The sequence below is a fragment of the Halictus rubicundus genome, chromosome 17 (assembly GCF_050948215.1).
Source record: "Halictus rubicundus isolate RS-2024b chromosome 17, iyHalRubi1_principal, whole genome shotgun sequence".
In the NCBI taxonomy this organism is placed as follows: domain Eukaryota; kingdom Metazoa; phylum Arthropoda; class Insecta; order Hymenoptera; family Halictidae; genus Halictus; species Halictus rubicundus.
The window spans coordinates 2,486,866-2,631,044 of record NC_135165.1 but is presented as its reverse complement, the minus strand read 5'-3'; the positions used below and the strand labels follow the sequence as shown (position 1 = coordinate 2,631,044).

Sequence of the window (144,179 nt, the reverse complement as noted above, 5' to 3'; positions counted from 1 at the left end):
AGAAAAGCACGAACTGTCTGTCGGTCATCCACGAACGCACACAATACGCACACGCACACGTATACAAACACAAAAACACATACACGTACATACACACAGACATACAGTCTACCCGTTTCGAGTAAAGGAAAACAATCGGTCTACAGAAGACAAACAAACAAGATACGATAGCATATATATTTTTAGTAAACCTACGGCAAAACAATGTTTCGGGAAAAGCGGACGAACAATAACGAAGATCCCCGAGCGATTTTATACAAGATTATAAACCCCCCCCCCCCCCCCCACGACAAATAATAAACGAGATTACTTTCTGTCGCGTCGAAACGTTGTCATTTCACACATAGAACGTCTATTTTCTGATAGGAGTGAGAGAGTAATAAGATAAAGCTATAAAAATACAAAAAAAAAAGAAGAAGAAGAAGAAGAAGACTATTTACCGAGAATGTGTATCGGCCTTTAAAACTGCGTGTTCGTATACGAGCTTCTGTATTTGTGTGCATTTTTCCGCGGTGCGTATGTATTTACCTCTGGAACGCGTGTGAGTGTGTGTAATATATTACAAAATGATCGTTACTGAAACAAATTTAACCCTTAGGACGCTATCGCAGACTGTATTACTAGGTTAGGTACACGATTATTAATGACGCGGTGGCGACTCGACGAAAACCGAGTCAGGCGTGCGTTTTTCCCGACTTTCTTCGGTGACACCCGGTACACGTGTCCCCCGGGTGTAAGCACGAAAAGACAGAGATAAAAAAAAGAAAAGAAAGGAAAGAATCCAGACGAGCAAAACCACCCCTGAATCGTTGTTTATTCACAGACTCGCCACGCAAGGAGCGCCCGCCCTTATTCTCCCAAAAAGAAATCGCTCCCTAGGTAGCTTATTTATTGAAATCACGTTTAGATACTACGGAAATGAAAAACCAAACCGCCCGAGAAAAACTACCCTTTTCCTCGTACGTGTATGGAAATGTGCGCTGCTCTCTTTTATTTTACTCGTCCACCAATCATCATCCCATACGCATATGCCGCCCATTCGCCTAGAATTTACTTTTCTACGTTCGTCGAGATACATCATTCATATGCTTTCCCAAACATCACCCCCCGACGCTCTTCCATGATCCCTCGTAGTCAAGTTTTTTGTTTCACCTGTCCTCGAACTGTCGGAAATTCGAGGCACCCGTCATCCACGTTGCAGGGACTTGGGAAACATGATTTTAGGGGTTCGATACACTGACACTGTGCTAGCGAAGATGCTCTGAAACCGATGCATACTGATCAAGAAAATAACAAGACACGTTGATTATTACTGGAATAAGGGCGAAGATTCATTTGTCGGAGATGGTTCAATAGTCTTTGAAAAATCAAAGAGAAGTTATCCGAGAACTTTATGACAGATTATTAATCCATGATAATTTCAGTCGCGAACGAATGAGTCCAACGAAAATTATTATTCTCTCTCGATGCATCCTGCTCCAATGTTAACAGTATTAAAAATATTAAATAACATTGTACGCGAGACTAACAACCCTGAAAATAGCAGGTTAACGAGTAGTTCTGTTTCGCGTGCAATGCTGTTTAACATAAGTACAATGCGCAGTCCTTATCCTAATCATTTCCAGGGTGTCTTGATCATGCAAATAGGCATCGGTGTGCATTCTAGAGACGACATTGCCGAAGACTTTAGTTAATCAGTATCTGCAATTCTGGTACGTTATTTTTCTGTTTGTACCAAAATTGTGAAATACTGTCGAATCCAAAACGTGTGCAGTATTTTACCGAATTGTTTTCACATTTTTCTCCGTCACCTCATTCTCATTTGCAAAGCGTTAGGCGCACATGTGTTTTAGGAGCATTCTCTTTTTCGACTGCCAAGCATGCACAACATGACTGTTGATCGTACGATTTGTTGTTGATTTTGAACTATTTTTTATAACATCCCAATCACTTTCACTCGTGATCTCATTACACACACAGTGATTTGCACGTTCTTTGTTTGTTCAAATTGCGAAACGAAAGACGACCGGAATGAGTATCTAGGTGTTCGACGAGAATTTTCACAATTATTTCTCACGTAAAAAATTGTTGCCCAACGTGGGAATCACTGTGTTACTATAGAAACGCATGCGACTATTTCGGTCTCGGTGTTCAAGCGATTTCGGTAGAATATTAGCAACAGCACGACTTCGCTGGCGCAACCCTAGAGTTTCGAATCCAGCTTGCAAACCCTTAAACGTTGTATTAAGATAGGAAAATGCCTAATCGTACGGTTTGTGCGAGGATCAAGTCCCTGCCTCCATGTTGTCGCCCTCATTTCAACCTCGCCTCGCGACTTCTCAAGTTGTCAGTGTTAAATCCGAAAAAAATACTCAATACTCGATTAGTTAATTTCGTGTTGTTTCGTACGAGCGAACGACGAACGGTGCATTGTAACGCGTCGCCGAGAAACGAAACGTCGTGTAGGCGCAAGCCTAAATCCGTAGTGAACGGCCACGTCCCGATCGACGAACCGGAAGCACGTCGCAGCTGATTTGACGATCGATTTTCTCGCGTAGCTTTTGATACCCTTTTCCTATTCTGAATTTTTTACCCGTCGGCGGAGGAAAAAAGTACGGTCAAAACAAAACAACAACAAAAAAAGAAGACGAACGTTTCGCATCAGTTCTATTCGGGAGCGGGAAAGAGAGAGAGAGAGAGAGAGAAAGAGAGAAAGAGAGAGAGAGGGAGAGGGGAACAGGAAAAAGAATGCGAAAAGAACAAAGAAAGAAGCACCGGTTTACCTCGTTTCTTTTGCAGCTCCGTCGACCGGTGCGTGGCCAAACCTAATCGCGTCTAATAGTGTCGCGCGTCGAGAACAAAAAATTCCGAATATCAGCGGCCGTTGTTCAGCGATCGAAGAACGCGGCGGATCCATTGTTCTAATTGTGTTCTTCTATTGTAATGCGATATTGTAAAACGTGTCATTGTCGAAAGGTAGTTCAGCCGCGCACGATTGACGACCGACAAAAATCACGGAGACAATTGATCGAATTGATTCGTAGCTGAACGATCGAGGTCGGATCTTCTCGCGATAGATCGTCCCCCCTCGATCAGCGAACGGCTATCTCGCGGAACGAACAACTCCCGACAAGCATGATTTCGCGCGATTACCTCTTTCTCTATCCCCTCATCTGTTTCGCTCGACGTCAAGTCACTCCGCGTTTAGGTTTTTTATATTGTATCGAGATACTTGACGTTTTTTCTACGATCGTACCGAACATTTCATTGCGTGTCACATAGTTGCGTTTAGCGTGTTCGCGGGTACATCTCTCGGATAGAAATCGGATCGTGGAGCGAGGCACGACGGGAAAACAGCACAAATTTTCGACGAGGTACGCCCGTGATCTGACGTCGAGCACCATCGAGACGACCATTGTCACCCTCTCTCTGTCTTTCTGTCTCTCTCCCTTCCTCTCTATCTATCTATCTCTCTGTCTCTCTCTCTCTCTCTCTCTCTCTCTCTCTCTCTCTTCTCTCTTCCTTCGTTTTTTTTACTTTCTCACTGTGAACAAATGAGAACGGCAAAAAGAAATGAATGGAACGCAAGAGATGAATCTGACTACCCTATAAATAGATAGTATACATAATGAATAAAAAAAGAAAAAATGGTAAAGTATAAATATTATATATATAAATAAATATATGGAAGATGATGTGTATTGTAAGATATTTAATACCGACTTGTCTTAGACATACCACGATGATCGATCGCGATGAAACGATGATAATAATAGTAATAATAATTATTACGATGATTGTTGTATAATGAACGACGACGATGATGATGATAATGATGATGATGAAGATGAAGATGATGATGATGATGATGATATTCTACATTATAATTCGCGTTGTAACATAGAGGCCCACCCGTTACCCATTAAATCGATGTGTCGATGTATCCCGGGCGTGTCGCGCTCGTTCGCGAGTTTTAATTAGAAACGAAATTAGGATTACAGGATGTTCAGTTCGTTGGAAACGCTGATACGTTAATGGACACGGATACAGAGTCGTTTTGGTCGGTTCGCGTTCGATAAATTTTTTAATTTATGAATCCGTTCGTCTCTCGAGCATAATCCGGCTTTGTTTAACAGTTTCGTCGAATCGTTCGTTCGGAAAACAGTGTCGTAAACCGAGCACAACACGTCCGGCAGCAATTAGCAATAATATAACATTCCACCTTAAATCGCATACGTACTGCGAATTCTAATAATGTGTGTCGCCGTACGAGAGAGGAAAAACACTGTCAAATACACGCTCATACACTGCTAAACCCCTGTGCATATATTTATTCATCCGCGCCCGTAATCCACATCCGTAACAATCCGTAAAAATCGAAAAGTTTAAAAATAGTATTTTGAGGAATTTTTGTTAAAAAGCAAAGAGCAGTCTATATTCTTGAGATATTGTCTTTGGGAAGTTTCTTTCGGAAATTTTAAGTGCTGTTCGAACTGATTCATGTTCTTTTTATTCAGATTTAAAATTAACGAGCCTAAGAGAGGACCGAAGAACTGCAAAAGGATTGTTACTATAATACTAGGCGAGATTGAAAATTGTATGGTCATCTTATACCAGAATCTGTAGACTCCCATCTCGTTTAGTGAGTTGTAGAAACAAATGTTTTAAACGACAAGCTTCCCAGAATATTTGATTTATATCTATTAAAATTATAATTTTTATGGGCACCGACGTAGCAGTCAACATCCTTTCAGGACATCGAGACATCAAGATTGCAAGTAAGTAGCTTGATTATTCACATAATAAAAGGTCACAGATATTTTCCTTTTTGTCAACGTGTAGGACTTTGGAATTCCTGGTTTATTTTTGAAGGGACATACTTTTAGTGTCTCGTGGGACTGGTCGAAGGGTTGAAGGGTCCTATAAAAAGTGCTAGCCAGAAACAATCGAAAACAGGGTTCTCAGAAGTTGGTGGAGGACGCGTCGGGGTAGGCAGACCTCGTGCGGACCGAATAGAAAATAATCTGCCGGAGATTCGATAAAGTAGCCCTTAATCTTTCCTAGAATGGCTTTGCCGGACCTTAAAAGCCCTCGCGTGTCCATCGATGCGCAAATCCGCTCGGGTGGCTCGAGGCTGAAAGCTAAAATCAAACAAATCGCGTCGATCAGATCAGACGGGAGGCATCGAGCTGTATTTACCGCGATGGTTCCGAACGTATTTACAGTGTTCCACGCATGAGAAAGGCTATAGATACAACAAGCCCGAGAGAGAGAGAGAGAGAGAGAGCCCTACGGTACTCGAATTCCGACCGTTGATTTATCCGGTGAAGGCCCTCGGCGAAGGGCTGCTTAAATAATCTCCTAAAAAGAAAAAATCCCCTCCTGTTTGATCTCGCATAGAAAGATCGATATATATCGTGGAGCAAGTAGAATGGCGCGAGACGGGGAACACGGGGGCCGAAAATAAAAAGAAGGGTCCCCCAATTTTTTCGAGATCCCTCCTCGGCTCGTTGACACCTCTTCTCCTCGCACGGACTCGAATAAGCAGCAGCCCTTCCAACTTCCTTCTTAACGCTCTCTCAAGTGTTTGATCTAGAAATCACCGGTGTCCGGGGGTTTCGAACGCGGTGCAAAGCCGTTGAGTTTCACCCTCTTCCAGCTCTCCTTCTTCTACCCCTTTTCTTCTGTCACAGAAGATTCCGCGTGCGCTCGCGCGCGATCACCCTGACGAACCCCCTCCTCTTCTGGAACACGTGTGTGCGTGTAGGTTCACCGGGCACGGGAACCTACGAGGGCCGGGCCCCCACGTTCATGCCTCCGAGATCCCAAGATTACCTTCGTCGGCCGTTTTCGTGCTCCGCCACCGGAAACTTTATCTTACCGGATAATACCTGCTTTGCGATCCTCTTTCGTCCGGGCGGACTCTCGCGTCTCTCCCGGAGCGGATCCACGTGAAACCGACGCCGCGGGACAGATGCTATCGGCCACGAAAAATACAAGATTTGTTTGCACGCCCGGTGAAACCCGCCACTGTGCGCGCCCTTTTCGAATCGCATTAAACGATTACGGGGAAGTCACTGTTCTGGTTTTCCCTTTTCGACGAATCTTTTGTTCTGCCGTTTTCTTGAAGCACGTGTAATATCTGTGCAAAAGGATTTGCACGAATCCGTAAAATTAATCAGGCCACGATAACAGAAATCCGCTTGATAAAAATGTACGAGTGAAATATTCAGAGTTAACCCTTGCCACTCGAACGGCGACTGTTAGGCGCCACTAAAAATTGTTGTATCATTATTCAAAGTATCTTTTACGTTATTAACGCTAGGTTTACGGGACCCGTGAAAATGACGGGTTCTAATATTTTTAATTTACAATTATTGAGATTCTGAAGATCCATCTACGTGGAATTACTCAACAAACTTATTTCCTTAGGTATATATTATTTAAGAAATGACTGAAAACTTCGATAGACACATTCTTCTTATTTTTATAAAGTATTGTAATGCTCCGTAAACCTAGTGTTAAATTTGTTTCTGTTTAATAAATTGCTAAGCACTTCGGTATTGTGCGAGAAAACTGCACCGTTTTCGTATGTACAACACGGGAAAAAATATATAGGAGTTAAATATTCTACGGGCCCGTGTAACTTTCAGGCCATATGCTAATATATCGACATTTTACCAAATAATGTCAGTTTTCTCACAAGATGACGCATTAACGTCTTAACTGTATAATGTCTCTGAGATAACCGATAACAATATTGATGACGGTTAGCAGCACCGTCAACCGGAAATATCAAAGTATATGCCTTTTAAGTTGGCTACAGATAGAAACCACCTTCGAGTGCAAAGGGTTAAAATATATTATAAGATATAAGGGTAAAAAGTGATAAAGTTCGTAAAACTCTTATTAAAAACCAGATTAAGATGGCGGTGAAAGCTTAATCGAAGCACATCGACAAAATGTATCTTCTACGCTTACAAAACATTTTAGAAGCGACTGAAAATATTTCTCGAAAGTGGACAGAGGCAACGACGATCGAGAAATAAAAACTCGGGCTCGATGGGAAACAATTGGGCTCCGATTAGCATAATTTCCGTACGAAATTGAAAGATACGAGCACAAAGAGACGACGAAGAGGAGGCCGAGGCGAATGCGTCGGAGCTCCGGTGGTATGTCCGCGAGAGCAGAAGCAGCCGAGAGGGTCCGTGCAGCCTCCAATTAAGATCTCTCAATTAGCGTATCTTATCTCGCAGTTGCTTATCTACCGACCTGTCCGGGACAGGTTCCCGTGCGTTTCTTCTGGTGGCGGCTGCGGCTGCGGCGATATCTGACGTCACCGGTGCACGTTTCTCGATCGGGGAACCAGCTCGAATCGAGAATGGCCGGTCTATTTCTCTCTCGGACGTTGGTTCGGCCGCGTGCACGCGCGGCGGCCACGCCCTCGTTAAATCGAGCACCGACATCCACGGAATATTAAGTTAACGATCGTTAGACAAGATTTCGTCTCGCCGGTCATCTTTATCGACGACCGTCTGCGAAACCGCCGCGGTTTCGCAAGAAATTAATTGTCCCGGACCGTCCTCCGATGCGCGCCGATCCACCTTGGCCCTGATGCGATTCCCTTCGGCCCTTTTTTTTTTTTCACCCTCCCGTGCTCTTCTTCCTTTTGGGAAATCGATTTTTGTTGCCGCCGTTCGCTAACCCTTGCGTCCGGCGCAGCTGTTTTATTTCTGGGAACCACTGTGACAGGTTTTAATTGCCAGACTGATTACTGTCGACTCCTCCGTGGTGCAAAAATTGTTCTAACCCTTGGCACTCGAGTGAGGCGCCACTAAAAATATTGTTTACGGTATTAAATTTGTCTGTATATTATAAAAAGAAGAAGATGAAAAAGAAAAATTTCAGTTTCAATAAAGAAATATTCCAGGTAAAAAAAATGTTTGGTTATCGAGTGAAAATAGCTTCGAGAGCAAAGGGTTTGCAGAGCACTAGAAATCCCTATGTCACGTCACTTTATAAAATAATTTCGTATCTATTCTGTTTCGTATTTATTCGTTTGATACATATTTGAAGAAACGTAGAAAAGTTGGTGTCACCTCTTCGTCAAGTTCCATCGAGGCTACCTAAACTGTGTGACGCAACAAAGGATCGCAGCAGGATTAAAATGTTTCGACGGTTCGTGTTCGAGCCAGGCGTGGGCAGATCGAGACGACCGTTTGTCTTGTAAGCCGATTATCTAATTGAATTTTAAGCAGTTATGATACTCGGGGACCGTGGAAACACGCGGGATGTTTCACCTAGCTCCATCGCCGAAAACGCTTCTATTAGAATGAGCGATTAGGTCCAACGTTTACTCACATGTTCGCCTTGCGCGTCCGACGTGTGTATTATTAATTTCCTCCGTACCGAAACAAACTTTGTCGTTGTCAATGTAGGCAGTATAATTCTTCTTATTCGAACATATTGTATCACTTATTGTACCGTACCACGATTCAAGAATTACTGTTCGATACCGAATTAGAAACGGCTATAAATAATCGATAGTTTCCAAAAAAAAAAAAGAAAAATAAATGGGACAGGGGGTGAGCCGTGAATCGACTTCCGGTGCGAATAAAGCTGTGAACGAACGTAGGGTAGGAAGGCTGAAGGAATCTCTGAGATTTATCGAGCGTGAAACAAGCGGCCATCGATCAACTGCTCGCGATTAGGAAGCGTTCCTCCCATTAACGACTGATTCAACGGCGTCTAATCACATGGGAAATTTCTGTGAACGAAACCGGTGAAAATTTTCGAACGCTTTTTGTCTAGGCTTTTGTCGCCTTTGTCGCGCTTTCGTGGAAGAAGCGGGGCGCCCGGAGCAGGGGTGAAAACGCGGTGAAAGTACACCTGGCGCTTCCGTTCCACACGCAATGCGCAGGGTTGTTTCGGGGCGTGGTGCAAAAATGCACGCGGGATTCCGTCTCGCAACGGGCGCTGTTGGCCACCCAGAAACTCCGCGTATAAATTCACCCATGACGGGATTTGTAACGATTCAAGGCGGAGGAGACCGTGCGCCACAATGCTGCGGGCTGCTGTCCACTCGGATGTTTACCGAGGTCAACCTCTCATTGTCGCGTTGTGGCGACGACTTTGGTCAAGGTATGCCGACTTCTTATTATACGGATTTTAGGAAAAGCCCCAGCCTCGACGATTCAGCCGCGCCGGGACGCCGAGGCGGGCGGGCTATTGACTGCAATTTAAAACTCGTTTCGCTTTCCGGGATTAGAATTTAGTGAGCTCTGGATCAACCCCTAACCGCCGTCGACCGTCCGGGACATCGTCCTCAATTTTTATTCCCCTCGGACGCCTCCATTTTCATTTCTTTTTTTAGTGATTCTACGACAAATCCTCCGGGACAGTCTCTTCAATTTTCACTCATCTTCGAACGCCCTCCATTTTAATTTTCGTAGTCGTAGATTTTCTCGTTTTTCCCCACCGGGTCCGAGAGATTTTTCTCCAATCCGGTCGCAGGAGCGTATTGTCGGGGTAACCAGAAGGTCCGGTGAATTGTTGAGACCGTCTCTAATTCGTCGACAAATGGTGGCATTGTGATTGCGGAGCAGTATATCATCGAGCGTCAATGAAAACCACGTTCGGAACGGTTCCGAATGCAATGGGAAAATCGCTATGTGTTACCTCTACCTGTCGCTGGAAAACCGTTTCTTTGAGTTACGATTCTGCTCGAGATACTGGGAAAGATTGGCAGTAAATTCTGCCGGGCCACACCGAGGACGACGGTCGCCTTAAACAAAGACCAACAATAAATAACCATCCGAGGCAGTTTATTATTATCCGGACGACAGTAACTTTATTATTACGAATTAATTCGGAGTACAATTTATCTCTTTGACGTGTAACTGCTTCTGCATGTCGTTATCACCCGTATCGATCCATCATTAATCTCGTGGTAACGAGAGGGTTAACAATCAAACAAAATTGTTAGAACTTCTGTTCCGATGGGGTCGCTCATTTTAATTCGCCTTTTGTTCCAATTACTCGCAAATGAATTTGTCCAACTGGTGTACGCTATTTCTTTTTTTTTTTTGCACGGAAGATCGGTGCTAATCGATTGGTAAACTGTCGTCAAATCGATATTTTTTTCCGAGTAGTTTGCGTCTGCGTGTGGTCCCCCCGGGAACGGGTTCGGATAAATCCTGAGGAATCGCCGGGATCTTGTGCTACCGGGCAGCCTTTAATTGGACCAACCGTGAGCGTGCACACACACACACACACACACACACACACACACACACACACACACACACACACACACACACACACACACACACACACACACACACACACACACACACACACACGCACTAGCATAAACTCTCCGCTCTTTCGGCAATCGTTCTTATCGGGCCGTTATTCGTAACGGCTGCTACTTCGTAACCGGAAACGTCGTCGATCCTAAATGGTTACACGGCGGAACGAAGCAGCGGACAGAGAAAGGTAGAAAAAGAATCAAGGTAAGGACTGTAAACAATCTGAAAAACAGAAGGGGTCCGGACCGGCAGAAGGAAAATCAGATAATCCCGTTGATTCGGTGAATTCGATAACACTATCGCGTCTATTAGGACGGGAGTTACTGCGATGGTGGTCTGCTGCGACTACGCTACTCGAGAAACCATTCTACTCTCTGGAAAACCATTTCTATTCACTATAACTCGAACGAGAATTTCTTTGGAATACGAAAAATCTGTTCCGTCGGAAACTGGATCGTTGACAGTAGGTTCACGGGACCGAAAACGACGGATTCCAATATTTTTTAATTGAAAACTATTGGGATTCTAACTTCTAGAATTCTGCAAATTTATTTCTTTGGATATACAGGGTGAGTCACCTAACGTTTGCACCTCAAATATCTTTGTTGTTTCTAAAGATACGTAAAATATGGTAAGGAGACAAAGTTGAATGGTACAATGGGGCTGACGCGATGCCATAAAGAAATTCCCATATTTTAGTTTCATACGTTTTTTCTGTCCTTGACCTTGAATGACCTTGGAATCATATAGTCACTGAATTCCTAATGAAAGGGACTATCGTTGTAGGTGTTCAAAAAAGGGTGGTTCCATTTAAAAAAGTCAAGGTGACCTTGATATCTCTAAAAAAAATGACATAAAAACAAAATTTTTATGGCATCGTGTCAGCCCCATTGTATCATTCAACGTTGTCTTTACCATATTTTACGTATCTTTCGAAACAACAAAGATATTTGAGGTGCAAACGTTAGGTGGCTCACCCTGTATATATTTTTTAAAATATTGCAAGGGACAAGCTCGAAAAGGTTTGCGAAGAGATTTTCAGGGAAAGATCGCAACGAAGGGGAACGCTAATTTTCCGTCTTCATCGCGGGATAGGGAACGCGTTATAGTCGTTGCAATGGGCCGCATGATTTATTCCCGAGATGGTTACGATAAAATTTTCGAAGCCGACAAGTCGAATCCGTTCGACATGTCGCGCGAAACAACAACGTTTCGCGACGCGGTCGAAACGAGTGGAATGTAATCTGTCAGTCAAGTGAATGGTCAGCACGATTTATTGGCGAACCCGTTAACGATTTATGATCGTTTCGTGTAATACACATACTTTCGGTTTCCGATAATGCAAATTGTTCATTACTCGGGAGAGACCCGACGTTGTTATTATCTATGGAGGCTGCTCGGTACGCGTCTAACAGGGAAACATTTGTCACGACGGACGTTTACAGGAGACAATAATGTGAAAACCGGTAAATCACCGGCTCGCGCGTCATTAATCTATGCGATAGCCGTTATGCATCATAGTTAAAGACAATGGTTCGGGTTTTATTGAGAGTGTGCCCAGCCGTTGCTTTGATCTGCCTGATTTCGGCTCCCAATTTACCATTTTCGTTATCACACTCGCCTCGCCTCGAACTCCCGCCGAACTAGTTACTGGTCAAATATTAATTAGAATTTGCCTGGAAGATTTGTAAATTAATTTCGGAAGAATTTTTCAACGTAGAGAAATAATAATAATTTAATTTTGAACTTAACTTCTTTTCTACTCCAGTAATTGATCTTGCTTTATCTGGTTAAAGACATAAATGATTCCTCAGATTAAGACTGCAGTTTTCGAACAGTTTTGTTAACGCGCATTTACGAATTATTATATGAAGGGACTGTAGAAGCCCGCGGTCCTGGTAGAAAATTTCATCCATCTTAAAATAATGATAAGGAAAGTTCAGTATCAGAGGGACGTGAAAATTGTCGTGGTTGGTACGACGCTGTTATGATCGGAGATAGGGATCAATATTCTGCATAAAGGACGACGGGATACGATTGCTTTCAATTTGGCGTAATTCTCTCGGGCCGATTCGTCCATTCGTCTTCTCGTCGTTTTATTACGTCAGTACCTAGGACGTAAATGTAATTTCACGGTGGTATCCTCTCGGAAGTGACACACGAAGACTCGTTGCTCCTCGAGCCTCCACGGCTGCTGCTCGCACAGTAGAGACAGGTAATTGTGCGCCAGTTTACGAGAACGATAAGTTAGCCCCGCGCAAAAACTAATACCCGGCAAATAACAGGCATTACTTATACTTACACGGACACGCCGGGGACCCCTGGGCCAACCAGGGCCCAGCCGATATTGCATTATGCCCGTATGATATATGCATTCACCCGTTTTACACCTTCGACTACCACGTACCTGCCCGAGCGACTAGCCTACAAGTGCGTACAAGTGCATACAAGTGCATACAAGTGCATGCGAACGCCACTGGCAACCTGCACAATACCGAACGACGCCGACCAGAATAATCGTTTCTATTTCCTTCTAATTTTCTAATTTCAGAATTGTAGAATTTTGGAAATATTAACCCTTAGCCTTAATGAGGCGCCACTAAAATCTGCAATATCATTATTCCAAATATTTTTCACGTTATTAAATTTGTTTGTATTTAACAAATTACTAAACATCTCAGTGTTGTACGAGTAAATTCCACCATTCTCGTATGTATAACATGACAAAAAATTATATAGAGGGGAAATATTCTATGTCGGAAGAAATATTTCGTTTTCGAGTCGAAATAGCTTCGAGTGCAAAGGGTTAGCGCTGAAAGGGACCTGGGGACTAAAAGGGAAATATCGGGAACGCGAGGCCCACGTTTCTACCAAATTTTTTCGAAATTTAGCATGGAGAACTCGGGCGATTTCGCGACACTCGAAACAAAAAGGGACGCGCGTCCTTCGAACGGAGTAACGGCAGCCCTATCTCGGCCCATCGGATCCCTTTGTGCGTCCCGTTGGAAAAAGTATCTATAATGTTCCCCGCAGAAGTGTTATCGCCGCGAGCATTGTCGCGGGAGAATGGTTCCTCCGCTATTTCGAGTGGTTAGGCGAGGAACGTGTAGGCTCACGTTTTGCCCGGCTCGGAATCCTCAGCCACCATAAATATTCATCTCCCTCGTTACATTTATCCTTCCGTCATTTTGCACCGGGCACCGTGAGTACCGGCAATAAGGCGTAGCAAATGATATCCCTCTGTTACGGTCCATGGAAACCTTGTTCGAGAGCACCGTAACGCCCTCAAAGACACACGGTTGGTAGGTGCTTATGGCAGAAAGTCGCGTGGAGCTCAATTCAGTCCCCTTCGCGTTCAGCCCATAACGAACGCGAACGGCATTCACGGCCCTGTTCACCCTATCGTTAACGCGGCGGGTACATGTGCGCATACATATTAATGTTTTTGCACTCGAAACTTTAGAGATCACTTATGGGGCCCGGCAGCGAAATTGAATTCCTCCCTGGAAAAATCCATCCCGTCCCCATTTTTCCTGCTGGGGTTACTGGGGGAATCATTGAAAAAACTTTGATTTTTAATCATTCAATTTTCAATCTCCCCCGTCGCGGTATTCTTGGAAATTTCTCGGGAAAGAGTTGAAGCTTTTGTCATGGGCATTTTGTGTTGACCTAGAGAAATGAAAATCTGAGGGTGTAATGTCTGTGGTTAATAGGGTGAATGGGGTAGCTTTTGGAAATATTTAAGAGCGTATAAAACTAACAGAAATTAGTGTATCCTAGCCAAAGTTTTCTCTAAAAATGGAAGATAGCCTTTCTAGACTATGTGCACATTTGTTTTCGATCATTCTGACGGATTCAGACCTGTCCTAATGCCACTTACAGAAAAACGGCACGAACTTCCCGGGCAATATTAACCCTTAGCACTCGAATGGTGACTCCGAAGCACCACCAGAAATTGTTGTGGCATTATCTCAAAGAAATTACAAGAAAAATTACAAAATATTTGTTACATTACAATATTTGTATTTAATAGATTACTAAACATTCAAATACTACATGTAGAAATCGGATCAGTTTCGTTTGAATAAATTGAAAATATTGTCAGACGGAAGAAAAATTAAATTTTGCATTGAAAATAGTGCCGAGTGCAAAGGGTTAACACGTTGAGTGCCATGTCACTCATGCGTGGCTGACGGAATTATTTGTCCATGTTTTAAAATAAATGTTTACATCAATTCATCGTACCAAATTTGATCAGGATTCGTAAAATGCAAGAAAGTTGGGGGACTACTCGATATCATACATTTAACTTTTTCAATTTTTATTTCATCAAATAACTTACTTTGATTCTACAGAATTTTTCAGGTTTCTAGTTTGCCAGTGAGAGTGTTACATCGGAGAGATCTGTCCGATAAATCGTGTCGATATCGGTAATTTCGAGCTTCTCGCTGGCCCAATTAGCACCCGCGGCCCGCCCGGCGTTGAACGCGTGCTGATTGCACGATGGTGCCCGAAATTGCTATTTCTGACCCCGATCTGTTGGACGCGTAATGGCGCGGAGAAGCGTCGTTTTTCGAGCACGCGAGCATCGAATTAGGAACACGATTTTATGGTGCTGCACCACCATGGCTGGGTTGCGAGGTAGTCGGGATGCTCTTTTGCATGATACGTGGGCACACTGAGTACGTGCAAGCGTATCAGCGAGTACCGAGAATTCAATTACCGTTGACTTAACGTGGCGGATGGAAGCTCGACGCTCCGGAATTCGCGATAACGGGGAAGATACAAAAAGAGCGTTCTCTCTCTCTCTCTCTCTCTCTCTCTCTCTCTCTCTGAACCCCGGTGCCGCAGATAGGTGCGACTATAGGTAGACACGACGTGTATACCTGTATATTCATCCCGAGGTAGGGAGTCTGCCAGACTGGCGCTTGATAAGCGGTTGTCGGGTGATAAGAGAGAACGATATACACGAGGGTAACGCACTCGGTTCAAGTGTGCGTGCTATAGGCCGTTTCATAAGGGAGAACACCTTCGAACGTAATGTGCAATAATGTTGCACTCTCGTCCCGGTTGATAAAAAACACCGGGATTTCCACGACCGGCTCTCTCTCTCTCTCTCTCTCTCTCTCTCTCTCGTTATCTGTCCGTAAGGTGGCTCGCTATCGGATTGTACGTTCCCGATTTTATCTGGCAACGCTGCGGGAACATAATGGCGAAATAATTTAGCCTTCGAGCTCCCACCGGGGACCTAATCTTTTTCGACTAACTCTTAAATGGTATACGGGTTCATTAGAGTGACATCTGTCACGTTAGCAAGTTCCGTGAAAATTTACTTCGAGGTACAGTGATTTCTCTGTATATGTCGCTAGGACCTCGGGGATAAACGTCGCCGGAATTATCCCCTGTACCGCGGGGTGTACTCCGTGAGGGGCCTAATACGCGACGTGCAGAGTGAATCACAGAGTAATATCTCCTAGACGATATATGTCGCTGGCAAAACTCGTGTTGTTGACGTATACAGAGAAATCATTGTATTTATTTGGTGCTAAAATATTGGGTAATTTCAATGAGAACAATTCGGAGAATTTTACGGGATATTTTTCCATGGACTATTCTAAACAAATTGACGCAGAGCAATCTCGTGCAAGAATCCTTCGTGGAATAGCGTTGTGTGTTTATTGACAAGATTGATATACTTTATCGATGGCCAGAACAAAGTTATCAGCGTGTATCTATTAATAGTAGCATCGTTCGCGTTCAATTGATCATGTTTCAGAGTGCGCCTTTAGATTTACAATCAATTTAATCGCGACACTAAGCCGAGCTTTGGAAATCTAAAAATATATCTTCTTTATTAACATTTCGTGTTACTGGTCGTGCACTGACGGATCTATTCGAAGTGCGCAAACTTTCATTAACTCGCAAGAAGATTTTACTCGTTACCAGAGAATAATTGAATAAAAATGAACGAACATATAGTTCTGCTTGTGTTATCTACGTGGAATTGGAATAAGAGGTCAAGCACAGGGAATAGATATCCCCTTATTCGAGGGCGTCCTCGTAATTCGAGGATCCTGGAGGAATTCCTGGAGGATTTCGAGGAGAAGGGCTCTTGTTCGGTTGGTCCCGTGCCAGTGGCAAATTACTTTAACGAGGAAAAAGGGGGATAGTTTTTATTGGAAATCACGCGTTACTGAAACAAGTAAAAAAAAAAAAAAAAGAAAAGAAAAGAATAAAAGAGAGAAAGAATGGGACACACATCGGCGAAAGAATTCGCTGGCAAAGGTGCTGGCGGGGTCTCCCCACACCCACGAGAGTGAAACGAACAAGTTGGACCCGAGAGAAGCCCGGAGGGTATCGAATTCAATGGGACACCATTGTTATTTATTCTCCTAGGTGTGACTGGCCCCGGTCCGGCGCGGCGGCCCACGTGGCCGCGATTATTTATAAAATCGGTACCGAATAGGACGGCGTGCTGCGCGTTAACGAGGACCGTGTCACGGTCTTGTGCAATCCGAGACGAGAACACCTTTCTTCTATAAATAAGAAAAGAAATTAACATGGCGCCTCGTTAATGACGATCGCCGACGGTGTCCGCTGCCAGTACGACAACCGTGTTCACATGGATCGCGCGATCCTCGACACCTCACGCTTCCGAAAATCCTCAAATTTCCAGATCAATCTAAAATACATCGAGTTGAAACAATCAATTTTCAAACAGTCGTCTAGCTAAAGTGATTATTTTCAGACGGTATTAGCTTGTCCCAAAAGTTAATTTCCTACAGAACGTTTAAGAAAGTCTAACTCTAACCTTTTTATATTGCACAGAGATTGTTCGTGTGCGTTCGATGAAAATTGGATCTATAAGTAGTCCAGTCTAGTTTGTCCTTGGCTGAAATTATAAATGCCAAGGTGAATAGTCGTGCGGGGCGAGTCGCGCGGCCGCGATTAGAAAAAGAAAAGGATGAGGTAAACGAGTTAGGGTTCTGAATGCTCGCGGGAAGATGTATGCTCGAAGGGTACAAACGGAGATAAGCAATGCGGCCGCGCGCGCCCGGCAAAAGTGCATTAAAGCCGCCAATGAACTTCACGCTCGCGCGGAATGCTAATAAATTATCCGGTGGCAATCCCCTTTCTACGAGATATTGCCGAACGAAAACGAGCGCTGCACAGTGGCCACGAAGCCTGGATCTAGGCAAAATCCGCGTCTCCCAATCGTTCGATCTATCGATCGCGTCTCCTCTACCTCGCTGAGAAGCCTCTATCCTTTCCGTCAAAAACAATGTCTACTATTACTTTCTTCCTATTAATTTCTAAACTTCCTATAAATTAACTTTACTAATCGCTGGGGATTTCGGGCATTTATGGCGAAAGTAGCTGCAGCACAAAGTGCAGTATAATATGGCGCAGCAGAATGATTGAGAGAAGAAATATATTTCTGTGTACGACTCTTTTCTCGTAATTGGTGCGGACGATTCTTATTTTGCAAGAAAGTTGTACTGATCTAGATCGAGCAATCTAGTAATAGCAGTGCGGAGAAGAATCTTTGTAGTTTCTGTTGCGGACGAGTCGGGACGCGCGTGCAAAGTGAAAAGTCTAAATTCAGCTTAAGCGTCTGACTAATTTCCTGCGCGGAGAGAAAGAGGAGAAAGCAAACGAAAAGGGGAATCGGTAGGGAAAAGAATGAGGCCGATGAAGGGATGGGAAGCTGGAGTCGACAAGGCGAAATACACCGGAGTTCGGTGGTATACCGGTCGGTTGTGTGTATAGCAAGCGTGGGTGTAGATGTAGCGAGATTATGCCTGCTCTTGGAGTCGCGTGGCCTTCTCCCTTCTCCTCCCTTTTAATCTGACCGGTGTCTCCCTCCTTCTCTCTCTCTTTCTCTCTCTCTCTCTCGTAACCCTTTTCATTTCTCGGTACACGCTCTCCTCTCGATTTCTCTCTTTCCGTTTCGCTCCGTCTCGTTTCGCCTCTTCTTTCGACCTTATGGTCCTTCTGGCCCCCATCCTCCTCTTCCCTCTCTCTCTCTTTCTCTCTCTCTCTCTCTCTTTCTCTCGCTCTCTCTTTCGTACCTCTTTGGACGGTTTCTCTCGCACCGTTCCATTCCTACTACTCCCTCGGTGTTCCGTACCTTCTCGCGACGTTACCCGCCATCTCGCAAGCATAAAATACAGTCAGGAATTTTAATAAGCCCGCCATTGTACCGCGCCACGGTCCCGGTTCCCACAGATTATTCCGGCCCCGTCTTAAGGCCACTCGTGTTTCGGGTGTAAACGGAACTTCACCGAGCCACCCGCGGCTTTACGCGCCCTCCAAACTAAGTTAGATTGTCGCGGAATTTTACGACCGGCCGAAAATTTCCTCGTCACCGGCCCTCTCCTCGCCGAATTAACACGGAAGTGACGGCCAATTTATAAAACGCTGCTTTATGCCACGCGGAGACGCGCCCGGCACATCGTTTTTGAAAACGCATCAGAATCTCCCGTCCAAATTTTTTTAGTTGGTTTACTTACCCCTTTTTTAGTTTACTAGTCCTTCCCTTGCTCCTTGACCCTACACCTTAATTCACTTTTGTCATAATTGCATATAATGATGACACATACTCAACGTGTACCCATGAATATAAAATAGTTTTGATTTGTAGCACTTCTGGTACAGTATTCTCTCAGTGTATTCTCAGTATTCCCTATTGTTTTATCAACTTCTTTTCGCAATTTACGTGTGCATTGTCCCTTTTCAGTCATGTCAATAACAGAAATAATCGCGCGTATAAATGAAATTAACCGTCCCTTAACGCGTGGAGTGTGTACATTAACAGTAGAACTACCGAGCCCTAAACGTGACTTAGACTTATCCCTTTATAATAACAGCAAGATTGAATGTGGTTTCGCACGATTTTTACGGTAACATGTGCTCCAAAGAAGAGATATATTAAAACATTTCTCGTGAAAGAAGAAATCACCCACCAGTCATTTTGACTGGTTCGGCAGTTCTAGTGTTAAAAACAAACCCTTAACGTACCGATAAATACAAAATCTATAAAATAAAATTTTTTGCAGTGCTCTCTCCAGAGAGTCTTCGGTTGCGCAGTAATTTCTAATGCTCGAAACTCGTTTTTCCGCGCGGAGGTTTAATGAGCTACATGTATTGCGTTTTACCCGAAAGGAACGCAAAAGAAGGAAACAACCCTCCTCCGAGAGGGAGGGATTTTTTTTTGTTTGTTTTCCGGAGGCATTTGAATTTAATCGACTGCCATTTTTACGGTGTCACTGTTTTATCGTCCCGAGGCGTCCAAAGGAGAAAAAGAAAAAAGAAACGGACGCGGCGCGGCGCCTCTGTACCCGATTCTCCTCTCTCGTTAACAGGCCCACGTTAATGTCGAGTCGAATAAGGAGTAGGGGAGGCAAGCTAAGCCATTCCGGAAATGCCGGAATGCCGTTGTGGCGCCAGAACCGTATATCGGCACACGACGAACCGCAAATCAATTTGCACGTCTCCGGCGACCGCAGGACGCTTCGTCACGTTGTTGTTTCTCCTCGCAGGATTGAAATCGACTAGACGAAGTCACTAGGCTCTGCTGTCGTCGCCGAGATCTGTCGCGCCGTCGACATTCCGGTGTCCGCGTGTCAATTCACCGACGAGAAAGTCACCGAAAATGCCGATTTTCACCAACCGATTCGTACCGATCCCCTGAAACATCATTTCTCAACCTCCACGATACCGTAGCAATAAACAACCGATCTTCTTGGGAAATAAAACTGTTCTGCATCGTTCACAAGATTCTGGAGGTGAATATAAATTTATTTTCCCGGGGAATAATTATCGACATTCTGAAAATAATACTACTCAAATTTTAATCTAGTGATAAATAATTCCAGTGGCTTGGAACAATTTTTATTTTGCACGAGAGTCCACAGTCCACCCATTAAAATGTAAAGCGAGCTCGGATCGAGGAGGTTTGGAATCATTTTCGAGATCATTCTAGAGGGGTAGGCTAGAACGGTGAGATATGGCGCAGAGAGTAATCTGGTTCGATGACGAGCGATAATTGGTGCGTTCGTGGGACATGATTTAAGAAAACTGCGTCGCAGACCGTAGGCGGTGATCGAGGATCGGTCCCGCGGGGGCTCCTGGAATTTCGGGACGCGGTGTCTTTGGTTGCGGGGCGATGACGATAGTTTCTCCGTCCATCGATCTCCGCGTTTCAGCTCCTGAATCATCGAGGACAGTAGCTATCAGCGGGGGCCGGGACAGGGTACGAAACAGAAGCGTATTTCTCCGAACGGAAGCAGACAGAAACGGAACGGGAGGGATTGCACACGAGGTCCGACGAGGACCAAAATGGAAGACCGAAATGATTAACCTACGGCGCCGAGGAGGATCGTAAAGCTCCGAGGGTTCCTGATGGACCTATTCGCATCGTGGGGCAGGTCCCTCCGCGCGTCGTTCGACAATCATTGCCGCCTTTGTTCCGAGCGTAATCAGCCGACTGTTTTCGGTGCTGGCCAAGTATATCAAATTAACGCTGGTAATTGGAAACAATTACAAATCACTGAGGAACCCGAAACCGGGCCCCCCCGGCTCTCTTCTATTTTATTTGGCGGATAGAGACACCGAAAAAACGAAAACCCTGATGGTTTATTCTCTGCATAATTCTCATTACCACAATAAATTCTTCTATTATGCGAATAGAAACAGATGCACTGGCAAGCGAGAAATGTCCAAAATTTTTGTATATGACTGACAGTGATTTTTGACTAGGTTTAGAAATTCAATTTTATTTTGACATACCCAGATAAGCCGAATTTTATTAGGATCTTTAAAATTCGAAAGGGTTAAGGTAGCATCCCCTATAACACATTTTAAATTTTTAGTTTCGGTTTCATTAATTACACTGATTTTGTGAGAATCTCTGGGATTGTTTTTTGGCACTTCACGTTTGTTAATTGTTACAATTTCGTTGTAAGGAATCGTACGGTAATTATTTTGAGCTCGTTTTAAAGCCATTCGAAGGCGTTTTTTCCGTCGCCTGAAAATTTTTGCATCATCACGTTGTCGTCAATTGAGAAATAGAAACTCTAAAACCATAACGTTTCCCAAATGTTTACGCCACGTTTCCACAGCACGAGGACGCGTTTGCTAGCATTGGACATTGGACACCGAATTCCATAAAGTTCTCGGTGAGAGACACACTTTTCCCGAATCATAAATTACGCGTACGTCATATCTCGCCTTATGGGGATACGTCGTATTTCATATTCCGTATTGTAAAACTGTTAATACGTACCCTGCACCTCCGCTGCCTTTATTAGGAGAGAAAACGTATCCAGATCGAAAACTGAAATTAGGTAGACCGTCGTATTCGATAAACAAATTTACTAGCAACCATACTGTGCATCTTCCAACCAATCGCAGCAGGTCTCGAATTCGAATTGATCTTTCCTGTTATTTTAATGGATTAATAAAAAAAATACTACTGTACGTATTTTACTCGTCAAAATGAATTACCGAGGTAAAGGGACCCATTTACTGTGGGGTACCAATTACCGTGCCATTAATACTTATTTTTAAAGCACAACGAATTTTTAAAAAAATATATATATTAACTGATTTTAAAGAAAAATATTTAACTTCTCTTTTTCAGTATTCATTATGCTTTAAAAATAAGTATAATTAACAGATTATTTGCGGGACATTTCGCGAGCGGCCTTGAGCCCGGCGAAATTTTCGCCCGCCGCTTAAGAAATTAGGCATTCTTAGAAATCGCTATCACTTTAAAGTAACGCTACAAATAACAAAAGAAGTGTGTCAATATGACAAGTACGAGTGTTGTGGAACTGTCACGAAGGCCGATGGTAATTATTGTAATCCGTCGTCGAAAAACCGGTATAAAAAAAAACGGATTTACCCGTGTCCCGACAAGAATGTGTTAACATCGTCAGGGTAATTGTTACCCCCATAGAAGTCGGGTCCTTGGCCCCATACTTCTTAAGAAAAATCATTACACATTTTAGGGCTCGTTGGTTAATCCTAACGACGTAAATATTTCGGCGCACGGTCCCCTAAGTTTCAACTCGAACCTCGCGCAGTTTAAAAGATTTCGCGTTCGCATAAACAGCAATTTATCCGCAGTCGAGAGATAGTTAATTCCCAGGCACGAAACGGCAAAAATATCAGGCAAACAACTATTGAATCAAGCGGAGTTCTCGAGCGTTCGGTAAGAGTTGAGATCGGTTTTCCGGGCGGCCGCCATAAAGATGCTACCGTTTCTTTCTTTGGAAAGTTTGACAAATGCCATTTGTATCGCGGCGGTAGCATGACTGGAGGCTGTAAAACGAATTGATTTACCGGGTCGCATCTCCCGCGTTAGTTGCCGGCGATTTTTCGTATCGGGGCCTGTATTTATGAGACGATATCGCGGCGTATTAATGGCTCCGCGTACCGGTACGCTCGGGACCGTATCGACGCCGCGATCTTGTCTCGGATCTCAGCCTATCGATACGTATCAATCCGATTGCCCCTAACTGCAATACGCTACCATCCCACGCAATCTACCCGGTATCTTCGGCCTACTGGCTACCACACACTCGCACCGCTCTCTCTCTCTCTGTCTCTCTCTCTCTCCTCTCTTCGGCTTTATCACGTTGCATTAGTTAACGACAAACAACACCCGGCCAGATTGTGCTCCATTAGTGACGTTTTCTCAGATCGTAAGATACATCTTTTCTCGACCACTGGCCAATTTCATGTCGCCCCAGAAATAGCTCGAAACATCCTCCGAAGATACCTCCTTTCAAATCATTTTTCTCTTGCGCTTAATTAACCCTTAGCACTCGAATGGCGACTGTAAGGCGCCACTGAAAATTGCTGTATCGTTATTCAAAATATTTTCTACATTATTAAATTTGTTTGCATTTAAACAAAGTTATGTTTGAACCACCGACGACAAAAGAGGATATGAAACAAAGAATACGTGACGCTTGCGCTTCAGTGACTCCCGAAATGTTAAAAAATGTTAGAACAACTTTGATGTTTCGAGTAAAGAAATGTTTACAAGCCCGTGGTGGACATTTCGAACATTTCATTTAAAGTACATTTTATTTCTTCACGAATAAGCAAAGGACTCGAGCGCGTATAATTCCATAACGCTATTTCCGAGCGCTTCGAGTACCTACAACTCGAAACTTCAAACTGTTATGTCTCATCATGGAAGTATCTGACAGAAAAATGTTTCCGACAAAATTGACTTGTTTTTTCCGGTAGAATCTAAATATGTAACATTTCATAGGGGGTTCCATTTAAAATTATAAAGGGAAGGGAGGCCACTTCACGTTTATGTAGTCAGAAAGGCCCTTCAGTTCCATGCAATTCAAGACTAAGAACTTTAAAATCGATGGCATAGTTTTCGAGATATTGAGCTGTTCAGAGTTATGTGGGCCACCCTGTATAGAAGGGAAATATTCTAGGTCGGAAGAAATGTTTCGTTTTAGAATTAAAATGGCTTCGAGTGCAAAGGGTTAATGCTCGCCTTTGAAAACCGCGCTCCACAAATCTCGACAATCAATTATTACCGAATCAAAAAATTTCTACGTCGATAGCGGAGCATCGGAGCTAGATAAATATTTATTCCCTCTAACAATTTCAATACTAATACTACTAAATTCTTTCGATCCTTCCACTGTTTAAAAACGGTCATAAAATCGGCATTTATTGCTGAGTCAGTCTGTTTATTACTGTATTTTGTAGGAATTTTTTCGTGGAAGAAAAGCTGTTCAACATAATTTCGCAGACCCAGAGAACTGTAACGTATAGAAATTGATTCCCATTAGAATACGCGGAGTAAATATAAAATAAAAATCGTGGGAATGTATGAGGCATTGTAGTTTCCTGTTTACGAAATCGCGGAGAGTGTACACAGAGAGGTGTATACACGGTGACATAAGCCGATCGGTTTGATACGCTTAACGCATATTTCTTTTTATCGCGATGAAGTAATTCCGAACACGATACGTGTACGTACGCGTACAGTGTTTGCGCAGCGAATTACGGCGAAAACCCGCGTTTCAAGACGAAGCTAATTCGAGGCGGCGCTAATTTACCGTTGTATTTGAGCATGCTATTAGACACGCGCGTGCTGCGTGTAACGTTCACGATCAAGTACACGGCTGGACGGCACGCGTGAAACACACGGCTGTGCTACACTTGAACTTAGAACTCGAAATCACGCATCAATTATCCGAGACCGACAAGAATAGTCGATCAATTTGCACTTCAGATCCAGATTTCGTAGAGATCCATTTCTTGGCAGGATCGTTACCGAATATGAAAAATGGAGTCATTGTCTATGAGAGGGCGATTGAAAATTTGCGGGAAAAATGGCAAACTGTTCTTGATAAAGATGGAGAAAATAGGCAAATTATTCGATTCTGCGAGATCGGGAGCGTTCAGGGAAACGCTGGGTCAACCGGACCGATTCGAAAGAAATAGGTCGCGCAAGCGGTTGCACGTAATTATACTGTTTCTCGAAAAACGGGCCCTCGGTCTAGGAGGTTTCGTTCCGCGTCTCCCGACCGGAGGAAAGGAGTGAAACTCTCGAAAGGTGTGGAACGATGTGTGAGGTCTCTCGCACACCCACGTGTGTGTACGCCTATCGAAGCCGGCGCTTTGTTTCGGATTAAAGAACCGCCCAAAGCCCGAAATCCGTATTGCGTTACGCCGTGGAGGCACGTATAATCACTTTGTAACGTAAAACCAAATTAGCGGGGATTCCCGGCCGCTCGTTCTCGTTCTACGCTCGCCGTTCTGTCGCACGGTTATCGTTGTCCGCGTACGGCTACTTGCACGGCGGCTATTTGTCACGCGACCTCCATCTTACTTGTCGCCCTACACCGCTTCTCTGAATTTTGTCGTCGCTATTTCTTTGGTTCGAGATAAATGAGAACTACGGTGGATATCTCTGGTCCCAGCGCGATCCTGTAAATAGTTTTTAACGATATTCTTTTCGTGTAAAGATAGAAATAAAATTATTGGTGTGTGTGGTGTGCGAATCAATATAGAAACATTAATATCGACAATTGGATGCTGGTTCTGAGAGAGAATTCACCGATGAAACGATCCACGCTTGCTCCATCGACGCCTCGTAATTATAAACGGTAATTGTATTTGCATAATTGTATCTCGCTAGTATCATAGAGCGATAATTTACGAGGAAATTTATTGATCGTAAACTATCACCAACGTTTTCAAGCACGCAATGTACGCTGGCGTCAATGTAACGTAAATGTTCCCGTAAATCATCCGACTTTTTCGACGTAAACAACAATAAGAACTAGCAATAAGACCATTGTTCGCTGGTCTGTAGTTTCAGAATTTTATCCTTGATAATTAATCTCATTGTAGTCCACCATTTTGACCTACTGCAGGTGTGTATTCTTACACTTTCCAACCAAGGGAACTATTAACTTGATATAAAATTTGAAGGTGTGGCTAACCACACCACAAAGGAAGAGTCGAGAGCGTTGTTTAAGGTTATTTGTAAGATAAAATTGCGCTTGAGATGTAAGAGATAGGGTAGAATGCACCAGTGCAATATTTGCATTTCGTCGGAAGTCGGATGGACCGAATCCGAAAGGATCCGCGAACCAGTTCTGCGGCGCAGTGTTATGGACAAGAATAACGGTCTTATTAACGAGCCATTTCACGGTTAATTTGTTGTAATTGCCAGGGGAGCTTATTGCGTTTGTTGCGCGAACAGCGGCCCGATTTGACGGCTCGACATGATTTACGCGCTGGAGATAAACAGTCCTCGATTAAAGCGCGCCTCTTATCCCGAGGGCGTATTGAGGCGTTTATAATGCAATTACGTTTTGTTTCTGTCCTAACCTTTCCCCGTAGCCTCCACTGACCAACATTTCCTACTACCGTGCCATTCGGAGCCGCGAATTTTATTGCTTTACCGCGAATCAAGGCGAATTATCATCTTTTGTTGGCCGATGCTATTTCCCGACGAGCTCCATTAACCGTGTACGTAATCGATGAATTATTTATTCACCTGATATCAGGGACCGTAATTCTTACGTACAATCAAAGTGAAAAAGGAATAAACAATCACAGGTAACTGAAAAATATAATATAATAATATAATAATGTGACTGTAAAAGCGACGGGGACACTTTATAAGAAGCAATTTATTCAGATTATTGAAAAATTTCTTACTGTAAAAATATTCTGGGAATTAACGGATTACAAAAAGGTAGTAAAAATCCTTGACCAAATCAAAAATATAAGAAAAATATAGCATAAAAATTGACGTATCACAAAAATTATCCGATATAGAATGCTGCTTGAGGTATTGATAAAACCTGGAATAAACTATCATATATTCCTCGATTGTTCGTACAAATTTTTAAAACGTATGCAACATTAATGTGTAGATAATTATCGTGAAGATAAAACGTCGGTTAAACGTTTGTACAGCGCCAAACAAGGTAGTGGCAAAACGCTCAAACTGGTAGACAAAAGTTACTGACAGTCGATATTTACACTATGTGGCGGATACCGATAACGTAAACTCCTGTATTATCAAGATGACAATAATGTAAATTCGTATTTTATAAATGTATATTTCTTCGATATATATCGCTTCTTCTTTTGCCCCTCAATAATTACTCGACAACATAATTACTCTAAATGGAAAAGTGAACTTTTCTTTCTGTGGAAAAGTAATCTTTTCAATTTAGCGATCTGCGAAATTTAGTTTATAAGTTTGAATCGTCGTTGTAAGAAAGGGAGTCAGAACTTGCTAGTTATAAAAACTTGTGTATTTAATTGAATTGTTGAATTTTATTTTCAGGGATGGGACCGTGAGTGAGAACGGGCATTGGCGAACTCGAAGCCTATCTTTATCATTTATTATAGGTATGTGGTCTATTGTTCGCATTGATCGAGTTGCAACGTTTATCGCTCACCAGGTTAGACAGCGTAAGATATTTCAGATCGGAGCAAACAAAAGAATGTTGAATCTTTTTAATTGTTGCTATGCGCAATGGTCGGCGACAATTACTGGACGTTACCATGTGCGATAATATGGTTACCGACTCACCATCCCCATTACATGTAGACATTCATGTTGTATTTTAACACAATATTTTATGTAAAAATCGAGAATGAATAAATAAAGTAAATGTAAAGAAAAGACGTATCTGCGTATTTAATTAATGAACCCTCAATTTTTCCCGAACTTCCTGCTTGTCAACTTCGAAAAATTTCGAAAAATTTCGGGAAATTCCGACCGTCTCACTTGCCGTTGACTTGCACTACTGAATTTCGTGCCGCCTCCTTCGATATCATGTTCTCGTAATACAAAATTTCAAATTGCCCGAAAATTTTTCGGAATTTCGGCCGTCTGACTTGACGTTGACTTGTACTACTGAAGTTTGGATACCTCCTTCGATATCATGTTCTCCTAATACAAAAGTTCAAATTTTCCGAAAATTTTCGAAAGTTTACCGAATTTCGACTGTCTGACTTGTCGTTGACTTGTACCACTTAATTTCCGAGAATTTTCGAACGTCTGACTTGACGTTGACTTGTACTACTGAAATTCGGATACCTCCTTCGATATCATGTTCTCCTAATACAAAAGTTCAAATTTTCCGAAAATTTTCGAAATTTTCCCGAATTTCGACCGTCTGGCTTGTCGTTGACTTGTACCACTTAATTTCCGAGAATTTTCGAGCGTCTGACTTGACGTTGACCTGTACTACTGAAATTCGGATACCTCCTTCGATGTCATGTTCTCCTAATACAAAGGTTCAAATTTTCGAAATTTTTCCGAATTTCGACCGTCTGACTTGTCGTTGACTTGTACCACTTAATTTCCGAGAATTTTCGAGCGTCTGACTTGACGTTGACTTGTACTACTGAATTTCGGATACCTCCTTCGATATCATGTTCTCCTAATACAAAAGTTCAAATTTTCCGAAAATTTTCGAAATTTTTCCGAATTTCGACCGTCTGACTTGTCGTTGACTTGTACCACTTAATTTCCGAGAATTTTCGAGCGTCTGACTTGACGTTGACTTGTACTACTGAAATTCGGATACCTCCTTCGATATCATGTTCTCCTAATACAAAAGTTCAAATTTTCCGAAAATTTTCGAAATTTTTCCGAATTTCGGCCGTCTGGCTTGTCGTTGACTTATACTACTGAATTTCGTGCCACCTCCTTTGATATCATGTTCTCCTAATACAAAGTTCGATTTTTCGGAATTTTCTAAATTTTCGACATTTTTCGCAATTTTCAGATTTCTACTAGGAGAACATAGTAGCAAAAGAGGTGGCATGAAATTTCGAATATTCATGTCCAGGGCGCAGAAAGAACACACTGTATCTTGTATCTAATATCGTTTATTTCTCACAAAATAAATTGCAATGTTAAACATGTACATATAAAATAAAACAAAATAGAACTAAAATGCAGCATAGTATTGGCCGGTTCGCATGTAGGTCGAGAGAAGTGTACACGTGCTTGTAGCTGGTACCATGTGCAGTGTTGACGAGTAATTTTTCTCTTTCTGGGAGTTGATCTTGAAAATGTAAGCCGCGTAAAGTATTTAGAGAGAGCTTGAATTGTTAGCTACACAACTCATGTACTGTAACGCGAAAACAGAGAATATTACTATTACTATTAGCAAGAAAAGTAACACAGCTCAAGAGAGCCAAGCAAATTTCGATTAGAAAGCCAGAAAAAAAAGTTGATGCTCATTGAATGACAAGGCAATCCGAAACAAAAAATGTGTGTTTCAATACTAATAATAGTTTACCAGTTTGTTGTTCTATTTGGGTAGAGTCGGTATTTCATATCGTGCGAGTCGAAACAGTATAAGGTGACTGGCGTACTCTTACAGCTCGTGTGTGATGTTAGCTCCATAATATTAGTTCCGACCGATACGGTAGGGTGTGACACAGAAATTGTAAGGCGACTGTAGAGCCCCCGATCGTGAGACAGAAAAATACATTGGGTGATCGGTATGCTTCTATATCTCGTGTGTGGATACGGTTGGATGGCGGTCATATAATTATCGGAAGGGAAAAGTGGACTGAGTGAATGGGATGGGTTATCTAGGGGTGGAAAAGTAGATCTAGAGAACGGGAAAGGAGATTCTAGTGAGCGGAAGCTGTGGAAGAGGGCGCTGCGATCAGTAAAATTCGGAGTCTGTAAGACAGTCAGACCCGAGACACAAAAATCCATAAGTTGTTATGTTTATTCCTGTTTCTGTTTGTGGACTTCCTACCTGATCTCAACTGGTGTCAATTAAAATGTCAACATATTTCGTCTATAAGGTAATGTACATATCTTGTTAATTGGTGCTTCATTAATTTCAATGATAAATTCAGAAAATTGCTTAGAGTGTGTCTTTGAAACATACCTAACCTTGAAGCATATTGTCAGTTGTAAATTTTATATAATGCAAAGTTAGTGTTCACCGTGTTATGTATTGTTTATTATTATAAATGCTTTATTTTCTAAGTACAGCTTATTCGCGGATGTAAACTTGTATACGTTTATGACTTGTTTAAATTATTTTAGGGGACTGGCAACAAAATTGTACAATTGCATTTCCTCAACAAACTATGTAAGTAATGTAAGAAATAATATAAAATTTTGTTTCAGAGATATGTATACCATGAAATGGTCTTTCTACAGCCAAATATTATGATGAATTGTACAAATGTAAATTGAGGTTGTTATATATTAAATTGTAAATTAAAAACAGGAGACATTATAAGAAATCAGTCATATCTTTTTTAGATATACGATATAAATACTCACAGTTGTAATCTTTCTGCACACAATTTGCTCCTTTTTTCCATCAGTATTTTTGCCTTCCTTTCTGCTTTACCGACTGTTTCTTCATCTCACAAACGCAAGCATCCATTGTTCCAATTTGTTCACTTTTAACGTTGTAGTTCCTATATTTTTTCTTCTAAATCTTGTTGCTCTTCTTCTTTGCTAATATATGTTGCTACATCTTTTCTCTCCTTTGTCTTTTCGCTTCCAATTTGTTTTACCCAAATCATATTCATACGCTCGATTACATAACTATGCGTACTAAAATTATACCAATGGTTTAAAAAACAATATTAATATCACATATCAATGTTTGTATTATTTCCAAGCGTAATGAATTTATTTCAAAAGAAAAAAAAGATTTGCCAGGTGTGGGGTTCGAACCCACGCTCCCTAACGGGAACCAAAGCTTAAATCTGGCGCCTTAGACCGCTCGGCCAACCTGGCTTGTTGTCTACACTGTTTTCATTTCAGTAAATAGGTAGCGTCATATGGATTCAACGTTAATTTAAAAATTAATGCAAAATACTCTAAAGAATATATTCAAATAGCAAAATGAATAACATTTCTACAGAGTATATTAAGATAATGTTTCTCTTTCGCTAGTTATAGTCACGTAGATATCCGAAGCCGGTATGGGGGCTCATAATTTTTCACAAAATAGTTTAGTATTTTAAGAAAATATTATATCTGATTGACTAGCCAATATCTCGATAAATCTAGATTATGAACAATAAATTACAGACCCTGTGAGCTTCTGAAATAAGCATTTTTGCCCATAAGAAATTACGGAGATTTCGGTACGTTTTGCGTTATGTTTGCACGGTACCAGCATAAAATGGTTTATTTATCAGATAAGAAGCGAGGTCGGCTTACTGTTGGAAACTCTATAGCGTTGAATGAGGATTACCGATAATCAGCAGATGGTAATATTCTTTTGCATCGATAGACGCGCAATATACTCGGAGGGTAGCGTTGCCGGGGCTCACAAACAGAATTCAAATGGAGCCAACTCGTCGAAAGAGCAGATCTTATCGCAGAAAACTGTCAAGGGTGCATCACCGGATTGCTCCTATCCCTGCCAAGCCCTGCCGGTTCATCCCCTTTGACGCCCAACTCAAATTCCACCCTGATATCGTTCTGACATTAAGGGCTCGCACGCAGCGGCGCATCAAAACGGAACAATATAATTCACAGTAATTAAGGGAACGCGGAACGTCTCCTCTTACTTAACATTTAAATATTTTATCTATTTGCCTTCAACACTGTAATAGTTAAAAACTCGGTACTTACGACTTGCAGATGACTACGAGTTACTCCTCCAATAAGATGTAATTGGTGATGGGAAAATCAGTTTTGAAGTTACTGAACAATTCGACGTTATATGGTTTCTATAGAGCTTATATTTTATTTTTCTTCGCAGATTCCAATCGGATGGAGTGTGGTACACCTCGTGCACTGTTTTATGTGATTGCACGTGCCGAAAGAAAACTAAGCTGACGGCTCGCGGCGGATTGGCGTGTAGCAGGGGCGGGTTGTTTGCAGCAAGGGGCTTCGAACACGTGAGTGAAAAAGCCTATTAGTACGTATACTGAAGTGCAAAATGTACTCTAGCGAACCTTGAACACGGTTGCAGCATGTTCCGCAACCTTTTTACATTACGACCCACTCCATTTTTACAAGGACAACACGTATGAATTATTCATTAACCGTGCCGGCAAGTAATCTGCTATTCGCACAATAACATCTCATGAAAAATTGCAGAATTTCATGGCAACAAGCAACTGTTTTTGTACATTTATATGTAATAGCATTTTCTAGTACGCAAAAAGTTAATTCCTAATTGTGGCGATTAAATCTTTTCAAAGTTTGTCGATCGCCCTGAAGGTTCCTCGAGTTTATTTCTATTTTGGTTCATTGAATGTATTATTGTCCGGAGAATTTCATGGTACACGTGTAAGCTTGGAATTTTTCTCAGTAATACAAAGCAACTGTTATTGTACATATATACTTTTCCTTTTCTAGCACGCAAAAAGTTAATCTCTAATTGTGGTGATGAAATCTTTTCAAAGTTTGTCGATCGGCCCGAAGGTACCTGGAGTTCGTTTCTATTTTGGTTCATCGAATAAGTATGAAAACAAGCTGGGCAATTTGCGCGAACAATGCCCAGGGATTACGGCGAAGGTTCATACCAGAAAAAAATTCAATCTCATTAATTAGTCCGTCGCGTGTTGCCGCGCGTCGCGCGTAAAATAACAGCCGGATGACAAATCGGTGATGAAGTAGGAATGTTTTCGCAGGAACGAACGGGGGAATCAATATCGCAAGAAAAACGGTGTTCGTATTGTGTCCACGATGTAACGTTTTCTATGGGGCACGTGTCAGTCATGCCGCGTGCCACGTGCCGGCCAATCTAAATCTAATAACACAAACAGCCTCACAATAACGCTCGGTCGTGCGCGCTACCGTTTGGCGGCTGGAGGTAATAGGACACCATGTGAACTAATCGCTCAGGATTGGCTCTCGAGATCCTCTTTCGCTATTTGTTGATCCCACTGTGCGGTCTCTCCTGGGAAAACGAGCACAATAGCGGAAGGTGCTCGCAATCATTTCTCGATCGACCCGCGAAATCGAGATCCGCTTCTCTGGGCCCAGTCATGCACAAACAAATATGCCAACGCATTGTTTAACACTGGAACTACCGAGCAATAAATGCGACTGACGTATATCGCTTTGTAACTGTGACCAGACTGTGTCCATTTAGACTTTTATTGTAATGAGTGCTTCTGTGAAGAAGTAAATTCAAAAATTTCGGTAAAAGAAAAAATTAGGAACCAGTCATTTTGTTGAAATAGTGAATATTAAACAGTCTATGTTATTTTAGGTCGTACACGTGGGTCCGTTTAAAATTGAAATGATTCAGTTTAAGAAAGTCTAGTTTATGATATCGGTAGTGAAAGGTTTGATGGATTTGTTTTAAAAATCATTGGGAATGTGTAGGCTAATTAGCAGTAAGATTGATTAATGCAATAGATGTTTTTACCTACCTCTGCTCGAATTGCAGCAAACACCATGCCGGGAACGGACGAGGGAATCGCAGATAGTGGGCTGGTGTGTAATTCTCAAAAATGTAAGTTGAATTTATTTGAATATACACCGACGAGTGTCTGGTACGCGCGTGTGCGTGTCAGTGCGCCACCGCGTGCGTACACGAACGACGCGTCACGTAAAATATGACATGATCGAACGAAAGTGATAATCAATATTACAATCAACATCACAAGATCACAGAGCTCGCGGCTCCTGGACAAAGGATCGCACCCTTTCTTTTTCTTTTCTTTTCTTCGCAATGAATTGCAAAAGGGCGCTCGCCAAGTCGATATGCAAAAAGGAACTGTTTACAATAATCAATTTTTAACGACACTCGTTCCGATAAATGATAGATCTACGCTCTCGTAATCCACTGCAAAACTCTGGACTAATTATGGATTCCAAGGTCCGATATATGCTTCGTATACTTTCGTGAGATTCGTTTGGTGTGAGATTCGTTTTTTGGGCCGGCTCGTCGAAATGATTCGAATCAACTATTATACGTTCTATACAGAGTTGTTTTGTTCACGGTACAATCCATCGTTTAACGTGGCCTGACAATTCGAAGAAACTATCTCTCCCCTTCGGAGAACATCAGGCGTAATCAATTTCGTAACGTAAAATCGGTGGAATTTCGTTTCGTCGAATAATCTCTTTTGTCCTCTCGATGAAATCAATAAAAAATAGGTATTTTTGTTGTTGTAAGTTGTTCCGGTACACTTATAACCGTTCCACCGACTATACGCGTGTATAGTCCGCACGTTAAAGGGTTGGATCGCCGCCATACCGATCGTACAATTATACGGAGTTCAAGCTACGGTTGCTCCTACGATTATGTACACCTATATATAATAATTCATCGTCCTACAGTCCCGTTAATATTCGTTTCGTTGGGCATCCTAGAAATAATTCTGTCGTTCGTTTTTGTACATCGCAACAGTATTTACAAGAAAATTTACAAATTACACGTTAGACGATACGCTCTACCTAGCTGATATTGGGTTAGTCTTCTTAAAACGTACGGGTAGGAAGTTAAAATTTCAAAGTCGAAAATGCTCTCTAAAAACTATCATGTGTCTGTTATTCAGTGATAAGCGATATGTCCGTCTAGAGCGGTGTCCCGTGCTCCACGACCCTCGACAGTTTTCTGCTCGGATTCGCTCGAGAATCCCTCGACACCCCCTTTTGTCAACTATATCTCCTCTGCTCACAACGTATACTGCTCCCGTTTCACTGCACGTTCTCGATCTGTTTAGGCGAATCGTTCAACCACCTTGCTACAAAATCGATGGAAATCACTTTCAAAAATATTCTGTCGCACACGAGAACAGACGACGATGCGCCGGATGGGCTCGATTGCATCCGTAAAAACGCTTCGCTCGTGGCCCGGATACAACGTCAGAGCAACACGAGAGGACTATAGTCGTTCGGATACCTCTGCCAACAACGGAACGTCCGATCGTGCGGTGACCGGAAAATCCAAGGAAATCATCCAGACTTTGGTCACCGGACCGCGGATCTTGCCGATTTATCACAACAGTCAAAAATTACCGGAAAGACAGAACGAATATAGAAAAGCGTTATTTACGATTTAGAGACGAAATGTATTCGTAGAAAAATTTGTAATTTACCCAGCAGAAAGTGTGTGTGTGAAACGAAGATCTGTTTTTACAGTAAATTTAGTCGCATAACATGTGGGGATCGACAACGATCGATAGGATTGCTCCTCGCACTCGAACACAACTGATCCAACGTATTCTTCGATAGAAATAACTATCGCGCACCATCCGAGCGACTATGTCGATAGATGCAAGGGAAAACAAGTGTGTTCTTCGATATGTATCATTCCTTAACTTATTCGATCGTTAACCATAAAGCGTTCTCGATTTCTCCACTGGTTTCGATGGAACTCCCGTGACGCAATCGCGAAAGCCCCGACGAGAATGAGAGACCACGCGTCCCTTTATTTTCTGTACGATAATCGGGTGAACGTCGATCCGGTTCAAGAAAGCGATTGTCAACTACGAGTACAACGATTAGGGGAACGTCGGAGTTCGCATGAAACATCCGGCGTCAGTGGATCTCGCTTTCGTGAAGACACCCGGAGAGACCGTTGATGTTCCCGTTGGAGCCTTACATCTCGTAACACTATTTGTTACTAGACGAGAGCAACGGGCTGCTGGCGGTGTTCGAGTAACCTTGGCTGCAGGTGGGCAACATAAACGGATTCATGTTGAACGGGGATCCGACAACCTCTCCTAGTCCTGCAACATACCCACTGTCGGTTACACGTTAGTATAATTCGCCATCTCGTTAAATCCACGAATCGGAGCACACGATTAACGGGGGCATGCAACGTGCGCTTCGATTCGAGCATCGTCCTCGATTGTGTTTGCCAGCTATTTCTTGTCACTGGACTTGCGGATCTTTGCAAAATTAAGAGACTCTTTCTTCGCGGTGTTCTGAAGTTATTTTACTAATTTTTTCCATAATTGTATATTAATGTTCTTATTTCGCAAGGTGTTGTTGACTTGGTGTAGTGACTTTTTCTGGAGAGATAAAATTTCGAGTTTTGTCGAAGCACAGGAAATCAGTGGATTATTTCGTTAACGCGTTTGCACCGGATCGCACGAGTCGGAGACTTCAATGAACCGCGCGCAGTATCGGATCGAAGGTCGGTACACGTCACAAGATGAAGAACGAGCTGCGTCGTTCGGACACGTGCCGACAAAACTGCCACTCTAACGATCTCGTCGGCTAAGTGGTTCTCTTAACCGTCAATGGCGATGGAAGGTACACTAACGTTCGTCTCTGTGGCGTCCTCATTTGCGGCGATGATCGTAACGATGTCCGAAGGTCTTTATCTTTCGTAAACGATTTATTTAACACTGGACTGCGCGAAAAATCGCAGTCAATTCGGAAAATCGCGCAAAGATCCGCAGTTCAATGATTGTGGGCAGAAAGCCAGATCGAGAAGATGCGAATGGAAACAGAACGTATTATACAACAGTTGAGCCGTACAATGCAAAAATAGTGTAAATTTGAACGCATCTCAAGGGTTTAATGGTCGTCGAATAAAGCAATTGTATTATAATTCTAGCGTGGCTCGTCTAAGACCAGCGCTATTATGTTTTATAGAAGTTTTACCTACGATTAGGCTAGCGGAAATGTTTGCATTGGAAGGCTCGTCGAGAGGCAGGCGAGCCGGTGTCTGTTATCGACGGTTTGTAGATGAACGTGTGTACATACATTCTCGAATCTCGTCTCTCGTGAATGTTTCTCATAATTCTTTAATCGCAGTGCATGGGGTGGTTGTGGTGGTGATGATGGTGGTTGTGATGGTGGACGGTTAGCGGTTACTGGGCGGCTGTGGCGAGGTGGTGCTGTGTGGACCAGTGCGGTGGGACTGAGGTAGTCGGTGGTCGTACTACAGGGGCGAACGCACTCCCGTCCCCAGACGTATAGAAAATGCCATACTGTTCGTGCGCTAAAACGAAAATGTCACATAAGGAAAACTCATAAACACGTGTGTGCGTGCGTGCGTGCGTGCACTCGGAGACGCGATGCCGACAGAACATGGGAAAGCTTTGTTGCGTGTCAGGACTCGGTGTACGCGTACACATGCACACGCATGCGCTCGCAATCCTACTGCCAAACTGTGTCCGTAGCATGATTCTCTCAAAAATCCCATGGTTCCACTGGTTAACCCTTGACGGACATGTCACTTTTACTTACTGGGTCAGAAAAATCAAATTAATTAACATAAATATTTTCCTTTCTGTACTCGATAGAAAAATGTAGAGTCCACGGTTTCTCTTCGTACGAAAAATTCCTTGGACCCGGAGGGAAGCAAACTTGAAGTACTTCCGGACCGTTAAGGATTTCAAGGATTTTTGAACCAACGATTCTGCTAGTAGAATTTTACAACAGTCCTGCGATCCTCGTAATTCATGATGCAGAGGGTTGATGGTCGGAGGACGTGTAGGAGCGACTTGGGACACAGTTTGGCGAGCGTTGAAGCAACAAGACGAATCGGCAACGTTCTCGAGGATACCGAAGAGAGTTACTTACGCGAGGTGTAAAGTGTCGGACTGCCCGCGTAGGGATTGGCAACCGAGTAACTGCCATTGGTGCTGTGACTGTGGGGTGTGCTGGCCGAACTTCCGCAATAACCGCCTCCAGTTACAACCCCGCGTGGACTCGCGCTACTGCTTTGCCTATAGGCGTCGACGTTCCCACCGACGCTGCCACCACCGCCTCCGCCACCACCGCCTCCAGCATTGGCTCCTGTCGTCACGGAACTACCGTCTAAAAATAGAAACCTGCCCGTCAGACGAACCCGTCAGTATTTCATCATTCTGTGCGCAACTTGTTGCCTAACCGGGCCTTCGCCTTTTACCCTCTACCGACTGGCCGGCGCGCGGACTCGTCGGTACCCTAACTGACGCTGATTCGCTCAACTCTTCGGGGTCACGACGGAGAATTATAAACTCTGAGCTCTAAAAGTCAGTTCTAGACACCTTCACGCAGATTTGAGAATAAATATGGAGAAACTGGGAACTGAGCGTCGCCCCTGAAGAGTTGATACATTGCCAATGGACACGTGAGGTACGATAGCAAGGTGCCAATGTGATACTCTTGTCAGTGCTGAACGAGGACCTAAACCTCAGTTGAAATGGGATTATACAATCCCATGTATCTTCTTTTTTCAACACAGAATATTCAAAATCTAAGAGTAGCAGTTCCGTTTCTGTTACCAAACGCGTTTTTCCAATTTGTCAATGTTGCTAACTGTATTTCTCTGTTAGACTTGAATGAAGCAGATCGAGTCTACAAACGTTAACGTCCCGGTTGAATCTTGGTCAGTGCTAACTTCGGTAAGCGAAGATCGTGCGACATCATGGTTGCCATTGTCTGTGGAACAGGAAGTAGCTTAGAATATTTACCGTCCGTCCATTTCGCCGCACTACCGTTTTCTTGCACTGTCACTGCCAGTTGTCCTGTGTACGAGTTGAACGCCGTCGCCGAACTGGATGTGGGGGGCGCAGGTGGGTGGCCAGAACCAGGACTCCTGGGAGCACCTGTAATTCCCGCGTTTCCGCTTCTGGGCATACTGTACAAAGCTTCCGCGAGGTCCGCCGCCCTCTTCAGTATAATCTCCTTCGGTAATTTCTCGGGGTCGCCCGGGTGTCGTGGAATCAGCTTTTGTAACCTTTGGAAGCCGTAGTCGATCGTCGGCTCGTTCAGTGCTGGAAGATTACCGGAAACGATACTACTTCAGCGTGAAGTGTCAAGCACAGTCGGTCACAAATCTTCGTGATTTTAGATAGAGCGAACACGGATCGGGACGATAATGTTGAACGAATTTGCATGGTGTTTGGCAATCATACTCACACACATAAACAAATCTCCCAGGCGCCCCCTTGCAGAATTGTTTAGTCTTATACGACAGTGTGACCTCGACGACGCCCGGTATCTGCCTCGGTGGAGTTTGCACCCTTATTGCGTTAGGTGTGATCAGCTGAAAATGAAAAATTAAAGACTGTTGCCTCAGAGAAATCGATTTACTGAAATCTTCTATTATGTAGTTTTATCGATAGATGATGTACCTCGCTCCAGACCAGCATCGACCCGAACACTACTTGAAGTCCATCGAAGAAATTTTCGCCTATGATTATCACTGTCGATCCTCCGGACGTCCAGCCCTCGTTCGGTGATATTGCCTTTATGCATGGCGTTTGAAGGGGAACCGGAGTGTAGAGGCCTAATCACACAGAAATCGTCGATCAGACATTATGGAAACAGCCTAGCTACTCTAACATATTGAAAACCGTCGACGCAGATGGTTTTCCGCAATCGTTAACACGCTGATCGATACAAATCTCACGAAATCGAAAGTTTAACACCGGATCTTATATATCACTGAATATCAATCCCAGAAATCCCAGAAAATTCATAGTGCTTACACGAAGAAGTCAATCTCCATGATTGCGAAACAGAAAACCGGTCATTTGTCTAGTGTTACCAGGTTGACCTAACTCCCAGAGTCCCGGAAAATCAAAGTACCTTCGTCAACGGAACGAAGCTTGAACTCTGCCCTTCGCAACCGCACAAATCAGAGCAAAACTCGAATTGCCCCAGTACATAGCTCAAAAAATTAACTTCTGAACAATGTTCTCGCGAGACGATCGCGAGACACGGGCAAAGATTTCACGGCCGTGACCGGCCTGCGAAATCGGGGAAACAATAACACGCGGCGCGCGTCGCAAAAAAGACTTGCACGCGAATGAGCGTCGGGAAATTACGCGAATTCCCCTCACCGAGCTGAGACAGTTAGTTGGAGGGGTGGGATACGGAAAATTATCTGAATATTCTGTTTATTTGGTCGAGGGCGAGCGCGGTGGTTATATATTTCCCGTGGCGAGCAAGTTCAAGCCGCGAGGATGAGAGAGCCTCCAGAAGAGGGAGAACGACGGAGAATCTATGAAGGAGAAAGACGTCAACCTTGTAGAAAGAGAACTAGAGAGAGAGAGAGGAAGAGAGAGGAAGAGAAAGAGTGTCGGGAGGAAGAGAATGAGGGTCGGAGTGGCCGGAGAAGAGTTGTAACAAGAAGGAAGGGGGGCGATCGGGCCGTTGGTGTCTCTGCTTGGAATTTATAACCCAATGATATCATTTTGTACCCCGGCGAAGCCAAGCCACCCCCGGCACCGACCCTGCTAGAACGGAGCCACGGCAGAGTGGCTGACATCATGGTATATTGCTCCCAGTGATGCTCAAACAGCTTCCACCTTCGATTGCTTGCTCGCCTATTAAATCCCGAATGCTCGGAAGACACCCCTCGCCTGCGACCGAAACTAACCACCCCCTCAAAATCACAGAACAAAAGCTCAAAATTGACTTTGCCTTATACAACATAAAATCAAATGGTTTGACACTGGTTCTGGTTCATACAGACATTTCCATCGGCAATTTTAGTCATGCTCCAACCACCCCCTCCAATACGAAACAATACCACAAGTTGTTCAAGGATCAGGTTGTTAGTTTTCAAGGATCTACTGTTACGATTTGGTGAACTAATAAATAGATTCCTCGATAATTGAAACTAGTCTAGCAATGTCTTTCTGACGCAGGACTTCGAATACTGCGGCAAACTCCTAGCCACCCCTATGAAACGCTGACTAAGGAATTTATCTGGCATGAAACCTGGTAGCTCAATTCTGATTTTGTTCGATTCAAGCATACTTATACTCGGTGAAAAATATTTGATTGGGCCCGGTTTTGCAAGAATGGGACGCGAGCAAGGCGGAGGTTGGTTAAAGGGTAGCGATCCTCGTGCAAATGGGGATTCTTCGATGGGACAGAGGTATTTATTGCGTTCAATGTACAAGAAAGTCGTTAAACAGAGGCGGCCACGTTGGCAACCACTCCGGTGGAGAATTGTCGAGCGAAATGGTATGGGGCGGAAATGTAGGAAGAGGTGGAGTGGAAGGAGTATAGTAGGTGGAGGAGCAAGAGAGGACGGGAGGGAGGGTTGAAAGAGGGATTCAGTAGAGGAGGCCGGAACAAGCGTACCAACCCGGAATAAATAAAATCCCCCGTGCCATTACTGAGCGGTAAGGGGTGCTACTCTCTCTACTCCCGAACTCCTCTTTTACCACCAAACCGTCGTCGAAGTCGAGGAGCCCCGTTGTACTCGAACATGTTCGGTCCGATTCTCTCTGATCACTGTGGGATCGCGGATGTAACTTCGTTTCACCCCGGTAAATACCGGGGAACTTCTCCTCCGGAAAAACTTGCTTTCTCCTCTCCGCCGCCGCGACGCTCATTAAAATCATGTTTCACGACCAGCCGCCTGCTTTCTCCCGAGCGATTTATCGGAATTTTCAATGCCCCGTCCGCCGGAGCAGTCATTTATGGTTTCACCTAAATGTCGCTCGCTGAAAGCCAACCTTCCTCTATAACGATAGAAAAAGATTTCCCAACGCAATATATATATTGCTTCATAATTATAAAATTGAACTCGTTCAGACGTCTCGCGATTTTTACTAAATATCGAATAAGGATTAATCAATCTTTTATAGATACTTTTTCAGAATTTGATCCATCTGCTAGTTACAGTGTTAACCCTTTGCACTCTCGGCGCTAGTTTCAATCTAAAACTAAATTTTTCTTCCGTCTTACAATATTTTCATTTTATTCGTACGAAACTGATTTCTACGTATAATATTTAAATGTTTAGTAATCTATTAAATTCAAATTTTGTAATGTAAACAATATTTTGTAATATTTTTTGTAATTTCTTTGAAATTATACCACAACAATTTCTAGTGGTGATTCAGAGTCACCACTCGAGTGCAAAGGGTTAAAATTCAAACTCACTTTTTCCAGGCTTTATAAGATCGTATTATAAACGTATATTCTTTTTCCAGTGTTACAGCCGATGATAAAATGCTTTCAGTGATGTGCAATGGAGATGACCTTGAAGTGACCTCCAACTGGAAGAGTTGCAGGAAATTCATTGAATTGAACGAACAAACTGAATGTCAAATAGAAATGATGATTGGAGTTGATGCAAAAGGGACACGTTGAGAATGAATTTTCGGGAAACAAGGAGAAGGATTTCGAGAAGAACGAGAATGTTATCGTTGAATATCGTTTCACGGAAAATCCGTGAACGTAACGTTTACCAACGAGACGTGGCAAAGGGAGGAACGGAGGGGGTAGGTCCGATTGGCGAGCCTTTTCCGTCCCGTTGTTCGTTTTTGCCCGACGAGATAAAATAGAGACGCGAAGAGGTGGAAGGAAAGGTTCGAACCTGCGGAGAGGAGCTTGACTAGGGACGGAGGAAATAATAGTAAGGAAGAAAGCACAGAGAAACGTGGCGGAACCCCCGTTTGCCCGCATCCCATTGATTTACATCTTGCCTTTGCGCAGAAAGAAAGAAAGGACGGAGAGGAAGAAGAGCACGCCGGGAAAAGAGAGAAGAGGCGCGCGTAGTTGAGGGGTGGCCGCACGATATCAGCCGTTTGTATGCGCGGTCGACGCCAAACTTTGCTGAATTGCCCTATGACTCCTTATATCCTATCCTCCGAGCACGCCCTGTCTCGTCCTCTTACGATTCTACCCTCCGCTATGGCTCGAGGAGTCGTTATACCGATCTCGAAGAAACCAACCCCCGCGTTACCCCCGTCCCCGCTCCTCGTTCGAGGATTCTAACAATTCCATTACGACGAGACAACAATTTTTTCTTATCGCCGCCGGCGCGAAGTGTTTAATACCACGACCGACGTCTATCCTTCGGAATCGAACCCTTTTATCATGTATACACTCTCTGCGTGTAAACTGCGGAATTCGGACTGGGAAAAATGTCAGAATTCCATCGCTACGATTAACCACATTTAAAATATCAGATGCTCGGTAAACCACGAATATTCTGAGCAGCCGATACCGTAATGAAGACAGCATAATTGCGACATGGTGTTCCTCCAACGACCACCATTGTATCGTCCATCGCGGTTGCGGAATGAACGCCGTCGTTACAAATTCAACCCGGGATGATTCATTCGCACCGCGTCCGAATGAATTGATTATAAATATTAAAGTTGTTGTTGAGCCGCGGTAAAAGCATCGTTTAATACTCCATTATCCGGCGTTACGCTCATAGTTAATTTTGCAACAAATTCGCCGTTCGATTCGACCAGAAATTCCGCAATTCTCTCGCAACGCGCGTCAATGTTGAACGCAAAGTTGCCATCTCCCGATTATGCTGCCCGCGAACCGATACTACACAGGTGTGTTGTTCACAAATTTCGAGACTCACTGTTGTACTCGCCGGGATCGCTGGGATCCAATCGTTTCGCTCTGCGCCCATGTTTGCTGTTGTTGTGGACGAACATGTTGTCCGAGACTGCCAGTAGTGGTCCCTCTACTCCTACTTGCGTGGAAATGACCACCTGTTACAGAAGGTTGAAATTCGCCGACGTGAGATTTCCCTCGAAAAATGAAACTTTCCGGGAAAATCAGCTTCCGGTTTACTTCGCGGTAATGTCGTGTGCGCAGAAAATTTTACAAGGGAATAGATTCCAATTGTCATACGTTCCAGAAACTCAGATGCTATTTAACACTAGATTTACAGAGTACTAAAATCCAGTATTTCACATTACTTCATAAAACTAAGAAGAATGTGTCTATCCAAGTTTTTAGCCATTTTTTAACACTTTGAACGCCCAACTAGAAACCCCAAAAATTCCATAAAATGAAAGCAAGTTATTTAATGAAATCAAAATTGCAACAAATTAAATGTATGATACCGAGTAATCCTCCAACTTTCTTGCATGTTACAGATCCTAATCAAGTTTAGTACAATGAATATATCAACGCAAAAATTCATTTTAAAAGCTGCACAAATAATTCCGTCACCCACATACGGGTGACGCGGCGACGAACGTGTTAAATAACGCATACCTAAAGAAATAAATTTGTCGACTAACTCCACGTGGATGGATCTTCACAATCTCAATAATCGTAAATGAAAAATATTAGAACCCGTCGTTTTCACGGGTCCCGTAAACCTAGTGTTAAAAAACGGCCAGCCGTGGACCATCGTCTCTGAAAAATCATGGGATTCTTCATTTTTCTGCGTGCAATTATTTTTGATAAAAATTCGCAGGGAATTTTGTCGCGAGGCGCGCTCGCCCGACGAATCCCGGGCGAAGGGGAACCAAAATGAAGTTGTTATCGCGGCTCGGAATTTGTTTAGGAATTGCTTATTACTCGGAGTTTCGAATTAAAATTTTAGCGGCGTGGGTTTAGCCGCCTCGAAAATTCCGGCCGGGCGAAGGACCGTCAGGTTTTCCTCAAGCTTGCAAGTTCGCACTACGTTAGGTAATATGGCCAACTAGCCAAGAAAGTTGGCGGGAGTCGCGAGAAAGGACAAAACTTCGGGCGTTTACCGACCTTCCCGGCCGATTTTATAAACGTTCTTTCTACTTTCTCTCTCTCTCACTCTCTCTCACTCTCTCTCTGGCCCGAAAATCATCGTCCCCTTGTTTGCGCCCGAAAAACTTGAGGTTAAATACACCGGCTTGTTTCAATTTGCCGAAAGTTTTACAACGATTCCACCCCCTGCCCCCCGCCCCCGGCGCTATCAAAGAGAAATACAACGCGGAAAGAGAAAGTGCATCGCGCCGGGGGGTGAATCCTCGCGAGCGCGTTTTGTCGGCCAATGAATATATTCGCGTACGCAATCATGCATCCTTGTGAAATATTTAAATAGGTCCGCGCGAACATTTTCTGCCGTGACGCTTCGAACCGTGTGTACGCGATGTAGCTGTATTCCAAGATTCAGCCGTAATGAGATTATATTCATACATTTCTATGATAGTATCTATCACGCGTGCAAATAGAGGGGGCCACGAGTGTCACGAAATACATGGCTAATATTCGCACGCCTCAAATTCGCGAATCAGGCTGCATTGCTCGTTCACGGGCACGCGTGATTAACCGACCGCGATGATAAATCCTCGAGGACGATTCAATTTACAGTTTCATTTGCTCGTTACATCAAATACGATTCGCTTTTAATAACCTCGGAATAGTTTATGAAAGCCGACGTCTTAAGTCATTTTCAAAACCACTACCCCCACCACGAGGAGAATCGCAAATAGCGAGGCTTTACTGTACAGTAGACTCCCGTGCAACAAGGTCCAAAAAAACTGTTTGGGAAGACTGGAAATTTTCGAAAAATCGTTTAAAAGGATTGTGCACTTTCTAGCGGAAAAGATTCGTGCATACAGTATTTTGTTAAAAACAAATTTTTCTGTTTCACGAATATTTACAGCTGTGCATATTTTTGGTTCGAACAGGAGACAGATAAAGCGGACAAAAGACCGGGAAATAAAGGGAGAGGGGAAAGGGAAGGAAAGTTTTCTGGTAATTTATTTTTTAATTCTATCTTTTGCAAGATACGGCTGTCGGTGAGTGGGAGAAACCGTAATACGGAGATGGGGTGGAAGGGTGAACGGATATAGGGGTGGGTTGGGTTGATGCCGCGCTGAGCTAATTGCCAACCCCTTGGATTACGTCTCTTGGATGGGGATCTCAACTTTCGACGATAGCCGACCACCATCGAGAAATTGCTCGTTTCCTCGACGAACTTCTTTTCCTTTTGGAAATTAAAAAAGAATGCCTTCGAGCGGCGGATACGCATCCGCAGACAAGCCAACACGGTGATACGCTGCCACGCAATTGCCGAGGACTTCCGACGTCGTTCCGATCTACCCCTCGTGTCTCCTCCTATAATTCCAGGAGTCGTGACTCGAATGACAACCGAATTTTGCGTCACCCGTTTTCCGAAAATTTTCCCATGATTTTCCAGAATATCAGATTTTGACACGCGAGCTGTTCGCTGGCCGATTACTGCATTCTAAATTTTCTTACCGAAACACTGGACTGATCTCTCTCACGTCCGGAATAAATTTTTCAAATGATTTCAATGTACAGAATTAAGCATCTAAGAGTGTGGAACAGCGACTAAGATTGTAGGAAGCCGTAGCTCGTAAAAAATGTAAGTGTTAACTCACCTGGAAGCGCCTCATATCGCGTGGGTTGCCGGCATTCTTAAGGCAGTTCTGGTTGCACTTGAGAAAGAACTTAAGGAAGAATCTGAAAGCAGGGGTAGAGGATTGCAGTTAAACAGTTGACAAGGTGCTTAACGCTTTTCAACGTCGAGAACTTAATTAGAACGCGAACTTGGCCGGAAACTAAGTCTGAATATTGCATAAGCCAATCGCAAGCCCTCTTCTACTCGCCTCTATTATTCAGCATTTCTCTAGATTAAACCCTCGACCACGTGTTCTTCGACCTTTAGGACCGAGTAAAGGCGGCCATACGCTGCGCACACTATCGTGTGTCTGCCTTGTCCGTTTACCGAAATGTCAAACACCGTGTTTCCACGAAAAACACTCCGTCGGATAATGGATTAGAATTTCAGTTCCTAGCGTACAGCGCGCGTCTAGAGAGAATAAATAAATTTTCGTCGCCGTTTTAGAAAAGTCTCCGAAACGAGTTTATTCCAGTAAGGAGGACGGCTAATTGTTCGCGAATGATCGATATCGACTCGGAGAACATCAGGAAGGAAGACAGCGTGAAAAAGACAGGGGCGAGAGGAAACGCGAATAATCTCCATCTATCCGAGATGGATCCGGAGACCGGAGAAACCGCGTAGGAAACAATTAGGAGGACCGAGACGATGAAGAGGTTTAGGGGACGAAGGGGTAGTTTTCTGGGTGGCTGGTAGGCCAGTCCTCCCATGGGACGCCATTGTCATCCCCCAGCGGAGTGCGTCCATACGATCCGGGAGAGGAGACTCCATCGAAAAATCAAACGCATACCTTCTGCTAGCAACGCCCGGGGTTTTTTTCCTTTCACGTTTGCGCGAATGGCCCCGGCGAAATTGTAAGAGGGACTCTCTCCTCTCCTCTCTCTCTCTCTCTCTCTCTCTCTTGTCTGTTTCTTTTTTCCCCCCGGTCCGTTTCGATATTTTCCTTCGGCGGAGTGTCTTTGTCCTATCCCTCTCTCGCGATTTTTCGCTTTTAAAGCGGTACCGGGGACTCGCATAGACGACGCCGGTTAACGTCGGGTCCGTTTAATTTTTACGGTCAGGCGACAGAGAGGAATAAAATCGTTTAGACCGCCGCGCGTTTACGCACACGTTCCCTGTACAACTCTCTCCGTTGTCCTCCTCATTTATCTCGTGTCCCGTTTCATCGACCTCGCTTGGCTTTTTTATTCATCGTAAAGCATCGCGCGACGCCCCCGCACCGGCCAATATAAATAACGCGAAGAAACGCGCCGCCCCGTTAAGCCGCGTTTCAAACACGCGTAATCGAGTAATTACGGTCCTGGACAGAGCTATCCTTGCCTAAATCAAATTTGATCGTGCGATAAACAACCTGCTCCCGTTCCTTTACGCGTTCTCGCTCCTTCTTAATTCCACGCCTTTACGGGCTCGAGCGTTCCTCTTGACCTCTCGGTCGGGGGTCACTCGATTATTTTTGCTTCGTTTCCGTCGTCTTCGACGGAAAATTAGTTTAGAAGCTAAAAGCGGAACTGTTTCGGAAGAGGGGAAATTCGTTAAATTTGTTAATATGCAAGGCACAAAGATCGGGATGTAACGCCGCGCAGTGAAGCACAGCCCGCGGACACGATGTAACGTGCGCATTACCGTAGATCTCGCGCGGACTATCTAAACGGCGCCGTTCTGAACGATGAGCCCATACAAATTGTCAACTGATTGTGAGTCGGACGTTTGGCACGGGATCCGTACAGTTCGCAAAAGTGAAAGGGGAAAAATGAAAACCGATCGCGGATCCCCTTGTTCGCGCAGAGGTCCGGGAAGGGAGGATATATAAAGAGGGAAGGAAGCGTGAGTGGACGAGGAGGAGGAGGAGGGGGAGGCGGCTGAGGGAGAGGATACACAGAAAGAGAAAGGGAAAGAAACGTATCGATCTCTCCTGCTACATACTTTTCGTATCTATCCGTATCCGTGGATTCTAGGCCCGGTGTTAACGGCTGCAGTTGGCCGCCGTTAGACTGCCGAGCGAATTTAATTTCGTTTACTCTTAGAGGACGTTAAGATCCTATCGGGGATGCTGGATGGGTATTCAAAGCATTGTACTTCGGTCTTATCGCCGCTGTGAATCTCGCTCTAAACACGATGTCTTTATCGCGCCTCGGGCGAGGAGAACGACGACCGGCGTATTCCGAAGATACCGACTTCATCGACGTGGGCTTCGTTATTTCGAAAATGGCGCCGACCAGTTAACCAACGGACAGTTCCTCCTCCGTACCCTTCTTCTCACTCCTAACAATTGATTTTCCCCTGCTGTCCATCTCACCCTTTCGATTTTTCGATTTGACCCTGTTCCTCGAAAATTACGTCTCCGAGACGTCGTGGATTTCACACGTGTACTGGCACCCTAAAGATTGACTTCTTAGAAATAAGTAGAAGAGCCGAGTAACGTTATCTCAGTTCGCGTACCGTTTCCTGGAAAATCGAATTTCAATGAACTGAAAAAATTGCAGGAAACAGGAGCCGAGTAAAATCGTCGCTCTCTTCAACAATTTTAACAAGGTGAAAATAGTACTCAAAGTAGTACACAAGTAGTACTGAATAGTACTCTTCTCAAGGTGAAAATTCTACCTCCTCATTTTCGCCTGCGTGTCTGACCATGACCGACCAATTCTACTTCCCGCGAGTGCAAGAACGTAAATCCGCGGAATGAACGTAAACACCCGTAAATATACGTAAAGATTGACTCCTTAAAAATAAATAGAAGAGCCGAGTAACGTTATCTCAGTTCGCGTACCGTTTCCTGGAAAATCGAATTTCAATGAACTGAAAAAATTGCAGGAAACAGGAGCCGAGTAAAATCGTCGCTCTCTCTTCAACAATTTTAACAAGGTGAAAATAGTACTCGAAGTAGTACACAAGTAGCACTGAATAGTACTCTTCTCAAGATGAAAATTCTACCTCCTCATTTTCGCCTGCGTGTCTGACCATGACCGACCAATTCTACTTCCCGCGAGTGCAAGAACGTAAATCCGTGGAATGAACGTAAATACCCTTTCGTTTACAACGACACAGTTGTGTCGCCGAAAATTCCGACGAGGAAACAAATCGAATTACGAAAGATTTTTTTTGACAGTTGGGACGAAAATGATCCGGGCACGGCCGGCACTTAGGTTTCTCCGTTCCTCTTTTCTTTTTCGATTTCGTAGTCGCCTCTTTTCGCACTATCCTGCGAGTATTGGCTGTTAGAGCCTAATGGATTGCGTTACCTACTGATTCAAATGCGAACTGGATTTCATTCCGAGCTTGATGGGGCGACAGCGTCGACAATGCAGTAACGCGAGGCAGCACGAGCGAGAAGGGCGGAATGGCTAGTTTCTTACAGGGGCTGAAACTCGATTTCGATCATCTATTAGATTTTTCTCCGGCGACGATGCCTTCCGCGAGCTTCCACCACTTTTCACGATAGAGAGAACCTATTTCGGATCGTCGCACGAAACAGCTGCCTCGGCGCGTGTTGCGTCGCTGAAACATCCGATCCAGTTAAAGATCGTTCGACTAGGATTGCCGCGCCTTCGACTAAACTAATTCACCATCACTTTTCATCCCTCCGCTCCATCGAATTCGACAATTATTTGCCGCTTTCTGTTCCTTCTATACGACATTAGAGGTGCACAATTCGTCACCTCGTCTTCATAAATTTGTTCATCTACAAGCAACGAAAACATATTTGAATCAATTTTTAATCACACATTATTTTACAGGCGACCGGTGAACCTAGGAAACCGCGAGCCACAAGAGAAATATTTTCTGTAAAATTAAAATAAGTTTTGTCTGTTGAGGCTTTCGGGTGTAAGCCGTGTCCTAAAGGAAGAAATTTCCCAACGTTTCGCAAGCATTGCAGCTAGCTTCATCAGGGGGTCAGAAGACACACTGATACTAATGTGTGTCGGATTTGTACTCCACTTATATAGTGGGGTTTGCTCATTGTTCCGGTTCGGTAAGCACCAATCAGAGTAGACTTTTAATTGGGCGGCCGAGCAATAGTAGTGAAAGTCTCAAATCTCTGAAAATTAAAATAAGTTCGAGACTGGAGAGAAAAATGCGAACAAAGATAAATTCCGTAACGAGAAGGGACTCTGATCGTCCGTTTAGCCGTTCCCGAATCATTTAGGTTAATTCGACCGTATTTGTACGGGAGATTGTCGCTGGCGCGAGGCTGTCTCTCTCTCTCTCTCTCTCTCTCTCTCTCTGGTGCGAGCAGGGTTCGCGTCGATACCGCGCGTGCGGTAATTAAAGCGTTTTATGGATGAATTCGTTCGACAGATCGATTGATTCCCCGGCCAGATTGGCCTTTGCTCGGTTGCTAACGAATTGACACGGAATAAAATATACAGGGGGCCGACCAATTGAGAAATCATTTCGAACCTGCCCTCCTACCGATAGTAACGTACCTTCTCGTTGCCTGGGATCAAATGAAAATAAAACGAAGGCACCGCCGCGCAGCGGAAAACCGGAGAGCGGATTGTGTGTATGGTGAATCGGGGGAGGAAGGGGAAAACCCGGGAACACCGCGTGTAGCGGGAAATGTGCAACCGTTCGCTGTTTCCAGTTCCACGGTATACAACTTCGCAACGTTGGGATGGATAAACGAACGAACCAGAAAAAATAAACGACGCCGATAGAAAAACGCTAAATATTGAAGGCCCGCGAAGAGCGAGGTGGAGGGCGGCGCCGGGGGAGAGGGGAGGGGAGGGGAATAGAACGAAGCGGAACAAGCCGAACGGGAAAAGAGGAAAAGCCGGGGCAAACAGTGGAAAATGAATTTAATCAAACCCCGGCGATCATAGATTCCTACGCAGCGGTTTGTTAATGTTTCCTGCCTACCAATTAGCGATTTTTCTCGACCTGTCCGGAAGGGATGCTCGCTCTTCCGAGCTGAAAAATTCGCGCGAGTCCCGGTCCGCTTAATTTTCGAACGTCAGAAACAGTCTGCGTAAATTTTTACATTTACAGCAAAATCGAAAAAATATTCAGCCGCATTTGAAACAGCATTTGTCACGCGCATGTTGGATTTGTCGTATCACACGTGGAATTCGCATTGGGTTATATTGTTCACGTTGTGGGCGACCGTTTTTGTATTCGGGGCGCGCGGAAGGGCGGCTACTCGCAAATAAATACCTTCTGATCTAGCAAATATATTTCGAACGGGAGTGAATGGATATAGGGAGCTTACTCGGGGACTTACGCGTAATAGTTCCGAATAGGGTAGCGTTACACGTATCAGAAATCCATTTGCTCCCGCGTCGGAGAATCTTTAATCATGTTTTCGGCTTCCAATGCGCACTCCCTTTTTTTCCACGCTGCGCTCGAGGAGAGTACGAAACTTTGTCAGAGACTATCGCGTCATTCTGTAAGTATTGTTTTCAATTTTTCAATTTTTGAAGCTTTTTCCCCTTCGTTTTCTTCTGTATACAAAGTCTCATTTTTATTACAGAAAAGGCGAGGCTAATTGTACAAAGCATACGAGAATGTTCTCTAGCCTTCATTTGAACGGAAAGAAATATCTTTTATTTTACTAAAAATTTCGGAGGCATCGAGTGAAATAGTTATTGTTAAAAAGTGCAAGAATTTCGTTTTCCTTTAAGTACTCATAAATATTTTTTAACGTGGAAATTAAAGGTAACAAACGAGAGGATAATGTTTTTAAAAGAGGACAAGAATGCATTTCCTTGATTTAAACGAATGAAAGTATTTGGTAACGTAAAACCGAGTTAACTGGTCGAATGGTTAATGAAATATTTTTCCGAGCCACGCTCTCAAGTCTCAGCAGACAATTAAGTAAGAAATTCCGTCCATTCAGGAGTTGTAGGCGTGTCCAATAACGTACTAATCACATGTCCGAAGGACAAACCCTTACTCAGCAGTCGTATTAACAATGTATCTCAGTAATAGGTACCCCTTGGGCACGTCTTCATTAAGCTCATTGTTATCAACCTCTAAGAGAATTCATGATCCCGCCGCAGAAGGGATTGTAACTTAATTTATGAAATTTCACTCCACATTCCTGGAAAATGCATTAAGAAGTTGTCAACGCAGAGATGCAAGACAGTTCAACCATTCGGTGTCCAGATACCTGTTTACTATATCATTGTTAATGATTCTCACCGCGTTAGCTACCTTAATTAGGGTGCATCGAAAGGGGCCCTTAGAAGCAACTCGAAAAGAAGATTTCAATATATAAAAGATGCTTAGTAACTTTAAGTAATAATCACAGAAGAAATTATATATTTTCCATCTCCCTGAAACAATTTATTTAAAAATCTTAAAGCGTCCACTGCGACGGAAGTTTAATATTGAATTCTTCGATCTATACTTCCATCATAAATTTCTTTACTCGAGCAGATATCGTTATAAAAATTGCGAGACGTCTAAATAAATTCAGTCTTGTAATTTTTATAAAGAATGTGTGGCAGAATTTCTTAGTCGTCGAGTACGCGATTAGAAATCATTTATTAATTTACGTTTGTTAATTTTCGAAGGGCTTTGAAGTGATACAGTGGCCAGGGGCGTAGCGAGAGCGTAAAATGAAGAAAGTATCAGCACAAGAGAAGGTATCCTGGTCGGCGCAGCGGTCTGATCTTTCTTTCCGAGAAGATACGGCCTTGTACCGTTCGATCGGATGTATTATTTTAGTAAGAAAACGCCCGGGAGTAATCGCGAGTGCATAATGCAGACGCGCAGAACGTCAATTAGTAAGAATGTATACTGAGGTCCGTAAGGTATAGGAAACCACCTAGAGCTGTATACCTTGCATACACCTTAACTGGGGTTAGTAAGGGGTTAGCAAGGTATCAGGGGATGCTTAATGTTTAACTAGCCTCCATTACGCCTCGTGCACCGGTCTTCTCAGGAACCCCTTACCCCCCTTCGCGCCACCGTCATCCAGCATCCACTGACTCGTTCCTTCGGATCTTCTCCGCAGGAAATATTATAGATAGGGAACGGCTAAGAAGGATTGCATGGAAGTTATCCACTAATTCGTTGAATCATTTTCTCGAACCTCTCCCGGCGAGCCTGTCCCATGATTCGCTCGCATAACGTTCCCTTTATCCTATCACAATTTCGAGATTTCCCTTTAAAACGGACCGCTGTTTCCACAAATCGATTCTTCTTTTTGCCGACGATAATTTCCGAATTTTTCCAGATTTTTGTTGTCGATGAAAATTTCGAGAACAAGGTTAATACATTTGACGAGACGCGGCTAGAAATGTAATTTATACGGTGGCGGTTTGTTATGCTCGCGAAAAACACTTTCGACAATTACGCCCCTGCGTGGCAACACGCACGCGAAGCTCAAACAGAAGCCATATCCCGTTTCAAAACGCAGTATTTTAGAGGTGAACCAGGACGAAACGAACATTAATTTAATTCACATAAAAGTCAACATTTCGGCCAAGTTGAGAAAATAATGTGACGTGTGAGCAGCGCCAGTTGCCGGCTGTCCTTATGGTGTCGTTGTTTAATTTCCTCTTACCGGGATGTGGACGTAAATAGGAGCGGAGAGATGTAGCAAGTAGAATAAATTCGCGTGCGAGCAGACAAGGAGCTACGAATGTTCCTAGGGCCTTCAACCAGCCCTTTACTATACCAAAAATTCAACAATGTCCCGATTAGAATCAGCGACTGGGAGCCTCGTCTCCGTTAACTATGAAATTTCCATCTTCGGTACTGGAACAAATGTTTATTTTGCCTGAAATTTTAATCCTAGAAATTTTCGTTTGGAAAAGACGAGTACGGCGATTATCGCGTAGGACATTCAGTGGAAGATAAAAGGTTTTATAGTGTTTGAAATAGGAAATGAATTAGTTAGCCATGATATTGCATACAGGTTCAGTGCATTTTGTATCGCAAGGGCGGTTTTCTTGTTTACGAAAGACGAAATCAGGCCCGGCAGTGCGTAAAGTGGATAACTTAACTGAATTCCTGTTGGCAGAGAGAGAGTTTCGTTTACCTAAGTCCTAAGATGTTAGAAGTTAAGGCTATTCGGCAGGCACCCATACCAAGGTCCTGCATAATTCATATGTAAGTAATACGTCTTAGTAGCTAGCATATCCTGAGCTAACGTACTCTGTCGTGGGCTTTAGGTTGTGTAGCCCTTCTCTCCCTGTCCCCTCACGCGATTCACAGTCCCCTCGTCACGACAGCGAGATATCCCTAATGGCAGTCTATCATATTAGCTACAAGACGGCTTGAGAGGTCGGCTACTGTAACTAGATTTGCTCTACACCTACGACACAACAACTAATGATTTACCATCCATCACATTGTTAATACTAACCGTGCTGAATGTTAACGCGCTCGAGCTGCACAAATATTTCGACAATTCTCCGCCTGGGTTCACGAAACTCGGCAAAAATCAATTTCACCGTTCACGTATCAGAAATTGTCTGCATTAATTGCAAATTCCAGGATTTATATGTACATTCACTTCTTTTTCGTATCACTATCTTAAAAATTGTTTGAATATTCGTTTGTGTCACGATCGGATGGCAACTAACTATTGATTCAGAAATTAATTTCTATCGCGACAGATTCAAGTGAAGCGAATTTTATTACGAGTTTTAGTGTATATCTAATGTGATAAAGTTGAACTTTCTAGTTTCGGTTATAATTTAGAATTATTTTGATGTTCCGGGAATTTTTAAAGTCGATATGTCGAACGAGTTTCGAAAAATCGCGGAATTAGATATCGCTGGGATTCGAATTTTCGGATTTCGTGGCCGATGTAAGTGTCCGAGTGTTTCCAGGTGCAGAGCTGTACGGGAATTGTCGAATTATGTCGCGATGCCTTAGGCGGCCCTTTCCCGAGCAAGGCACGAGTCATTTCCATAAACGCATCAGAACCTCCACCGACATAAACTAACTTAACACTGACGATTCATGCGCGCCGGTCGGTGCGAGTGTGTCCGCGATTTATTAATGTCTGCATTTAGATATGGAGCCCCCTGAGGGTTCCAGTGGGGACGGTTAGGACCCTCTCAAGTTCCGCTGTCAAATATCGACAAAAACGACCGTAAGTCGCGCATGCTCCAGCACACGTGTTTCTCGCCGAAGCCAGAAACGCCACGGACATCAAAACATCCTGTCTCTCGTATCGCCGGTCGCTGAAACTTCGATAACTTCGTTCTCTAATGACCTGCAGTCCCATTAAAGTCCTCATCGCTCCACAACGATTTTCCAAATCCACATAAAAAGACACAATGCAAAAATATAATAGTATTCTTGACAGGGACACTAAACACAACTTTTTCCTAAATAAATCTTATTCCTCAAAATGACGGGTTCCGATATTTTCACACACACGAGATTTAGCAAATTTTCTTCTTTGGGTATATATTATTTTTAAAATATGGCACGGTGAAGCAACGTATTCCCATGGATATTCAGAATCGAAATGATGCGAGCAGAAATTGTTAAGATTCTAAGGAGGCACACACGAGATTTAGCAAATTTTCTTCTTTGGGTATATATTATTTTTAAAATATGGCACGGTGAAGCAACTTGTTCCGATAGATATTCAGAACCGACATAATGCGAGCAGAAATTGTTAAGATTCTAAGGAGGCACACACGAGATTTAGCAAATTTTCTTCTTTGGGTGTATACTATTTTTAAAACATGGCACGGTGAAGCAACTTGTTCCGATAGATATTCAGAATCGAAATAATGCGAGCAGAAATTGTTAAGATTCTAAGGAGGCACACACGAGATTTATCAAATTTTCTTCTTTGGGTGCATACCATTTTAAAAATATGGCACGGTGAAGCAACTTTTTCCGATAGATATTGAGAACCGAAATAATGCGAGCCGAGAATAAAATTTCTCGCAATTCCCATCGTGTTTGTTATTTGTCCAAAAGGGTGCGCGGGTATGCGTGCGCACGGATTACGAGCACAGGCACAATGAGAGCGTAACGGACGACTGTTAGAGAAGGAAAGATGGTAAAGAGAAGTTGCCGGGCCGAAGCAGAATTGCAGATTTTTCCGAGTTTCAAACTAGGCGTGCTCTTCAAAGCGGGTTGCCGTTCTCACGGGATGAAGAGCAAGAGGCACAAGCCAAGGTTCGGGGCCGCCCTCCGTAAGCCTGTTAAGGAAGAGTCACGAGTTTCCTCAAAGGAGCCGCGAATATTAAAATCACATTTTAACCCCCTGTTCTGTTTCGACGACAAACTCCATGACCGTGCAACGAGGTTAGTTAGGATTAAGCGGGCTTCCGGTAAACTTGCTGCACTCTGTTACTGTACACGGACACGCATCGCTGAATCGTTTGCTATCAATGAATTTTAAAGCGCCGCTAAACTCGATTGCCCCCGCGCGTTCATAACAATAACTTCCGGGCCACGGTGTAACCTGCTTTACTTGTTAGCCTGCGTGCACAACCGATATTTTCATGGATCGTCCGCAACAAACGATTTTCTATTGGCTGCGGGAATAAATTCTCTACGATCTTTTGCGGAGACACTTCGTTAAATAAATAGTTAATAGATTTTCTGGCAACTTTTGTGCACCGTCGTGATATATCACTGCTCTCCGAAAAATAGTTTCAGTCACTTTCTGTGCGTTCACTGCGTCTCAACAGTTGGACTGCCGGATGTTTATGCAGAATAAAATTTGTATCAATTGCAAGCTACAGGAGCCAAGCAAAAATTAATCTGGAATTCTCGTCATCTTTTCACTATTTTAACACTAGAACTACCTAATCAGTCAAAATGACTGGTGGATGATTTTTTCTTCCACGATTCGTGAAACTATGAAAACGTTTTCACGAGAAATTTTTTAATATATCTCTTCTTTAACACGTTGACTGCCATGTCACCCATGTATGGGTGACGGAATTATTTGTCCAGGTTTCAAAATGAATTTTTATGTTAATGTATTCATTGTATCAAATTTGATTGGGATCTGTAAAACGCAAGAAAGCTGGAGGACTACACAATATCATACATTTAATTTCGTCAATTTTTATTTCATTAAATAACTTACTTTGATTTGATGCAGTTTTCGAGGTTTCTAGTTGGGCAGTCAAAGTGTTAAAGCACATGTTACCATAAAAATGAAACCTGAGCAAATTCAATCTTGCTGCTACTATAAAGGGATAAGTCCAAGTCACGTTTAGGGCTCGGTAGTTCTAGTGTTAAATTGCACCTATTCTCTCGTGGATGCAGAAAATCAGTCAAGTCGTATCGCTGCCAACAAAGTGCCAAAGGACAATGGAGCTTCTAGAGTGTCACGGGTCTCTTGTCAACGATTGGCCTCGTTTCTTCGAGAAACGCTGTCAAAAGAGAGGACGTGCTGTCCCAGGGAAGGGAAGTCGATCGGGTTCTCCAATCCCGAACGGAAAGAGGGAACGAATGTGAAAAAGCGGGGCAAGAGGAGGCGGCTAAATGACAGGAAGGAAGACTTGTAGGTTATCGTCGACAGAAAAGTTTGGAAAGTTAGTAGTCGCCATGCTAGCAGGACATAGAAGCACGCAGGACATGACGCCGTGGCGGGCCGTACAGGGGTTGCCATGGTGATCTCATGGGGAGGGCATTCGCCCTCTCTCACCCTCAACGAGAGAAGATAATGCCGCCTGCCTGCCTGCCTTCCTCTGCCTAGCCTGACTGCCTGACTGTGCCTGACTGCCTCTGCCTGCCCGCCCGGTTGCCTTTCTACCGATGTCGCGCTACCAACCGCCGCGATATCAGAAGCCTCGGCAATAAAGCAAACGTCTATGCTCCTGCGGAACTTTACGAGAGATCCGGTTTTCGAGATGCGCAATTACGAGGCGACAACCTACTCGATATTTTGCCTTTGTGCGCGCGGCTTTCCACGACGGAACACGCCGGTGTTCCACGAAAACTCGAGATAAGCAAGCTTGTCTCGACAACCTTCTTTTTTCACGTTGATCGATAGTTCGCCACTCGGAAATTGCTTCCTCCCTGCTAGAAATCAAATGAAAATTCTCTTTTAATCATTTTCACGAGTCAAGCGGTCCTAAATTCTGCCAGGACCTTCACAGTTTTGTACTTACTCGTTTTTGAAACCCTGCTGTTGTCGTCTAATACTACTATTTCTGAACAATTTTTCGCGAGTCCTGAGCTTTCCCAGGGAGCCCTAGAATTTTTCCTATAGACTCCACACGCTTTCTCAAGCACCAGCACCTTTTTTAAAGCCTTCAACTATTTTCTGTAACCTGAACAATTTTTCGTGCCGCTTCAGTCAGCTAAATAATGCCCTTAGCATGCCTTGAACTATTTTCTGTAACCTGAAAATAGGTTACTAAGCCCTCTCAGGGAGCCCTAGAATTTTTCTTATAGACTCCACACGGTTTCTCAAGCACCAGCACCTTTTCTAAGGCCTTAAACTATTTTCCGTAACCTGAAAAATTTGTTGTGCCGCTTCAGGCAGCTAAATAATGCCGTTAACATGCCTCGAACTATTTTCCGTAACCAGAAAAATTTGTCGTGCCGCTTCAGACAGCTAAATAATGCCCTTAACATTTCAGCAAGTATCCCGGTATCGTTTGCCATTGACTTCGCCGTCAGTGTCTTCGGATTGTTCGATTATGAGGTCGCAGGAAAGAAGATTTGTTCGCTATGAATCGTTCGGAGCAGCTCAGGAAGTCCTCCGGCCGTCCTCGCGAGCTTCCTGAACGTTAAGACGCACGTGACGCGGATGCTTCGACAAAGTGTCGTCGTATTTTTAGTTTACAACGTCTAACAGTCGGCGGGAGGAGAGACGCGGAGCCGAGGGAAGAAGGAAGCGGCTGACAGTGTGAGAGAGTACCTGAGCGCTTCAACGATTACGGTGGCTGGGGGGGTTGGGGGGTGGAATGTGGGTGGTTTGGTGGATACGGGGAGTGATACCAGTCCCAAAGGTGTCGTTACAATTAGACAGCGCTGCCAACTGCTACGGTCTCAACCGCTAAATAACTTACCGGTGCTGACAACCCGACCACACACTGTTACCGCTCATCGTGCCGCGTACGTTTAACCGTAAGTGTTCGGCGCCCGGGAACACTGACAATCGAAAGTCAATCTCGAGCGACTGTCGATGGGCGCGCCCTTTTTCGCGCCGGTCGAAACGACAGGGTTCGAGAGACGTTGGCAGAAGTGATCGGTTTTCAGCGAAATGGATCGACAGGCGGTGGATCATTTCGAATTTGTTGCAGGCCAAGATGTGGACAATGTAAAATATATTTTCAGTTAAAGATCGTTAATGTCATTTTCTCGCTTATTGCTGTTGAAAGGAGTCTTCCATTGCTCCGTTTTATTTTATTTAGTTCCCCTTTGGTGCCACTCGAAATAGAAATTAAAGGTGAAAACGCGACAGAATAGTTCAGTTTACCAAAAAATGGCAGCACATTAATTTCATTTTTACCGGAAATGAGTTTTCCCTTTTCTCCTGATGTTATAGGGGGTGTTTCAAAATTGAAGGGAATCAGTAAAAAACAAAATTGTTCCGGTATTCTGATCTTTGGTAAGGCAGTGTACAAAAGATGTGTACACGAAACACTTAGAAATGATTTTGTGATTTTACAGGGGCAGTTGCAAGAAGGTTGATGTCGAAGCGAGGAGTTGATGCAGCTCGGGCCATAGTTCGTTTGAAGACAAAATATAAAGAGCGGAGGCATCGTGTTCGCAAAAGCCGCGCCTCGCGCCTGCGCCGACTGTTTAGGACTCGAACGCTGCTAGAAAGAGGTGACGAGAAGGTGAGGAGAAAGAGGATGAACCTCCCGAAGGAAGAGGACGGGGTTGTCCCTGGAGTATCGACTTGCCCCACGGGACCCAGCAGTCGATAGTCCCGTGAGGTTCGCGATCTCTTTCTCGGTCCTGCGACTCCTAATATCCTTTCTTTTTCGCCGTCTTTCCTTCTCCACCGACGAATTCTCTCCTTTCCGCTTAAGCACCTATGGCCATCGCGGGTCGTCGAGCCCTTTCGCAGAAAGGAAAAGCTGGAAATCTAAGAAACAATTTTCCTCCAAGATTTTTACCGTGTCCGACCGCTGGGAACAATTGTTTCGCATCGATCTTTCATCCAGATTACTTATTTAATTTTACGGGGAAGTCGCGATCGATTAACCATAAGGGCTAGGAATTAAATTGTCCATCTAATATCCTAGCTTCAGGTTGCATTTTTGTGCACAAAGAGACACTTGGTAACACTCGGGACAAGGGAAAAGTTAATTTCGACTGCTAGGATAAAAATTCTTCTCACGATAAAAGTAGCATGGAAAATATCGATTTTTTTTTTCTTTGTATTTTACAAAATTGAAGACTCGGGCTATTCCAAATTTGAGGCACAAAGGCACTGCTATTTTTGACTCGGGACATATGAATCTGACGAACGTCACGTGACGCAGGGTTAAATAGATGAACCGGCAAAGTGGATTTAAGCAACGGCGTCCGAACAACGGGAAAACGTTCGGCGATGGTCGATAAATAAATAATTAGAGAAACGAAGACAAAGCGTGATTCGACTGTGAGCCAGAAGAACAGGACGTCTTGGTAGAGCGGGGTTTCTCCCAAGATTGTATAAAATTCTATACGTTGTATCGCAGACGCCTACTCCTTCATGCCTACGACCGCCGACCCTCTTTCAGCCTACCGCTCTCGCACAAAAGGCTCGCTGCTCCGCCTCCGAGAATTATCCGCGCAACTTACAACCCCTATTTTTTCCGCCTTCTGCAGATTCCTTGTTCCCCGGCTCTCGGGGCGAAGGGTTTCAAGCTCCTCGCGCAGTAAAGCGGGGAATGAAAGTGAATATTGAAATATTATGTCCTTTACCGTATATCGGGTTATTACAATGCAAACCGAATCTCCAATTTTGCTAACCGGATCCTCGAAGCCCCTCGCACTTTCCCTGAAAAATCATTAACTCCGCAGGGACGACTGCCAGTTATGATTTCCCGGAGATTTTTTCATATTTTTCATAGCCATACACGAAATTATACTGTGAAGGTGCGACTCCCTTAGCCAGCTGATCTCGTGTAAATCATTTCAAAATGCCCTTTGGTATACAGACGCCGTTCCCGAAGAGTTAAAGGGTTTTGAAACAGTGGAATTACCCTCGCGAAGATTTTGTGCACCCGTTTATCAAGGGACGCGCGAAATTTGAAACACAAATTAGCAGAAAGTTTGCAAGTGAACGGTACAGTCTGAAGTCTAGGGTTAAATCTTCGCCGAAAATTCGATTTCGGCCCAGTGGCAGAATCGAAAGTCGCCAGGGCATAATCCACGTGCGGTGCGCGCAAGGTCGCAGATGTATTGGCGCGTAGGGAGCCGGAGGAGTAAGGGCCTGGTTTCCCTTTTCGAGGGCTCGGTAGAGAGCTCGGCCGGGAGCCCTCGGCGGTTCCTGGTGGCCGCAGGAAAATTCAGAAAATGTTCTGGCCGTTAGGTAATACCCAACACGGCCATGGACGGTATCGTCCACAGCCCGTTGTCCAGCCTAACCTTGTTCGCCGTAGGACAGAACTTTCGCAAGTAGGTTTCTGCTCGGAGAGGATCTCCAGAGACTTCCATTTTGACTCTGGGGATTAGGCGTGACTCCGCCCACTCGCTGCCAAAGTTTTGTCCCCTGGCAGGGCTCTGTTGGACAGAAGCGAAAAGCCACGCGATATTGATGACTTCTTTTTCCGTTTGAAAAGGAGAGTCACGGAAGAAAAGCGAAGCAAGGATACATAGACTGTGCACACGCACACGTACACAACACACGGAGAACACGAACCACCGTCCGGGGCGGATGGTCTATGTTTTTCTGGGTTAGGTATCGCGGGCTATTGCACGGCTATACCCTCATTATCGGGAATCGTTGTCTCCCAGTTGTCGGGTTAATTGATATTGCTTCTCGCCTCTGGCATGCGGTAATGATTCTGATTGAACGTGCTCGTAATCTCAACGATTCACCTGCCGGAAGAACGGTAGCTGTCGCTATGCTTTGTCGAAAAGGGATCATTCTGTTTCCCGCTGCAATCAGAGGAGGCTTCGTTGGATCGTGGTAGCTTGCGATCGTTTCTCGGCTGACGATTGAAATTGTACAGGCTCGCGTTGATCGTTTAATTTTTTCGAGACCGGAATCGAACGAGAGGGTTGACCGAACGGGAGCAATAATTGCGGTGGTTAACTTGTTCTCGAATTGGTTTAGGCGCGCCGCGTGTTTTCTTTATTCACTAAAGCTTTGTGTATAAACCTTGTGCAAGGAGTGGCACAAAGTTTGGGGTTGGTCGGACAACGGCATCATAAGTCGGGAGTGGTTTGGGGGCTGGGTGGCGGTTGGGGTGGCGAGGGTCCCTGAAGGCGGCAGGCTAAATATATCCACCCCCGACAACCCTCGAGGGAGAATGTCAAGACAACATGGCCGACGCCCGTCATCCTACTAGCAACCCTATGTGTACACTGCTCCGTGTTCGACCACCCTCGTGCCTCAAGAACGTTCAAAGATTGCGATATCGTTTTAGTTCAAGGATTCGAGCCCTTCGGTTTTTTATTCACATTTTCCGCGCGCGCGGTCGTTAACTCTTCGCGGGAAATATATATCGCAGAAAATATAAATAATAATTATTTCAGCTTGCTTTTCTCTTGACGGTTTCGGGATCGAAACGTTTTATCGAAATTGTTCATCGTTTCATCGAAACGCTATAATTGCGGGAAACGGTTCCGGTGACCGTTCCAATAACACGCCGGAGCCTTTGCAGAAGTCGTCATGGCGAATTTGTCCGAGTCGCATCGCGTTTAAGCACACCGGCTCGGCGCGTAGCTACCGTGTATAACGTCGCGGTGTATACGTGGCGTTATCGCTGCACCAGCGGCTAAACCCGCACACACACACACACACACACACACACAAACACACAGAGACACAGCCGCGCAAAGCCGGAATGGAGGAGGACGTACTGTATCGTAGCTACGGCGGAGCCAAGTAGCATTTGCATGAATTTGTTGGGCCGATATCCAGACAAGGATCGTGCTTTAAGCCGAAGGAACCCGAGCCCCGAGAGCAGCGTGATCTTCGGAGTCGCCCGAGACGGACTCCTTTAACAACTGCCCGAGGGGAGATGAGTTTTTTCAATTTGTTAATTCAGCCGGCCGATTCTGAGGGTAGCTAATTTCAACCCTCTTCTTCTTCTTGTTCTTCTTCTTCTTCTGCTTCACCTTCTTTCTTTCCTGTCTTCTTCTACTCGACGACACTTTCCTCGTCGCAAAACTCTTCTTCTCTCTCTCTCTCTCTCGTGACTTTTAATCTCTGCTATATTTCTCCGGTCATCTCCACCGATCCCCGTTGTCTCGAAGGAACGAAGAAGGTGTTCGGGATGTAACTGCGCCCGAAACTTCCTTCAAATCCGATTGCCAGCGATGAATCCCCCGGATTCCATAAAACACTCTCGGGGATAATAATGCAAATTCCGCCGACGAGCATTCTTTACGAGCCTCGGCCGAGAGCGGGGCTGCATATCCGTGACGCGAAAACGCAATTCTGAAGATTGCGGGGGAAATCGCGCCTCGATTTTGCCTCGATCGAGCACAGATTATTGTTCGGTTGTTGCACGCGAAGGCTCGGGAAACATTGCTCCCTTCCAAGTGAAACTTATCAACCGAGACACCACTTTTTTTTACAAATTGAAGAGTAAAAATTCCAAGCTTCTCGTCCCCGTGAAAAGAGTAAAATAGGAATAAAAATAAAAGTGTATACAATTTGTAGAACAGTAAGGAGTCCCTCGATAATTTTGCAGCAAATTCAGTTTTTATGGCACGGATATAAGAGTACGAGTGCTTGAATCGAGGATGATGGTCGCCCGATGGACAGCAGACGCGAGGAAATCTGTTGCGATGCGAGACTGTTTTGACATAAGTATGAACAGTGATTGTGGCTAACAATAGATGTATAGTGCGCTGTTGTATGGAACCTTTCCGCGGTACGTGCCGCGAGTGCGGAATCTTTTTCGTGAGGCCAACATGAAATAACTGCACCAGCGAATTGTCTGCATAAAATATTCAAAGGCAAGGTGAGGGACCAGTAAGATGGCTACGCGTACGGGCGCATTTCTCCTGGCCAGGACCGTTATCCATTCTAAAATGTGTCGAGGCGCCATGTTCCCTTCTATCTCTCTCGATCCCTTCTACGTTTATTGTTCTCATCGAATCCATCCTGAACCGAACAAAAATACATCTCGTTCTATCCGTGTCGACGTAATTTAACCGATATCAAAACAGCTACTAGCATGGCAGTATACTATACCAATTATTATAGAAATTGAAAATGAAGTTGAGTTCTTTATGGAAGGAGAAGAATTATTTTTTAGTGTCAAAGTCGAAGACTAGCTAAAAATATAAAGACACTAAAAATTGTGATCCTTCAACACCAGGTTTACGGAACATTAATAGTGAGTATTTTACATTACTTTATAAAAATAAGAAGAACGTGTCTATCCAAGTTTTCAGCCAGTTTTTAAATAACATATACCTAAGGAAATAAGTTTGTTGAGTAATTCCACGTAGATGGATCTTCGCGATCTCAATAATTGTAAATTAAAAATATTAGAACCCGTCATTTTGACGGGTAAACCTAGTGTTAATGGTCCTTTTCGGGTTCGATTAATTCAGAGTAAAATGGCGGAAACATTTGGGTTATATTTTGTTTCGGATCAATAGGGTTTGTTCCAGCAATGAAAGAGAATGTATTTAGTGAATATTGGCGAAAAAAGAAATTGTTCGCGGAATTTTGGGTCGAGACTTTTGGAATGCAGAGGGTTATGGTAATAAAGTCGGCGAGGAGGTATTGAAATAATCGGAGATCAGGATGAAACGGTACGCGAAACAATTTCTCGCCTCTCTAAACTCGCCGGATCGGGATTCCGGTGAGTTTTCGAAGAGTGTCAAAGTATGCGCAGGAGTCGGTCGACGAATTGCCGTAGGAAGAGCGTGGGAGGATGGATAGATAGAGAGGCAGAGAGCGAGAGAGATAGAGACAAAGAGTGGGAGAGAGGGAGACAGGGAGAAAGAGAGACAGAGAGAGAGAGAGAGAGAGAGAGAGAGAGAGAGAGAGAGAGAGAGAGAAATCGGGGAAGAGCGTGAGCGGCCGTAAACTGGGGTGCCGTTTGCGTTCTCTATTTAGCCATTTCAGATCAACCTTTCTCTGTACCTTTTTATAGTCTTTTTCTTTCGCTCAGCCGCCATCGTCCCAGTAGACGAGAGACTCGAATTGAATTCCTTGCGATACGGGTAGTTGGATTTACATGGATACTGAATGCGCACAATCCTCGACCACCGGACCTCCTTTTTACAGGACTGCGGACTTCTTGTTATCAGCGTACCGATTGATATCGATCAATACCCCGTGCGCGCAAATTCTATTGCATTTAAATCGCGCCCGCTCTTTCGAATTCAACGAAACTGCACGATGCGCGGCGAATCCGTCGAATATATCACGTCCTCGGTCCACGCGCCGGAAAAACGTCATCTTAAACCGAAAAAATATTTCAAATTCATCTGTGCGAATGTTTATGCGAGACGAAAATTCTCCACGGTAACATCTATCACTTTCCATAAGAATTTCAGCGAGCTAAAAATAATACAACGGCAGCTCCAATTTCTCTAATTAAAAAATTTTCTCATAGAAACATACTTACAATTTTGACTCATCCGGTAGTTCTAGTGTTAATAAATGTAAATATCCTTCCGGTCCTATCAATTGAAGAGAATTATGATTTTAGCCTTCAAGGTATTCGACGTTTCAACAATCTAACTGGCATTTTTGTACTCTGAAGAAGCAGTCGCGGGATCCAGAAATCGAAAATGGTTGAATTTTGACTCACACGGTAGTTCTAGTGTTAATAAATATAAATATCCTTCCGGTCCTATCAACTGAAGAGAAATATGATTTTAGCCTTCAAGGTATTCGACGTTTCAACAATCTAACTGGCATTTTTGTACTCTGAAGAAGCAGTCGCGGATCCAGAAATGGAAAATGGTTGAATTTTGACTGATCCGGTAGTTCTAGTGTTAATAAACATAAATATCCTTCCGGTCCTATCAATTGAAGAAAAATATGATTTTAGCCTTCAAGGTATTCGACGCTTCAACAATCTAACTGGCATTTTTGTACTCTGAAGAAGCAGTCGCGGGATCCAGAAATCGAAAATGGTTGAATTTTGACTCACCCGGTAGTTCTAGTGTTAATAAATGTAAATATCCTTCCGGTCCTATCAATTGAAGAGAAATATGATTTTAGCCTTCAAGGTATTCGACGTTTCAACAATCTAACTGGTATTTTTGTACTCTGAAGAAGCAGTCGCGGGATCCAGAAATGGAAAATGGTTGAATTTTGACTGATCCGGTAGTTCTAGTGTTAATAAATATAAATATCCTTCCGGTCCTATCAATTGAAGAGAAATATGATTTTAGCCTTCAAGGTATTCGACGTTTCAACAATCTAACTGGTATTTTTGTACTCTGAAGAAGCAGTCGCGGGATCCAGAAATGGAAAATGGTTGAATTTTAACTGATCCGGTAGTTCTAGTGTTAATAAATATAAATATCCTTCCGGTCCTATCAACTGAAGAGAAATATGATTTTAGCCTTCAAGGTATTCGACGTTTCAACAATCTAACTGGCATGTTTGTACTCTGAAGAAGCAGTCGCGGTATCCAGAAATCGAAAATGGTTGAATTTTGACTCACCCGGTAGTTCTAGTGTTAATAAACATAAATATCCTTCCGGTCCTATCAATTGAAGAGAATTATGATTTTAGCCTTCAAGGTATTCGACGCTTCAACAATCTAACTGGCATTTTTGTACTCTGAAGAAGCAGTCGCGGGATCCAGAAATGGAAAATGATTGAATTTTGACTGATCCGGTAATTCTAGTGTTAATAAACATAAATATCCTTCCGGTCCTATCAATTGAAGAGAAATATGATTTTAGCCTTCAAGGTATTCGACGTTTCAACAATTCAACTGGTATTTTTGTACTCTGAAGAAGCAGTCGCGGGATCCAGAAATGGAAAATGGTTGAATTTTGACTGATCCGGTAATTCTAGTGTTAATAAACATAAATATCCTTCCGGTCCTATCAATTGAAGAGAAATATGATTTTAGCCTTCAAGGTATCCGACATTCCAACAATTCAACTGGTATTTTTGTACTCTGAAGTAGTCGCGGGATCCAGAAATGGAAGATGGTTGAATTTTGGTTTAACCGGAGAAAGGAAATATTGCGTATGAAAAGCCGCGCGGGGAGAATGAGGAGACCGGTATGGAAATGTCGATCGAGCTGGTCGATTTGTCGATATCGTAACGAATCGTTCCCTCTGTTTTCGAGCACGCGCCGCCGTGTCACGGAGATGCGAGTGATGAGATGTGGAAGAAAGGAAAAGTGGAAAGTTCAGTCGCTCCGTTTTCAGACGCGACATAAAGTTCCCGGGCGGATGTTCGATTGGTAGCTACACTGCGAAGGGTGAACCTGTATGTAAGGATGCCTATCGGAAACGCCGTTTGCCGTACATTTATTGCCTCCGTCCGTCCTTTGCGCTTCCTCCCCGGGTTACGACGTTATATTTGATATTGGATAGACTCCCGCATATGTATCATTGGCCTCGTAAAACCTGCCATAAATAATATTAAATAAATGTAATACGCCTAGTAAAATGCCACTTAGCTTCGGCGTCTCGAGGAAACTCGGCGCGACACGACGTGCACCTATTCCGTCCTCGGGAAAAACGTAATATTCTCGTTACATCGCGGGGAGAAAGAGAAAAAAAGGAAATAAGAAACACGAATGCAGACCGAAATACTACGAGACACCGTAGTTTCTATTTCCTAGAGAAATATTCTAAACGCCGTCCGCGAGATGCTCATCTTTGATACGTGGAATACAACCGAATCTCCTGTCTCGTCTTTTCCCTTTTGTTCCGATGCGCCCCGTCTCGAGACGGCCGGCGCAATCTCCGGAAAAATGATACTGAAAAATAATTATTAAGACGGAGCGTTAGGATCGGGAGCGTTCAGATTTGTTTGGCACTGTGTCAGCGTGTTTGGCACTCTAGAACGATTCATACGCACCTAATAATATAATATGAACAGTCCTGTTCCTCAGTCCTCTGTCTCATTATTGCACCATTACTATTATTGGTAAACGTCAAGATCAGAATGAGGAGCGCGTTCAATTTCCCAGCAAGGAAATTGTCTGCGGTAGGAATTTTAAAACCGAAATTTGAAACAATTTTTCCCCTCAAAATCCGAAACAGCGAGGACGCTCGTCCCATCGAGGACAAATTCAAACATAAATTCCTCCAGACGTCCCAGAAATCAGGTGTCAAGTATTCGGCGTCCCCTAAGTGGTGTCCGTGTCGATCGAGCGAACGACCGTTTCGTTGCATGCGTGTTGCTAGATTAGTCGAAATCCTGGTGTCATGGCGACACTCTACGGTCATAATTCACGGTAGCAGGGGTCCCCGGCACATCAGGCCCCGGTGGTGCATTGGTTCTTGTTCGGCGTCGGATACATAAAACATTTAACGACTAATTTCTCAGCAGGTCGTAAGTTTCGGTGTAGAAACGGTGTCGGGGCAGATTGCGGAAAAGAGGTCCTGACGACGACGCGACGCCGACGCCGACGGTTGCCGGTCGTCGTCGGCAGGTTTTGACGGGTCGTGACAAATGCCCGTGTCACCAGGACACGCATCGGGGACACACAGGCCTAACAGCCGAAGAGTAGGGTCAACGGGTCAGGCAAACGCCAGGCGCCCCACTCGTCCTCGTGATCTGGTTCTCGTTCTTCGCTCAAAAGACATTTCCTTTCGGGGGGCCCCGAGCACGACGCTTGTTTCCTTTAGCGAGTGTGTCTTCTCCCTCTCTCTCTCTCTCTCTCTGTCTTGTCTCCCTCTCCTTTAGCCCTCGTATTTCGCTTTCTTCTTTCCCGTGTATCTCGAATTACAAATTATACCGGCAATTAACGACGAGTCCGAGGCTTGTAGGATCCTTCCTCGGCGAGCCGATCGACGTTACCCGCGATTAATACCTGTACCTATCCACCCGAGGTTGTATCTACAAGGAAACTTAGTTACCGAGGAGGTAAGCTCCTTCGTCGCCGGTTTTCAGAGGGGAAGGGAGGTGGGGGGGACATGATTTTTTCCGAGCGACGCTACCGCCTATGGCAGTGCGTGTCCTTAACAGAGGAGTCCGCGTTATGCCGAATGGCGCAATGCCTATCGGAGAGCGAAGCCCGCCGCTCGGACAAGGTCCTTGCAACGGAGTATGTCACTACCGACGGATCACCGTGTTCGAAAAGGAAATCGACGATTATGTCCTGGAAATTACGATCCTGTAACAGCGGATGCCCAAGATTAAATGCTAGAGAAGCTGTTGGCCGCCGGTGCTCGGATCGTGTGCCGACAACGTGAGTGAATTATCAAGTGCGGCCAGTTATAAAACTAACTGTGTACGACGCGATCGATTATGGATACGGCACACGAGCGATTTTAATTGGTGACGTAACCCCGCGCTCGATCGAAGAAGACTCGCGTGTAATTGCCTGGAAAAATCACATTTTTTACGCCCACGAGTATGTAACAGTTTGTCAATGCGCCTCGGGGAAGTGTACCACCGAAGAATGGTTATTTTGTACGGCAATTTAAAACATTCGAATAATCGGAGGACACCGATATACGGTTCTCCGTATACGTCGCCGAGACCTGGATGGTAAGCGTCGCCGGACTATCCCCACTACCGCGGGCTGTGCCCCAGGAAGCTCGGGAGGCCTCGGACGCCGAGGAGTGTGAAGATAGTACTCTGGTGTGTCTCCTGGGCGATTAACCCTTTGCTATTTTCATTCTGAAACTAAATTTTCCTTCCGTCTTAGAATATTTTCATTTTATTCGTACGAAACTGATCCGATTTCCGCGTATAATATTTAACCCTTTTAGTGCCGGGCGAAAAAGAGGTGCCTATGCGAAGATAACCGGCCGAATTTCACGATTTTACTAGGGTTTGGAAAAAGACTCGTAAAAACCAAACGAAAAGCAATATTTACATAATTCAAGAAGCAGTGTATTAAGGACGAAATAGAGAATAAAACAGTGACGCTAATTTTTCTATATTCATTGAAAATTACATGAATAACAAAGGTATAGGTGATCATAAAGAAACGAAAAATTTAAGTTCTCTTTTTCAAAACGTAATTGCACATACGAAAAGTCATCTTTTTATCATAACTTTCTATAGACCGTTTATTACAAAGTATATACAGGGCCGGATATATCGGCCTCCGGCACTAAAAGGGTTAAATGTTTAGTAATCTATTAAATACAAATCTTGTAATGTGACAAAAATTTTGTAATAATTTTTGTAATTTCTTTGAAATAATGCCACAACAATTTCTAGTGGTGCTTCAGAGTCACCACTCGAGTGCTAAGGGTTAATACAGCGAATAGAGACGTTACTAATTTTGCTATGAGTCGAAGTTCTACTTCGAGGTATCGGAGAACACGTGAACGCACGAGAGGCACAGAAATGATGAACGACAAATTGGGACGATTGCAAAATGAATCGTAGCGCAAGGGAAACTGGGGAAAGAGAACCGGCGGAGTGCAATGCATAATTCGGTCGGTTGTCCCGGTCGATTACTGCGCGGCGATTAATTTATATTCAGGAACGTGGCCGGAGTAACCGTTCCATTAGCTTTTAACCGCGTTAACCGCGTTTTTTCCCCGGGCCGTTCTTCGCCCCGGCCAAAGAGAGAGAGAGAGAGAGAAAGGGAGAGAGAAAGAGAGAGAGTTCCTCGTTTGACAATGAGAGGCTGGCAGGCGCAAGCAGCTCACCAGATCACTCGGCCAGATGCCTCCGAATCGCCCACCGTGATAACATGCGCCGGTTGAACGCCTCGTAGCGAGCTCAATAATCTGGGTCTTCCGAATTGAACGTCTATCGTTTAATTAAGAATGATTTACCGATGACAGTCGGTCGGAAAGCCGGCCAGTCAGCTAGCCAGCCAGCCAGCCAGCCAGGTCCGCTGGTCAGACAGGTACTGCTTGTACCATTCATTGTGGCTCGGCAATCAATGCAGGAATTATCCTCATTAGGTTGATTTTCAGTCTGGCTTCTCTCCGGGACTGGCCTCTCTGCTCGGTATCCTCTCTCTCTCTCTCTCTCTCTGTCTCTCGTACAAACATCTTGTTGACGTTGAGGAACGAAGAGTCACGAAGAAAAGACGAGACCGTCCGGAGGATAGCAAGAAGAAGAGAGAAGAGCGCAAACGGTACGAAGAGGGACAAGAAGAGTACGCGAGAGGAGGGAAGAAGAGAAGACGTGGAAGTGGAGGATCGGGAGAAGGACGACGAGAGCAGCCCGAGCTATTAGATCGAGAGCTGGTTGCGTGCAGCTTAAAGAAAAACTGGAAATCCGCGGTTCTTGACGGGCCAGGAGATCCCTGGGGGGACCAAAGGGAGGGAACCCCGGGGTACTCAGGACTCTCTATCTCTCCCGCTTTACTCCCGGCTATACACCGGGCCTCCCTCTTTCCTTCTTGCCTGACAAAAAGGAGTCGCTGACTGCGAGTGACAACTTAGCGAGCCGGAGCTCACCTCACCGTCCACCAGCATCTCGCGGCCACACACAGACCGTCCTCCTCCGTGATATGACACGTCTTTTCCTGCGATAGAATTCCCTGGCCCGCGAAAGAAACGCCCGTGGCGCGGTAAGGGACCCCTTTCGTCGAAACAGATCCAGAACACCGCTTAATGATATCGTTCAGCTGCAACGGGTTTGATAGATCTTGTCAAATGTGATCGATCTCGTCGAGCAGGATACCGGACGAACCTTTCACGCGATAAGCATACAAATTCGCGGATCAGGCCACCCTCTAGTTTTACCGAACGACCGACAAACTTTCGATTCTACATCGTTAATTACGAACACAACGGTTTCGACGGGTTTTTCGGGTCGCAGAATCGAAAGCTGGTGTTACTTATTAACCCTTTGCACTCTCGGCGCTGTTTTCAATCTAAAACTAAATTTTTCTTTCGTCTTACAATATTTTCTATTTTCAAGATTTCTACATATAATATTGAAATGTTTAGTGATCTATTAAATACAAATCTTGTAATGTAAGAAAAAATATCATAATGAAGGAGCGGATTTTGAGTGGCACGAATTTCCAAGTCTAGTAGATCGTCAAATTCAAACTTCAATTTCTAGAATCAGAATTGGGCACTCAGAAATAACCCAGAATAACTCAGAATAACTTATTTTTGTTAAATAAGAAAGAAAATACGATCTGCGATATATGTAAAGTACCAATTAACATAAACCGCCTAATAATAGAATGCAAAAAATATGAGAATGAAAGGAAAAATGCTAAGTTGTCTAGATCCTTACCCATTCTGTTAAGTTCTAAGGAGTATATCGCCGGGGTCTTGCCAAGTATATTAAGGATACAAATTTGTATAATATATTGTAAGAAAATGTACCGTGTTGCTAATGACCTTTGATGTTGAAGCAAATGCGATGGATGCAATTGATGTTGTTGCAATTTCTAGTGGTGCTTCAGAGTCACCACTCGAGTGCAAAGGGTTAACCCTTAGAGCACTCGAATGGCGACTGCAAGGCGCCACTAAAAATTGCTGTATCATTATTCAAAATATTTTCCAACATTATTAAATTCGTTTCTATTTAATACATTACTAAACACTTCAGTACTGTACGAGCAAATTGCACCATTTTCGTATGTGTAACACGAAAAGAGAAATATATAGAAAGGAAATAGGTCGGAAGAAATGTTTCTTTTTGGAGATAAAATAGCTTCGAGTGCAAAGGGTTGAAAATTAAGGTTAGCGAAACTAGGGAGGTTACAATTTAAGAAATTTCAACTTTTCTGTCCGCGAAAGGATTAAGAAAGTGTCCCTTTAACGTTCGCGATCAGATATTTAGGGGGGCCGCGTGCGTCTCGGAAAATGTTTTCGTTTCGAGAATAATGGTACAAACCCCGACCTGCAGAGATAGTCGCGATGGACAGGGTGCATTATTGGCCGATGTTCGTCTATTCGGGTTACAGGGCTGCCGGGCAACGTGCCTATAGAAAAGCGTAGGTAAGAGAGCAACTAGCACCGGCCATATGTCGAGCATGGAGGAGTTTGCGTTTGCGTTGCGACATGTAGTCGCCCTGGGCGACAAGGGTGGCGGGTGAAATGCATTTTGTCCCCCTCCCTTCGCTCTCGAATTTCGAATTCCGGTTCCCGCTGCTACCGGGGGTTTCTCTCCTCCCTCTCTTTTTCCTTCCGTTTGTCCTTCTCCAGCCAGTTGTCTACCTATCCACCCTGCTGTAGCCGCAAGAGCAACGGGTAACGTTATTTCGATTTACATATATGCTCCTTTCCAGACCTCGATCGCTGCAACGACCGGCGTACATTGTCCGACATTTCGATAGCTCTCGCTGATTTTCTTCCTATGAATCACTATAGGACTGCGTCTCGGGCCTCTTCGGACGTCGCCGGTGGCCGAAGGGAAAATCGGTTTTCAACCCTTCGCAGAGTGTCACGCGTGGTGGAACAATTTTCATAGGAAAATATTAATTTTAATTAATTTCAAAGACAAACTGAAACCGCGCGGCCCAGGCGCCGCAGGTGTCGACAAGAGGCTCAAGACTTTCCACACCCAAGAATTAGCCGGTTAGGCGAGCGCGTGGTCAGTGCGGTGTCTAAATGGGCATGACGCAAAAGTTTAGCAGATGGGATTCCGGTTAGGCTGATCCGTCCAAGTCCTCCGGAGGGGTCTCGCGCGGTATGTCCTGTAATTGATAGCGAGCACAGTGGGCTCGATGAGCCGTAGGAAAATAATAAGCCGTCGTAGTAGCCCACTAGAACACGGTATTATTGCCTTCGGTGGGGTGGGGGGTGGATGGGGGATGTTACTGGGGCGTCGTCCAAGGGAAGGGTGGCTCGACACAATGTATGCACCCTCGCGTGCACCATCGTGCTCGGATATCTTGGTCTTAGGGTGTATTGGATGTCTATATTCGCACCCGTGCAGCATCTCGGCTCGATAAACTAACTCCCATTCTCTTTCTACCGGCAGAACCCGGAATTCCGCAGAATTATCAGCCGGTTCTACATCGTAGCTATAGTACATCGTACTGTGCACCGATTATGCGTTTTGGGACGTGATTTAGAGGTGCATCCGATTGGTCGTTTAGCGAGCTGGCGCACGGAAAGTGTTCGAAAATCTGACGATACGCTATTGCACAAAGTTCCACGATTTAATTTAAATCGAGATACTATTCTTCGGTATCGGGAAAAGCTCGTCCGATTTTTGCAAATCGTAGTTGCGCTCCGGCTACTGGAAATGATTGGAATGATACATTCCATAGGGACCAGTCCCCGGCAAACGGGACTCGGAATAATCCAATGCGTAGAACGCCGAGGACGATTTGATATCATCAAACTTGGAATAATCCGTAACCACATTCGAGCGGTTCGCGACTGTCTTTGCAATAGAAAACCGGTTTCGCGCAATGCAACATTTTTGCCGATCTTCGAAACATCGATGCACCTTGCCTGTCGCGGCTGACTGATTGACTGCAGCGCGCTCGATTAAAATTTCCTAAACTACGAGCGCAATCTAATGGGTCCGCATCTGTATGCACGCTGCGCAACCCGTGCAAACAATTAGCATGCGGTGCTGATCTTCGTACAAGCACTTCGTTGCACACATTATTTAACAATTTCTAAAAGTCTATGACAGACAAACTTTTAAACGGGTAGTGTTACTATTACGTTCCAACGAGGAGGAAACTCTTGTGAAATTTTTTTAGGCGTTCTTCTAGAACTGATAACCGTAATTTCTTTAGCTAATGAAGAAATATTGGAGCTTCTTTTTAAATATTTTCTCCTGCACAAAATGTCTAATAATTGTACTATATTTACTATATTCTTATGATCCTGCAGATCCTATTAAAAATCCTGTTAGTTCTACAGCAGGTATATTAACTAAAATTGTCTCAGACCTTCTTAAAATAGGCACCTTAACGAAAACGATTGTGATGGAGTGAAGGGTTAACAAAAAATAAAATTGTGAACGGCAAATAAAGTGTAAATTGTGTGAGGAGAGGTTAGAAGTGTAGTGACGAGCAATTAAATGTTACAACATTCGGTGTCGAATGTTGAACAGTCGTAAACCGAGTGACGGTAAGATTGTACATCGTAATTGAATACTGATTGGTTGAAACGACACTGCAGGACAGCTCTAACGGCTACAATGTCGGGGAACGTTCGATTAGATTAGGGTGGATTAGCCAATCAAAAACTACAATACTGCGGACCCCTCTACAACTAGCAGTGACATTTGATGCTGCAGGCACTCTATTAGATTTGCGCCATAGCTAACGTGATACGGAATCGAATGATCCGAGTTCTCTCGAAACGATTTTCGATAGGTACTACTGGTTCTGGTGTCGCCGAGCGAAATTGCGATTTAAACGTCTAAATTTAATACACGTCCCGACCGGCGGCTAGAAAACGAATTTCAATTTTTATTATAATCCAGTTTGTCCCGCGGAATTATATCTGTGCGTGGAGGACACACAGAAAAAAGAAAAAACAGAAAAATTTCCTCGCTACAAAAAGCGTTGCAATTCTGTTAACCTCGGACCAGACGATTTGTTTTAGGTTTCAAATTTTATTGCGATCAATCTGGTTTCTGCTTGGAGAGATACAGCTCGAAAATAAAAGCGCGCAGAGAAAAATGGATAATTAATAAAGTATTTGTTCTAGTTTGCACGAATACAATATTTATGTTACTGTCAATTTCACGTACAATTTGAATCGTATTTGTTTCAGGTGGTGAGATTGTTTGACATCAAACGGCACGATCGTTTCCGAGCGTACGTACGTATGTTTAATCCTAGATGAATCGGCTGATAAATTAATGCGTAACTCGCGCATGGAATCTATTTCTTTTTTTATCTGATGAACGTATAGGAAGCTGACAGTGGCCAATTTTAAAGCAACGGAATCGCTTGATTAGAGAGCCTGACGTGTTCCGAGGGCACTGGTTCGCCCGGTGACATCTTGTCGTTAATTCCAATTTTCTGGTCGCGCGTATCTCCGCGGGCCTGTGTGTATCTGTCTGATATCGTAGATAGGAATAGGATAGGAAAGGTGTGTGGAAGCGCAGGTATCACGCGAGCTGCATGTTCGTTTGCTCGGGTGTGGCGAGAATGAGTGGTAGAGGCAATTATCTTCTTATCTATTCCGAACAATCACGAGGGTACACACGACGCCGAACGGGAGAGCGTCGCGGCGCTCTCTCTCTCTCTCTCTAGTCGTTCTGTTTTTTAACAGGACTACTCTCTGTCCCCGGGTCTCAACGCTCGAAACTTTCGCCGGTTTTCCGATTAGCATGCTAATTAGGACGGCAACCCTTTAAATGGCCGTTTAAAAAATTAGGGGATACGATCTGGCTCTGGTTCAGGGAAGATGAACAGGCGCGGTTTCACGCGTCGCTGCCGATCGAATTTTATCGCTGCGATTCGACCCATCGAATCGGTCTTTCTCGGGCAAAACGGGGCTCTCTCTCTCTATCAACAAATTATTTTTCTACCGGAGAAAAATCGCTATCCGCAAATATAAAGCAAACAGAAATTTGTTCCTTCGTTCGCCAATTTCGACACCTAAAATTGTTGTCATGAACGCATCAAATCACATGTATTTCTTTTTCTGAATAATTGTGTTTTGACATTCTTTAAGCGTTTCTACCGTTTGGCGTTCGATCTGCCCATTTTTGCCATAAAATCCACAGTCCGCTGACATCGAAACAAGGTCGTCTCGTCGTTCATACGTGTACCAAACAGTTTGCTATACCGCGTTTAGATAACCGATCGAACGTAGAATATGTTGGTCAGGGTAAGCGATGATTGCAGCACCGTGTTGTGCAAAATGCATTCTGTTCGCGATTTTCCTACTGCGCCGTCACCGATAGCCTCTCCGACGTGAAAGAGCATAACCATAACTTTACATAAAAATTTAACTCTTTCATCACGAACAGCAGTAGATTAATTCTTGCATTGTTCTGCATCAACAACAGTTCGAATATCATTCTGTTGTTCAATCGGGGTTAATTTCGCAGATCGTGAGTACAGTCTGTAGTGATTCGCCAGTTCGAATAGCGCGCGTTTTTGGACGAATCGGGTGAAACGGCGGTTCGCGAGGTTCTGCGAAAGAGAAAATAGATCCCGGCCATCTGTTCCTGTTGCACGGTCTGTCCCGATGTCAGTCATGTCCTCCGCTCATCGATAACACATGCAGAAGGAAACTCAATCTTGCAGGAAGATATCTAACACCGTTCATGCTACCCTCCCGGCCGTCCTGCGGCCAACAAAAGGGCAGAAAGCGTGGTCGTGCCGACTCCCTTTCGACTGGATCCTTTTGAAGGAACAATTAACTGAATTTGCATTATATCTCTATCGAATTACTAGATTCGTATTATCGATAAAATTGGCAATTTGGGGTTGAGAGAGCCGCGCGACCGTACGAAATAGGGTGAGTCGCGTGTTCATTCGATGCCCGACATTGTTCGACACCGGCACTTTGTGCGATCACGGTGAATCATTTTCTCGTATTTACCCCGTTTCATTTCATTTATTTCTCTACGAGTTACGCAATTATTTGTGCAGCTTTTAAAATGAATTTTTACGTTGATGTATTCGTTGTACTAAACTTGATTAGGATCTGTGAGATGCAAGAAAGTTGGAGGATTACTCGGTATCATACATTTAATATATATATAATTTAATTGTTTAATGTTGCTTCAACATCAAAGGTCATCAGCAACACGGTACACTTTCTTACAATATATTATACATATTTGTATCCTTGAGATATACTTGGCAAGACCGGCGATATACTCCTTAGAACTTAACAGAATGTTTTGCAATTTTTATTTCATTAAATATCTTGCTTCGATTTTATGGAATTTTTCGGATTTCTAGTTGGGCGTTCAGTGTTAAAGAATTTCTCTTTTCCACAAGGAGGTTCCAATTGGAGTAGTCTTGACAACAATTGGGGTTGGACGGGGATTGGGGAAAGGGTTTAAATAAACAGTTTTTTTTTCATCGTGGCACTGATGCGACAGTCAGAGTGTTAACAGGAGCGTGCACTGGTCGGAGCGCGTTTGTCCTGAGGTAGCGTATTGTTTACAGGTCGTGGCACAAAGTGCAATCAAAATTCGATTTTTTTTCGAGTGGCGGCGAGAAAAAAAAATGCCACCGATTGGGGGAGGTGTGCCGGCAGGGGGTGACTCAACGATCCCAGCGTTACCAAACTGTGGCAGCGTAACTTAATACACGGGGTATACGCCTCTCTCGCACACGTCGTTCATCGCGTATGCTGCTATCGCCGCCAGACGAGCATGGTTTCTGCTCGTGCGCGTGTACGCGTACGCGTACGTGTACGTGTGGGCGCGCTCGTACGTGTATCTACGCGCCACGAATTAGTCATGGAGAGGCAATTCCCGATAATAAAATAAGAGAGGAGCGTAACCGATTATCGTGGTAACGAGCGTTGCGAAATTATCGTAACGGCCTGGCTTCGCGATTATCGGTCACCGCGATCGTCGCGATTCTTCGTACCCGGGCTATTGTTTTCTCCTGTACCGAGAGCTGCTCGATCGATATCGCCGGAAAGGATAGTTAATTAGTCACGATCGGTGTCCGGGTAATTTAGCGCGCGATGGCGTAAAGATAAAGGGCGGCAGATATAGTATCGTAAGCGGCGACTTTTGTCCAAGATCATCGCGATACGATGACGATCGTTCACGCGATCCACGGCGAAAATGGCCGCGAACCACTCGCCGAAAAAACTTCTAATCTGCCCGCTGACACTCCAAAATAGCGGTACAGGATTTTTTTTAATAAATTATATCAAAAATTAGCAAAGCGTAGCTACAATTTCAGCAGCATTTCACTACTCGGAAACCTCTGTGCTTTTAACACTAGGTTCACGGAGCACTAAAAGTGGCTATTTTGCACTACTTTGTAGAAATAACTAGAACGTGCCGTCCTCATTTTTGGCAATATTTTAAAAATAATATATACCCAAGGAAATAAATTTGTAAATTGCATCCTTGGAGTCTTGATAATTTTAGATTAAAAATATTAGAACCCGTCACTTTGTCCGATCATGTGCAAGACTATCGGGGTTGAACGAGTAGAGGGGGAAATAATTTGGAAAATACCGTCATTTGTTGCGGTGAAAATACGCGTGTCTCGGTTAGATTGTTGCGCAAGGTTTCCTCGCTCGCCTTTGTGGGACTCGCTCCTGGAGGCGTTGCCTTACTTCAGCTTACCCGGGACATTAACGATAATACATGCACATAGCTGCAACAAATGCCGTATAAACCATAGCGCGATCCACGTGGCACAGCATAGGCGCAGAAGGGCACAGATGGTCGCCCTAGGCACTTACCAGTTACCACCGCCACCCCGCGCGGTGCCCCTACGGTCAAAGGGATCTAAAGGGCCTTGGCTGGCCACTAACCGTATTTATTCACGAAAAGCACGGGGGAGAGGGGCGACTGAATTTACCGTACCATCAGACATAAGTCTTGCTCCGAGTATGATCGTCTTGGCACTGATCGAGCCTGCGAGCTGGAACTTTGATCTGCGATCCGGTTGCCGTCTCCGTAGATCCGTTACAAAACTTCTTCGTTGATCTTTCACTCGGTAAATACTACAATTTTATTATCTTTTAGGCAAAGTCTCTAAACCTTTACAAACACTATCAGTACCCAGCTGTCAAAGCACCGATGATAATATAAACTTAACGCTAGAACTACCGAGCAATAAATGCGACTGACGTATATTGCTCTGTAACAGTGACAAGACTGTGCCCATTCAATGAAGAGGTTCATTAAAAAATTACCGATGAAAACATTTTTACAATTTCAGTAACTGTAGAACCAAAAATTAGGAACCAGTCATTTTGACTGGTCCGGCAGTTCTAGCGTTAATTTTACTTATCAATGATCCTCGTTCGAAGTCGATTCGCTTAATGATCCCCCCCCGGCAATTACCATTTCTGTCCAGTTCCCCGTAAAAGTTAGGGAAGCTTTTGAAACTAAGATTTCGAAAGTTCGCCGGCCCGAAATGATTTCCGAAACGCTGAACGTCGAGACCTAAGAACCGAGAAAAGGAGGATGTTATTTAACAACGGCGAGACAGTTACGATAGTCAAGGATATATATTTCTTTACTTCGGCGTCGTTCTATCGCGCACTGTTTAACCTCTTACGTGTGCACGTACGTACGTGTGAACCTACACACACACACACTCGCGCGAGCGCACAGAACACCATACACGTACCGGATCAACACCGGCAAGTGGCCAGAGCAACAGATAAGTTTGATTTATTTTAATTTCCCACCAGGCAACGCAATGGCCTTTCGTTGGGATTCCCGCGCTCCCGTGAATTATTGCGAAGTTATTTTCTAGCTGGTATTGATTTACGGCCGGGATTTCGGAGTATTGCGGCCACTTTATCGTCGTTACAGGTAGGTAAACAGGTGTACAAGGGGTTGAAATGGCTGTCACTATTTGAGAGGAAAATTATGGGCGCCTACGCTCTTTTCCGCGAACACCCGGGAGTTCTTGCGACCATCTTCGCGGAAGGTAAAATTCTCTAAACGATTTTAAAATGTCTACTTCGAGCTAATTAAAATCATTAATCAAACCATGGAATTTCTGCTTAGCTGAAATTTAGCACAGTGTGTGCTGGTCTAGTTATTACACCGATTACAAAATACTTGTTTTAACCCATTTGCATCAGAAGAAAATATGAAAAGTAGGCTTATATCACCAAACTTTTCTTTTTATTACATTCAACCCTTTGCACTGGAAGCTGTTTTAACTCCAAAACGAAACATTTCTTTCGGCCTAGAATATTTCCCTTCTATATACATTTTTTTCATGTTATACATACGAAAATGCTGCAATTTACTAGTACAACACTGAAATGTTTAGTAATTTATTAAATCCAGACGAACTTAATAATGTAAAAAATATTTTGAATAAAGATACGATAATTTTTAGTGGCGCCTCACAGTCGCCGTTCGAGTGCTAAGGGTTAAGTACAAAAAGTACTACAAGTAAAAGAACCTCGTATCTAAGCATTATAAGGAAAAATAAATTGAGCGTATATGTATGCTCCTGTGATCAGAAAAATCAGTGATCGTTGAATTTCCAGTGACCAGGAAAATTGAGCGTATACACACGCTAATGATGCAAATAGGTTAAAAAGGTCTCTCAGGGTGACCTATTAACACTTCGACTGCCAAACTAGAAACCTCAAAAATTCTACAAAATCACAGCAAGTTATTTAATGAAATAAAAATTGAAAAAAATTAAATGTACGATATCGAGTAGTCCTCCAACTTTCTTGAATGTTACAGATCCTAATCGGTACAGTGAATATATTAACGTAAAAATTCATTTTAAAACATGGACAAACAATTCCGTCACCCACATATGGGTGACATGGCAATCAACGTGTTAACAAGAATTCCATGGACGTCTGAAACAAAACGATCGAACCGAATTTTCAAGAGACCGAAGAGGCCGAAAATACTGTTCGCTTGGATCAGGGATTTCGCCATCGTGGAAACCGATTTCCTCGGTGCGCAACTATGCCTCGGACTGTTGGTACACGGATTAACGGTGCCGGGATTCCGGTCGGTAAAAATCGGTCTGAATTAAATCGGACACGGTGGATCGTTGATCGGCGGAGCCCGGCTCTCGTAATAACTTTCCTCGGACAAGTAGCGGTGTAGTAAATAATGTAGCCTTGTAGAATGCTATGAGGTACCAGTGCTCGGGAGTTAATAGCTCGCGTTCGTGTGGCGTAGAGAGCTCTCCGGGTACGGCGAACGACGACGAAGAGGACGAGGACGAGGAGGAGGAGGACGACGACGACGACGACGACGACGACGACGACAACGACGACAACAACAACGACGCAAACGACAACAGCGTCGACATCTAAGCACGATGAGTGATTCAGTGCGCGTCCCGGCCCGATCTCACTCTCCGCTACCTTCTAGGTTAGCTGATCGGTGGTTCTCAACGCGCCGATCGTCCCGATGAATCCGGGATGACGCCTGGCAAGACGTCCTGCGGGGGACCACCCACGGGGACGACGCTCCATATAAAGGTCCCATGATCGTCGCACCGCATTGTCGAACAGTTTCCATCGGTGCTGCCATGAGCTCGCCTGCTAGCTCGCTTGCTCGCTCGCTCGCTCGCGCTCGCGCGCGCGCTCACGGCGCATCGCATCGTCGGCGTCGGCATTCCTTCCGTTTTATCTTCTTTCCACCGGTTTCTTCTTCTTCTTAGACGCACAATCTCCGGTATCTCCCTCTCCCTCGATCTCTGCCCGTCTCTCTTCGTGGTTCGTTTTTCTCGGTAACCCCCGTGTTCCTCTGCCTCGCGCGCTTCTTTCGATCGGTCCTCCCGCTTCGGCCGCGTTCTTCTTGCCCACGGGCCGTCTCTAACTTTATCCGCGCTGCTCCTTCTTCTCTTTTTCTTCCTCCCTCTACCCTTCTCCCATCTTCCGCGCGCTCTCACCCTTCTACCTTTCACTCGGGAGTTTCTTCTTCTTGCGGCGAGAATTATAAATTAAGCTATTAAATGTGTGTTGAGCGTTTCTTGCCGTCGGGGACTTCCTACGGAGACTTTGGGGAACGGTCGCGGTTTGCTGCGTCGCCGCCTGCATCCAGATCGGGGGATCTCTCTCGAGGTCGTTTCCCGGGACCCGATGGTCACACCACGAAGAGCTGCTGCACTCCCGAGCCCCCATCGGGCTCAGGATCGAGTCTCTACCGGCAAGAGAAGGGATCCCCAACACCTGGATTTCCATCCGATCGGTTTTTGCCCGGGCAAAACGGACGCGGGTCGACGTGGTGCTCGGCTTCTTCGCGCCTGTCGACAGCCGCCTGCCAGATCGTAATGCCGAGATGAAGCTTTGATCGGTCTTCGTTGGTGGCCGAGGCTCCTTCTGGCGTCGTTGTAAATTCAAGTGACGCTTTAATTAATTGCCCCGTCGGACCGACTCGGCGACCGTGCCTTTCTTACGCCTGCGCTCTCTGGCTGCTTACCGCGGCGACCTCATCTCCTCTCTCTCTCTCTCCCCCTCGCCCTCGCCCTCGATGCCGTAATTAATCAGCTCGCTGACATGCTTTTTCGCGCAATTCTCCAAATACGATTTTTCGCGGCCCGGTCGCGGCCGCATTAGGCGCAAACGCGGCGGCACCACCGACGTCACTAATGGATCATCGCGACCAAACTGAGAAGTTTATCTTCGTGGAATGCGCGGCACTGTGGCCTACCGGGCCTACCTGGCCGATCGATGTCGAGAGGTCAGAAAAAGAGTGTATCGACTCTCCGCCGGTCGACAGACCGGGGAAATTGAATTGCATTTATTTAAAAGAATCGACCATCGAATTCCGGACCGGTCGGACGCGTCCTCCGGACACCGGTGTGCCGGGCTACTCGAAATTTCGGGTTCGGGTCGGGTCGAGAAATTCAGCGTCGGAATTCCGGAAGCTTGTGAAGTTTGGGTACCCGAGATTCCGGGTTCGGATCGGGTCGGGAAATTTTGTAAGGTTTCGAATTGGAGAAGAATTGCGGGAGAAGAGGTATAGTCGGAACCCGAGTGACATCACAGAGCTATGGATAGTGACGTTGGATCGTGACATCACTGGTTGCCCCCTCTATTGATACGTCGGTGGGACAACAGTTCTCGGAACGTAGCGTCATGTATTGCCTCGGAGGGAATTTTTGCGGCGACGCTGCTCGCACGCATCCCCTGTCGTTCCTCCAGTTGTGTTCGCAGAAGCAATCTCCCCACTTAAGTGTCCGTATTCGGTCCCGATTGCGGATGCTTAATCGTGCACCGCTGTATCTCGGTAGCCATGCGAGACCTGCGTTAATATCGACGGAAAAAGTTGTTCGATCCATGTCTACGACATATTGGAAAATCGTCAAAATTCGAGGTTAGGCGTTCTGCAGTTTCATCCTCTTCGGCGAATCGGGGGGGGGGGGAGGGATCCTCGATGATTTTTCGGGGGTGGAGGCGAGTTCCGAGACATCGTCCCGGGCAATTCGTAATCCGTTGAGAGACTTAAACCCTCTTTGGCTCGAGTTCGTTCGTTCGTTGGTTCGTTCGTGCGGCCGGGAGGCGGTAACTTCCGGTTAAGTCAAACACAGCGTAAAGTCGCGGGAACTTCGGACTTGCCAAGTCCCAATGAGGCGTGTAATGCCATTAAAGGGAATCTTATTACGCTACGGCACCCTAACACGCCTCGTACACTAGACGCCTTCGCTTTACTGCAACAAGTACCCGCCTAACCTGGTAATTAAGTCCCGATTAATTCTCCGCTTACTTTGCCGGGCAAATGGCGCGAGACGAGACGAATACTGGGAAAATTAAGACCCCTCGATCCTGAAGAATATTCGCGGGACCGGGCGGCTCCTGTTCGTCCACGTGCCCTGCCACGATCCTGATCGCATTCTAATCGAATCGTTTCTCTACCTCCCTCTCTCATGTCAGAATCCGTGCCCCCTAGTTTATCGCATTCTCTTTGTTCTCGATCGAACGCCTCGACACTTTCAGTGCTGCAGAAATGGTTGACAACTCGAAATAGGGTAGAAATCGCGGTAGAAATAGTGTTGAAACATTTGTACAGCGTCTGAACAGATTCTGATGAATATTTTAAAATTGATTAGACTGTTAGATAAAGGGTAAACGAAGGGATAAAAGTGGGCAAAGTCATTTTGTACTTGAATGTCACGGTCAACACGGTGTTTCATACGACGGCTGAAATCGGGACGAAACCGATGACCTATAATACCGTGACCTTCAGACGACCTTCGGCATAAAAATTCCCAACGAGTGAAATTGAACGGACGAAGATGGCAAAACCGTGAACGCTATTCGCACGACACCCAGTATCTTGGGGTTAAAATTGAAAGACGATGCTAACGCAAAACGATCGTCAACGAATGACCGGATGACCAACGATGATCCCGCAGCATCCCCTAACTTACAATTCCCGTTGCTCGGTCCGTTCGGGCGTGAACGGCGTAGGTCGGTAGAACAATGGCGGGAATAAAGCAAGGGTGGTGGGGGGTTGAGGAAGGGGGCGGAGGGGTAGCTAAGGGAAAGGAGAGAAATCTAGCGAGCTGTTCTCTGAAATCCGGCGATTCTTTCGGGCGTCTTCGGAGATGATATTTGCTCGGATCAATCCATATGGTCACCATGGCAACCGGTCAGCCTAGCTTGTCCACCCCCGACACCCAAAGTCTGGGGAACCCGGCCGGCCCAACGAATGGACGAATGGACTCTGGGGGTGCACTGTGCTGATGGCCGATGGGAACCCGCGTTTTCCCGCGAAGGGTGGTCACCAAGCGTCCTCTTTCTCTCTCCCTCTCTCTCCCTCTCTCTCTTTCCTCTTCGACCGTACATTTTCCTCGGCCGGGGGAGGAAATCTTTCTGTGTCTGCGGTAACAATCGAATGAACGAAAACCGTCTGCATATAGTAGAGCCCGAGTAAGTTTCTCGGTGTATCCTGATCTCGCCGCGCGGCGCGTCGTCCGCGCGGCCTACACGGATTCGATCGAACGAAATCCAATAGAGGCAAATGTATTCATGAACCGTTGTTTACGAAACTGTTCACGTAGCTCTTCCGTCCCTCCCGCTTCGCCGGCGTCTCTTTTTTTCCATCTCCTTTCTTCGACCGACCGCGCCGAGACGGACATTTGTCATCTATCTCGTCGTTCGACTCATCTTTCTCTCCTGAGCGTTGCACGATCTCATTCGCTGAGACGCCGGCCTTCTTCTGTGCCCAGAAAAGTTATTCTATAACCCTCGCTATTTAATTAAATGGATCTCGGGTTGAAACATACCGATTAACCCTTTGCACTCGAAGCTATTTCCTAACTCCAAACGAAACATTTTTTCCGACCTAGAATATTTCCCATCTATGTATTTTTCTTTTTCATATTATCCATACGAAAATGGTGCGATTTACTGGTACAATACCGAAATGTTTAGTAATTTATGAAACACAAGCAAATTTAATGAAAAAATATTTCGGATACGATACAGTAATTTTTAGTGGCGCCTTACAGTCGCCGTTCCGAGTGCTAAGGGTTAAAAATACTCATCGAAGCGAAGTCGATTGGAAACTGACGGACAGTTGAAAATAATTATTATGAATAACGATAGGAACGTTTCTTCGGGCACAGTGGGTTTTTTCCTTGGAAATTTTTCGGAGGCGACCGCGTTGCCGAAAGGAGACGATCAATGCGTCGAGATTTATGCGATTGATTCGAACAGAGCAGAGTGACAGTACAAGGAAGCGCTCTTAGTCCTGGTGTCTCCGGTCCCCGGAGGATACATCTCCCTTCGATACGCCGGTGTCCGAAGGATCTCTATAAATTTGCATGTAAAATACCCGCGGAGGTTCTCACGACGTTCTATCTACGGATGATAGTCCGTCGCATCTATTGACGCACGGGTATTCGCGTTTTCCAGACGTCCGTTCGCCTAATTCCATTTCCACGATGAAACACGTTTCTCCCGAAATCTTCCCCGAAAAAGCGTTCCCCTCGAAAGATATCGGTTCGAATAAAAATTGAAAAGAAACATAATATTGACCGTCAAATCAGATAAGGAAATTTTCGCAAAACCGCACGGCCGACGCGCGAGTCAAAGTGTCAACGAAACTGGGTCAATCAGGGCGTACAATAGAACCCAGCCTTGACTGGAAAACGAGCTGCTGGCCGCGACAAAAACGCGATTCGGCGACGCGAATCGATCGCATAAACTCGTGGCAGCGGCCGCGACGAATGCATAAAATCCTAATCAGGTGCCTTAACAGGTACATCTTCGAGTTCGGAGAATTCGCGGGACGAATTTGTCGACGTCTCGCGGATAAAAGCGAGGGATCGGGTAGGTTCGGTACGTGACGGATCGGCCGTAGCTTCGATACCGATCGAAAAGAAACGGATTCGAGGTCGTCCGAAAGATTCCATGGTCTCTCTCGTTGGTTGCAGGTATAGGCAGAAGCAGTGTAGGATCGCGACAATCACGTTCGCTATTTTCATCGGGACATGTTCGGACGAGCCGGGGGCAGGACGACGCACGATCTTGACGAGATAGAGCAGTGGATCATCATTAACCGGATGGCCGCAAAACCGCGGACGGCTGATTGACAGGCGCGCAAAGACTTCCCGTTTTTCCTAAACCTGCCTTTTAGTTCTCGGTACGGCGAAACCCTTCTGCGGAGAGCCTCGAGAGGAACGATATACGTCGCCCCGATGATGAAAGACGAACACCATGGGATGGTGGGGCAACCAAGGATTCCATGGGGGGAGACAGAAGGGGGGGGTGGGAGGGAGATCGGACGGGGTGCCAAAGAAAGAGGAGGGCACCTCCGCAGTTCCTCGGAGCTGACGGACAGCCGAGAGGCGCCAAGCTATGCCAGCTATTCGACTCTTATTTTATACCATCCCTTCGACAGCTTAACGAGCTTGTGTCCGTGCCCACGGCCCCGCGTGTTACCTCTGCATGCTACCAATAAACGCAGACGAATTCCGAGATGTCAATCAGATATTCCCGATACCACTATCGCGACCCCCTCCTTCCAATTTCTCTCTTCTCCTTCTTCGTAACAGCTATAATTCGCGAGGCTCGCAACGATGAGAATAACGCCCGGAGAAATATTATTTCTTGCCGGTTCGAGGAATCGATCCGTGCGAGAATACCATGCCGAGATAGAGACCTCGGTGCTTTGTAGTCGTCCACCCTAGACCACTTTTGCCCGGTTACGGATTCGATGGTCGAGCCTGAAGGCGACCGTCGCCACACGTCTCTTCTAATTTAGGGTCTTTGGTGCCAGCGAAACCTGCATTCTACGTGGCGGTGGAAAAGGCAAATTTCGAGTTCAGGTTCTGATTTCTAGGGTTCTGATTTCTCTGATCTGAGGTTCTAATTTAATAAGATTTCTCAGGAGATCTTAAAGTCTTAAAGGATCTTCTTCTTGGAATGCTTCTGTTGTCCCTTTTCTATAAAATATCTCGAAAATTGTATCTCCGATCGAAATTTTGTCGAAATAATATCTGAAGAGCATTCAATTCTCTGTACTGTTAGTCTAATTTGAGACTTTCAATTGATCAGCTGAACGGTTAATAAAATTGAGACAATCCTCAGCTCCCACCCAAAAGCCTCAACGGTAAAACCTTTAAAAACCAGCGATCAGTCGAAGGGGGAATTAGAGGATAGCGAACCAGTTGATCAGGATCCGTGTTAATTAAAAAGTCCCGTAGATTCGAAGAACTAACCGGATAATCAAATGATCGTGGGGTGTACGATTTAAACGCAGAGGCGCACGAGCACACTGTAGTGCTCGTTTATCTCGCTAAAGAAAACGGGTAAACAGATCGCAAGGGAGCATCGGTACATACGGGGTAGCAGAATGACAACAAGAGAAAGGGAGTATAGTGCGTTGCATTATTTCGGGGGTTGGGAAGCGGTGGCGCCCATCGGCCGTATGTCAAACCCCCGGCGCACAATAGACAACCGTGGATTTCGAGTGGCCAACCAGCGTGTATTTATTTTCTCTATTGGTCGCGCGTGCACCAGAGGAAACAGGGAAAGACGATGTAAGAGAGAGAGAGAGAGAGAGAGAGAGAGAGAGAGAGAGAGAGAGAGAAAGAGAGGGGGGAAGAGAAGAGAGAGAGAGAGGACTCAAAACAGGTGGTTAGCAATGAGAAGAAGAGCCTGCTAGGTACCCGCTGTGCAGCGTTGGTAGGGAGCCACTTGAAGAGTCGCGTGGCCAACTCAATTACTTTCTAGAGCCTCTAAACACCAAGCACGCGCTAATGCTTCGAGTGGTTCGAGCCGGTGCGTAACACGACGAGACAACCGTGTCATCTTATTGTTCGAACCCATTCTCGCCGATCAATCGCTCGATCGCCGTGGCTAAGCGATTATTGGACGATCGTTCGCGCGTCGCTCGTGTTGACCGAATCATCCCCTAATGCATTCATTCCGCTTGTTCTCCTGCGAAATAGCGTGGCCTGCGTTAGGTTCTGCAATAGTTCTATAAGAACATAATTGCAACATAAAAATTGAATCCTTCTGTTAATAATTTGAACAGATATACTAGGTACACCAGGTATACTAAATTCATAGAATGCGGTGGTTCTTAACCTGGCGGTGAAGTTCCTAAATCTTGCGGTGGGAAATTAATCTTTCAATAAATAAGTTATCTTCGGATGGATGTAATTTTCTAAATGAAGAAATAGAAACACACTTTTCACGGGGCTGCGAGAACTTATTTTCAGATTCAGGGGGCTGAGGGGACTTTATTTTCACATTCAGGGGGTGCCGATCAATAAAGTTTGCGGTGGAAAATTAATCTTTCCACAAATAAGTTATCACGCGATAGATGTAATTTCCTAAATAAAGAAATAGAAACACACTTTTCAGGGGGCTGCGAGAACTTATTTTCAGATTCAGGGGGTGCCGGTCAGCGAAGTTTGCGGTGGAAAATTAATCTTTCCACAAATAAGTTATCACGCGATAGATGTAATTTCCTAAATAAAGAAATAGAAACACATTTTTGAACGGACTGAGAAGAAAACTTATTTTCAGATTCAGGGGGCTGAGGGGACTTTATTTTCACATTCAGGGGGTGCCGGTCAGCGAAGTTTGCGGTGGAAAATTAATCTTTCCACAAATAAGTTATCACGCGATAGATGTAATTTCCTAAATAAAGAAATAGAAACACACTTTTCAGGGGGGCTGCGAGAACTTATTTTCAGATTCAGGGGGTGCCGGTCAGCGAAGTTTGCGGTGGAAAATTAATCTTTCCACAAATAAGTTATCACGCGATAGATGTAATTTCCTAAATAAAGAAATAGAAACACATTTTTGAACGGACTGAGAAGAAAACTTATTTTCAGATTCAGGGGGTGCCGATCAGTAAAGTTTGCGATGGAAAATTAATTTTTCCACAAATAAGTTATCACGCGATAGATGTAATTTCCGAAATAAAGAAATAGAAATACATGTTTGAAGGGGCTGCGAGAACTTATCAGAAAAGAGTTAAGAATTAAATTAGTTTCTCGATGGGAAAAGGAGAATTCATTAACTCCAGGAAAATTGAAAGAAAATTCAATTCACCGATCTCGGACCGTGCACCGAAGGATTATCGTCGACAAAACCATTGTCGAAATTATGCTGTACGGTGTATATCGCGGAAAATGTTGGTTGTCGTCGTAGGGGTTGAAACAAAAGGGTGCACCGAAAGGATGGTCGAACGAAGGCTCCGCACACGATTCCGGAGCTAGGGCATGTTGGAATCTTGGTAGAAATAGCAGAAGATAGGATAGACTAACTCGGAGTAAGAGATCGATTTCGTAGAGCGAGAAGAGAGGAAGGAAAGGGAGGCAGCGCAGAGGACCGAATGCCATTTAGAGTCATCCACCGTGTCTCAATCTAGAGGCACCCTTCCAGCCATCGGCGAGCCGTGACGGTTGGCATCTGTTCTGCGGGCCAAGACCCCAACGAGGACGGGCAGAAGCAACGCCACCGGCAGCATATAACGCTACAAAATGTCAGGGGTCCCGTCACGACGTCTATATGCGCTCGAACGCTGAAAATCATTCTCTGCGACACGCCGCTACACGTTTTTCCGAGTGGTTTCACCCGACGATAAAAAGACAGAAAAGAAAAACACGCGAATCTTTATCGACTCCGATTTCTTTGTTAAAAATATCTCGTCCTCGTCCGTCTCCCGTGTCAATTCCACGAGATCCTCTTCGCTCTTCTGCGCTTCGCCATTGACAAACTTCATCTCGATTCTATCGCCCATTCAAGCAATTCAAAAATTTCTTTCTCCCGTTTATCCATTCCCCAGAATTCGTCTTCGGTAATTTCGCGTGAATAATTGTGTAGGAATATTTTAAAGGAAACTCCTACGTCCTAGGTGTGACGTAACGGGTGGAGTGATTTCATACCGATTTCGCTGAAGTGCTTTATTTTACTTCGACAACTCGACTCTGATACGACAATGTTCAATATCTCGTCAACTCACTCGCTCGCGGCTTTCGCTCTACAATTGTAAGTATTCGACTGAGATAATTTTTTAAAAATATTTTCTAGAAGACGAAGTTTCCCGATGCGTTTCTTTCGGCCGGCCAGTTCAACCGGAAGACGATCCCGAGTTTCTTCGGCCGCTTATCACTCGGTGTTCGTTAAACAAGCGTGCCGCGAGCGGAGTGGGTATCCGCGAGGTAACAACAACGCGCGAGGATAGGTGTGCAGGGGGTGGTCTCGATAAGGGTTTCGCCGCTGATAAAGTCGAGAAAATTTCGAGCAGCTTTGGCAACGAGACGGCGGCGCGGCGGAAGAAAACCGGCGAGTGACGGCAAGAAAAAGAGAATGCCTCCAGGTTCCAGGAAGGTAGATCGATGGCGATTTTTCACTCACTTAGCCCGGCGCGCATCAATATGCATTAAGCTGATCGGTTCTCCCTATCGGTTTCTTCTCCGCGAGAGGAACAGAGACCGGAAACCTGGATGAGTAAAGAGAGAGAGAGACTCGGAAAGAGGAGGAGGCGGCTGGTCGAAGTGGTATCGGGCGGAGAGACGAGAGAAGAGAGAGTCCCTCTCTCTCTCTCTCTCTCTCTCTCACTGTTCCGTGCTCTTTGCTTCGACGAAACAGGAAGGGAATAAGAAACAACCGCTGTGTGGGAAGCTGTTAAGATATTCTTCGAAAATAAGGATACTGTATCGAGGTAATTCTCGGTAGGTAGAATAACCGTAAGGGAATCGAGCCGAAGTCTCAAGTACGACCTAAGATTCCGCGGGGCTCCACGACACTCCAGGGTACATTTCGGTATCTGTCTATATAGGCTCTTCTGTAGTCACAGCGCCGGATACGGCTCGCCACTTTTCGTACATGCAGACGGCGGCGGGGCCAATCAGCGTCCACTTGTGTCAGGACTTACGAAATGTCGTGAGTTTTCTCGCTGGAACAATGCGATTCCCTCGCCTGGAACGCCGAGCGCCATATTTCAGAAATCTAATGGGACCAAACTATCGCGGTCCGGAAATATTCATTTTCCATATGCTCTTCATGAAAAAGAAGAATATTCGTGGATCTATTAATTTTTATACACTAAGAGGTATCATCGCATGTACGGTTGGTGATAATTAGACGATATCATCGAAGAATACAAGGACAGACGTCGCAATTTGTCGCCAATTATCGTTCACGATGCAGCTCTCGATTTATTCGAGATCGTTAAAGGGAGAAAGAAATTTTTGCTCGGCTTCTCGTTACCTGTAATCCGATGCGGGAGATTTTTATTTTGCAGAAATGTCCGCCGACCAATTGTAAATCAATTGACACATCATTATTTGGCCGCGTATGGCTTCAGCGATACACTCTGACCTCTTTTTACGCCGTTCTGCTAAAAACTCGGGGCCAATTTCAGGCAGCCAACTACAAATTGCCATTTGTAATACAGTGTTTTCGTTATTGGCTTGTTACCGACACTGGTGGGATTCTTTCGGTTTGTGTTTCACAAATATGTTGACAATTTTCAAAACGATCTTCTTCGCCCACAGATTACGCTCCAACTGTGTAACGTGAAATTTTTAATAGAAGTGGCCAGAGACGAGGGTTAAGAAACGGTAACCCTTCCAACTGGAGGGTGTCATAGGAAGACGAATAGCGTCGCGAGAGTGGTCGTCACCTCCGAAAAATGGCGTCCGGGGGTGCCAAATGTTTGTTTCCGTGGAGGCCGGTGCCAAAAAACGCACCAAATGGTTTGCCGAAGCGATTCGAGAACCGATTCCGCTGATACATAATGGATCGACAGGGGTTAGCTTAGCATAAGTTTTCCATTAGCAGGCTGAATAGATCGAGATATCGATAATATCCAATATAGATTCCAGTCGTATTTCGCGAGTGAAGCGTGTGTTTTAGGCGCGTTTCTCCTCCTCCGCGGACTCCCCGCATATTCGCTGGTATACCGTCGTTGGTATATTCCGCCAAAATTTTTTGGTGATTCGGCTAATTGGGCGGATTTACGACGGGTAACCGAGCCATCTTTGGCCCTCGAACGCTTGGCGCTTTCCTTTGTCCCCCTTAACAATCGGCAACCCCCTCGGAATTTCTAAATTTCGCATGAAAGAACGGGCCCGAGGTACCAAATATCAGCCGAACTTCGAGAATCGATCGGCGAAATCTTTAATTTAACCCCTACCGCGCGCGCTCCGCCGGCAAAAACCTTTTAATAATCGATCGCCGTCGGCTCGATCTCGTTAATTCCGTTTTCGTTTTTCAGCCTGCGAGCTGCGCGCATTCGTACGAATTATCGTCCTCGTGCGCGAATTTCAAACTTAAAACAATTTAATTGCGCTCTAGATTGTGGGGACTGAAAACTGTGGAACCCGTAAAAATACTATCCCAAAATGTTACTAGACCTTTGATTTAAAAGAGTGGGAAGATTAAAAGAATTTTGAACTTCTCCATTTAGGATTTTAAAACTCGGAAACTATATGGCTGGGAATTATTAAAACAGAAATTAGGACGCGAGAGATAAAAAAATTTAATTGCGCTCTAGATTATGGGGACTGAAAACTGTGGAACCCGTAAAAATACTATCCCAAAATGTTACTAGATCTGCGATTTAAAAGAGTGGGAAGATTAAAAGAATTTTGAACTTCTCCATTTAGGATTTTAAAACTCGGAAACTATATGGCTGGAAATTATTAAAACAGAAATTAGGACGCGAGAGATAAAAAAATTTAATTGCGCTCTAGATTATGGGGACTGAAAACTATGGAACCCGTAAAAATACTATCCCAAAATGTTACTAGACCTGCGATTTAAAAGAGTGAGAAAGATTAAAAGAATTTTGAACTTCTCCATTTAGGATTTTAAAACTCGGAAACTATATGGCTGGGAATTATTAAAACAGAAATTAGGACGCGAGAGAAAAAAATTATGAAAATTGTTAATTCCGCAGCGTTTACGCGAGACCTCTGCCCTTTACCTTAGCCCTCTTAAATGCGCTTTCGAATTAAATCCTGTCGAATTTCGTACTTCATTGTTTTCTATTCGGTAGGAACGAGATTGAATAATATAGTTCGAGTAAATGGCCGCGGGTAAACCGATCGTCGCAACCGATCCGTTTGCTTTTTAATCAGGCAAACAGACTTTGTGCTACTTATCGGCTTCAATTTTCCTACGAGCGAAACCAAAAAATAATTAGCCGTGCAAACACCGCGTTATATATATATATATATGTATACGGCGATTTCCCGCTCGAGCGATCAGCCGTTCTTGTTCCTGCACTGGTGTGTACGCACTCTCGTCCATTTATTTTAGGGGTATAACCAGAATGGAGGGTGTAATACCCCACCAGCTATGGGGTCCCATATGCTGCGCGTACGGGAACGTGTATCACCGCTGAGTATGTTTTGATTTCCCTAATAGTCACGTTAGAAAAATAGTGCGTCCGGAACCAATCGAGCCCGAAAAACGATGACAAATGCGATTTCGTTCGACTTGGTGCCTGCGAGCAGCCTAAATCCGATTAATGTATCCTGATCTCTGTACTCTTCGAAAATTGCTAACTTTAATTCAGTTTAATTTTCAAATCGCCTGTGTTATTATTCCGTTACAAAAATTGTCCGATTATCTCGCCCCTTCGAAAATTCGAATTGGATTAATTATAATTTCGAATAAAATTAATATTTTGGAATGATAAAAATATCTTCGTACTCTCCAGGGGTTCACAGATCTGTGCCCAAAGTTTGAAGCGGGTACGTTTGTTAGTTTCGTTGTGAAAAAATTGCCAAATCGGTATAGTGCGTCGCCAATAGGTGGTCGAACCCCCGAAAAATTAGGGGCACCGTTGACATAGGTGGAAGTTGAAGAAAGCAGAGGGGCGTAGCCCCGGCTAAGGATAGTGGGTGAGAGAGATTTCCCACCGGATCGTCTGATTCGACCAATGAATGGCAAGCCCATTTCAGTATGCACCGTGTACGCCGTTTGCTTAATAAGTTTCCCTTATCGATGTGTGTCATCTACGAGCAGCCAGTGGAGACCCGTCATTATCGTCCCTATCTTGGTTAACAGTTTTCATCATTTTCATTCAGAGCGTCGCTGCCCAACGCACGCGCAGTGCTGGCTGGGACCATACACTTTCACCTGATTAGCTTTCAACGGTACGTCAAAAGTGGAGTACCATTTAATAAAATGATAATAAATCGTCGAATCAAAAATGATTTTGTCGAGCTTACGGAAACGACAAGCGAGTAAACAGTGTTCCGTCGAATTTCATTTAGTCAGGGATTAAACTAAAAGGGATTAAAAAATACGATGGTCGCTGCGCGCGTTTTCTATTCGACGGGAGAGGCGCGCGAGTGTTTAAATACTTACGGGCGCGGCAAGTCGTTTGATTTAACGCGGCTAAAAGAGACGTTACGGAGGGGAGGGGCCCCGCGTTATGCGAAAACGCCGTGAAATTGCCGATGAAATATGTATAGGGAAAAGTTTGAAGCGGACCCCTCGTCTCTGGTGTTATTGTGGTTTTCAATGGGGCTGTCTGTCATCCGCGTAAATACCGACTCACGATATTCCCTTCATCGAGTCGAAACGCGTAACAATCAATCGTTACCTTAATTGATTGCGATTGGTGAAGGATGCTCGAGCGATTTGGCCGACGTCACAATGACACACGGATTGTCAATCAGTCGCGCTTGTGGCGTTAATGCATGCAAATTTGGCCGAATCGTGGCACGTTGTCTCGCGCGGTTCCCGCAAGTCTCCATCAGTATGGATTCGATATCAAAGGCGGTCACAGTATTTGTGGTTCGCTATCCATCGGCACGCAAATTTTACACCGGTTTTTTTTTTCACCCGCGTTCCACGCTCGAACACACCATCGGAAAATATTTTTCGCGATTTTTATTCGCGCAACGGTGCCGCTCCTTGTGTTCGAATTTTGGTCGTCTTCAGTTCCGCCGTCTTTCCTGCTCACCCGGTATTTTCGAATTGTAATGTACGATGGAAAATAAAACGGCAAGTGGATCGTTAGTGGTAGATTTTTCAAAAAACATCTCGACAAAATGCCGTCGCAGCGAATTTTCGGTGAAATCGTTATCACGGGGTTTCGTGGCGTTCATCGCGGTATTAATCGCGCAGTTCGGCGTTTCCCCATGAAAAATTCGGGCATGTCGTCCCTTCGAGGAGGCCATACGTCCAGGGAAACGAAACGATCGTCGTCGCGCGCCGGCCGAAATGGAATCCGTCAAATTGACGGAGGGTAGGCGCAGCGGATAGGCTAGGCGCGCCGCGTCGCTGCGTCGAGGGTCGCGTTTAGGCTCGTCGGCAGCGACGGAGGACACGCGGGGTCTCGCAAAGCGGAGGGCATGCGAGGGCTATGATCGATGTCCCGAAATTAAGGGCCTGCCCACCGAGCAAAATAAAGTTAGCCAATCGGGCCGACGACGAATTGCCCGCTCTCTCTCGCGTATCGTCCTGCAACGACCCGATGCCCGATTTTTTCACCGGCCGATCCCTGTTTTCCAGGGGGTGGCCGTGCCGATTGCAATTCGAGAAAGAGTGATGCGGGGGTTGGAGAGAGAGAAAGAGTGAGAGAGAGAGAGGGAGAGAGAGAGGACGGTGAATCGCGGAACAGGCCGCGGACGAGGGAGAGGATTTTCGTAATTATGGAACGGCGTTTGTCCCCGGGGATTCGTCAGTCGACGGAAGAGCCCCTGGCGCTCTACGGCCACGACAATGCCATTTTAATTATGCATGTTAATTGGTTTCCGAGTCCGGCGTAATACCGCCTTCTCTAGGACTATTCTCGCCGCGCATCTCCTCGTCACGTCGCTCGCTGATCGATGTGACACACGCCGATCGATCGATCGCCGCGGATTAAACCGTTTCCCATGCACCCTGACCATCCTCCGATGAATACCGAAAAACGTCGGCGAAGCTTCCAATTGTTTACGGTGTGCGCATTTCACTTTACGAATCAAACGCGTCTTTGTAGAAACTCGAAAAAATTCGTCATCTTTGACTATTTATTGTGAGAAAACTAAACTAGGTAGAGCTAGAAAACTTTTTGCAATACGTTCGGACATGATTCAGTATTGTGGACAAATTTTTGTTCCGTGCTGCGTTCGATGGTTCTCACTATACGCGACGTTGACTGCGACTACGAATTAGCAGCACTACGAACGACTAGAAGTAACCTAATTCGAAGTCACGCGTAAAATAGAGCATCTTTAAGATTTTATTACAGGAAAACTAGATGATGTAGAATTACGAAATCTGTTGCAATACATTCGGACATGATTCAATATTGCAGACAAATTTTTGTTCCGTACTGCGTTTGATGGTTCTGACTATACGCGGCGTTGACTGCGACATAGTACGACGAACGACTAGAAGTAACTTGATTCGAAGTCAATCATAAAATAGAGCATCTTTAAGAATTTATTACAGGAAAACTAGATGACCTAGAGCTAAAAAACTTTTTGCAATACTTTCGGACATGATTCAATATTGTGCACAAATTTTTGTTCCTAGCTACGTTTGATTGTTCTCACTATACGCGGCGTTGACTGCGACATAGCATTACGAACGACTAGAAGTAACCTAATTCGAAGTCACGCGTGAAATAGAGCATCTTTAAGAATTTATTACAGGAAAACTAAGCGATCTAGAGCTAAAAAACTTCTTGCAATATATTCGGACACGATTCAATATTGTGGACAAATTTTTGTTCCGTGCTGCGTTCGATGGTTTTCACTATACGCGACGTTGACTGCGACCTAGTACGACGAACGACTAGAAGTAACTTGATTCGAAGTCAATCATAAAATAGAGCATCTTTAAGAATTTATTACAGGAAAACTAGATGACCTAGAGCTAAAAACCTTTTTGCAATATATTCGGACATGATTCAATATTGTGGACAAATTTTTGTTCCTAGCTACGTTTGACGGTTCTCACTGTACGCGGCGTTGACATTGACGTAGTACGACGAAGTTCGTCTCATTTGATTAGAAAAAGGATGGCAAATTGCGATCTCAGAATTTGCATTGCAGGTCGAGTATACGATTGCGGATTGTTTACGCACAAAAGGCAAGGATTCTGATTGTTCTGGTTGGTCGACGGACTGTTCCCTTGAACGTTCAACGAGGGAAAGTGATAGGTTGTAAAAAGTGGCCATGTTTAGGCAGAAAATCCGGCACCGCTTTTGTTCTTTTTCTAGGCGGATATACACAATTGATGGCGGTTGCGCTGAACTTTCTGCACAGTTGAGTGAGCATGTCACAATCGACCAGGGCTGTCTCAATCAAAGTGGCATTGATACCCTTCGCTCATTCTCCCGATCGGGGCCCTCTGCTGCTCTGCACTGCGGTTTTGTTCGAGACCGAAAATCTATTAACCCGACGATGTGTATACATACACGTATGTTCCAACAAACAACGTACACACACACGCACGCCCCCGCGTCACTCTCATATAGGTCGCAGGCTAATTTTAATGGCCGGGTAGGCAAAAAGCGTTACGAAACTTTCAGCCCCGAGTGGCCAATTTTATGCAAAAAATAAAAAAAGAGACAGATAATGGTTACAAATACGCGCTGTTAATTTCCATTAAATTGACAGGCGAAATCGTTGTTTCATTCGATTCGAAATTAAAGTTTATCCGAAATCCGGATCACGCGAAAAGCGCAATTGAAAATACCGACGATACATTTTCCGGGGATCTGAGGATAAAAAGTAGAAAACGGTTGACACCCTACAAATGTTCGTTGCATAAAAATCAACTCGAGCGCTGTTTCGTTCGATCCGAAATTCAAATTGTTCTAGATCTCGTGAAAAATTGGAAATGTGATACGTTTTCAGGAATCCAAGAATGTCGGGGCTCGAACGTTGGACGCGAGGTTCGCAGTAAATATTATTAGTGCAAATGCGTGATAAACGTAATCCGCATGCTAACTCAATCCTCTAATCCTATGGATCGTTCATTTACTCCACGTCCGGCACGATCTACCGCAAAACCAACCTGAGAGACGTAGTCTAGGGTGGCGCTCGATGTGACACGCGACCGCAACGTTGCTGCATTTACATTATGTCACGGTTTATACGATGTTACTTAGGTGCGTGCGTGCCATGTGCCGAACCAGCATTTTCGAGATTAATTTTTCTAATGCTCCGTTCAACGAGTTTCGCCTCCGGCCACGCTTATCCGTCGCGCGAACAACATGCCAACCTAACCGGCCTGTCTGGAAACATCATCGATATCCTCGCGGCACACTCAACGCTCATCTCTTCGCCTCGGAAACAATTCTTTCCGATAACATTAAGGAAAACCGTGCTAAACACCTGAAACCTGTTCTCAAAAACTCAAACCGAAGGTCCAAGTCTGCACACGTCTCGACTATTTGGATCAAATAGAAATTATTTGCATTTTTTAAAGAAACCCGGTAAAAACCAGGACTCTACATAGTACTCAGAAAAATTTCTGTTGAAAATCGATTGTTCCGAGAGCATTAACACTAGATTCACGGGACCCGTCAAAATGGCGTAGTCTAATATTTTTAAATTGCAAATATTGAGATTGTAAAAATGCATCGATGAGCAATTATTTCACAAATTGATTTCTTTGGGTACATATTATTTAAAAAATGGCTACGAACTTTGATCGATACATTCATGTTATTTTTCTAAAGTAATGTAAAATGGTCATTTTTAGTGGTCCGTAAACCTAGTGTTAATGAGAAGCATAGACACGGGATCTTTCTACTGGTCAAAATCGTTACAATGGCACCAGCGAAACAATGGCTAGAAAATTGAGCTGTGAACAGTTTGCAATTATTATTGTCGCGAGTATCGCACGTGAAGTAACTACAGCTCGTGGAAGCGCACAGGCCAAGGCGTTATCCCCATAACCGAGTGAAGCGTCTCGCAGCAGGTTCCTCAAACAACGACAACCATTTCCGTGTAAGCCATAAACAACAGCCACGTCGTAGCACGCCGGCGCTTAAATCCTCGGGTCGCTGATACGAAAAGACTGCTAGGCGCAGAAAAATAGTTATGTGCAAGCCTACTAGGCTTTACCCGTCTCGAGCGTGTAACACATATCCTTCGGGAGAGAGAGGGGGGGGGGTCCCGAGGATGAAAGCTCTGCGACACCGTTGTATTGAAAACCGGGAGTTGAGCACCTCTGAGCGCAAGATGTCCTCCTGAAGACTATCTCGGCCTGTGTCCCGCGGGAAACCTCTTCCTTCCTACCGTTCCTATCTCAGGACACTCTATAGTCTATTCAGATACCAGGCTCACCCTGCTACTCCTATGTTACCTTGTGTATATGTGTGCTGGAGAGAAAGCAAGAGAGAGAGAGAGAGAGAGAGAGAGAGACGTAGAGAGGAGGAGGAGATTAGAGAGGAATAGAGAGGAAGTAGGACAGGGAGAGAGAGCAAGAGAGAGAGAGAAAGAGTGTGCTTGTATTTCCAAGGACAAGCAGTAGAAGGTGGTGGAGGTATAAGTACGCCTGAGTATTCGAGTGCTCTTCTACCTTGCAGCCTCGCCACACCTCGTAGGAAACGTATTTTGCAAGCCTAAATATCCCGGGTTTCTAGTCGCGACACGGTCTGCGACGCTATCTCGCAGGTGGGTACCTTCAAGAACGAGTTATCTGGACCCTTATTTCGCAGATCGTTGCGACAGATGATAGGGACGGTAGTAAACTGATATCATAGACGACCGTGTCTCTAGGAGATCAGATCGAGCGGCTACTTGCTCTGCCCGATATTCGACGGAACACCCGACGCCTTTTTCTCGATCGGTAGATTGTTGCTAGGGGAACTACGATTTTTCCTGTCCGGTTTTCAATCATTCCAACTGATCGCTGATCTCAATGCAAATTCGACAAATTCATCAATGTGGGCCGAGCTTGTGTATTTATTATCCCCGTGCACCTTACGGATGCATAATCTGACATTTCTTATCAATTCTAGATTTATTTGCGTTCTTTCAAACTATCGGAAATATGTTTTACTGTACACATTGTTGTCCCAACATTAGGAAAATTTTGTCGGGATCTACTAGGTCCAGAAAGGCCGAAGAAACACAAATGGTCAATTTTAATTCCACAGTTCCTGTAATATGGTAACTTCCTGCTTAAACAATGGCAGTGTCTTTTGCTTTAATATTGCTTCAAATGTCCCGTGAATAGAAGTTCAGAGTATTCTTTATTGGACCCTTTGAAATAATTTTCTGGTATATTTTTCGACGAATCGACTATACCGCCTTTCTCCATTAAATAAATACTAGAATAAAACGAAGAGCAAACATGTTACTGGTCCAGTTAATTATTATCAATTACCTCCCCTTAGATTCCCCGTTTCTTGCTTTGTAGCCACTTTGATTTTACGATTTACGGACTATACTAATGTCAGTGTAGAGGCGAGTAGTTCGAGTATAATGACGTAAGAATAGTGAAAAATGGTTGCTCACCGGTCGATGATCACAGGGTCGCTCGGTGTTTCGTTTCGGTTCCCGCAGCTCTTCTTGTCGCAGCACCGACTGCAAGGCAACAGAACACGATCAGACATTGCTATGCGTAATTTTCGAACAGCTTTCTTTTCGGGGTGGGGGGGGGGGGGGAGTGCGACACAATTTTTTCTTTTCTCGGGGACTAAATTCGAGTATCGGATCCAGAGGGGTCAGAACTTTCGTCTAAAAACTAACCCGGAGCCCTTGAGACCTCCAAGTTCGGGGGTGGATAGCAGTCGGGCCGAAGTCCCATGGGTCAATGAGTCAGCCACCCCCGGAGAATGACTACATCCTCGTGTGTTTCGTTACGTTTGGGGTTTGCTGGTGCCGAGGGTGGTTGCTTGCATAGAGAACGGCAGATCTTCTCCGCGCGTTTCGAACAATATATTTGTGAAATGTGTTTGCTATACGGAGTGGTCCGCCGAAAGGTAGCTAACTGTATCTATTTTACGAATTTAAAAAAAATTGACTACCTCTGGATGCATTTTCTTTGAGCATGCGTGTCCACGGAATGATACACTTCAATTCGTCAAAGTAAGCTTACGGATGTTTGACGGAAATATACAAATTTCCGTGTATGCAACCGAGAGGAACGCGATTTTCTTGAGACCTCATTTTCTGATATGGCTGACACGATATATCGCGAGATCTACTTGTCCAATAGACCTCAAATTTCCAGAAAATCTCTGCTATCGGACGAACCAAAATCTTCGATAAATCTCTAATTTTGAAAACTACGTGAATATTTAAATGATTTCCTATGAATCGGTTATTGTCCCTCGAGTTGAAAATGGACAAAAATCATGCGAATTCAAAGGGGTGGTAGAACACTGCGATAAAGAGTTAGGCTAAATGACTGAACATTTAAAAATGGTTGCAAGCTCACCTGCACATCACCTCGTGTGTCAGCAGTACTCTGCACATTTCCGGATTCTTGTCCTGTCCCTCGTACATGATGGCCTAAAACATTAAAAAAGGAACAAGAACACCATTGCAAAATTAAAAAGAAAGATGAAATTTCAACATGAGCAGAGAAGAGAAGACGATTTAGGGACTAATGGGGAATCTATTGGAGGACCATAGAGATTACAGATGCAGGTCGCCCCGAGCCCCCCGTCGACTGCTAAGTCATGGTCGGCCTACATAAATCCGTTAAGCTTCCTCCACGACCTTCTGATTGATTTTTATTTAATGACAACGCGTCGTTGCCCTGTGCTCGTGCTGTTGCCGTGCGGGGAAACAAGACGGCGGATTAGCCGCGGAATAATAAAGCGCGGGAGGGCAATCTTCCTTTGATCTTGCCGTCCGAAATCCTTGAAAGAGCGCGAAATTTACATCCTGAACGCGAGCTCATCCTTTCCGATACGATCTCGCCCATTCGATTGCAAAATACACGAAATTGTCCCGTATTGAAATTATTTTCTACACTAAAATTGGTGGCAATTTTTATTCGACCTGAAAATAATTTTTACCGGAGGAAAGAAATTTTGACTTGTTCTGTCTTAACTAAAATAAAGGCATAAATAATGTCAGTTGCAGTTAAACAAATTCGTAAAATACACGAAACCATCTATATTAACCCTTAGCACTCGAGTGGTGACTCTGAAGCACCACTAGAAAGAAATTGTTGTGGCATTATTACAAAATTTGTATTAAATAGAAATCGGATCAGCTTCGTACGAATAAAATGAAAATATTCCAAGACGGAAGAAAAATTTAGTTTCAGAATGAAAATATCGCCGAGCGCAAAGGGTTAACAAAAATTGAGCATCTCATTTAATTTTGATCGACACAAGGCTCGGCGGAAGATATTTTCCAAAGAAACGCATCGTGTCCTGTATCATCGCGCAGCTGATACTAAACTCGCGCGTTTAATACTTCGTCCAGGGGATGGCCTCCGTTTGAAAAATAGCCTACGAAGCGGCCGATCTGCATAACGAAAAGAAACGAGATGCGGTTCTCGTTCGGGCAGTCTCGCACTCGTTTCAGTGGTCCACGTTAATCGTATCAGTTTCGTAATTTACGTCGAAATTCCATTCATTCTTGTTCGCGCGTAACGACCGAAATTGCCGGAGTTTGCGAAGAAGCGATAAAATGTAAATACCCTGAAATACAGTGTCCCAGGGAATTCGTCGGGTTGGCGTCGATGCGTGCTCGGTAGGCGAGAGAGGTCGACGGAGGCTACGGTAACGATATGAAATACACATTTCGCCTCGGCGGCAGTTAGGCGTGCAACTTCTCGGATCGCATCAAATATTTATACGAACGAAATAAACGAATTGCAACGTAAACGAACCACGAGGATCGCCGGATACGTGACGCTAGGTAAATCAGAAAGCGGATCCTCCGGCGAGGAAAAATGTCGAATACACAAGGCTGTTTCAGTGTGTGTGTGTGTGTGTGTGTGTGTGTGTGTGTCTGTTTAAAGGGGTGCATGTTTTATGTGGTGCGTCTAGAAATTTTCTTCTTGCGGTTTTTCTAATTGTTACGGGCCTGGATTAGTAGAAAACTGAGAAATCCGTTAAATCGCAATTTTGTACTCAATTTGGCACGTTATAAGCTAGCGGAAACTGTTGTAAATATTCACAGAAGATTATTCAGATCGACAAACTAATATTTGTAACATTTTCTTCGTTAATAGTGACAACATGGAGGTACCACAAGAAAGACGAAGACATAGAAGTATTTCACAAAATTTTCGACTGATTTTAATCCTTATTTGAGAAGGTCACACTGAAATTGTTCATGATTTCTGTCTTATTGGTTTGTAGAATCACTCCTTAAAATATTTGTGAATGCAGAGTTGAACAGGAAAGAGGAAAACCGTAGGTTCTCGGTAAAAGGAAAGGGAAAGGACGCATAAAATGTTACGTGCCCTTCGACTATTACTGCTTTTAATAGTCAGCCGACATGCGATCTTATTTGTACCGAGAATAATTAACATAAGTGTCCGCCTTGTACGCATTAACCCTAATTCGGGGACGAAGATGGCGTCCACGGAACGAGCCTGTTATTTCTTACAGCTTCGATTTTCGAAATACAGACTACGAATTATCCGCTTTTCTAGCAGATTTTTCAAACCCTTAATTAGTCTAATATTAGCTCCCTTGAGACGTAATCAAACTTCTAATATCCCAATTTTTCCAATATTTTTCCCGTTTCAAATCGGTCCACAAAATGACAAACGATATTTTTTAATTTCGCCTACACCGAGAAATGTGAAACTTCTGATTTTTCAATCGTTTCTTATAAAAATGTATAACTCGGTTAATACTCGGAACTCGGCGTGGAAGCTTCGCGAGCATGTTTTCAGGAGATGTTATCATCGATTTACGGAAGAAAAAATTTGATTTTCCCCTCAATTTGTCGCACTTCCTGCCGTGGATTTCAAAGAAACTAATAAACCGGTTTCAAGCTCGCCGGCATTGCTTGTTTAATCTTGGTATAGCTGTCTGTAATGATCGCTTCTTTATATTCGTAACAACCGGACGGTCAATACGAAGGCTCGTGATACGGCATGCGATAGTGTTTGCTCGGTGGCCATTACCACCGGTGCGCGACACGTGTTGATTTTGCGTAGCTGTCGCACTTACGAGCAATTTCGAGCAATTACTTTTTACCACGTCGTTCATTCTCGCGAAACGCTAACTCCTTGTTTGTCTTCGTCGGTATTAGGGTCGGAACCGATGCCTGCTTATCGATGACGTATGTACGTGTACACGTGAACGTGCACATAGATCGATCGGTTAGCTCGCTTTCATCCGACGTCAGCTCTGTACGCTATCTCGGATCTCGTTGAAGCCATAAACGATTGTACACTTGTCAACGTTGACGCTTAACCTCTTCGACGATACCGACGCAGGCTCGCCAACATTTCATTCCTGCTCACGCTTAATTGCCTATGCGCGTGGGCATCGTGTCTCTTTTCTGTTTTCGTCGAGACAACTGTATTGTCGCGGGTGTTCGTCGTTGAACGTCTTCAGTTGAATCGGTTCTAGTATAACCAGACCGGGGGAATGTCGGCGGTGCGGACGTCTCCGAGGATATATCCGGTTGCGAACCCCTAGGGGCCCTTCCTGTGGCGCCCTTTGGTCCCAGCAGATTCGTTTAGGCCCCCACTACCGGCCAATTCCCACGGGAATTACCTACGAAGGACTTATAGCGATATTTCTCTCCTTAAATCGATAATTTGCCACCTACCAAAAACTAACCGCCTCACACTCTGCACGAAACCATTTTGCAAGCTTCAACCTGGCGACCTGAAGAATCTACCAACAGTCCCGAAGAGTATGTTTCGCTCGATATAACGACAAAAATTGCATAAGCTCCGAATAAGTTCAATCTTACCAACTGCACAAGTTAAAAGATACCTGCTCTAGCTTTGACTATCGTTTTCCACCTGGACGGGAAAACGAGGCATCTCCAATTACAAAATTGTATTGATTTTATACTCGGTGTACCAGTTCGAAAGGTTACTTGATTTTCGAAGCCGGTCGGTTTGCTCGAAAGATATTTTCGGAGGTGTCTTGATCGAGCAACGTTGAAAAAAGATTGCCGCAATCCTCCGAAGCAAATATTCGGCCGGCGAATTTCAATTCGCGAGCTCGGCGGAGTTCTTCGAAACCGAATCAAGTGGACGGTTATAAATCCGCAATAATTTGCTACACCGAGCCGGGCCGGTAAGCCCGTGGCGAAGCCTTCCTACCCCTAAGCTGTTCTTCAATTTCTTCGCTTCTGACCAAGATATATGTATAGCTATGTCTGTGCCCGTATCTGCTCCTGCGTCGGCGTAGACGGAAACAGAGGGAGGGAGAGAAAGGGCGAGAGAGAGGGAGAGAGAGAGAGAGAAGGGCACAGGGAGGCGAAGAGAGAGAGAGAGAGCCCGGGAGGGCCCTCGAGGAGAAAGTAGGAGAAAAAATACAGAATGTCGAGAACTGCCGCGGCGTTTACCACTAAAATTTCCAGAAAAATACGAGTAGCTACCGCGGAAAGAGAGCGAGAGAGAGAGAGAGAGAGAGGGAGCGCACGCCGAATGGCGCTAACAACATACATACGTTGTAAACGTTCGGGAACGAACTTCCGGCCCGCAGGAAGCCCGGAGAAAGATGGGAAGGGCCGGAATGCGCTTTTTCGCAGGATTAAAAATGCTAAATGGTAATTAGTTCCGGGGATAAAAAAGCACTTACAGGATGGGGGCAAGCAGCGAACCGCGCACCGGCGTTATTCTAAATGAATGAACAACAGGAAATTGTACGTAACCCTTTTAAGCTTCAACTTCTATCCGACGCTGGAGATGATCAGTCGGAACCCTTCTTCCTTTCGTTTTATTTTTTTTTACTCTCGTTCCGCGGCGGAACGATCGCGTCGTGCGTATTCGAAAACGCTCTGCGGCTGTCTGCGTGCCTTCGACTATGGCAGAAACCTCCACACTCACTTCGGTCCTCCGGAAACATTTTCAGAAACCGCGTTCTCCGCGTACGATCGAAAAACACAACCTAACACGATAGACTCCTTATTGCGTGGGCTAATTGAGAGACAAAACTGTTAAGAGAATTTTTAAATAATCGAACACAAAGTGAAATGGATACAATTTGACTTCGCACAGCAAGCAGAAAATCAAAGAGATAATATTGGACGATCCTCTTTCGTTTCGGCAAAGTTAAAGAAATCTTTGCGCGTGTACGTTCCCGCAAAAGTTTATAAAAGTTCCGAGGATCCTCTAATCCTGAAACATCACCGAGTCGAATCGATATCGTCCCCCGGACGTCGCGTATACGCGCGTAATACTGAAATATGAGTATTTAACCATAGATTAAGGAAATAATAAGTCCGAGATAAGTTAATCCCCGGCAGATAAGGAAAGCAAGAGGAGTGTGTCGGCCACCCCCCCGATGACGGTCGAACGTTCTTTCGAGGGGTGAGAGCAACATTGTATGCAACGTTGTACAGTGTACGTCAGACATCGGGGGTTGCGAGAGACGATACACAGATTCCCAGGGGACTTTTCGAATCGATTCGGGACGGAAATCATTACAGCATATTTGAATGACTATCTTCGAATTTATCTGCGCCCTCCTGCTACACTTTTCTCTTCCTGATCGCGAACTTGTCGCGAACGACGCCATCATTTTTGCGATCGTTCCTCCTCCAACCAACATTCCCCACAATTTTGAACGTTAAATATGTTCAAATTATTGTTTCGTAAATTTTTGAAGAAAAATATTGTCGATTTATTAAAAAATACCTAATGTTCTTTCAGTGGCAATATCTTTTTCCAAGGCAGTCGAATTTGACTAAAACAGACGAATCAGATTTTTATTGAGAAACGAAATTGGCTAAATACCGAAAGCAATTTTACCATCGACAGAGTCTGTCTTTCCATTTGTCACCAATTCGGAGTACCATGACAGCAGGTTTGCGAGGGTAATTAATCTCGAAGAGCGTTTAAACAGGCCGGTTGTCTAGCTTTTTATATTTTCGAGCTTTAATCCAAGGAACCCTTGGGCGCTTGTTAATTTCGCAGAACGCGGCGCGGCTATAGCAACAGAATCTGAAACACGTCGACCCGGATTTGCTAAACACTTCGTACGAGTTGTTTCGCGAAACTCCATACACGGACAGAGTAAATATATATCGATTCTTCTGTTTGTATGTCTTCCTCTCACTTTGCCAGAACGGAGGAGACGCGTTCAATCGAGGCTTTGATGTATAAATTGCAGCTTTCTCGTTTTCGATCCCACCTCCCCATCTAACTTTCTACTCCCTTTACCGGCACGATTCCTCCATAGAGACGAAAAGGGTATCCCGGCATCTATCACTTCTGCTTTTCTTTTCCTCGTGGACAATCGTTCTCGAGAACTATCCGGCCGTTTACTCTGCTCAAGATTCCGTTTCATTCTTTCACCGATACTTTTGCCTGCTCCAAATTCACCCACTTACACTTCTCTCCGACCGAGCTCTCGTGTTACCGACAATCCTCTCGAAAAATAAGCGTCCCACCGCCAATCTATTCCCTCTTTAATTGTTCTCTCAATCATTCTCCGCCGTGCACACTCTCATTTTTAACATACGTATTTTAGAAGCTACAATAAAAGATAAATTTATTTCGCCAACAAAAATAGTCTTCGCTAAATTGTGTAGACTTTCATTTTTATAATTCGTATTTTACAGGCTGCGCAACGTTCTGTTTTTCCAAAGGCTACGATAAAAGAAAAATTTGTTATTCAGTTCTAATATGTTTTCCAACATTTTATGAACTCGAGAACATTAAATTTGTCCGCAAGGGTGCAGAGGAATGCATTTCTTTTGTAGAGAAGAACGCAGAGAATTTGCAAGAAACGTTCATTTTGGAAAGGTTCCTCCCCCGTCATTGTTTCCGCGGCGAGCACCGAAATAAATTTTGCACCGTAGGAACTGTGCGTCTATCGTGCAAGAGATACACTTACTTTCTTGAATTATTTTGTTTCGTGTCGCGACCCCAGGACCTTAGAGCCTATAGGTACCTGCACCATTTTAGGAGATTAAATCATCTTGGGGTTGGTCGGTTACGGAGGTAAGAAGAGCAGTAGGGAGAAGAAAGAGGCGGTTTGAGGACGAAGAGGGTTGGGGAAACAGAGCGGATGTTAGTTTTAGCTGATTAAATTACTAAGCCGCGATGGCCTTGCGTCGGCAGAGACCCGTTCCTCAATTCGCGATCCATTCCTTTTATTAATCGGTTTCGAGTTGTCGTGACGTTGAATAACTTTCCCAGACGAATTACCAATCTGCGTCTTCTATTCCGTTCGATCGAACCCCTTCGATTAGCTTGCGACAATTACACCCATTTGCATATACATCCTTTCGCAATTAGCACATTACTCCTGTGAATATACATATGGATTTCTATGGACATTTAATATTTTTTAACAGGACTTTCACCCCATCCTTGTACCGAAAACAACGGGAAATATTTTATCGAATATCTTCGAAACTGTAGTAAATACAAATTTCAGAATGAAAAGTAAATGAAAAATCGAAGTAAAGAATATTTATGTGCTCAGCAGATACAGATGGTTTCTGAAGGGGTGGGTTTTCCCTTTTCCAATTTAGTGGATTTGGCAGATGGACCACCAGTAAAAAATTAGTAATTGGTCCCTCAGCTTCCAAATAATTAAACAGCGATGTTTTTGGTTTTGTATCGAGTATTTCTTTCGGAGGGGGTGGCAGTAGGCGCGAAAGGAGGCCATCAGGAACGAGTTCGAGGCGAAAGAACTCACCCTCGGCCACATAAAGGACTTATCGCGGCGGTGATCGGCTCGTGTATTTGCGTTTGCTCGAAGGTTATGATCCGTCTTTGCGGGGTATCGCTGCGCGAGGATCTACGGTCCTGTGTACAGGGTCACAACACGTGGTTCGCGGACCGTGCGCAGGGTTCGCCACGTGGCGCAGATAACAGGATGGAGCAGACGCGCGACGGTGGTTGCTATCCCGGAGGGGTAGGAATCAACCCCCCGGAAAATTAAGTGCTTGTAGCTCAGATGATAACAGCGGTAGGAACGCGTCACTGCGTCTACTCGCCGAGAGTTTCCTACCCACGGAAATGCCAACCAAAACGAAACGAGCCAGCCTCTGGTTTCCCGGATTGATTGTGCCCGGAGAATTCTTTGTCGGTGAATATCATAATAACCACCCTGTACACCTTCTTGTACACTTTAGCCTTCGATTCTAAATTATATTTACAGTAATTTAATGAAACTCGATTTTCACCGTCATATCCCCCTCTAACATGGCACGAATACGGCACGAAATATTGTCTGTCACCCCCTGCACTATGCCGTAGTACACTTCAACTCGTAAGTCGATGTAAACTGTATCAAAGAATTGCAAATGTTGCTACTCACTTGTTTCGTCGCCGAGTCGATCAGCCTGACGTAGATGTCTTGCACCTGTCTGACACCTGCAACAAAAGCAACGAACAAAGTAAATACTTTGTACAAAATACTAAAATGAGAGTAAAATGTCCTCTCGACTAAAAACAATTTTATGAAGACTGTTCAACAATCAATCGTGAATTTTAATGTACGAACAGAAACGTTTGACAACTTTACTGCACATTTCGAACGAATCTGTGAATTTGACTTTAACATTAGAGAGATTCTGTATTTCACAAGTGTTGACATCGCAAAGATTTAGTAAAACAAATCGCGCAACGACTTGTCAGTTTCTTCAGAAGGGAGTAGAAGCTAGTCATGCTTGCCAGTTATAGTCCTCGAGCGCTAGTAGCAAAGCAGTCGTCGCGGTTCGCCGAACCGAGCGGTTTTTTCCGGTTAATATAAAGACAAACGGTGCTACTCTTTATTCAATTTAGCCAGCGAGTTTTTCAGTAATCCGGTAAGAAGGCCCCATTAAGTTAAGAACGTTGCGCGCGCAGGCATCTGCGACGTATGTGCATGGAATACGACGAATACGGAAACGAGTCCAAATTCTGACAAGTTGGGCGCCGCTGAAAGGGACTGTCCCAGAAAAACTTACATATTAAGGAGCATTTAAGGTGGACGACGAGCCTGGCGGCCCGATCGCATCCCCCGGGGACGTATGCACAATCTCCGATTGTTTTTGCATGGGCGCACCGCGTATACTTTGTACGAGAGATCGAGTACCGACCGCACCGAGGACGATCGCTATGCAACGAACGCTATGCCGCCGCGCCGCGTACGAAGGCAAATTCTTGTACGTGTAGTGCGTTAATTATTTTCGCGAGCTTTGGCTACCGGAAACCCGCACCGCACGCTTCCCAGAAACCACCGGCGAAATTCTGCAACTCTGCTCGAGACCATTCGATTCGGCAATTATTGTCCCTAGTATAGTGCCGGTTCGACGCATTTGTCGTAAAAATACGACTGGAAGATTTGAAGCAGATTTCAAGGAATTAAAAAAGAATTAACCCTTTGCACTCGGCGCAATTTTCAATCTAAAACTAAATTTTTCTTCCGTCTTGGAATATTTTCATTTTAGTCGTACGAAACTAATCCGATTACCACATATAATAATTAAATGTTTAGTAATCTATTAAATGGAAATTTTGTAATGTAACAAATATTTTGTAATATTTTTTGTAATTTCTTTGAAATAATGCCACAACAATTTCTGGTGGTGCGTCAGAGTCACCACTCGAGTGCAAAGGGTTAAAAATGATTGAAAAGCAGTTCTATTAGAAAAGCAGTTCTGTTATAAAAGTAGTTCTATTATAACAGTAGTTTTATTAGAAAAGCAGTTCTATTATAAGAGTAGTTCTATTAGAAAAGCAGTTCTATTAGAAAAGAAGTTCTATTAGAAAAGCAGTTTCTGTTTCGCTCCTGTTTCCAATTTTTCGAACAAAAATTCATTCGGTTCGCCAAACGAATAGCTATAAAATATTTGGTTTCATGGAAAAATTTTGAAAGTTGTTCACGGTGCGTAAATGTCAAATACACTGTGAAATCTCTTTGAAAAAATTGAGAAGACAGCAGAGAAGAGCTGCGGGCAGATTATTTTGATCAATGCCGATTCGTTGTGCCGGGGTACGGTAGCGGCGGTTTATTGGCTAGAGCAGGCAATTCTATCGCGTGATCATCTTCCGTATGCATTACCGCATTATTACTATCCGTTATCGGCAGGCGAACTATGTTCGATGTGTACACGGAGAGAGCCCGGTAGCGTTGCGGCAAGTTTTCGAAACCGTTCGGCCCGGCTTCCACAGGGAGCACACCAGGTAATCCCGGGGTGTATTTTGGACAGACACCCCCGTGGCTTCCGGCCTCGCGTATCCGGTAAGCCAAGTAATCCCGACATAAGACTCCCAGGCGTGGTGGCTACTATAGGCCAGACTCACGCCGCATAACGTTACCGTGGATTACGATACTTCGCCCCCCCACCCTCCCCCCCCCCCCGAAACTAACTCACAAATTACCTCGAGAAACCGTCGCGGCTTTACCGGAAGATACTCGCTCGACCCGACGGTTTCCCGCGAGCCCCAATACTGTCAGACACTGCCAATGCCGGTATTTCTTACTTGCATACCATGTATCTCTTCGCGGGTCTACATTTTACCCGGTTGTTCAGAACTACAATGATTTCTCTATATACGTCGCCAAGGCCTGGAGGATAAACGTCGCGGAATTGTCCCCACTACCGCGGGGTATAGGGCGTGGGAGGTTACAAAGCTCGAGAGCCCTCGGTAAACATAACACGGCTCGGGAATGTCTCCTGCACGATACGCGACACTGGCAAGACCCGTTTTGCTGACATATATCGAGAAGACACTGTATTCGGATTGTCATAAATTTTAAACGTGTGCTTTCCTCGCTTTAATTTTGTCAGACGTATTGCTGGGCAATAGGACTCCCAGTGTAGTATAGATGTTGGTTACATTTGCATTAAAAAATATTATAAAATCCAGAAATCTTACTCTGCCTCGATTGGAGCTTCCAATCCTTCGGTGGCGAACGTAGCTCGTTAAATTAGCGTTAAAAAATTATACCGAATCCAGATAGACGTCGACGAAATTGTTATTCGACTGTGGTTAGAAATGCGTAATGGATATATCGAGAAAGTCACTGTATTCGGATTATCATAAATTTTAAACGTGTGCTTTCCTCGCTTCAATTGTGTCAGAGGTAATGCTGAGCAATAGGACTCCCAGTGTAGTATAGATGTTGGTTACATTTGCATTAAAAAATATTATAGAATCCAGAAATCTTACTCTGCCTCGATTGGAGCTTCCACTCCTTCGGTGGCGAACGTAGCTCGTTAAATTAGCGTTAAAAAATTATACCGAATCCAGATAGACGTCCCTATCGACGAAATTGTTATTCGACTGTGGTTAGAAATGCGTAATGGATATATCGAGAAAGTCACTGTATTCGGATTATCATAAATTTTAAACGTGTGCTTTCCTCGCTTCAATTGTGTCAGAGGTAATGCTGAGCAATAGGACTCCCAGTGTAGTATAGATGTTGGTTACATTTGCACTAAAAAATATTATAGAATCCAGAAATCTTACTCTGCCTCGATTGGAGCTTCCAATCCTTCGGTGCCGAACGTAGCTCGTTAAATTTGCGTTAAAAAATTTTACCGAATCCAGATAGACGTCCCTATCGACGAAATTGTTATTCGACTGTGGTTAGAAATGCGTAATGGATATATCGAGAAAGTCACTGTATTCGGATTATCATAAATTTTAAACGTGTGCTTTCCTCGCTTCAATTGTGTCAGAGGTAATGCTGAGCAATAGGACTCCCAGTGTAGTATAGATGTTGGTTACATTTGCATTAAAAAATATTATAGAATCCAGAAATCTTACTCTGCCTCGATTGGAGCTTCCAATCCTTCGGTGGCGAACGTAGCTCGTTAAATTAGCGTTAAAAAATTATACCGAATCCAGATAGACGTCCCTATCGACGAAATTGTTATTCGATTGTGGTTAGAAATGCGTAATGGAATAAAATACAAGATTGTGTACAGGAGAATATATAACGGCTCGTAATAAGAGCCGTGCCGATTAAGAATCCCGATCGAACGAATCAAATGGGTGGTGTCTGGTTCTTCGGTGTGGTTTTTGTCCGTAGAGAAGTCGGTTGCCTAGTTATGCTAATGCGAGCGGACCTATCTGCCTGTTCTCAGCGGGACTTGGCACGCGATGCCGCTTCTTACGTGGCTTCTTCTCGATCTTTTGCCTTTATTGCCGTGGCTCGGGGAGGAGCATGATCGCCGTGGTCGCCGCAGTGTCTCTGATAAATGTACGCGCGTTCACGTGGTGTACGTCACCAGCCTCGTGCTGGTAATCGTGCTCCCTTAAGATGCATCGGCGCACTTGCATAAATGAATTCATTTGTTCGACCGATCTGATTTTATACCCCGATCCCGTTTTACATACGAGGGACCAACAGAAACACGGAGAACGATCTTCGTTATCCGATCAACCGGATATGCATTCCTCCGCTCCTCACACCGCTCATTTCACGGAACTTTGCAAAAACACATGATCGTTCCTCAAATTTCTATCATTCACATCGTAATATTTCCAATGACAGCTTCTACAAATTCTTTCAATTCGGCGACTTTCAAACGTTCCAAGGTGTCGTAATCAAGGTTAACACTGAACCTACCACCACCGATCAAAATGACCTGTTCCAGATTTTTTATTTTGCAATTATTGAAGTAATACAAATTATTTCACAAGAAAAGATTGATTTGTTACAGTAGGGGCCGCGCAAAGTCTGAATAAAATCAGTCTTGTCATTTTTGTGAGGGAACGTGCTACTTTTAAGGGTCGGTAGGTTTAGTGTTAATAACACTGTTAATAATAACGGAGCTATTCATTGCGTCGAGATTAACACTAGGAGCACTGATAGTGGCCAGTTTCGATTATTTCACAAAAATATCAAGAACACATTTTAGCAGCTTTTAATATACGTTCCAAGGGATAAACGGTGTCAAATGAATTTCACAGTAATTGTAAATTAATGAAATTTTGTCGAGTCCCGTAAATCTAGCGTTAAAGTGGAAAGCGTTTGAGAGACGCCAGCGCGCTCGTACGACGAATTAACTCGTCGTCAGCGGTTGGAGGGGGCGCGCTCGTCGATTCCAGCGTGGAAATCGCAGATCTGCCGACGACCATAATCGCGAAGACTCGGGATGCGTTCGGAGGAGACATGTAAAACGCGCGATGGCCCCCGAGTGTCCGTGTAATAGCCTCGTCGAGCGGCGATGACGGTCCATCAAGATTCCGCGCAGACACCCGGTCCTCGGCGAACCGCTAAAAAGCTCAGGAACTTTCGGTGCTCCGATCGCAACAGAGACATATTTTATGTCACTGGCCCGGGGGTGGGGGTGGGGGGGGCCCGGGCAAAAAGCGCCCGAAGCTCTTCCCCGTCGCTTCGAAAGGAAAGAGAAACGAGGATCGTCGAGAGAGTGCGTGAACGAAACGGGGAAACGACAAGTGCGGCGAAAAGGGGTTATGGTGGTGGGAGAGGGGGTATTCCCCCCCGAAGAAGTCGATGATCTAGAGGTGGTCCTGGGCGAGCAGAGACCCCCCAAAAACGTGCTCGCATTATGATCATATTAAAAAGCCGCAAGGCGCTATCTGCCGGGTCTCATTCCGACGGTTTTTCATACCGCGCATGTCAGGGAACAAGACCGGGGCACCGCGGTGTTTTCTTCATTGGCCGGATTTTTTGCCAACCGTTTGCTCTTCCTCCTATCTTCCCCTCGTTTCTTCTTCCCTCTTTCACCTCACCCTTTCCCCTGATCGGGCCCCGTGTCTCTCTTTCTCCTTCTCTCTCTGTCCTCCTTTCTCTTTTCTGTGGCCTGTGTACACAACACAGTCGGGGGGTGGGGTGGGGGGGGGGACTTTCTTGCCCGGTCGCCGATCAATCAATGCGGGATTTTTGCGTTGGCAGGACTGACCGACGGACGGGGCCGCCCCCGGCCATCTACGGATACTAAAACGTGTTGCCAACATCGCAAACAAGAAACAACTAACTGTTGCAAACGACGGAATACCTACGGTCTTCGGGATCGTAAATCCCGACTTTCGTCGCGACCGCGGAAACTACCGCTGTCGAAGACGTTCCCAAGACCTTCCCCCCCCTCCTCTCCACCCCTTTGCCGCTGTGCGTCCGCTGCCGACTTCTTTCCGCTTGCTGTCACGTAATTTCGATCGTGTTTTCGCCGGCTCGAACGATAGCTATTCTGCCTGACAGATTTGTGTATTGCCCGGTTGATTCGACGCGAAAGTCCCCGAGACTTACTGCGACGTTTCCAAGCAATTTCCCTGGTCCGAATCTGTGATTTGATAGAAAGCTCGAGGAGGATTTCATCCCTTGAACTGGGGATGCCTGGACACCCCCTTTCTACGTCTATTCAATGATTCGATAGGTTTTCCACCGGAATTGTTGCTTCCCGGAGTCGTGCTTCGGTGCGAAACTAGGGGTGGAATTTCAACCCTTGCCTGGGAAACTGAAGCGTCGTTCCTACGCTTTAACGATTTCTTACGTACTGGTGAAAACGATTTTTAAGATGGACACCCCCCTCTGTTCCATTTACAAACAACCAGAATAATTTCCAGATTCAGTGAGACAACGATTATATTTCCTGCGTGGAAGGAGGACATCCGAATTCTAATTTCAGTCGCGAAACACTTCGGACATAGCGACACGTGTCATAATAAAAAATAGTTTTAATATTCATAGACATATGCAAGGGATGAGTCAGTATTGATATCGCTGGTTTATTACTCACCGTTAGAGTAGAGCAGATGTAAGCTGTATTGGATTCCATTGTTCGTCTTTTGGCCTTCGGACTCCTGCAAACACAAATACAACATGTCTGAATTATCATTTTTTAAGAGGAGTGCGATATACAATAACTATCGCGAAACGAAAGTTTTCGAGAACTGAGCATTGGACGAACGATTGGTTTAATTAAAGTGTGAAACTGAAATAGAACCATCGAGGGATCTTTAGTTTAATTATTCTTAACGAGCGTGCAAGGGTTAAAAATGCGAATATCAGGTTTCTGGCGTAAGAGTTAAGATCAGCGAGATCTTGGAATGAGAAATTAGATTGTCGAGGAGGCGCGTCGTCGGGTTCCCCGGGCGACGAGCCATCGAACGCATTATTTCATTAGGTTGATATAAGCGAAACTGAACGAGGAATCTCGTTAATCTCGCTAAATTTCGTGCTCCGCTTAAATCGGTTCAAATGAGCGGAAACGCGAAGGAACGGAGAGAAGAGTGAGAGCACCCCATCCCCTCTCCCCCACCCCCACCCCCGTGCGCGCGTTCTTCGCGCCCCGTTCTATTTTAATTAAGTGCACCGTGACGTAACTCTCGCGCTCGGGCTGCTCCACCTCACGCTAATTATTAATTTCTTGATGTGCCGGTAAGAGCCGTGCCATTACGTATGGCGTGCGATGCATAATTATCATGCTGCCCTGTTGACGAGTCATGCGTGCATCGCGCCATATGCCGCGACCACGGTAATGCATTTTCAACTACCTATCTCTGGAACACCTACGACTGGCACAACCCCCGTCGGACACGACTTTCAGCCTTGCATACGATCTTCGGTTCCTGCGCATCGATTTTACCAGAAATTAACGTAATTAACCCGGCCGATGCAAACTTCCATTCAGACTTCTATTCATCACGACGCTCTTCTTTAAGACAACTACTCCGAAAAGCTAATTGCAAGACTCTCTGTTTTCACGATTTCCCGAATGCTTCAGTAGCGATGTGCATCTTTATGCGAATTTCTATTTTCTTAATTGATTTTCATTTAACGGGGTGTTCCGAGTTTCGAAGCTGTTTTTTCCGCGAATTTTTAGGAATTCTTTTCGGCAGAATGATTCAACCTCCCGAATTGGGATTTTGCGTACATATTTATTGGTATCTCAAGCGTACGTGTGATTTTTTCGGAGCAAAAATAATAAAAATTATACGAGTTACATATTTTTCTATAGAGTATGTTTTGAAAAACGTGGGTCGCCGTGATTCCAGCCTTTTCACCACTTAAATTCCAGGTTCAAAGCCAGTGGTATTTTCATAATGAACATGGACCATGGATTTTCTGGAGCCCTAATCGTCAGGGCCAGTGTCATTTCTCGAAAAGCAGAGGAACAAAAGCGATTAGGCTGCAAGTCGAACAAACGTCCTTCTCCTACTCCTTCGCTTCGATTTGCATCGCTTATCCGTGCATCTCCGCCGGTCCCCCACCCCGGTCGAGAGCATGTCTATCTATAATTCACATGACCGGGACAGTTGCATTGCATGGCCTCCCTATTAATTAGGGTCACACACCTCGAGCATAGATCAGTCCTAGTGTCGAGTAGCCGTTTGTGGCTGAGCCGCGGCGGCCAGGCCTGTTCTCACCCCGGCTTATCTAACCGGAGACAACACCGCGACATTAATATGAATATTTCCGTTCAATTATTTCGCCTAACGGAGGAATCGAGATCAATCGAGAACGGGAAACGACGCGGCTATCATCGGGAATCGTTGGCATGAAAGAGTCGATGCACGACCATGACAGCCGCCGCCGCCGCCGCCGCACGATTCCCGGAAACTGATGTCCTACGTAAATACAGGGTCGGCCGTGTTCGTTTCTCTTCGTTTCTATCCGCTTTTTCCTCGGTGTTTAATTAAAAAGTAGTCGTCGTCCGATCGGTCTCGATATACCTGATTAACGTCCATCGTGAGCGCCGGCGAATTTTCGAGATTAATGGCCGCGACGAATGCTCGCGACAGGACGGAGCTTAATGCGCGCACACAGCCCGAGGAAAAACGGAAGAATGACCACCGATGACCAACCGAACGATGATTGCACGCCGATTAGAGAAAAATCGACTACCGGATCGCCCCGTTACTTTGAAGAAACCGATCGACGAGTTCACGTACTCGGAGGACGCGTTTCTTCTGGCTTCGATATTCGATTTCGAGTCGATCCCTGTTGCTCCGAGGGAAAGATACACTACAGGTTTCCGATTCGTTTATTCCTCGAGATAATTTGCATAATTGCGGGACGCGGGAACCAAATGGGAATTTTTTAAATCTGCAATCTATCAGGTTGGCAAGAAAGTAATTTCGGTTTTCACTAATAGATTACTTTATGTTTTGTTTGATTGACTTCTGTTAACGTTGCATTTGTTTTCTTTCTGACATTTCATAACTGCATCTTTTAGGCTACTTTTGAAGCAAATTGCACGTAATTTTGATTAAAATTGTTAGTTCTGTGTCAATTTGAACATGGAGTGCAAAATCGAACATTATAGGCACATATTGCTTTTTTATTTCCGTAGAGGTAAAAAAGCTGCCGAGGCTCGCAAAGATATATGTGAAGTTTATGGTGTGGATTGCTTAACAGAACGCACGTGCCAGAATTGGTTTAAAAAATTCCGTTCTAGAAATTTCTCGCTTAAAGGCGACCAACGTTCTGGTCGACCATCTGAAGTTGATGATGACCAAATGAAAGCCATTATTGAATCGGATCGTCATATAACTGTCCGAGAGATTGCAGACAGGTTAAATGTCTCGCATACAACTGTAGAATATCGTTTGAAAAGTCTCGGAATCGTTAAGAAGCTCGATATTTGGGTTCCACGCGAATTGAAAGAAATTCACTTAACGCAACGCATCAACATATGCGATATGCATCTCAAACGAAATGAAATCGACCCTTTTCTGAAGCGAATCATCGCTGGTGATGAGAAATCGGTTGTTTGCAATAACACAACTCGAAAACGATCATGGTCCAAGCGTGATGAATCAGCCCAAACCACGCCGAAAGCTGAATTGCACCAAAAGAAGATCATGTTGTCAGTTAGGTGGGACTACAAAGGTATTGTGCATTTTGAGCTTCTCCCAAGGAACCAAACCATTAATTCAGATATTTATTGTCGACAACTAACAAAACTTGACATAGCAATCAAAGAAAAACGGCCAGAATTGGCAAATCGCAAAGGAATCGTGTTCCACCGTGATAACGCTAGGCCACACACGTCTTTGGTAACACGTGAAAAGTTATTGGAGCTTGGTTGGGAAGTGATGTCACACCCACCGTATAGCCCTGACATTGCACCATCAGATTATCATTTATTCCGAAGTTTACAAAACTCTTTGAATAGTAAAACTTTCCCTAATGACGATGGTCTGAAATCGCACTTGGATCAGTTTTTCACCGAAAAGGATCAGAAGTTTTATGAGCGCGGAATTATGAAGCTACCAGAAAGATGGCAAAAGATCATAGAAAGAAAATATTTTATTGATTAAAGTTCGTTGCTTTGATAAAAAAAATTGGATTTTATTTCACCTGAAAATACCGAAATTACTTTCTTGCCAACCTAATAGTTATGAAATGTTTTAGGAATAAATTGCCCGGGATCGGTGGACGAAATTTTAATTTTGCATAGAGACCCGCGGCCAGGTGACGACCGTTGCACCGATGCCGATGGTTTTTCGCGTCAGCGTATAAGCCTGTACAGGTTCTTGCGAACAAGTCCGGGATGGCAGGAAGGCGCACTCGCTCGTTCGTACAAATCCGCGTAGCAGTTTGTACCGCGGGTATTACAAACGCATTTGTCCGAAGTATCCGGCGCGCCGCGACCGATTTCACTTGCGCAACACGCCGAACACGCCGGACCCGTGCCGCGCAAGTCAACTTCTCCTTAACTAGCTATACTAATTGACCAATAGAAAGTGGAGCTGCTCCGTGCTGCCGTTGACAATCGCTTCCCATTTCGGAATATTCTCACGGGGTCACCAGGTTGGTTCCCTCCGAGCTCCACACAGTCAAATATTAGCCGCCGATCGCGATCGGTACACGGTTTCGGATCGTCGTAAATTCGAGGAACGTTCGCGGCGCGGCTCGTTTGAAATTCGCGTGATTCGTAAAAAAATTTAGACATCAAGATTCCGAACGGGGGTAATGGCTTCATTCGTGGGGATTCTTTAGTCTGTTTCTTTCGATGCGATGAAAACGCATTACCGGCGACTCTCGATTCTGCGAACGAACGCGTTCAACCTAATTGAAAGTTCCCGCGACTATGCTGCATTTATTCATACGTTCGCGATCTTGCAATACCTTCGCGGTAAACGATTGTCGCATATCGTTCGGATGAATTGGAGAGGCTCGTGCGTTTCTCATGCGTTGTTCAATCTTTAAAGAACACTAATTCATCCGATTTTTCGGTGCTTTGTAGATCTTTGGGATTTTTTCTGAAGTTACTAATCATTTCATAGATATCCACCACTACTTGGAGCACATAATATATCTTTTTGGGATCCGAAATATTTCCTCGACCGAGCTTTTGAATGAGAAAGAGTTTTCGAACCGTTCGATTAAATAGTTCGTTCGAAATTGGGAAATTCGTTCGACCGGTGTACGAATGAAAATGGGAAGTCCACTTATTGCACGGGTGGCCGCTCGGTTGCCGTGACCATATCGATACCCTTACGATCTCCCGTTCGTCCATTTCTCACAGGGTCAATGGATTTTCGCCTGTCGGACTAATTGCTGGAAAAGCTGGAGGTGTATCCTCTCTCCGACTATCGATATGTATACGCGTAGGCGGAGGCGTTTAATATTTGACGTCACCCCCGATGGAAATGGCAATTATCGAGATAAGCGTACGGCTCGCGCGATATTCCCCGATGTCATAAAGGTCCACCTCTTCTTTTTTCACTTGTTCTCCCGGGGAAAGACCGGGACCACTACGGTGGTGTGCCCATTGAAATTCAGAAGTTGTCACTCGACAAGCCATCGGTTATTTTCCTTTTTTGTTTTGCAACTCGTTGTCGACAAACGTGCGCGATTTTCCATCGATTTTTCCGCGCAACGTCGCGACGAAATAGCTTAACAGCGCTCGATCTAGGTTTCACAGTCACGGTGCAATATATCTTTTTATCACACGGAATATTATCAGTCTTTTAGGGTTATTCTAATTGTAATTTTTACGCACGGTTCAATTTTGACGAGAATCACCGGGGTGGTAAAATTGGATCCACTATTTTATCAGCTTGAGTAGGTTCAAAATAATTTTTTTGTTTTATCGCAAGCTTATGACCGAATCAATATCGCGTTTTTGAGTAGGGGTGTTTGTTTCATCAGAGTTGAAATTCATTTGTTCGCGAAGAGTCATCTTACCTGATCCTTCTCGACGAAACCCATGAACGAGGTCCTCTCTATCTCGATCGGCTGACCGTGTCGATCGTACAGAGCGATCACGAAATGGAAGAAATTACTCTTCCTCAAATTGCTCGGCGGTTGCTTCTCGAAATGTGCTCTGCCCACTCCGACTCTGCAATTCACAAAGAAAAATTTGTCAACATTTCGTCTCCGGTGAAAAGGCACTTTTAATAATCAATATTTCCGAAACCCGAATGCAACCTACGATTGCTGGGCAAGAAAGAAAGAAAAGCAACGAATGCTCAATTTACAGCGAAGCGAAAAATCGTCAAAATGAAAAGATTAATTATCAGCGGTAGTTTCCTACGCATGAAACCCGAACGATTTTTGCAATCGGTTTTCTCACTCGTGTCGAGAGAGATCGCATTTCGTTCGAGTGCACGAGCGTGCATTCCGTTGCAATGTCGCAAAACGATGCTCGATACCAAATTCGGCCGGCTCACCGGTGAGATTCTCTCAGTGTTCTAGGGTCAAATAGGTACGCTCCGCCGCGACCTTGAATGCAATAAGAATGCCCAAACTTGTAAGAGGAAAGACAAACGAGGTTGTCCGTGGGCGAACGCGCAGGTGGCCTCGACGCCTTAAAATCCCATTAAGGTCTCATGTGCCGAGATTAGGCCACCGGACTCCAATGCCATCTTTGAGTAATGGCACGGAAAGTCCCCTTTTCGAGTCTGCTGCTTCACACAGTCCACCGTTGCAGACTACGCTCCGATTGATACTCGTGAAACACGATTGCCAGCGTCGTGTTACACTCGTTGCGATATTGTTTGTCAAAATCGTCAACAAATCGCTTAACGATCCCTAATCGTGCAATTGTATGTGCAATTTACTGAATCCGAACTTTCTCGTCATTTGCTGCACTAGACTACTAAAATCTAAAATCAATTCCAACACGAACCTTTCAACTAGGTGACTTTTCGATTGCGAACTGTTAAGAAGGGTTAACCCTTAAGTGCATAGGTAAACTAAATATTAAGAACATCAATTCATACATGGGGTCCATCGAGGACCCCACTTACCTAATTCCTTGCCAACTCTGATTACAGAAACAATTTATTTCTGTAAACACATTAAAAATAACCGAAATATTGACAGAAACAAATAGCTGAACTCTCAGTTCACAAATGGCGCGGCTAAAAATGTTAACACAAAATCCAACACTGGGGTCCTTTGCGGACCCCACTCATGCATTTAAGGGTTAAGAGAAAACAAGATTGCACAGAGAAAGACAGTTTCAACCTAAAACCTTGGGACTAATACCAGAAAAAGTTCGTCGAGTTCGGTGCGCACGCTCGGAAATCGCGGGGTATCGGCGAGCCGGTTAAGCGTTAATCGCGGAAGGCTTTTGAAGGCCGCGGGTATCGGTCATGTCGATTAAAAACAGCCGCGGAGAAATCGCATTATCGTTGGTCCGCCGGTGGTGTGGGGGTGGCGAGCGAGGTTGATCGCGGCGCCGGCGTGAAGCGATAAAACGATCGCGCGAGTGCGCGGAATGCCATCAGGACGGACTCTCGGAGCGGAAAACTGAATCGACTGGACCGAAAATGAATAGCGGCAGTTTTGCAGCACATTTGCGAAATAAATGATGGTATCGGCGGTGCGTTTGTCACGGGAGGCGGTGGGACGTCGGTCTGCCGGAGAGAGAGCCGGAGAGCAGAGCCTGGCAGCGCTGCCAGCGCTGGCAGAGCTAGGCGGAGGACGAAGAGGACGGAGAGGAGAGGTTTGCAAGGGGTTCGGTAGGCACACGGGGGTGGTGGTGGTGGTGGATCCCCGTGCAGAACGAAGAGAGGGTCCGCTGGAGGGTAGGAGGGCAAAACCGGGTGGCATGAGGGAGGCAACGGGAGGGGAGTGATGTACTGCCCGTGTCGATAATTATCGGTGGCTGATTAACCGGCCGCCGGTTCGCGCCCCATAACTCTCGACGTCCGATTATTTTGCCCTGTTTGCCATGCACCAATTCCTATATAACGTGTAGGCACGTCCTACCCCCGTGCCGTTACATTATCACCTGCGGTGCCGCGACGCCCCGCGCCGCGCCGCGCCGCCCCCGCACACCTTTTTCGAAACCGTTGCGGATTACGGGACACCGCTCTCCACCGCGGTTTCAAGAACTAACCTCGCTCGCGATAACAATAACTCGCGCACCTGCATCTCGTCTCTTCGACCTTTTCACGCGTCCATACAAGTCGCACGACGCACAGTGGGCAATTTGGACGAAATCGGATTCAAAATCGAAGAACTTTTGATTGAAATGAGGTAGTGCGATGAAATTTTTTTAAAATTAAAGCTGAAACTATGTAGTGAAAATTACTTCATTAGTTTTTGTCATAAAAATCTATTTTTTGCAAAATCCTGAGGTCGTAGACAAATTTTGAGACCAGATTTGAAGTCAGCGTGAAAAAATCTATGGGAAATGATGTATAGCATGTTGAAAAAAGAATTTTTTCCTCGCGTGGTATTGGAAAAACTAAAATTTTCTTGAATTTGTGCGCGTTTAACGAATTTTCTCGAGGTTAAAAAACGTTCGTACCACAATCTCTCTATTTTTCCCATATTCAACAAAGTTGCAGCTTTCATTTAAACAAAATTTCATCGGTCTACCTCATTCCTATCGAAAGTTCCTTGATTTTCAATCCGATTTTGTCCAAATTGCCCACTGTGCGACGTCGAGACAACTTGCTCGGCCGGCGGCCATTCTTACAACCAGCCTGCGCACCTTTATGCGAAATAAAAAGTTTCTTCATTGATCACAGCACGCGGGCACCAAAGAAAAATGTCCTTCAATCTTCAACAATTTTACTAAGCTGAAATCAATAGATACCGTGCTCTTAAATCTTCTGATCTTATCAAAATTCTGAATTCTTCTGATCTATTCAAAATCGAGATAGTGTAATCGCAAGAAATCGGAACCTGGTAGAAATCGCTTTCCACGTGATATTCTTTGTACAGGGTGTATAACAATTATATGTCACGACCATCATAGCGTGATTCCACAGCTCCGGATCGGTGGAGATCTGTGAAAAAATGCACCGCAAAATTCATTTCGACCTCGAAACTTAGGGTCGAAGTATCGAAAAATTTGAGTGATGAGTACTACTATACGATGCAATAAAAGACAGTTTTTCGACTTCCAAGGTCAAGGTGAATTTTGCGGTGCAATTTTTTAACAGATCTCCACCGATCTAGAGGTGTGGAATCACGCTATGGTGGTCGCGACATATAATTTTTATACACCCTGTACTTTCCCGAATGATTTAGTATCGGGAGGGTTGATATAGACCCCCGCAATTTCCAAATTTCGCGCGTGTTAGATGCACGACACAGCAAAGTATGCGAGTTCCTTTCAAAGGTTACAACAGGGTTGAGATGTTTGTCGGGAACCTTGTCGAAAACCTTGCCGATTTCGATCGGCCTCCGTGCCCCCGTGTTCGATTCGCCGATTGTCGGTCTCGATTAATTGTCCTTAAATCGACGTGGTGCGCAGAGGCGTCCGCGATTTCCCTGCGCGCCGAGCCCGACGAAAAACTGGTATCGCACGAAAAGGCGCCTATCGCGTCCTACATCTTCATTTGTGTATTTGGCATGCGGCTTCGTATCGGGTTATCTCTGTTGGCCGATCGAATCGGCGCGGCGTTGCTCCAGTCATCGCGAAAGAAACGTGGCGCGAGCCTCGGGGCCCTATGCAACGCCGGCGACGCGTTGCGCTGTTCGCCGCACACACCGACGCCAATCGTTATCCATTATCCGAAAACGGACCCGCGGCGGATTGTAAGCGCGAATAGCCGCACGGTAAATTGCGCGCGAATCGAGCCCCATCACTATCGGCCGTCATTTTGCGCTCCGAGCCACGGCCTGCGAAGGTGTTCACACGTAGATGTTAATAACTGTTATACGAAGCTTCCGACTCGAACAGCAACCGGACGCACACTGGCTGCCATGGCCGAGCATTGTTTAGCAGCCTCGCTATTTAATTCTAGAGTTTCGGATTAAACTGTTACCCTCTGAGTATGCTTCGATGGAATATAAATCTATAATTATCTATAAGTTAAAAATAATCAGATTTGGCGGCCGAAGGGTTAACCCTTCTAAATTTTATGTATTTTTCGAGTGGAGACAGTGTTACAGTGAAAATGTAACGTTTATGGGAACCAAAAAATGAAGGGTGAAAGATATCACAGCGAATTTGACGGAAGAAAATGAATGTCTTGCGCTTAGGATATCGGGGGTGCGGCGAGGGGATGCCAGTATTGATCTGTAACTATAGCGTTATTGTTAACATAGGCGGTTTTCGTCGAGCGAACGAGCACCATAATTTTCACCCTTAGCGATCCCCGATTTAAATATTGACTAGCTGGCAATTTCGGAGAACAGATCGTCGAATAACTGTACAAACTAGCCTATACTTTACGCGGGAGCAGCAACCTATGCTATTTGCGCACAATGCATTACGGGGGGGGGGAGGCGAAATATGCGGATAACACGAACCTACGGATACACAGTTACGAATTCGTGGATAAAGCAATCGCGGAGAATTACAATAAATCCGCAGTTAATGTATACCACCGGGCGTTAGTTATTACGAGTTGGGCGAAGCGCAGTCTATTTACGCTTGCTTCCAACGTGATTCATAATGCGCCAGGAGATAATGAGCAATTTGTAATATATCTGAATGTAATTCGCGAACCAAGCCGCATTGCTACCGGACGCTGTTCAATTTAACAGAGGCGGATGTTTCATTGCCGTGCGCGACAAAAACTTATTAATTTGTTTAAGATTATCGCTAACGTCCGTCACCCCTCCGACAGAAACTTGTTTCTCCCGCCGTTGACAAAGTATTTCATCTTGAACTTTTCAGTGGAGTTTTTACGGAATTAGTGGAACTTTCCAGTGAAATATTTTTTAATTTCTCCTCTTTAATGGACAGGGAGAAAAATTGTCACTAATTTCGAAAAGTATGAACATTACTGGAAAGAAAATTTTAGTAGATTCTTAGAAAATTAGTCGATAAGAGTGTCAAGTTACTTTCAAAAAATTTGCCGCGTTGACCCTTCGCGTAGGCCGCGAAAGTGTCGCAGGAAACGACGTGTTTTCTTCATTAATAGTTTTCTACGGGGGTTCGAGTCGGCGTTTAATTGAAAGAGCGTCGTCAATCAGTTTAAACGAGCCGCTTAGACGAAACTATAAGCGAGACGATATCGTGTCTATTCAAATTTACGGGAAAAAGTTTCGTTTCCCTTCGCGCGAGAGTAGCGGTTCCAGGCGTGCACACACTCGCACACACACAAACACACACAGAGACGTGCCGAACCCGCGACTTGAAAAGAGAGTGCGAGAGAGGGCTCGGGCGAAACTGTTTTAAAACTCCCGGCAAACAGACATAAACTCTCACGCTTTTTAAAAACTCCTAAAAAAGTTGCCCACCTAATGAACCTGCGAACCATCGTGCTCGACGAAGGGGCGGGATGTGTCGCCCCCGGAAAAACAATGACTTTCCCTGTAACTGCCGGGACGAAAGTAAAAGGAGTGCACGCCGGGAACTGTTCAACAGTTGTGCCCTCCGCAAATCAGTCGGCTCCTCTATTAATTTAATTAATTATTACTGTCCACCCGCGAGACCAGCACGTAGTTCGAAATTTTGTTGGACAACTACGAGCATAGAAGAATAAAAACGATCACTGCTAAATCGAAGGTAAGCATAATTTAATATTAACCCTTTGCACTCGAAGCTATTGTAACTCCAAAACGAAACATTTCTTCTGACCAAGAATATTTCCCTCCTATATATATTTTTTCACGTTGTACATATGAATATATTGCAATTTACTCGTACAATACCGAAGTGTTTAGTAATTTGTTAAATACAAACAAATTGAATTATGTGAAAAACATTTTGAATAACGATACAGCAATTTTTAGTGGCGCCTTACAGTCGCCATTCGAGTGCTAAGGGTTAATTAAGTCCAAAGGGGATACATTTTCCATAATTTCTGCTCCTTGCAATTCGCTGGGACAATTTTTATTTTGTATGTAGATCCGCGGTATAGTGATAGGTGTTGTGGCGATCGGTGAACGGGGCCCAGCCGTTTTTCCGGTGTTCCTTGGAAAAGGGCCGTAATAGCCCGGCGGGAAAACAATCACGAAAAGGAGGGAACGGGCGAAAGAGAGGAGAGCAAAAGGCGCTAAAATTCTCAATTACATTAACTCGATTCTGGTTGCCGGTTCCCCGTGTCACGCCACTTGGAAGGGGTTAGTTAAGAGAACTGGTATTGGATTAGCGCATCCCCAACCCTGGTCGGTTTACCTCCTCGAGTCCGCGTATCTGTACCTTCGTCGTTTGCACGTCGTACAAATCCCTTAAGCGAGGCTGCAATAAAACACGGTTTATCGTTCGCCAAATGCATCTACGTGTGAATCATTTTGAGACGGTCGCTTTCCCAAAGATAAACTGGTGCTGCTTGTTCTCGGTCCACCGGGTTATCGTCGCTCCTCGCGCCGATAATGCGGCATAATTCCCGACCTGTTCGCGCGGTAACCGTCGAGAAAATATCGGTTTTCTAAAATTTCATAGTGCAATGTTGCATCCGAAAATCCGAAAATCCGAAACTCGAAACTCCACGAAATTTTGTTCCCGAAACGGAATATTCCAGCGAAGGGGTGGTTTTGTCGATCGAAGAAAGAACAGCTGCTTCGATTTATCAATTTTTTTACAACATATTTCTGAAAGCACCTCATGTAGATTCAATTTCTATCGTTCCTAATGCAGCAATTATACTATTATTATATTTCACTAATTCGCCGGAAAAGAGATTTGATACCCTGGGTCGGAACAGACCCGGACTCCGCCCCGTCGCAGGGGTAATTGAATTGTTAATCCGAATAGTGAATTTTTTAAGATCTTAAAAAGAGTGTAACGTTGCAGTAGGTTAGCCGACGGCCTGCGACCGAGAGATTAATAATGCTGTTCTTAAGCCCCTATTATGCGACCGCGGTAATTATGCGAAGCGGTAATGTATCGCGAACCTAAAGCAGTACACTTGGAAGTGTTTCTGCATCGAATTTATTTACGAACGTATTTTTAGAGCGGGATCTCTGCGGTAGTTTTTTGCCGTCGCTCTCGGGAAGGCGCAGTAGCCGGTTTAACGATGCTACTTTATTTCCCGTTTTGTTAAATTAATTATTATTACGGCGGGAACGCGATACTTTGAACAGTGTAAGTTGAAATAATATTTTCAAGCGATAGTCCCTTCGGAAGTAGGAAGATTAACGACGTAGCAACCGTAACGGGAGAAAAAAGGAGAAATTTTCTGATTCTTTGTTGCTAAATAATTATTTTATGCAATAATCAGCAACGCGACCCTACAATCGAACAATAGTCCTTGATCTCTCTGATATTTTAGAGAAGAATTCCTACGTTTCTAATCGAAATCAATTCTCAGAAACTCGTCGAACACAAGCTAGTAGATACAGTCAGCCATGAACAGACAAGACATCGAAATAGGAAATCCGACGGTCTGATCTTGTTCAACCGATTCTACTTCTCGCGAACGGAGCGTCAATTTAATAATTTTTCCAAATAGAAACACCTCATACCCGCTTGTACCTCCTGACACAGCCTGTACATTAGGGTTGCAATTTTCCCAGCGTACTGTATCGAAACCGTGTCAAGCAAAACTTGATGCAATGCAAATCAGGATTACATAAAAATTACACGAGGGATGTTCTCGTCGCACGATCCCAGTTTGTTAAGTCGCGTTCCATTCTACCGTGTCAGAAACATACCGTGTTACGCTTGTCACAATACTACACCGTGATTTCTCTATATATGTCGCCAAAGCCTGGATGACAAACGTCTCAGAATAATCCCCACTGCCGTATACCCCGCGAGGACCCCGAAGGTCGAGAGGCCTCGAGCGTAAACATAACACAGCACAGTTATGTCTCCTGGACGATACACGACGCTGGCAGGACCCTCGTTATTGACATATATCGAGAATTCACTACGTATCGAAACCGTGTCAGGCGAAACTCGGAGGTAACACAAATCGGCTTTACAAGAGGATGGTCTGCGAGTTGTGTAAGTTAAGTCCGCGAAACTATGTAGATAATACCGCGTTGTCAGAGAATTGTCTGTTAGCAGTCGGTACTCAACTGGAGGGGTCAGACATGATACGATTCATAACTGATAAATTCGTCGGGCAGACATTAGCCTAGTTAGCCTACGGGTAAATTGGCCAGCAGGCGCGCAGGTTCTTCGCGGAGAAGGGGGTTCGAAAACCGGAGGCTGAAGAGAAAAAGAGATAGAGAGATAGAGAGAGAGATAAAGAGAGAGAGTACTCACGTCCCGTTATCGGCGAGCGCAGGCTGCGGCCAAGCACGTGGCACCGGCTCTTCCTTGAGTATCTGCCTCATGTCCTGAGGCGCGAAAACGAGCGGCGCCCGCGGGTGGTGATGAGGCGGCGGCGGTGGCGGAGCTACGCTCGCCCCGTAGAGTTTGCGTCCCCAGTGGCCCTCGAGTTCGACGGGGCTTCCGCCGCCGGTGGTGGTTCCTGTGCCACCCCCAGCCCCGAGTCCGAGCCATGGCGACCCCCCAGCCCCCACGATCGTGGAGCTGGGCAGGAGACCGCTCCACTCGTCGGACCGCGTCGTAAGGCCGTACGGGTTCTCCTGGGGCAACAGGCTTCTTGCTTCTCGTCGACACTCTTCGCGAGAGAATCCTGTTCAGGCTCGGTACGCTCGAGCCCGTGTTCAACCGAACCGGGGAGAGTGTGATCTCTCGCTTCCTCACCTCATCAACGTCCGTAACAGGTGCTACCCCCTCGCAACATCCAACCCCTCTGCACCGTTCGCCCTCCTCGCGATCCCAAATACCGTACCACCTGTCCACGCACCACGACCGTGTGTTTTATTTTTTCCTCCACTGATTCTATTTTTTTTTCACCACTGTTCGCCCCGTTTCTTCTTATTTTCACTTAAGAGTCGGACTCGACGAGTCTCGTGTGTTTCCCCCCCGCGATCAAGTTAACCGTTCACTGAAAACTAGTCTCACTCTCGATCGTCGCACGCTGCGTCTCTGGTCTTCAAGGGTCTAAAGCCGAGGACAACGAGGAAAATTTCGTCGTCGAACCGGATACGAGGGGACACGAAGGGCTCCTTCTTCTCCTCCGATGGTTCCTCCTAGCTAGTAGCTCCTCGACCGTGTTCCCCGAGCGTGTCCACGCGACCAGTCCTCGGAGATTCTCGAACGATCCATCTGGGATGGCGTAATCGAGGTTGGATACGCGTACAGAAGAAGAGAGAGCAACGGGTAATCTGAGCAGCGGGTTGACGGTGTGGCGTGGTGCGTATATCGTCGGCACGAAAGTGTCGGTAGGGTGTCTCGTGACCAGAAGAGAGGTCCTTCAAGGTCCCCAGCCGCGCGTTGCTTCCCGTTACGGCGCCGCTTGTCGAATGTGTCAGGGCCGGCACGAGTGGCGTGCCAGCGAGTCCCAACGGGGACGGGTCTCGAGGATCGTGGTGGGCGTGGCCACGCCGTACGCGCCGCTAAGGACAGCCCGCCGCGACCGACTTGCCCATCCCCGATTCTCCTCCAATCGACGCGCCCTACCTTGGCCAATCGACGGACCGGCGGCTCGATAAACGACACGCCCATACGCTCGACGAAAGACGGTGGCGCCGTGACGGTAACGCGACGAGGCTGTCATTCCGGCGAGCGCCGCGGACGTTTCAGGGTGACGTCGCGGCTCCTCTCCGATGCCGGCGACTTCGAGCTCCCGATCGAATCACTAAGGGGGCCGAGCTAACTTTTTCGAAAAAGAAACCACTCTCCTTTACCTGGAAAATTCGTCACTATTCGAAAAGAATTTATTCCATAATTATTTAATGCTTGCTAAGGGTTCAGTTAAGGGATTCAGATTTTCAGTGGAGTAACCGTATAATAGATGCCGTTCCGAGTTCCGATTATTTTTGACATTTTTCATAAATATGACCTGACGACGTATCAATCCCTCTGTGAAAGATAGGTTTTGGAGAAGCTAATAAACACGTGTATTATAAATTTTGTTCTACGAAATTACGAACAAAGGTTCTGATCGCTGCAACCGTAAAATAGATCGTGGTGCAAAGGGGTGGAGATCGACCGATAGTCCCGCGCCGACGTTGCTGGCGCAATCGATAGATCGTTTTTGTCTCCCCGGCGCTGTCTCGGTTTCGATCGGTGTGTGGTGGCCACTTAACAAATTCCAGGGGCCGACCTAACTTTTTCAAAAAAAAAACTACTCTCCTTTACCTGCCAAATTCGTCACTATTCGAAAACAATTTATTCCATAATTATTTAATGCTTGCTAAGGGTTAAGTTAGGGGTTCAGATTTTCAGTGGAGTAACCGTAAAATAGATGCCGTTCCGAGTTCTGATTATTTTTGACATTTTTCATAAATATGACCTGACGACGTATCAATCCCTCTGTGAAAGATAGGTTTCGTAGAAGCTAATAAACACGTGTATTATAAATTTTGTTCTAGGAAATTACGAACAAAGGTTCTGATCCCTGCAACCGTAAAATAGATCGCGGTGCAAAGGGGTGGAGATCGAGCGATAGTCCCGCGCCGACGTTGGTGGCGCAATCGATGGATCGTTTTTTGTCTCCCCGGCGCTGTCTCGGTTTCGATCGGTGTGTGGTGGCCACTTAACGAATTCCAGGGTCCGACGAAATGTAAAAAGCGAGAGCACAATCGACGGTGGCCGGGGCAAAAAAGGGAAAAACCACGGGAATGACTGCTAGTATTTGCAAGTTGGTATGCTGAAATATATCCGTACGGCGGAGTAGTCGCCCTGCCCTTTTCGGTAGAGACGTCGACGGTCTGTGGCTTCGGAAGCTATCCTCCGGTCGGCCGTGCGCAGACGTTTAATGGCAGGTGCGTCACGTATCGTGAAGAAACACCTCACTTTGATGTGGAAGCTGCCTCGAACTCGCACCTAGCCTGCTCCAGTTTTTATCGGAGCGTAATCAAGTACGAGGAAATCCATGGCCTCTCCCCCAGGACGCTCTCGAGAAGTCTCACTATATAGCGACTGGTCTACCTGATCGTCGTCTTGTCAGGTTTAGCGTTCTCGGTAATTTTCTACACCTGGTTATCACTTGTATTCGAAGGAATCCCTGTTCAAAGAAAAATCCTGTTTTCGTCGCTTTTTTCCCGCCTACCCTCCCTCTCTCTTTCCCAACCATTGGAGTTTTGCAGAGCCGCCCGGGATCATTAATTATCTGCCGAACGGTGCAACGTGACACGCTCCCGAAACTTTTGCGTGCCTACCCTTCCGATTCTATCTGTCGTTACGATCTACCGCTGTCGAGATCCTGTATCGCTCGTTTTACACGTGTTTTACACAGGCCTCTCGAGCCTCCTGACCCCTCAAGGGGTACACCCCGCGGTGGTGGGGATAACTCCGCGACGCTTATCCGCCAGGCCTTGGCGACGCATACAGAGGAACCCCTGTATTCGTAAAATCTCAAAAGTTTCTTACTTTTATCATAAAATCTCAGCTGAAACTGTTGATCCCCGGTTAACTGTTGTTTGTTAGTTTATTCGAGTGGCTCCGAGAACCGGAAATTGGATTCAATGGACCCGCCCCGGTAAGAGTTTCTCGACGCGACTGAAACGCAACGTAAATCTCGAGTTCCGTGACACGCCGGCCGAGAAAGTAATTATAGAATTTGTCGGAATAAATTTCTGCGTTAAAAAGAATCGGCGGCAGTAAATCGTCGGCCCGTGGGGCGAACGCAAAGTCGAGAGGCGGTAGCGTTTCTCAATATTCTTCGCTCTGCCGTCGAAAGCCTATTACCTACCTTTAAACTCGCCCACGGGAAGATTCGCGTCTGAGAAACACTGCTGCCGGGGCGCTGGGTCTATCAAGTGAAGACAATACATTCCGTGTCGGGTAATTTGGCTGCTCGTCCTTTTTTTTCTTCGTCGGCGACCTCTTCAGACACACTTCGAGCGCTTTGCATTCGGAAACAAGCCGGAACCTTTCCCGAAGATAATTCGTCGTACCTTAAAACAAGCATGAAGGACTTTAATCATTTTTCCAATGTAGGGCTTCGGCGAAAATAAATTCGACGCAAAAATATATGCAATTTCGCTCGTAAACCGCCACGAATCAATAAGTCATGCAATTTTCCTCGGAAGACCATTCTTCTCGGAGTAAACGTGCGAAGTTAGGCGTTTATTAACGTTGGAATTACTAAAACTACACCGGTCTGCGCTGCCTTGGAAAAATAGCAAGGCTTCGTTCATTGTGATTTTCAAAAGCGATAAATCGAATTTGTACTGTTCTATACGTTTTGGTAGAACGTTCTAGCTACTCGGAATTTTGAAAAAATGAAATAAAATGAAATTTTTTGAAACATCAGTGCGGTCCACCCCTCGTGTAATTTTATGACTTATGCTGCAGCAGCGGCGCCGGGCGAGTGTTATGCAGCGGATGACTGTTGGCCACATGATAGGATAATGAAGTTTAATGAGGGTCTGCAGGCATCATTACGAGGCGTTCGAGATGCGCGCGTGCCAAACCGGTTGCACTCCCTCCTCTTTTTTCAAAAGCTCGTCTCTCAAAGCCGTGATTCATGAGATCCTTTTCGGCTGCCTAACAGACTGTAACATTGCCATCTTATGGCAACGCATGCGAGCAGTCTGCAACATGGGTGGACATTTGATTAAAATGAAATTAAAATGGGTGGACGTTTGATTCGAATTTAACTTCGTTTTCAATTCTCGAAATTTCATTTCCACGAATTTTCCAACTAGTTACCTTCAGTGATTTAATAATTTTTATCGGGGTTGTTATCTAACAGAAACTTTCGGAGCTTCCATTTTTTAAGAATTCTAAGCTGACTAAAATCATTCTGGCAACCAGTTTGGTGATTTAATAAATTTTATCGGGATTGTTATCTAACAGAAACTTTCGGAGCTTCCTTTTTTTAAGAACTTTAAGCTGACTAAAATCATTCTGGCAACCAGTTTGGTGATTTAATAACTTTTATCGGGATTGTTATCTAACAGAAACTTTCGGAGCTTCCTTTTCCAAGAACGTTAAGCAAACAGGTGACCAGGATAATTTTGGCAAGCTCCGCTTCTGAACACAATCGACCACCACAAAGGCTGCCTAAATATTCGGCAAATCCAATAGTAAACGGTGTCAATGTGGCAGCATGTCTCAATGATGTCAAATGAACATCACCGCACCGACCAAATCCAATTACAGATCGGTAGGGTCGCGCGATTCCTCATTGGTTACGACTTACTGTCGCGAGCCGACCACAGCTAGCACAGAAGTATCCTAAGCCTATTATTGTGCTATGATAATATTTCGGTTCCAGTTTGCCTTGTTTACCCGGCTCGCTCGGCATATGTCTGCGTAAACGCGGGTGCGTCAATCTTATTTCTGCTAATACTGAACAAAAATCCGATATCTCTATTCGAAATATCCGAAAACTATTTTTCTTATTCAATTCTCAACGAAAACTAAAAAAATTCTACCCTCAACCTGGCCGATCGGAATACGTTGGTTACAATTCCATAATATTTCGTCGTGATGAAGATTCTGGACAAAGTCAATAAATATACATGCTATATACAGTCAGTCCCATAAGTATCCGTGCGCTCTTAAAAATCGCATAACTTTGTCAATATTGGACTATACTACTTGAAATTGTTTGAGACGTTGGAACAATTGGAACACTACATAACGTGAGAAAAATTTTTTACAAAAATTGCAATTGATCGAAAGTGCAGAGAAAATACTAATAGTTGTACTTTGCAACTTTTTTATGTGGACTTACATTGAAAACTTAGAAAGTGCGATTTGTAGATCTGTATGAATTATACATGTTCTGAGAATTTCATCAAAATCGGTGAACGTTGCAATGAGCTGCAGATGTTCCAAAATGATCACATAAGGGCGAAATTCCCAAAGAAGGCCAAAATCCTGCGACTTTCGTCCTTAAGTTTTCATCGTTAAATGTTTGTAGCTCAGTGTAATGTTGACCGATTTAGATGAAATATTCAGAATATGTATAATTGATACAGACGTACAAAACGTACTTTTTAAATTTTTAACATAAGCCCGCATAAAAAAGTTGCAAAATACAATTTTTAGTACTTCCTCTGTAATTTCGACCAATTGCAATTTTAATCAAACATTTTTCTCACGTTATGTAGTGTTCCAATTGTTCTAACTTCTCAAACAAATTCAAGTAGTATAGTCCAATATTGACAAAGTTATGCGATTTTTAAGAGCGTACGGATACTCATGGGACTGACTGTATATGCTATTAATTTCCTGTAAAACGACATAAAATTCTATTTCGTCGTAGTTGATGTATATCCTCTGGAGAAAACGGGAACACAATAAATATAATCTTATCTTTTCCATAAAATTCTGAACGATCAAGAAGTTCTAATCATTACAATCACAAAATAAATAGTAGTGCAAGGGGTTGATAACATGGAGAAACGGGCTGAATAATGAAAATATCGAACGTGTAAAAGATCACCGAAGTGCTATACTTCAAGATTGAATGCAACAAACCATTTGTTCGAAGGACGCACGCCTCCCCGACAAAAGACGATTACGGCCGATTTCTCCGAGCGGAAATTCGCGCGCACTTGTCAGCGTCCTTTCGGTGACAGTGCGAATTTGCGTGCGACGCAGGATATAGTCCTTTGAAAGCCAACAGAGGCGTGTCCACGGAGCGAACCGCATTCGCCCCAGCACGCTGTAATGTTATCCATAGGTGAAGGCTCCGCGCGTAGCATGATGCGCCCGCTTCGAGGGCACCGACTCTCTCTCTCGTATCCTGCTCGTATCCTGCTCGAGAGGGGTCCTGCCAAAGATGTTCCAACATATGTGATGTTTATGTGGGGTGGCAGCCCCCGGCAGGCTCGCCCGAATTCTGAACATGTGCGTGCTCGAGCAAAACTGTCCAGAATTCTATGACGGAGTTTGTTTGCACTTGCACGCACCGCTCGTCAAGTGGTCGCGTGATTACTTTTGTCTTCTAGGACCTGTCTGTCGCCTAACTCGAGCACGCCGCTTCAATTTTAACATTTTCTCAAATAAACCTACCGTGCCTCGAAAGTATCTAATACATGTTGTCTCGTAAAAATCACGAGATTGAATTTATTTCGATTTTGTACGGTTCGTACTATAATATATGCTCTATTAAATATATTCATTTAATCAGTTCTTATGAAAGCATCTTTATGACTTCGGTAATTGTACAATAAAAGAATCTGGAAACGGTCATTTTGACCGTGGTAGGTTTAGTGTTAAAGAAACATTCAAAAGAAAAAGAAATTGGAAACGTGGAATCAAAATTGGAATTTCGGAAGATTCGATGCCGTTTTCTAACCCTTGTCACTCGAATGGCGCCAGTAAAAATTGCTACACTATTATTTAAAACAATTTTTACACTATATTCGTATCCAAGAAATTCGTAAAAATGTCAGTGTTGCAATAGACGTCATATGCACGAAAGGATATATAAATTGTGCACAATGGAAATATTCCAGGTCAGGGGAAATGGTTCCAAAACAGCTTCGAGTGCAAAGGGTTAATAGCATCTCATCTGCGTCGACTCCGTCAAAGTAATTGTTTCCGAGGGCACGCGACATTTTTAGACAAGCGGAAAACGCGAGTAAACTGACTGCGGATTTTATGCATTTACGATATCAAAAATGAAATATCAATGTAAAGTGTACTTACAAATTTTCGAGAATCTTCTGTTCCCCCGTCGGAGCCACAGCACACTATCGTTTACTCGCGGGAATGTTCTACGCAATTACTAAACTCCACACTTTAAGAAATCGTGACAGCAAACAAGAAGATGTTACTCCGAGCAGGATCAAAATAATACTGCGATCATAATCGCTGCGCTCCGGTGGACGTGGTAGGGGCAGGTAAGCCGCCGAGGGTCGGTGAACGATGGATACAAAAACAGGGTAAACAAATTCGGGCGGCCGAATTCTCGTTAACCCAGAATTTTATTACTCCGTTTGTGTCTAATGTTTATAGACCCTCTGCGTCTGACCTGCCCCTCCCACGGCCGCGGGAGCGAGGCGATTAAAATCGCAGTGTTATTTTGATCGTGGTCGAAGCAACTTCTCCTTGCTCGCTGTCATAATTTCGTGAAGTGTGTGTTCTATAGTGCAGGCTCCGAAATACCAGCACAATCATTCGCACGGATTCGCATGAGACGATAATAGCGTGCTGTGGATCCGACGGAGAAGCAGAGAGGGTTTTCAAAAATATGTAAGTCTAGTTGACAATTAGTATTTTATAATGTAGAATTGGTATTTGTATTTGTAACATTGCTTACAAGGTTTTCTTCCATATTTTGTGATAAAATCCAGGGTTACGGTCCAGGATCGTAAAAAAGACCTTCTTTGGAGAAGTCTTGTTTTTTAATGTTTCATCAATTTTTGTTACTGCAGAGATCTCTCTAATTGTAGAAATTCGTCTACGAAAATTCTCTTCGAAACTTTTCAAGGACCTTCTTTGAAGAAGTCTTGCTTTTTAATGTATTATCAATTTTTGTTACTGCGGAGATCCGTCTAATCGTAGAAATTCGTCTACGAAAATTCTCTTCGAAACTTTTCGAGGACCTTCTTTGAAGAAGTCTTGCTTTTTAATGTTTTATCAATTGTTGTTACTGCAGAGATCCCTCTAATCGTAAAAATTCGTCTATGAAAATTCTCTTCGAAACTTTTCGAGGACCTTCTTTGAAGAAGTCTTGCTTTTTAATGTTTTATCAATTTTTGTTACTGCGGAGATCCGTCTAATCGTAGAAATTCGTCTATGAAAATTCTTTTCGAAACGGTGCAGTTTGAAATATTTTTAAAATCAATTTCATCAAGATATCTAGACCTTTGAGATACAACGAATTCTCTGACCTTATCGTTGCACAGAAGACATTTTACTATTTCAGCTGTATGTACTAAATTGAATTTTCGTTAATTTTGCACAAATATTCCGAAACTCGAAAATAAGTGGTTGGAAAGCTAAAAATTTATGGATTTTTGGGGTTTTTAATAAGTATTCTAGCTCTCCGCTGTTTAGTAAATAGATAGCACGATTAGAGCACACATTCACAAGGAGACGACAATAAGAGCATCACCGTACGGAAGCATTGTGCGCGTTCGTTTACTCGGAGGTTCAGCATTTGGTGTAACAATACCGCTGATCAGCGCATCGATACACAATTATAATGATAATACCGGTGCTCTGTTCTAAAAGGGGGAGTACGCGGGGGCGCGCAGTGGGCCCCCAAGGGGTGCTCAAGTTTTTCGGCGGAAGTTTTTCCAACGCAGATGCGTCACTGGACAGGACCATTTATTAGCGCGGTTATCTTGCTTCTGTGCTCCCATTCAAAAAGGGCTGGACAACAGGTTGCCGCGTCAACGTCATTAGGCATTGCGTTCTTTTTTTTTTTGTTCCGAGTCCTTTGGGGGATACCTTTGTACCGATAACAGCTGCAAATGTTTCTTCGAGTACTTCGAGAACGGTGTACTCTAGTCGACCTCGGAAAATCGTCGCCGATAAATAAACATAGAAACAGATTTTCGTTACGTTAACACTAGATTTACGGGACCCGTCAAAATGACGGATTCTAATATTTTTAATTCACAGAATATTCAGATTGCAAACATGGATCCATGAGGAATTATTTAACAAATTGATTTCTCTAGGAATACGTTATTAAAAAATGGCTACAGATTTTGATAGATATATTCATGTTATTTCTATAAGGAAATTTAAAATAGTCATTTTTAGTGCTCCGTAAACCTAGTGTTAAATATGACCTTGGAAATGTGGGATATCAAATCGTTTGCCATATGGTCGAAGAATTTTTTATTGAAGAATTGTATATTTATGGAAGTGACGTACAATTTGTTAGTACTCGGCGAAAAATCATTTAATGAACAAAGATTAATAGCATGATTGTACGTGCAAACCATTTATTTTTGTTTGGACATTGCGCACGTGCATTTAAGGTTGATTCGAAATCCCCTCGGTAAATTCCGGCGACTTTTGAGCGGCGTATAAAAATAACGTGAAATTTGGTAGTTATATAGGTCGTGTTTCGAGGCGAACGGGAATTTAACGGGAAATAACGATCGTGGCGGGCGTGTAAAGCGACGAATTCGCGTCGAATCAAATATTTGATGGGGCCAAAAATTTCTATACATTTTGAGAAAGTTGGAGGCAGCAGTTCATGATTTATTCTACACGGTACTGCGACCACGAGGAAAACTCCGCCTACCACGATCGGAGCACGCGTCTGTTTCCATAAAGCAAATTATTTTTATATCCGGGGATCTACGTTCCCGTGAATTAGTGATAAGCTGGCACGGGTCACTCGATACGATCCTGTCCATTCTACGATCCCTATGACATATATCTATAAGTGAATAGAACCGACCGAACCACGGCTACGTTTTTCCATTTTCCTCCAATACCCATAATGCGCGAGATTTCCCTCGCTCCCCTATCATTGTCGCATCTCGTTTGTTATTCCCTCTTTTTAGCTCCGATGACAGTTTCTCTATTTATTTTCCGTCGAAAACACGCAGATCATTATTCGAAGCATTAATTTGTGCGAAAACTAATTCGCATTTTCGAAATGTCATGTTTACTGACATTTTCCTTGCAATATTTCGAATCGAATTCTCTGCACTTATTGTTCATTGATTATGTCGCCGCACCGGGAGGTTTCGGACGCGCAGTGTCTCGCGAAACATAAGCCGTGTAATATTGATAAGAATTGCGAAGTGCATTAACGGGGAAAAAATAAGTCGTACCGTTTCGAATAATTATTTCAGAGAGAACGTAGCTGTTAATTGCGGCCGTTGAAAAATTTAAAAGGCCTCGTCGAGTACGATGAAATATTGACTCTTCCAGGGTAGTTGCACGGTGTCACATACGCGATAAAAATACTTCATGTATCCGCCTGTATTGAACACGACTTAATTAATTCGTTACGCGCTTTCAACTCTCTCTCCACGATTAATTGATTCACCGTTCTACGACCTTCCAATCTACGGTGGATTCATTCGCGAAATCAATTTTTTTCAATTTTCGAGATCTTCAAAAATAGTTAAAAATGGAAACTTTGGAAAATTATTACAGTTGAGTTATTTTTCGGACGCAGTGCAGTTCCCCTAGAAAAATGTTTTCGAAAAGCCGGCGCGAAGGGATGTGAGTTACCAATTTTTGTTAGGGAATATTTTCCGCGGGTATTGTTTATTGGAACGACGAAGATATTTGAGATGGAGTTTTTCGGGACACGTTGCGCACTGTGGAGGAGGCATACGGTTTTTCTTTCGCCGAGTCTCGAAGAGCGACTTTTGATAATTTTTAGTACGCCCATAGAGGTAGAGGCCGGTGTGGCCCTACGGCCCTCATGGGTGTCCTAGCTTCGACTAGCATCCACCCTCGGATCACCGTATCGCCTCTCTCTCTGGAACGATTTCTCGACCTGGATGCATCGTTACACTTTGGCTAACTGGCCGAATTCCCCGCGTTCATCCCCAAAACGATCGGCTAACGACTCGGCGCACGAGCATTCCCGCCCCCTCGACGAACCTCGAATGAAATCGCCAATGTACAGGGTCAGTGGTAATTCGGAGTACTTACAATTAGTGGCGATGTCGATTACTATCCCGCAGAACCTGCGCCGGGACGTGCAATCTACACACTGTTGTTTCGCAAACGAGTATCTTACAAGTAAGATAGGAAATCCGCGCAACGATTACGGTACCACTGTTCTTTAATCATACAAACGACTCGTATCTTCTCTGAAATTTTCTTTCAATTTTTATTTCACTTCCAAGAGCAATTAATATGAATTATTCATGAAGAAATTGGTGGGACGCGGCATAAAACAGAAAAAGATTAGAAATTCCAAGGATATTGTTACGCCATTTCCAATGTTGGAAAACCGATTAAGGGATGAAATAAATTTTTATTCGACTCCTGCTTCCCAGAATCGCTGCAGGAGATTTTTATTTCGCATAAATGCAAAATAGTGAAGATATTTAGAGGATTTAAAATTGCTTTCAACTCCGCGAAATAATTAAGAAAATTTGTATTTCAAGCTCGCAGTCTACTAATAGGAAATCGATATTTCACCGCAACATCCCCGTAACCCCCTGCACGAATAATGATCGCCGGTTTCCGGTTGGATTTTCGCGAAGATCGGGAACACTCGCGATTTCTAAGTGTATTAGGGGGGTTGGTTGCTCGTCGATATGGATCACCGTTCGCTAATTCGCAGACTGGCGGGCTCGCGTGCGATGGTACAGGCGCATTAAATGTTTACGTATTTAGGGTAGGTTCGTATATATGGCGGAAAGTTGGCGAAGGGCTTGAGACAGCCGCTGCCAAACGCAGCTAAGCCACGCACGAAACAAGATGAGGAAGAGGAAGAGGAAGAGCAAGAGGGTGGGTGAAAAAAAAAAGTGTGGAACGACGAAGAACAGAAACGGCGACGGGGAGGAAACGTAGGTGGAGGTTTCCAACGTTGTCGACGGGACGTGTATCCGCTGGATTGCGGCCTCGTTCGGGAATCCTCATGGGAAGACGCCATCTTGTTCTCCTATGTAGGTATCCACTGCCCGCCGACCCGGTGTCCTGCCACCCCTTTGCATAAACTTACGGACAGACGATGACGTCAGGCAACAAAGGCGTTCAACTCCGGTTCTGATATCGATTTGATATTCGTATCCTGCCGCTGGAACTTCCGAAAACACCTGGAAATTGCACCTTCCCAACGACGCTTCACCGCTGTCGGGATCATCACCGATTGGACTTAGGCTTCCACCTGTCCAGTGAATGGACGCCACAACCGGTGAACATAATTTCTATTCCGCCGCTGGAGCGCTCGAAAATACCCGAAGACACCAGTTTCACCTCTCGCCTTCTTTAATTGTCCAATCGATGGTAGAATGATTGAGATAAACATGTTTTTAACGTTTTTACTGACTTTTCAACTTGTAGAGTTTTCTAGATGAACATTATTTCTATTCCGCCGCTGGAACTCTCGAGAATACCCGAAGACAGCAATTTCACCTCTCGCCTTCTTTAATTCTCCAATCTATGGTAGAATGATTGAGATAAACATGTTTTTAACGTTTTTACTGACTTTTCAACTTGTAGAGTTTTCGAAATGAACATAATTTTTATTCCGCCGCTGGAACTCTCGAAAATACCCGAAGACACCAATTTCACCTCTCGCCTTCTTCAATTGTCCAATCTGTGGTAGAATGATTGAGATAAACATGTTTTTAACGTTTTTACTGACTTTTCAACTTGTAGAGTTTTCGAAATGAACATAATTTTTATTCCGCCGCTGGAACTCTCGAAAATACCCGAAGACACCAATTTCACCTCTCGCCTTCTTCAATTGTCCAATCTATGCTAGAATGATTGAGATAAAAATTTTTCTAACCTTTTTCCAGAAATTTCAACTTGTAGAGTTTTCGAGATAGTCTTCGGTCGGCGAAGGAAACCCGAATTCCACCGGTTCCGATTTGCAAAACATGAAAATTGAAACGAGGCCGAAGAACCATAATCACCGATCACGGTAAGCGTAATTACGGTAGCCGAATTACATTCGCGCGACGAACGATGTCGAAACGAATGAAATTTCGCGGTTTCGAATTACTTATAAGCCCCGGCCATGATAAAACGGAGACGGGGTGTCCGGCCAACGAGAATTTTACGACAGCTCCGAACCGTAATTATGCAACGGGAAAATCCGAACAAATCAACTCATTATCACCAATAGTCTCGGCGCGCATTTATGGTACCGCCGGGTGAAATAACCGCAATAAGTATGCGAGCGTTGCGTTGCGTTGCGTACAAATAATATTTTATTTATTAGATGGGGCACGCGGAAAGAATCCTTTCGGATCGCAATGCCGGCC

The 144,179-nt window shown here is 44.6% G+C and overlaps 1 protein-coding gene and 1 non-coding gene across 4 annotated transcripts; both read right to left on the bottom strand.

Annotated features, from left to right (window-relative positions):
* Positions 1-30,525: 30,525 nt before the first annotated feature.
* On the bottom strand, positions 30,526-30,609 carry Trnal-uaa (transfer RNA leucine (anticodon UAA)). Its single transcript has one exon. It is a non-coding gene; the product is annotated as a tRNA-Leu (tRNA).
* A 4,670-nt stretch (positions 30,610-35,279) lies between these two features.
* Positions 35,280-131,091, bottom strand: Kn (EBF transcription factor knot). Of its 3 annotated transcripts, none has more exons than XM_076803101.1 (13): positions 130,540-131,091; positions 122,157-122,310; positions 116,758-116,821; positions 110,379-110,434; positions 102,386-102,459; positions 101,461-101,529; positions 45,834-45,915; positions 43,073-43,205; positions 38,862-39,016; positions 38,647-38,773; positions 38,199-38,501; positions 37,324-37,560; positions 35,280-35,516 (listed from the first exon to the last, which is right to left on the bottom strand). In XM_076803101.1, the coding sequence occupies exons 1-13, from the start codon at positions 130,608-130,610 to the stop codon at positions 35,401-35,403; spliced, it is 1,641 nt and encodes a 546-aa protein (XP_076659216.1). In that variant the 5' UTR covers positions 130,611-131,091; the 3' UTR covers positions 35,280-35,400. The 3 variants fall into 3 exon arrangements, with proteins under 3 accessions (XP_076659216.1, XP_076659217.1, XP_076659215.1); XM_076803102.1 differs by having other exon boundaries at positions 35,407-35,530; XM_076803100.1 differs by lacking the exon at positions 35,280-35,516 and adding an exon at positions 36,532-36,739.
* Positions 131,092-144,179: the final 13,088 nt, after the last annotated feature.

Coding starts and splice junctions, on each gene's coding strand:
- Kn (XM_076803100.1), bottom strand. CDS start 130,610: ATGAGGCAGATACTCAAGGAAGAGCCGGTGCCACGTGCTTGGCCGCAG. Junction 110,435..116,757: donor ACATCTGCTCTACTCTAACG/GTGAGTAATAAA, acceptor CTTTTGTTGCAG/GTGTCAGACAGGTGCAAGAC. Junction 38,502..38,646: donor TGGGAGATTTGTTTATGTGT/GTGAGTATGATT, acceptor GTAATCTTCCAG/CACTGAACGAGCCGACGATC.